The sequence below is a fragment of the Larus michahellis genome, chromosome 6, assembly GCF_964199755.1.
Source record: "Larus michahellis chromosome 6, bLarMic1.1, whole genome shotgun sequence".
NCBI classification, from domain to species: domain Eukaryota; kingdom Metazoa; phylum Chordata; class Aves; order Charadriiformes; family Laridae; genus Larus; species Larus michahellis.
The window spans coordinates 21,688,270-21,808,450 of NC_133901.1; the positions used below are offsets into that span (position 1 = coordinate 21,688,270).

The 120,181-nt window shown below is 42.6% G+C and overlaps 2 protein-coding genes across 5 annotated transcripts; both read left to right on the forward strand.

Moving 5' to 3' along the window:
• Positions 1-24,515: 24,515 nt before the first annotated feature.
• ACSL3 (acyl-CoA synthetase long chain family member 3) lies at positions 24,516-80,357 on the forward strand. Of its 4 annotated transcripts, XM_074591229.1 has the most exons (17): positions 24,518-24,662; positions 40,498-40,602; positions 41,895-42,020; positions 45,670-46,087; positions 52,437-52,614; positions 58,732-58,841; positions 60,123-60,261; positions 62,135-62,285; positions 62,881-63,004; positions 63,271-63,342; positions 64,402-64,541; positions 65,253-65,425; positions 66,495-66,569; positions 67,563-67,754; positions 69,031-69,145; positions 73,727-73,884; positions 76,141-80,357. In XM_074591229.1, the coding sequence occupies exons 4-17, from the start codon at positions 45,737-45,739 to the stop codon at positions 76,302-76,304; spliced, it is 2,142 nt and encodes a 713-aa protein (XP_074447330.1). In that variant the 5' UTR covers positions 24,518-24,662; positions 40,498-40,602; positions 41,895-42,020; positions 45,670-45,736; the 3' UTR covers positions 76,305-80,357. The 4 variants fall into 4 exon arrangements, with proteins under 4 accessions (XP_074447331.1, XP_074447330.1, XP_074447329.1 ...); XM_074591228.1 differs by lacking the exon at positions 41,895-42,020; XM_074591230.1 differs by lacking the exons at positions 40,498-40,602; positions 41,895-42,020 and having other exon boundaries at positions 24,516-24,662.
• A 24,890-nt stretch (positions 80,358-105,247) lies between these two features.
• KCNE4 (potassium voltage-gated channel subfamily E regulatory subunit 4) lies at positions 105,248-106,821 on the forward strand. Its single transcript, XM_074591107.1, has 2 exons — positions 105,248-105,329; positions 105,756-106,821. Exon 2 carries the CDS (start codon positions 105,782-105,784, stop codon positions 106,271-106,273), a length of 492 nt encoding a protein of 163 aa, XP_074447208.1. The 5' UTR covers positions 105,248-105,329; positions 105,756-105,781; the 3' UTR covers positions 106,274-106,821.
• Positions 106,822-120,181: the final 13,360 nt, after the last annotated feature.

The window sequence follows — 120,181 nt, forward strand, 5'->3', positions numbered from 1 at the left end:
GTTCCTTCCTGTGCCTATCTGTCGTTCAGAGGTGACCAGCACTGAGCAGTAAATCCTGCTCTCGCTTTCTCTAGGACGCAGATTTCTTTCTGGGAGCCATGGCTGGAATTCGTCATGCCTGAAGAAGTAGCCCCCTCCTCCCTGACAGACTGCTGTCAGTGTGCCCACAGTTCACCTCTACTCTACTCGAGCTTTCTCGGTGCCATGTGTGCTTGCCCTCCCTTCCCAGGCTTTTGCTACCTGATGACCACTGTGGTGTAGACATCTTACCTCTTCACTCTCTCTCCACCTTTCTCTGGGTTAAGATCTCTGAAAGGACTATGTATGCATAGAAAACATTGAGTGGTGGGTTATCGTTCAGCAGAAATGGGTTTTAGGAGCAGGGCCTGAGAAGAGGAAGGACTGTGACTGTGCGTGTTTAACACGAGCTTAAGGTCAGGATTGTTTCGGCTCTTGGAAGGGCATGCGTCTAGGGAGGTCAAAGACAGCAGGTTTGATACCCGGGAAGAGGTCTGTAGGGTGCTGAGGACTGTAGTAAGTGATGAGCCCTGGGTAGTCATTTTTGCTTAGCCAGCTGTGAGAAATTTCCTTTGAATTTGTTATTTTGCTGCCTGTCCTGATGAGTAGTGCTGATTATTCATGAAAGAAGAATTTGGAGTCTGTGTCAGACTGTTCTCTCCTAGGTCATCTGCTCTAATGAGATATTTCCTCTCGTTCTCAGCCTGCTCTTTACCTATTACCTTAATGACATAGGAGCTCAGGATGTAAATTTGAAAGCATTAGCGTTGGGTTGAGGATGGGAAGTAACAGTGGATTGTTGTTGATCAAATTAACCAAAACTTATAGGGAACATGTGGATACTGATTCTGGGGCAATATCTGGTCCAGAGGGTACCCTACAAACAGGCTGAATTCCATGCGAAAATTATCGTGGGCTCTGAATACCATCAATAACCGGCACAGGCAAAACAAGTAGGGATTGTGTTACTCTGACTACTGAAATTTTCATTGCTTTGTGACACAGGAAGATGGAGAAAAAAAGAAAACAAAATCTCCAAGCTACTTAAATGTATATTGTTGCTCAATAACTTCTGCATATTGCTTATGATGGTCCTTCTGAACTACCTTTTATTAACAAATTGTCTAGTGTATCTGGGACTATTTTAAAATAGAATATCAGTCTCTAAACCTGACTGGCACGGTGTCACCTGAAATATTTACCTCTGTGCTAGTATATCGATTTGTAAAACAGCCCTGCAGGTAGACCAGCTGTGGCTAGTGCAGGCACTAGCCCTACCATCACTGCAGCCATGAGGAGGCTGCCCGTGCTCGTTAGAGTAAGTACCAGCGCACTCCTCGGTTGCCGTTCGTGCCGGACAAAGCAAGAGCGAGCAGCTCACAGGAATGGTGACGCTTCCCTCCGCCAGCTGCCATTAGAGGAGTCAGGTAGCGCTCACATCTCTGGTGGGATGGGATGTCCACACTTACTGGGGCCTGCTTTGTGATGTGTTTCTCTTTGTGCCTTTTAATGACACGGGTAATCCCGGGGATGCTAGTCATCTATCAACAAGGTGGATGCTCAGCCTTCCACCACGCACACGCTGCCTCTCCAGTAGGCTCAAGCTGACGGCGCCTGCCTCTTCCCTTGGGGGTGAACGTCCCTCTGCCAAATTCTGTTTACAGAAACTCTTCACACATCAGTCCTCGGGAATTTTTACACTGTGGACTACAAAGCATATTTTACACTTTGTATTTATGGTCCCTGTGAGATATGAATGTCAGTTGTTCCAATGGTGGCTGTGGCAAGGAGGTGTGAGATAATAAAGGTTTGTACCAATGTGTGCTTGTGTTGACTGGAATTCAAATACACATCACCACTGTTGGGTAAGGCCTTCATCCCCCGGACCTTTGGAGCCTGGCTGGACTGAAGAGGTCCTATTAGACTAGCTAGAAGGCCATGGTCATAACATACTGAGAAATCGGGGGGCAGGGAAGATGGGTGGATGGCTTGCTGCAGTCTCCTGAGGGCTCACCTGGAGCCGTGTTCCTGCTGGCAGCCCGCAGGGTCTGAGGAAGGAGGGATCCACGGAAGGGAAGGGCCGGGCTGCAGCAGCTCACAGCCAGGAACGCCACGCGGGGACGCAGCAGGGAAGCCAGAGCACAGGAGAGTGGGCGGCTCCTCTCAGGAACTGGTGAAATAATAGCTTTTGGACTTGAATTCAACTTAAGTTTAAGGATAAGTTTGAATTTTAAGTGAAACTTGCATCAAGGAGTCCAAGTCTTCATATCTGTAGCCCAGAAAGAAGAACAAACTCAGCAGAGGCTCTGCTGAACTCTAGGAACCGGGGAACTAAATCGCTGCCTGGAGTAAGAAAGCGTTGTGTTTGTTGTGAAGAGGAAAACCAGCCATCTTAAAACAATGACGTATTTCAGGGTTTTTTAGAAGTATGGCACTGACAGGTATGAATTCCCAAGCCTGGGAAAGGCTAATTGTGTTTTGTTACCATTTTAATACTTCCTTTATGGAACGATCCCACTGTGCATCTCGGTATACTATAAAGGGGAAAAATGGATAAAAAGTGAAGTGGGCTCGGGTTGCTTTGAAGTAGTCTCATTATACCCGCGTGTCGGTAAGTGGGAGGTGTGTCATGGTTCATCAATGGATCAACATCACATCCTGTTTTTGCTGAAATACGAAAAAGAAGCAAGTTATACTGGTAAAGCAAGAAGCGGAGAAGAATGAGGAATGGAGAGCAACTCAATCTTCATGCTTCTTGAAGTGCTGCGGCAACACTAATCCTGATCACGACTGCTTGTGATAGGTAAGTGATGTTATCTCCGTACCCAGGGAGTTGACTCTGAAGGGAATCGGGGGGACGGAAGGACGTAGATGGTTTTTCAGCTGATGTTTCTTAAGGCCGTTACCAGTTTTGTCTCAGCTGAACTGCTGGAGCCATGCCTGTATTGCAGACCCAGGAGCCCCCTCGCCTTTTCTCAGTGTGACAGACTGAACAGAGCTGTAGAAAAGGAAGTGGAGAAGAGAAAAAGGAGGAAATTAGTTCACTTAATGTAGTCATATGCCAGAGAAATATATCCATCTAAAAAAGAAACTAAAAAAAGGTGAGGAACCCTATGCTTTGTGGTTGCCTTCCATAGCCTAGCAGCAAGTTTCACAAACAGCGCAAGCCTGGGCAGAGCCTTTGGCATTGCAAAGAGGAAGAGGTGCCCTTAGAGCGTGCTGGGATCCAGAAATACTTGTTGCCTGTGTGTGCTTGGTTTGGCCAACATCTAACCTGGCTTCTTTTCTGTCTCGGACAGCAGTATCAGTTACAACTGTTAGCCAAATAACGCCTCCTGTTCGTGCAGTTTATTCTCAGTCAAATTTCCTACTGATAGGAACGGAGCCCTGTTGCTTTTTGAGTGGCTATGATGAAATTTAATAAGCAGACAAAGAGCGAGCCTGGCACGTTGGCCGTGAGCTTTTCTTGGCTAACGTGAATCAGCAGTCATCTAATCTTTTCCTTCTGCAGTGAGCAAGCAATATTTAAGTATAGAGAATCGGTTTGTTGGCTGGAAAACTGGCATTCTCGCTAACTATTTGTAGGGCAGAGACTGTCCCGTAAAGACATGAATTATAGTGTATTCCTGGGGAAATTGTTTAGGACTAATTCTTAGGCATAATAATATGGACATCGTATATGTGCTTTAAAATGCACTGAAGTAAGAGTCCACATTAAAGCAGAACCTAGGTGTTTTATTTGTTGCTAAAATTTGTGCTGCTTCTCTAAATTTGTCTGCTGCGTATGTACAAGGTGGAAACCGAATTTTTTCTATTTAAAGCAAGTGTTTTTTCATGATTTTTCCCATGTTATTCCTGGCCGTTAGCAGCCTATTGAAACCAGAGTCCAGCTAAAACAAGGCATCCTGGTACTCTGTGCCACTGTAGTTCTTGCAGAAGCCGAGCGACAGGCTGGGCCGGACCGTGCCCTTTTGCTTGCGCAGAGCATCACTTCCCACTGCTCGTGACTTTGGCGTGACCTCCGTTCAGTGCTGGAAGAACATGTTTCAGGTGAGGATGTTGCTCCCTACCCCAGGGGCTGGAAGCTGGTGGCCATGGTGCCGGTAGCCAGCACAGAGGAGCTGGGTGCCAGGCTGCCTTTGGCTGCAGGAGAGGGCTCAGCTTCATGGGTGGTGCCTGGTGAACCTTACCCTGCCCCCTCGCCCCCGGATACCCATCGGCTTTGATTGATACACCACATGTATGCATCCTGATAAATGAAGGCCTGAGGCTCTATCGTTTAAATGTGGGGGTTTTTTGTAAGTCATAGAATCATAGAATGGTTTGGGTTGGAAGGGACCTTAAAGATCATCTAGTTCCAGCCCCGCTGTGATGGGCATGGATCTTTTGAACCAGACCAGGCAGCTCAAAGCCCCATCCAGCCTGGCCTGCAACACCTCCAGGGATGGGGCAGCCACAGCTTCTCTGGGCAACCTGTTCCAGTGCCTCACCACCCTCACAGGAAAGAATTTCTTCCTAATATCCAATCTAAACCTCCCCTCGTTCAGTTTAAAACCGTTACCCCTCGTCCTATTGCTCCACTCCCTGATCAGGAGTCCCTCTCCATCTCTCCTGTAGCCCCTGTAGGTACTGGAAGGGACTGTAAGGTCTCCCCGGAGCCTTCCGCGGTCACACAGCAGCGAATTTCTCCCCATTTAAGCCCTGCCGGTGCCCGTGACGCCGAGGGCAGGCGCTGCCGGTGCAGGGGGGGGGCGGGCACCGGCGTGTCACCCACGGCCCGCGCCGCCAGGTGGCGCTGCTGCGCCGCGGCCCGTCGGGGCTGGGTGGGGGGAGCGGGGCGCCCCGGCGGCGGGGACCGGAGGGGACCGGGGGAGCCGTGGGGGCTGTCCGCGGGGTGTGGGGAGCCCGTCGGAGCCGTGCAGCGAGGGACGTGCGAGCATCCCGCGGTGTTCATCGCGGGGACGCGGCCCTTCGTGGGCAGAAAGCTGGGGAGAGGCTTCTGACAAGGGCAGGTAGCGACAGGAGGAGGGGAGGGGAGGATGCCCCCGTGCTGAGGAAGGTGCTGCTGCTGGAATCCATTCATTCCCGGCTCCGACCTCATCTTCTTCCGCCTTTTTTCCTTCTGGTTCAATGTTCTGCCTGAAAAATTTCTCTCTCTCTATGACTTTGTAGCTTGAGATTTTTGTTCCTGAGGCCGGGAGATGGAAGGAAGGCAAAAAAAGAAAAAAAAAAAACAAACAAAAAACAAAAAACAAACAAACCGGAAAACAGCTGTTGCTGGTCTGGAAGCTATTTGAAGTATATTGTTGTTTTTTGATCTTCAGCAAAAAGAAAAAAAAGGCCTTGTGAAAAAATAGTTAATATTCTCAAACTGGAAACTTGTTTACTTCTTATTTTTGGGGTTATTTTTTATTAGGATTTATCTTTTGGTGTGTTCATCCTTTTGAGCCTCTCCGTTGTCCTGTACTTGCCCTCTGCAGGATGCTTTTGCCTCCCTCGTTTGTGACTTTCTGTTCCAGTGCTGTGTGAAGTGAGTACTTGGCTAACGATTGACGAATATATCTGCCCACCTTCCCTTCCTGCGAAGTCAGAGGTAACCCACATCTTCCTTTGGATTCACGCTGTCCTTGGGGACGAGCAGAGAGACGTGGGGTGTCTCGTACCTGTGCTGCTGCAGGTCTGGCCGTGATGGCCGAGTCGTCACCCCTCTGCTGCCTGCCCCATCTCCCTGAGGGACGTCGGCACTCCCTTAGCAGAGCTGGTAGGACAAGATGTGCGTCCGCATCTCAGCCTGGCATCTCACCTCAGGCCACCACCGAAGCTCGGGCTGGCAGCAAGTGGCAGAGGGGTGAGGAAGAGGCAGCTGTGGGCAGGAACGGCTCTGGGTGCAACCGAGACTCATGCGCATTCACCCCCGAGCAGCATCCCATCCCGGAGAGCATCACTGCGATGCCACAGATGGGGGGTCCCAGCAGGGAGATGTTAAGGGGACAGGCTTCATTGTGAGTTAAATGTCTGCAGGTTTCAGAGGAACTTTTGTCTGTCCTCAGGCATCAGAGCTAACAGCTGAAGCACGCTGGGTGTGAGATTAACAGTTGCTAGGCACTCATTCACCTTTTCATCCCATGTCTCTTTTGCTTGCAAAATCTCATTTATTAGAATACAAAAGATTTAGATCTCTAATGTAAAAAAGTTTTTTATGTGATTTACATTTAATTAGCCTTTTTTTTTTTTTAAACAATGTTTCAGTTTTTACACAGAATCACAGAATGGTTCGGGTTGGAAGGGACCTTAAAGATCATCTCGTTCCGACCCCCCTGCCCTGGGCAGGGACACCTCCCACTAGACCAGGCTGCTCAAAGTTTTACTGCATCTGTGTGTCACGTGGAATAAGAAAGGCTTTTAAAAACGTGAAAGTTCAGTGCCCCGTGTCTTGATTCTCAGCCAGCGGTGGAGAGTGATAGAGAGCCTTATCACATATTCTGTCATTACTATCTCCGTCAAACAAAGTTCTGTCAGCTGTGAAGCAGAGAGAGAAAAGCCTGTAATTTGACCATAAAATCTGCTGAGGTAGAAAATATTTGCTTAACTGTCATATAACGCATGGGTGGAGGAAGTGGGTGTTATTGCCATAGCTGGGTTACCAGTGGTGTCGTATGAAATGCTGTAGCCCTGGCTACCCCTGACAAATCAAGATAACCACTATTATTTAGCCCTCCAGAACAGGAAAAGCATTGTTGGAAATCCTGAAATATTACATGCCATTAACTTCTGGAATGAGCCATCTGAACACATTGTGTTTGCACTCTTTTGGGGGATAGGCAGGGCCTACGAAAACACACGCTGCTGCCAAAGGGCATTTTACCTGAGTAACGATTGCAAATTAATCCATTTAGATTGGACTCGAGTTGTGAGAAGCTCAAGTTCCCAGGAAAAGTTTCCACCTTCTCCTGCTGTAGGAATGACTTGCTGTTCAAACTGGTTGACTTTCTTTGGCCTATCGGTGTTCATTTTTCATAGAAACATGTGTTAGGATTTTTAGTTTGATATGAGAATAGTGGCTAGTGGCTTGACTTCATTCTGGCTCACGTCTTGACCTATGGATGTCTTTCGTGGGACTGTTCTCTGAAGCTTAGAAGTTTTTCGTTCGAACGTGCAGAAGTGGGGCACAGGGTCAAAGCTGACAATTTTCTCTGGAAATGAGGGGTCCGATACCTTCTTTAAACCTGCCTGTTTGTCATATCCAGCTTTTGTGTCCACCTCCTGCATCCTGACAGCAACTGGGGAGAAGTTGCCGGCGCTGATCGGCATCTCCTCACTTGAGGCGACTCCGCCGCTCTTGAGGAGAGCGGTTTCCCTGCTGCCTGTTACATCAACTGCTCTCCCTACAGTAGCTGACAGCACTAATCTGCATTACGTGGGATTAAACAGGCACAGTAATTAACTTGCATAAGCGCTTTAGCAACTTTTGGCCTTTGAATTTGCAGCGTGTCCTGCATCTCGCGGTGCAGAGCCTCTGTAAGGTGGGGACAGGACGGCGCGGGGGGAAGCTGGGGAGAAGAAAGCGAAGCTGAAATTTCAGCTGCAAACTACAGTGAGAGGGAGAAAGAAAACACACACAGCCAAGCCTAAATAAGCGTTGTCATTTTTGAGGAGTCAAGGTATGCTGGGTATCTCACAGGTGTGCGTAAAGGGCAGTGTGGGCATCCACAGCTCTCACCAAACCCAAACTACTAGGGAAGAAGTGGCTCCATTTCTAGTCCCTCGTTAAGTGTTGCTCCCGGGTGAGGAGCGAAGCTGTACCTAGGAATTTACTCCTGTAGTGTTTACTCACCACAAATCATAACTTCAACCAGTTCTGACTGTTGTGTTTGGGAGATTCAGTTCAAACGCGCATCCCCAAGGTGAAATAAAATGCTAGTGCAGACATGTCAATAATTTCCCCAGCCGCAATCCTCAGGTTCTGGATTTTGTTCAGTGACCAAGCATCATGTAGCCTTTAAGGCGTCCGTCCCGAAAAGCACTCCAGAAATAAGTCCAAAGCAGGGTGTCTTTTCCCTGGTGTACCGCAACTCTTAAATATATCTGATGCGGCTAATTCAGATCTGCTTTGAATCAGTCGAAAAGCAGGGGAGGCTGGGATGCATTTGGCTGTAGCATTTTCTCTTTCTTTGAAAACATACGGTGCCAGGGGAAAGGTCTTGAAGTCAGCAGGAAAACGTGAGAAGGTTTCGCTCCCCCAGCAGAGAGCGTGTTATCCTACGTCTTATCCGTGAAGCTTGTTTCAGTTTTACACGAGGCAAAAGCGAGGAGTCACCAGCGGGTCAGATGAAGATTTCAAAGCTCAAGGAAAAAGGGCTGATGCCGTCTGCCTTGTAGACCGTGTGGGCTTCTTGTTTGTTTGGCTTTCAGACTTGGGGTCCTCTTGCAAGCCTCGCGGGAATGCGTTCTCAAGACCTTTTTGCCTTTCAGGAAGTGTTGTCTTCGGAGACGGGAGGTTTCAGAGCAAAGCCCTTGAAGTTTTCTCATCGCCCAGAGTCTCCTATACGACTCCAGATGTCTTAGGAAGCGTTGAGAGAATGTGAACTGCTGAAGTAAACAGAAACCTTAGGTATGATGGACTTCAGCGCTATGCCACAAACCCTATGGGAATGAGTCACTACAGAGGGTCCTAATTCAGCCTTAAAAACTCGTAGTAACCTTGGGAGAAGTTACTCATGGATAATCAGCTCAAGAGGATTCTGCTTATAGGTACTGGCAGTGCAACAACTTCCCTCATGTGTTTAAAACCAAATTCAAATGGGGAAATAGATCTTCTGCCGGCTTCTCAGGCCTTTTAACCAGGTGAAAGTGGGTTTGATCCAGCAGTCTAAACGTGGTCCAGAAGTCAGGACGGTGGGTTGGTAAACAGCGAACGGGTTCACAAAGGTCTGAGCATTTTGTAATAAAACAATCAGGGTTCATTCATTGATTGCTGTGGGATTCGGCCCAGGTCCTCATCCTCTGTGCCTCAGTTTACCTCTTTGGACACAGCATCGTTACTGCTTCCCAGGCGTCCGCAGCTGCAAACCGCTAGCCATATCACTGGACACCGCACTGGCTGGCACGTACCGGTGCGTACAGCTCGGTCACAGAATCACAGAAGAAGAGTCTTCTGTGAAGACAACCATGTCTTCCCATGAAGAAGGGAAGCAGAGTCACCCCCTGCTTCCCTTGCTCCCCTGCAGCACCTGGGACCCCTGCTTCCAGTAACCCAACCATAACAGACGGGCGTAAAAAGCAGAAGAGAGTAAGGTATTTTCATGGCCTGATCCCAGTGAACACTAAATCTCCCTGTCTCTCAAAACCCAGTGCTGGAAACGCGACCCTCACTGCAAGGGGAGGAGCCCTACCATGAGTGTCTTGAGCTCTTCGCCCTCTGGAGAAAACCTCTGGTGGGTGTGAAAAGCTCTGGCCCTTATCTCAGCCTGGACACGCTCTCAGTGGAGGTAAAACTAGTAAGTGATATTGTCACCAACTTTGGTCTTCCTTTTTAAGCATTGAAGTTTATCTTAGAAGAAACGGTTCCTAGATTACTCCTTTAGACAATAATTTTTGTTTTAAAAGCTGGTATAAACTCCTTGATTGATCTTTTCTATAAGAGATGAGAAAATGAAACAGGCACATTATTGATAGTGAAACCATTAGTAAAAAAAAAAAAAGTGTGTAAGAAAATGAGCCACACTTGAGAGAAGAAACTCAAAAGTCTGAATGTAACAACATAAAATTACTTTGAAGTGCAACTAATTGTTTCACTGACTGTAATCCTAAACCCCGTATCTTGTTTCCACAAGAATATCTTCATCTGATTTTGTATGACGATAGCCTGGCATGCTAAACCTTTGGGGAAAAAGGTTACTGATTGGGTACCTGCATGGAAATCCCCAGTTTTAAAAATGTTTGTTACACTATTTGTCTACAGTCCTCTGCAGCGGCAGCTGGATATTCATGCTGACCTGCTTAGTATTTATATGGCATTACTGTCATTTTTGCTAACATTGTATGTGATGTATCCTTTTCAGCGTTGGAAGGATATTCTTCTGATAATCTCTTGACTATATTGCTATGTTTGCTGTGTAGCATTTCACGGCGCAAGATGGTACGAGCTGGAGAAAATAGAGAGGAGCATAAAATTGGCTCTTTCCATGTAAAATTGCTAATCACACGCCATTGCGCTTCTTGCACAGTTGCATCAAAAGAAATCTGATTCTGCTCCCAGTGAAGTTTTGTATTGCGGGACCCTCGCGACACCTTCTCATCTAAACGCAACTCCTTTGCTTAAGGCAAAGCGGTATTTGTAAAAGGGCATAACGTTAGGGGTGTGCTGGGGTCGAAGATGCTCCTCAAAGGCGAGGCTGTTGGGTACGACGTTCTCAGCCTCATTCACGATTCCTGTTGGGCCTGATGCCGCTCTTGACCTCATCTACGCAGCGGGAGGGCTGCTCTGCCCCGTGGTGGCTGGAAAGCGGTCGGGCACAGCCTCCCCAGCCTGACCTATCTACCAAGGCACCCAGATTGCACTTGCCATGGCGGTGGCCCGCTGGAGTCACCCATTGCTCGCAGTCAATGGGTGGAGGGAGAACGGGGCTGGACCAGGCACTGACATCAATGGGCAGTGGTCTCCATGGCTTGCGGAGACCGATGGGCTTCGACTTAACCTGTGAGAAGGCAAAACCAGCTGTCATCGGGCAGTGCAGATGGACAGCTGGATTTTTAATCGCTTGCATTAAAAAAAAAAAAAATCAATATGAAAATGAATTGGAGTGTAACGTACAGCCATTCCCGGTCATGGCTCCTGGGCTCCACTGTGACCACCTGCTGGCTTTGCCCTCCCCAGCCCTGACTGCAGAGAGGGGGGGTTGATTCCTTCTCTGTTTTAAGCTATAGCCCTGATTGCAAGTAAAAACTGTGCCCTTGGCCATTGTCCAGAGTCGTGGCCCGGTTGCCAGAACTTACTAAAAACCCACCAGTCGACCCTCTGTATCCTTTAATCTTTTCTCTCACCACGAAAGGTAGAGAGGTACATTTTTAATGCCCCAGGACGGACGTTTGATGTCACGCCAATGCTGCTATGGTTTTCCATTATTACTTGGCATAACTTTCAATTAAGTTGTCGACAGAAAAATAACTTTCTGTTGCGTGTTTGCTGGCAATACGTTTTAACTTCTCAGCTATTGAAAGAAGTGGTATTGTTAAAACGGCAGGCTGAGCTTAGGTATAACATGATTTCTCTACAGCACAGTTAGCTACGTCTCCTATTTTAATAATCTATAAACATTTTAAATAAAGAGAATTAGAACATAATGTCCAGGTCCTATTAATATTTGAAAAGGGCTTTGCAGCCACCCCTAGGTTTCGGTTGGAGGCTCGCAGCAAAGGAGCTACCATGGATGGGAGGCGTGAAAAGTTAATTAATGCGTAAATAAGCAGTTCCACGTACATGGATGTGTATACACGTGTGTGCATGCATGCAATAAAATGATAGAACTTTCTGCAGCTAATTTCCACTCCTAATAGCTCTTAGAAATTTTGCATGATGGTTTTTCTCGCCATGAGCTTTCTTAGTTCTCTTGTAAAGCACTTGGAGCCTAACTCACTGGTGTATAAAGCAACCTGATGGCTGCCATTGCTCTACTAGATCCCGGACCAAATTAGTACTGAAGGGAAGGGTTTTATGTTTTAAATGCGCGTTAGTTCCACCAGCACTCTCACCATCAGTCCTAGGCTTATTCTACCTTTTTATACAAAATGCATACCTGGATTCTCAAAAGCATTGTGCTTAGTACAGCAGTATTGATGAAATTAAGTGAAATCTTTCAAAATGTATATGTACACAAAATTCATCTGGATTTTCGTTCTGGTTAGATTCTTCAAAAGTTTCCCAATTCATCATCAGTTTCAAAGAAATCTTTGCAAGTAAAGAAATAGGCACAAAGAACTAGAGAGGAGTCTGGGCTGGAGTTTTCTCCTTTTAAGTTTGAAGAGTGCAAACCTGGAACCCGCCTTCACGGCCGAAGCCCACATGTAGTTGAATGCGGTGATTGAACAAATTAATTCAGCGATGCTAAATCGCAGCCTTAATTATATGCAATGTAAGGTAATGGGAGTCTGAGGCTGTGACGGCAGGTTGCTGGCATTCTCGCTGCTCGCCTGCTGCTCGTGCCTCTCCCCCGGGGGGTGGAAGCTCCCTTTTGTTTATTTCCTAAACTGAATCATTTCAGAAATCTGGCCGAGAAGACGGACACGGGCGGAGTGAGCTGGAGGAGCTGAGGGGTTAGCTGGGGCTGAGGGTGACAGGCTTGGCGTGCCGCAGGAGATGCTCCATGGAGCCGCAGCCATAGATGTGGGCCGGTGAAGCTGAGGAGCAACATCATGGATGTCCACAAGACATGAGTGTCAGCCCTGGATCTGCGCCCGCCTGAACTCCAGAGGTATTTGGACATAGAGTGAAGTCCTCACCTGACTGGTGTTAATAGAAATACTCTGACTTGTGAGGGGAAGGGGATTCACCCATGCTTTTTGTAGTTCAGTGGTGAGAAGAGGAAGGCCTGGCTTCACTCTTTGGAGCTGGCCGTCACCGTCTGGTGGTATCTCCAATATAGATGTCTGTTGAGGCCCTGGTTTGGTGCTTAGACATTCATCCCAGCAAGAGGTTTCCTGAGCTGGGCCTGGCAAAAATAAAGATGTTGGGATTTGGTTGTTAGGAAATACAATATGCTTTTTGGTATGTCTTTCTGTTTTGGTATGTAAATCTTTTTATTTAATGGGCAACAACACTGTATAGGAGCCCTAGTGATGGATTAAAAAAAAACCCAGCCATAAAATATCTTCATAGAAAAAAATCACAGTGGTTAAGAGCATTTGGTCTTGTTTTGTTTTCCTTATTGCAAGTTCCTTCATGTTTTTAAGATGTTGTCTGCAATGGGCTTTTAGCCTCTGCTTGGGCCATAGCAGCGTATCTGATGCCAGCCACGGGTGCAGGTATGCTGCCACTAAATGCAGGATGGCCACAGCACCAAATACCCGCTGAAAATGCGGGGTACGGAGAGCAACTGGGGCGGGGGGGCAGGCTGTGAGGTGTAGAGAGCCTGGCGATAGTTTTTGGTGGTGCGTTTCCTTGTTTTTGCTGGGGGGATGAGCTAGAGAGAAGGCAAATAACTACCCCCAGAAAGCAAGGGGGTGCCAGGCAGGTGGTACAAGAAGTGGTACAGAGTCACCTACCCTCCTGCGGGCAAGGATGGCGGTAATTAGCACGGAGCGTCTGCAATGAGGCTGCCCTGCCTCCCTGGCTGGGGTCCAGCTATGCGAACAGGCGCACGGGGCACGTCACCCTCCCAGGTATTTACCCGCATACCTCCGGCCAGGCTGTGGATTCCTCCATTCAGCAGGAGACAACACCCACGGGAAGCCAAGAGGAGTCTGGCTCAAGCTGAGGGATGTAATTTTGCTTTTTAGTTACCAAGCATTGCATCTAATTGAACCTGCTGCAGGGGAGAAAGGCTGATCTTAAGCTGATAATTCCTCCTTTAGATGTGACTTAAAATAACTGGCTTTGGGGAGCAGCAGTGCCTCCACTGATCCCAGTGAGAATTGTCCTCCTGCCAACACCGGCTGCAGGTCCCAGAGTTACCATGGAGGACATCAAAGCCCCACTATCCCGTCTTTTCCGTCACCCTTTGAAGGACCGAATGAAAACCAACAGCAAGAGCAGCTCAGAGCTGCCAAGAGCTGGAAAACCAGGTTCGGTTTGTAACTCCCCTCCCTGTCTCGTGTCAGCCCAAGTGGTCAGCCAGCAGTTAGCCCAGCTAAGGGGCAGGGAATGCAGCTGTTGAGACATCATCATTAGACCTGTCACGAAGGGGGGCTATTACCACAATTAGTGCTGATGAGATGGGATACAGACGCATGAACTTCCCCCCCCCCCTTTTTTTTTTTAAAAATATATCCGTCTTTCTGTGGATAACCACTTGTTTGTCAGTTCAGGACACCCATAACTAGCTCTTACTGTCATATTCTGAAATTTTAGCTCATGATGGAAAAAATAAAAGCACGGAGGGGGAGGTGTCACTAAAAGCAAGTGATGAATCCTGGCAGTGTCAGCATTTCGGATGGCGTGAACACATCCCCATGCACTCAAGAGCCAGTAATCTGTATCCTTGTTACTCATCATCATGTGTCTAACCATAACTATGTTTTTAGTTACATGGCAGCAGGAGTATGCATGTTGTTTTTGAAGTATAAGAAGGCCTTTTCCTTGTGGCTAGAGTCTCCCATGCTCATTTGCCAGCCTCTAAACTTTGATCCTAGTCTAGTGCAACTGCTGTAAGATCAAGGGCTATGTTCCATGTACCACAACAAGCCGTGAAGATGAAGAAAAAGGGCAAAGGTGATGGAGAGCAGGGGTTATGGCAGCTCAGTCGGAGCAGGTGAGTTACATCCTGGGAACAGCCTGCTCCAGATGAAGTTGTACATGAGGAATACAGTTCTTGCAGGAAGGGAAAACCCAGAATTTTGAGGGGACCCAAAAGTTTAGCTCAGCAGGAGGATTACCTGTCTGTTGGCCTCTCCTTCCCCAGCACCAGTTTCGTTGTGCTCTTTTAAAAGAGCTGTTGCTGAAATATAACACCCACTTCTTGACGTGCCAGTGGCAGTTCTCCTGCCTGCATTTCCAGCAGCGCACGGCTGGGCTGCTCCGCAGCCGGCACTTCAAACATGACTTCTTTGGGACTTATGTTAGCCAATTCCCATGATATCATAGCATATATATATTTCCTAAATCAAAGGCTGGGTTCTATAGGTAGTGTCTCTTGAAAGCCACATTGTAAGCCTAAATTTTTTAAATAAAATCTTTACTTGCACCACAGAAAATCTAAGAAATGTTAATAGCAAATCTAAGATTGCATCCTTTGCATTCTGGATTTGGAGCCTGTCAAGATTTCAGGCTTTGTTTATACAAGCACTGGTGTCTTATTTGCTAGGGTTTTTCTAGATGAAGACTAGTTTTTCTTTTGTACGTGACTCTGGCAAATGAAATGTAGGAAAACGCTCCCCCAAGGCTGACGGTGAGGGCTAGAAGCACTTTGGGAGCGATGCTTTTCAGCAGGTTGGGAGATCATTTGGTGCCTTAGAATTAAAAGCGTGGCTATTTAGTATTCCTCCAGGCAAAAGATACTACTAAATATCATATCAAAATATTACATGAGGTTGATGGGGTGTAATTGTTCCTCACTGCATGATTCTTTGTATGTTTGCAGAATAGTACTGATGAATTTCTAAAATCAAACTGTAAGCTGGATTTTTTTCTCGCTTAAAAAAATAACTGCTCTTTCCACGGTGTAATGACTATGATGGTGATTGTTACCTTCAGTGCTGTGTACCGAGGAGGAGACAGATGGAGTAATAAATAAGTATAAAGGGCTTCACGAATTGGTGTTGCAAACTGTTAAAGATAGAAATAAAGATGGCTCAGTTAAGCATCTTTTTTCCCAGAAGTTTCGTTCTTTGACATAGTCAGAGGAAACTTAATATAAAATCTGGTATACCTTGCACAAGAAAAATTAGGAGGCAATGAGGAGAGTTTAGGGCTTTCAAAAATAAGTTTCTTGATAAATATTAGTTCTCAATGGTCTGTATCATGCTTTCTTTGCCTCAGCAGGAGCAAAGCAAATGACACCTAATGACAGTTCTTCCAGCTGATCATATCCTAAAGGCATCCAGATTTCACACATTGATTAGATATTCTACAATATACTTTCAGTAACTACATTCATTATTCATATTACATTTACATCACTCTTAATTACAGTGTCAGCAGAGCAGCCTAGTTGTCTATTACAGACTTAAAGTCTTGGAAAAAATAATGCTCTAATTTATTCTAACAATACTGTACGCTAAACCAGCCCCATAGTTTGCAGGTATTTCTAAGACATCAGCATGCTACAAAACTAACTGCCCTTATTGCTTTAACTTAAGAGGTGAAATAGAACTTTAAGTGTATAATACTTAATATGTATCGGGTGCAAGATTTTACATCTATGCATGTTTTCAGTAAATTAACAAGACTTTTATTTAGGCCTCCAGAAAACATCATTCATTTCTAGTTGTTTACATAAGAAGCAATTATTGCCAAATCCTCCCGGGGTGAGCAGCAATACCTTGCTACAAGCGAAAATAAAGCTGTTGCCTGTGTTAGCATCCCATCCTGGAAGAAAAGGGGAGCTGACTCAGTACCTGCAATTCAGCTCTCAGCGCTGTCTCCCAGGAGCAAAACAGGTTATGTGGGAACATGACCTTGGGTGAGCTGCGCTAATGACGATGATTTAAAATCCCAGGCTTTTGTCTCAACTAGAGGAATAGATGAGACAAAACACCTTTAAAAACAACCCAAATAATACTAAACAATGTGCAGATACAGTATAAAAATCTTACAGTGATTAACTAGGTGATCACTAGCTAAAGTATGTCAATTTTTTCCCAAGCTGGTATAAGTGTGAAAGCTTAATATATTAAAACCACACATGTTTTTTTGTTTATAGGGGTTCTCTGTGAATCCCCATGCTATCGTGCTGTTAGCTGACAGCTGCCTCACAGGAAGGCGATGGTCCATGTCTGCACTGAGTACTGAGCACACTGTGCCCTTCCGATGCTTAATTGGCTAGCAAAGACCAGCCCAAAATGTATTTTGTGAGTTATTTACAGTTTGAGAGGATAAATTCATGTTCCTTGCCTCCTTGCCAAAGGTAATGGCTATTTGGACCGGGGTTAGAACTTCTTGGCATGGGCTGTCTCCAGAAAGGTCCAGCGTACAGCGTGCAGGAGGAAATACGCTCGTGTTTAAGCTGGATCACCCTTTCAAGACCTAAGACTTCTCTGAATTATGATGTTCTCCTGCAAATGTGATAGAGTTTTGGTCTCCTAAGGGAAAGATTTAGGGGAACAATCCCTTAAAAATATTCACTGCACATACAAAGTATTTGTTGTTTCTGATTTTTGTAGACATTTGCATGTATTCTACTTTCAGTTCTTAGAAATGCTTGTGTCTTAGACATATCAGGGGAGAGAAGAGGTACAGAATGCAGTGTTTTGAAGAACACGCGTATGATCCATTAGCTGCCGAAGCAGACATTTTGCAGTGATGCAGACCATGGTACGCAGATGTCCTCTCTCTGTGCTGTTAAGCAAGCGTGGTTAGAGTCTTTCTCACGCACCAACTGTCTTCCTTAATCTTAATCCTTCTAATCCTTAGACCTTTCCTGTGTCAGGTGAGGATGAACGCTCCATGTGCTCCCAGATATTACCGGCCGATTTTCCCTAAACCCGAACCACCCTGTGTCTGAACTCAAGAGTGTTGTATCACTTTAATCATCAAAGAGATCACACTCTCTTCAGTTATTTATGCCTTCTTAGATTTACTTCAGAATAATGCCAAGACGTAGGAGGATTTTAAAATCATACTTTCATTATTGCACCTCCAGCTATGAATTCTTGAATGAGACCTTTCTCTTAAATCCTCCTGTCTTTATTCTCTGCATATTTTCTTTTTATTCCCTGTATATTTTCTGATTTTACTTGCTACTGTGAGTGCAAAGTTCTATATGCTTTCTAATGCTTTTTATGCTTTCTAAAATGTCTTCTAATAGGATTTTATAATATAGAATAGAATGTTAGTGTGTATTTAAGTATATTAGTATTTGATTTAGAATCTATTTTTCTTTGTTTTTAAACCAGTGATCCCTTTCTCCGGTATTGCAGTGAGATGGCCTTAAAATGTATTGAATTTTGCAATGACTCTTTATTAGACATATAAAATCTAGCTGCTAGTGAAGTTCTATTTCATTGCCTGCTGTTTCTGATACCAGATATTCTCTATCTAAGTAATTGCTATGCAGCAAAGGAGTATGTCCATCAGTGAAAACTGAAATAAACTTCCTCTTATCATTACTGAGGAGTAACTTGAAGACGGAAGGTTCCCTTAAGCTGTATGGAGTGTCTGATGCAATCAGTAAGGAACAATGTAAATGTCTAATTGAGCAGATCTGGCATTCTGCTCAGCATTGCCCAGAAGAACCCATGGACACATAAGCCCCTGAATAATCCCTGTTTTTACATGTGTACAAATGTCATAAATGAGGCTTTAAGGAAATAGTTAACTTTTTCCCCTCTCCCATCCGCTACCAGCCTGTCTCGGGTCTACTACTCCACTGCTGTGGAGGTGCAGCATCTCCAAAGTGTCCTACAGAAGTGTGATGGACACACTGCACTAACTGCAAGCACCAAGGAAGTGCCAAGCAGCAGACAGTTGTTTTATGACAACATTGCACGGTGGTTAACTAAACAAAACCCATTAAATAAAAGTAAAATATCAGAAGCCTTTGCAGTGTTCACCTGCTACAGCAGGAAAGTCCTCTTGGATTGTTTTAGCCACTTACTGTTACATTACAGAGTTTAGAACTACCAGCTCTGTCTGTAACAGTACTTCTTTACCATGTTTGTTTGTTCAGAATTGCAGAGGCAAGCAAGTCTGTCCTAGGAAGTGGCTTTTTTTCCTTCTTCCTTCTCAAATATCAGGCTGACACAGGGTAATCCAGACAAATCTGGCGAGTCTTACTATGGCGGTCTAAAAAGAAAAAACAGGGTCTGTGGCTTGTTCTGCTTTAACGAAGAAGCAATCTTAAATCTGTGCTGTGGCCGGCAGAGCCAGGGCTGGAAGGGGTGTTGGTGGACTGGGCTGCAGCGCCCAAAGCATCCGAAGCATCCATGCCCATGGAGCAAAGCCAGCAAGATGCCAGGGAGCCCAACCTGGGTGGCCGCTGGTGTACAAGTTGGGGGGCTCAGACATGGACCTTGGACCTGGGCTTGGATGTTTTTATGGTCTATTTGATGATTACATTGTTTTGTAAGACACTGGTCGCTCAGGACATTGCTGTCTTTGGAGCCCATAAGGATCACCTTGTTCCTGCACGCTCGAGTCACTGTTCATTGTCTGATGCTTCGGATTCCTCTTGGCTGCTTTTGACGCTGTCAGCTCCACTGTAACGTTTCGTTGGCCTAGAAAACGACAGGCAGCTTTTGAGCAAGAAAGTTCAAGAGCAGAAATAAATTCTATTTTTAATCCTGCCTCTGGTCTTCCATGGGTGACACAATTTCTCATAGCGTGGCGGTTCCAGCGTGTGGCAGTGTTGCAGAGTGTGCCTTGCAGCTTGTTTTACAGATCCTAATCCATTTACATGCTTTCCCCTAGTTGGAAATTTCAGTTTTGGGGGGTTGTCACCTATTAATACTTGAATGGCACTCTGATTTATCGCAGTAGGTCGGCAATGTATCTGTGGTATGAGAAAATAGAAGCGAGGAATTTAAAGAAGTACTCAAGCATTAACAAAGCTGAGCTGTGTCAAGTGGTGATAAATTTTACACTATATCTTTGATCACCTTATTATTAATGTCATCAATCTCTCTCTGTGAAAAGTAGCTCTGGGCATGCCCACATTACCAAATGTTCTACTAAATAATTAATCATTTGGGGGATGTTGACAGAGTTTGCTGCTTTCCAATTTAATCTTAGCAACTTACTGATTCGTTCCTTTATTTGGAAACAAAAAGCTTCACAGATAAAAATGAGTCAAACGTACTGATATGTACAAGGAGACTATTTAGCATCGAAAACGCATACTGCTTGCTCTAGCAATGTTTTTCCACCTTTTAAAACAACACCCCCAAATTAACAGCTCTGGGAACGATCACTTCGGGAACACAAGCTGTTTCTGCTGCCAGCACCCGCATCCCAGCTGGCTCTCCCTGCCCCTTCAGTGTCAGCTCAGACCTCTCTACCTTTTAAGAGGGCATCAAAATGCCACACTAGCAGGATATCTTTAGAAATAGAATATTACAATGCCAGTTTGATTGTTTAATTAAAAATGTCCATGGATACAAGTCCCTTTGTTGAACTGGTTATTGGTCGTAGCTAAAGCAAAATAAGTTCTAAGTACACAGTTTAAAAACATTACATTCTTTTTTGTTAAAATTCATTTAATTTAGAGTAATACTGTATTAATTTGTAGTGATCAATTATGTAATGAGTCATGGAGAAAGTTTGCTAATTATAGAGTCATTTATTTTTCACAAGTTTGCAGGTTACAATGAAATATATTCCATCCAGACCACGAGTTTTGTCCTACCCAAGCCCGTCTTTAATTGTCTCTTTTATTTCACATAAGAAGTCAATTTGGTTTTAGTTTAACCATATGTACCTTCTTGAAGTACTTAATTTTGTTTGTGTTCCTCCAGGGATTTTTAGCTAAAAGCTCTCACATCTGGTCTATCTGTGACACTGTTGGTTTTTTTTCCCCACTTGCTTCCTCCCGAGTATCAGTAGGCAGCAGCCTCCTCATCAAAGATTAATGCCAACTTTCCACACATATTTACCCATTCATAGACTCTCTTCTTTCAGTATGGCTCGTGGTTTTGTTTTTATTAATTCCCCTTGGATATTACTTAGAATCGGCCAAATATAACATTGGCTTTCTGTTCTCTTTCCCGATGAGTCAGCTGACTGTATTTCCAAATCACTATTTTCATGAGATCACTTGCAATCTTCCCTGCTATTTACTACTTGCTATTCATTCTCTGTTGCTGATCAAAACATATGGCAGTGTTTTTTTTCCCCTTGACTGGATGCCTCAAACTTTTTAAAATGGAAAGTGAGAATAGTTAATGAGCTTTTGCTTCTGGAAATTTTTTAAAAAAATAAACAAGCATTTGTGAATACATGAATGTGGTTAGTAGGAGCCACGAATGTTTTCACAGATACTGCTTCCCTGCCTGAACGCTCTAGGGTGATATAGGAACTTCTTTCCTGTCTGTAATTGTACTATTGTGCCTTTTTATTTAAAATATAAATCAGCTACTCTTTTAACTTGTGATTTCCTATAATTGCGTGTAGCTTGTGTAGGAAAGGTCTCCCACAGTCACTATTGTATTTGTCTTGTGCAGTTCAAATTTGCAATTATAAACATAGGTTATCAATCATTGTATAGGTGACTATTGTGTCTACCGTAAATCCCCAAATTCTTTGGTTTCGTTATGGGATACTCAACATAGACTTGTACAAGAAAAGTGTTACAGTGTAAATAACACATTACACCAGTATCTTCCAAAGCCCTGCTCTGTAAGAAACTACATTTAAGCAAAAGGATGTGGTAAAATCTCTGATACCATGAAAAGCTTTGCCTATGCTATACGTAAATGTCAGAAACCTCTAACAAAGCTCAAGAAAATAATGAATATATGTAGGAATCTGTTTAAATCAGTATGTTGTTGTGTATGCATCTATATATTTTTAAACCTTAGGTATCTCTAAATTTTAAATTGCTTAATCAGCGTGGGCTGCAGATAATCTTTCATCTCTGCTGCTGAGCTGAATTAGGAGCCACAGGGATTGCCAGGGACAAGGCTATCCAGCCTGGAGTACTGTTTCCAGCAGCCGCCAGCACCAAGTGGTACAGGGGACAGTTTAAGAAATGTCATTGTAGACTAATGGACTGGACACAGTTCAGTCTTTTTATTCATAACTCCTTAGAAATTGGTTTAAACACTAATAAATGAAAGCTTCAAAACCTGTTAGGATTTACTAGTTAGTTCTCAGTATTTTTGTTGTTATTTGAATGGCTTACTCCTAACTAAATTATCTTAAAATACGGCATGCACTGGACAGCTTCTTGGGACATAACAAATGCTTTGTGATGAGTGTCTGACTCATGATCGGCACGCAGGAAGATCCTGGCAAGGTTGGATGGTTGGTATTTGCAGGGCAATGAAAGTACTTCAGCTGCTTTGGTGCCTGTAAGGAGCTCGCGAGCTCCTCACTTACAGGCATGGAGTACCAGTTTGGATAACTTAGCTGGTCTTTCGCTCCAGACAAAGTCAGTAAGAACTGAGGAACATCAACACCAAAGGTCTTACAATTTTTCAAAAAAACATCTTGCTGGGTGGTATGTCATCGTGAACTCCTCATTTACCCTGAAGGCTATTGGGGATACATCCAATAGCTGTGTCTATTTGGAATAAATATAGCTAGTTACACAGTTAGCTTTTGGATTTCAAATAACTTGGAAGTTCAGGCAACCTTAAAGCAGGCACATTGATGCACCAGTAATAAAGGTAAGGCTGAAATACAAAGTTTACAAAAAATCCATATTTGGAGTTAACATTTCTCTGGCATCTCCTGCTCTTAAAACTTGATAGTATTCAGATCTAGCAGTTTAATAAGGGTCACATTTAATTTCAAGTTGTGGATGCCATGCATTTCTCAAAAGTGAGGCTTTTGCCAAGGTATTTTACTGCTCAGTTGCCAGTGATTACCCAGGAGCAAAGAAGAACAGGGAGTTCAATATGAGATCCAATGCTGAGCAGATGAGCTCTGTGCTGTCCAGTGCTTTATCTCCCATTTATTATGTAAAATTGCTTTTCTAGTTTTATCCTGAACCTTCCTTGTCTTGAATGAAATGTGAAAGGTTGCACGACGCAAATCTAGGGCTCCTCTCCTTGTGATAATTTTCACATCATATTAAGTTTACTCTGTCTCTACTGATGTAAGTAAATCCTTTGGCAGAAAGCCATCTGAATTCTCTCCTGGTGCAGAAATGCCCACATTTTCCATCTTTGAAAAATGAGTTTTATCCTCCTTCCAAGTGTGCTTATCCTTTTTCACTTCTTCTAGTGAGTATGAATATTTTAAATATAAGTTCTCCATACTCCTACCTGTATTTCAGTTAGCATCACTTTTGCTTGGGTAGCTCATGACCTTTATAGCTCAGATAACTCCTGTGGATAATGTTTTTCCTGCTTTTCAGAACTGCCGGTGGCAATCTCTTCTGTTCCAGTTCTAAACACTTGGAAGTGTTTTTTCCAGTAACCGAGGTGACTGACTTGGTCTTTGGGTTAGAAGTACGTACTCTGTTAGTTTGCTTCTAGTAAGAGTCAGCGCCACCTGAGGACTCTGCAGATGACCATAGATGCAACCACTGCTTTGTCCTCGGAAACATCATTATCTGTGAGGGTGAAGGAGGAAGGACTGTTTGTGGGACATACACTGTGCGTGGTGGTTGGCTGCAGTGTCTATAAATGGTATGAAGTAACTCACTGCCTGATGATCTGTAGGTGAGGTTGTGTTGGGACTACTGTCCTGAGCTTTTCCACCCTGCGCACCCCTCCCTTGTGCTGTGCAGTTCACACCGCTGGGCTGTCCAGCGCCGAGGGCTGTGCGAGAGGAGCACGTACCGAGGAAAAACAAACCTAACCCTTGGAGCAACGGTGGCTGCCACCACTGCAGACACAAACCGCTGCAATTAAATCTTTCTTCTGGGCTTTGAAACCTTTTTCCCATATGTTGCTTTAATTTTGCTTATCTTCGGCAGGTGCTCATTTATTTTGTCTTTCAGTATTGTATTATGCTGGTTAAATTAAAACCTTTAATTCTGAACAGAGATTTGCAGAATCTGGATGAGTCAATATTGATAAAAGAGGCCCCCAGTAATTGTTAAATAGGAACCTAGCCTCCAGCAGTACTAACCAAAACTTGCTCCAAGTGACGCCAGCTTTGATGACAGCCGATGTGAAATGCGCGGTCTGCGTTCCGTTCTGTCAGCAGAGATCCACGTCACAAACCTCGGAAGCAGCTGCTGCTAATGACACCTTTGTTTAAAACCTCGCAGCAGCTCTGGATTTTAAACCAGGGCCCTGAGCAGACAGGCTGGCGGAGGGGGACATCTCTCCCTGGCACAGGGGAAGGGACATCTCCCTCGCCATGGCCTGTGTCCCCTGGAGCTCCCCATCACCATGGATGGGGTCCGGCCTTGTACCGCCATGGATGCCTTGGTGACAGCCCGGCCTTGTACCATCATGGGTGCCCCGGTGACAGCCCGGCCTACCCCTCTAGCCCCCCACTACCACTGTGATCCCCACCGACCCTTCAGAGGGGGCTCTACAAGTTCACCGCTTTTCGTAACAATAAGTTAATTGGGAGGCTGGTCAAAAATATGTGTATTAACGTGCGTCGGGGCTCCAAATTCAGGTAACAGGGCATATTTCTTCACCCAAGGCAAAATTAACATTTTACACCACCCGCACCCTTCCGCAGTTACCGGTCGCTGCGGGAGCTCCTGCCGAAGTAACGAAATTAACGGCGTGCGGGAGGTAATTAAAAGGCGTTTTAACAGAGGTGTCAGGCGCCCGGATCCACGCAGGAGGAGGCCGGGAAACCTCTCGTGCCGGTGCCGGTGCCGGTGCCGGTGCCCCCGCCTCAGGGCGGTGCGCGGCGGCGGTCGCGCATGCGCAGTGAGGCGGAGTGTGGGCCCCGCCCACCGCCGCGGGTGACCTGTAGTAACCCCGTCTCCGCCTCACCGCTCCCGGCCAGCCCGGCCCCGCGCGCCACCCGGCGCCGGCCAACCAGGAGGCGCCGTGCCGCATACGGAATGAGGGCGCGCGGCGGCGGGCGGCCGGGCCGCGGCTGAGCCCCAGCCACGGGAGCGGCGCGGCGGGGCCGGGGGCGCGCACTCGGGCCGCGGCGGCGGGGGCGGCCGGCGGCGGGCCTGCGCTGGGGACGGGGCCCGGTGAGTGTGGGGGCTGCGGGGCCAGGGAGGAAGGGGGTGGCTCTGCGCGGCCCCGCGCCGCCGGTAGCGCGGCCGGCCCCGCTGCGGTGCGGGGCCTCGCGGCCTCCCGCCGCCTCGGCGGGGGCGAGTGCAGGCGCGGCGGCCGTCCGGGCCGGGGTGGTGGAGAGCGGAGGGGCGGCGGGAGGCGGCCTGGGCCCGGCTGGCGGCGAGGGGCGGCCTCGCTGCCGCTCTGAGGCGATTACCGCCCTCCCGGGGCGCACGGGAGCGGCTTGCTGGCTAATTACTGAAATAATAGGCAATAATAGGCGTTTTGGTGTTTTGTTGGTTATTTTTTTTTTTTTCCCCTTCTGCTTTTCTTTGTGTTTCGGTTGTTACGTACGAGGAGGTGGGGAAAGCGCGCCGTGAGTCACCGAGCCGGCCGGGGGGCGGGGGGGGCCGCCAGGTAACCGCCGGGCGGGGTGGGGGGACACGGGGACACGGCGCGGCCCCGTCGCCTCCCGGGCCGGGGCTCTGGGTACCGACGGTGCCTCCGCGTCCGCTCTCGGGTCTCGGCGTGGTCCGTAAGTGCGTTTAATGGGAAACCGGCACCGTTGAAGGAGGGTGCGGGTCGGAATTTCTAGGCGCGTTTTACTGGTTTTGTTCTGATTTCTGCTGGATTTAGTGCCGGGGTGCGTTCCCTTCGTGGGCTTGCTCGGGACGGGTAGCAGGGGAAAGCTCTTCCCTCGAAGCGTATGGGAGAGCAGCAAGCCTTAAAGGATCATTTCGGGTGGCTCCGCAGAGGGGCCGCAGGTTAATTTGTGGGACCCCTATAGAACCTTTGGGAAATAAGCAAACGGTAAGCTTCAGGAAAATTAAAACGGTGACTTGAATAACAGTAGTTGTAAGCGAGTTTATGAGCACTGCTAGATTTATTTTTTTAACTTGCTGAAGAAATAGCCCTCACGAAACATGTAATAATTTTATGTATAACTGGTATATAATTTTTTTGAAATGGGAAGTACTGCATTTTGTTTAGAAGTACCAGGTTCTAGAATGTGGGTTTTTTTGGCCTGTGAGATGAGTTTGATAATGCCAGATGTGAAACTCTTGTATTTAAATAGCCTTACTCTCTAACTTTATCTGTGCTGTTATCTATACAGAATACGTGAAAAAGAGCAAAACCAATGATAAATTATTTTGAGTACTTTTAAAAGTCTATTAAGGGTAAGGGCACCTGTTTTTACTCAAAACGTTTTAGAATATTATAAAAGTCTTAAGGAATATTTGAGTTGACGTGAGCGTTTTTTTATTATATTGTTCTAAGCATCCTGTGAAGAAAAAGCACAAAATGAAACCAAAAAGACTTAATGGGATTTTTGTCTGGTTATGTTCTGCTGCAGCAATAGTCTTTCTCCAGAGTGGATTTAGCATCTCATTGTGCAAAAATTCACTGTGGCATATGACTTTTTTTTTCTTTTTTTTTTTTTTCTAGGAGTAAAAAGTAAAAGTCAGAAATAGTAGATTCGTTATCAGGTCTTAATTACATCCTAAGAGAAAGATAATCATCTGGGTGAACTCTTAAGACTTCATACTCATAACTGTCTGCACCACTGAGAGAGCAAGCACATCTCATCATATTTACTTGTCCTGTGTGCTTTGAAAAATTAAGGAAAGACATTGTTAAGCCCGGTAATTCCTCCTTCTCCTGTGGATTTATGTTTCAGGAATGGTTGAAGCTAAACGTTGTGGCTGAAAGACTTAATTTTCTTTGCAGTTGTTCAGCATGTTTGTTATTCCCTAGAAACAGGAGGTAGGTTCAGATTTCCTGCTTGGTATGTTCAGTTTTGATGGCTGGCTGACAAACTTGAGTGAAACTGGTGGATCTGCCGATCTTTGTGGTCAAGACTTGTGAAACACGTAACGCGCTCAGCCTGTGGTATGGATCCGGTCCCTATTGGCTGGTCAGGAAGGCAAGCTTCTTACTAATGGGAACAGAATCCCTTGTAGTAGAAGCAAACCTACTGAATTTATTCTAAAATAGCCTGTTTGATCCTCAGTGAGCAGTCACTTCATTCTGAAACTTGTGCCATTTCCAAGTGTCCCATTCTACTCAAAATAATCATGGAGATAATAAATCTCAGCCTTAATATTATTCTGTACATTTCACAGCTGTGTATCTGTTGCTGTACTGTGATGTTTTGAGAGACGTCTGGCTTACAGCTGTGAAGGGTAGGCTGTCCATTCCATACCTGTCCATCTGGAGTCCTCTGGGGCCTTCACAAAACAGGACATTAACACTGTTAGTGTCCTGAAGCCTGCTGTCAGGACCGTGGTGTGTTGAATCTTTCTTTTCAGAAGTGTTGGTGGGTAGTTCCCACTCCATTTCTCTTGCTTGGAGGATCCTGATGAGGTAAGACCACCGAGGAGAGCATGTTGGGCCGAGTATGCTGACTGGGGTAACTTTTCAATTTATGATGCTGTTACAAAACCATAATGCCTATGAGCAATGGTGTCTCAAATCAAGAGAAATGGTCCAGCCTGAAGCCTAAGAAAATCAGGATGGTATTTAGTGGAAAACTGGTAGTCTTTGAAGAACTAGAAGAAATTTCTTCATGCTCGACTTAAGCGTGGTGTGCTCTTGCTGCACTGGTGAGCATTTAAGCCAGTGATTCCCCCCAGCCCGTGTTTAGTGACAGTGTAGGGCTTTTATTTTCCCTTTCTGTAGACCAGTGGGTGACTTGAGTCACAATCATACTAAAGCCCAAATTTTTATCAGTGAATTGTCAAGACATCTGGAGCAAAGCAGCACACATGGCTCAAGACAAAATGCGAGAGAAGTATGGATAAAGCATCCTTGTTTTATGGAGTAAACTTCCAGAAGGCAGCAGGAATAACTGAATTGTGAATTGTTTAGAAATCTACATTTTCTTTTTAAAATATATGTTCCCGTGGAAGTGTAACTAAACTAAAACTTATCCTGACAAACAAGCTGGTATTTACTGCCACGGTGACAAAACCAAAGGAATAATGCAGTCTGATGCTGCAACCTTACCAGACCTTAAAGACTAAGTTCAGGTGTCCTGAAATCCGCTCAAGCTCCTTTTTCTCACACAACGAAGAAATCGAGGTGGTTTTGGAGAGCAATTCAGAGAATTTATGTAAGATGCTGAATGGGGAGCTGCCTGGAAGCCAGCTAATAAGAAATAGGAGGCAGAAGGATTTATGTGGAATTTAGGCCATCTGAATATGGCCCTAAGATGCGACTTAGTAGTACTAAGTAAGGTGTATTAACACTAAGAAGACTTGGCTTCAATTTCTATCCATTTCATCTGCTGCTGATTACTAAGCAAATTTACCATTTAAACAGTTATTTAAGGGTGGGGGCTTTGTTTCTTGGCAGGACTAAACCCCTTGGTCCTGGCTGGGGAGCAGCTCTGCTAAGAAGGCCCTGGGGGTCGTGGTGGACAGCAAGCTGAGCGTGGGGCAGCCCAGTGCCCTGTATTAACGGCAGCACAGCCAGTAGGTCAAGCGAAGCGATTATCCCCTTCCGCTTGGCGCTCGTTAGACCACATCCAGAATACGGCATCCAGTTGTACTGCCCCCCAGGACAAGGGAAACGTTGATGAACTAGGGTGAGTTCAGTGGAGAGCTACCAAGGTTGTCTTGAGGTGTGAGCTTTTGCCTTGTGAGGAGAGGCAGAGGAACTGTGCTTCTTGTTGAGCCTGGAGAAGAGAAGGCTTGAGGGGCCCTTGAGCACCTCTGGGGAGGTTTTCAAGAGAGTGGAGCCAGATTCTTCACTGTGCTGCCTGGTGGGGGGACAAGAGAAAGTGAATTGAAGTCAGAGCGGTCCATGTCTATAAGGCATTTTTCACCATGAGGTCAGTCAAGCAGTGGGACTTGCTGCCTTGTGCGTTCTCCTTCCATGGAGGTTTTCAAAATCCAACTGGATGAAGCCCTGAGAACACAGGTGTGGTCTCATGGGTGACCCTGCTCTGATCTGGAGCTTGAACCAGAGGCCCCTGAGGTCCTTTTGCCACCTGTGTTATCCCCTGGCTCTATTTAGTTGCTGGGCATGGAGCAGTTGCAGTGGAAGTTTCTGAGCCAACCTGTTTTGGGCTGCATGCGGTCTGGCAGCATAGGTTTACTCATCACACTTGGAGGAATATAGCAAGCACTCAAGCCAGTCTTAAGCAGCTCTCAAATGGCAGGACTTCATTTGTTTAATTATGCAGTTAGAGTTGGAAGAACTGCTCTTTATCCTGCAGTCCTGATCTACATGAGGGTTTGACGTGTAGTGGGGCCTGAAGGGCTCTCAAAGGTTTCAGTACTCTGCTGCGAGTTACAGTTTGGGATCTAACGATTTTGAGGATGTTGAAGGAAATCAGCTGGACAAGGCTACATCCTAATCACACCTCCTGAATGGCTATTACTAAATCTGGGACTATAGGGGGGAAAAAAAGTGCATTTCTCTGAAGGAAGCTCAAATCTTGTTCTGTACTACCCTCTAAATAAATCAGAGAAAAGTTCAAAATTCAAAATGATTCTAGAGTCAGCCTGTTTCAAAACTTGCAACAGCCTTCACTGGTCCTGGGGAAGGAATTGCTCACATGTGTGTCCTCTCGTTCCTTGAGTGAGCCTGCAGCTCCCAGGAAGTCAAGGTGCGGACTTAGTGTCTGTGATCCTGTGGGAAGAGGAGGAGGTGGCAACTGTTTGTCAACACATGTGCATTGGGAAGTCATGTTTCCCTCAGCGTTCATGAGTCTTGTTAGTTATGAAGATGTGCTAGTTAATTACAGTGTGTGTAATGGGACAAGCTGGCTTCTCAGTTTTATGAGTTTCCTGAAAAGCAGGGAAGATAGGATTATTGAAAGTTATTGATTTACGGATTGTCATTGTTGGTAGTGGAAAACAGCAATAACAAACCGTGAGTCTTTTCCCATTTTGCTTCAAAATTGGAAACCTAGTGCTTTGTTTTTCTAGGTACTGTGTAAATATCATCCTTACCCTGGACACTTGTATCTACTAGATGAAATCAGTATGAGACCAGGAAGGGGAAAATAGATAACAAAGATTAGAAGTGACTTGCTGGAGACTAAGCAGCAGAGTAGCAGTAGTACTGCACTGCCAGATCGAGTTCCCCATCTATTTGCTGTGTTACATTACTGTCCGTGTAGGACGTTCTCTCCTCCTGTGATAAACTCATAAGGATACTGTGAGCTGAAAACTACATGAAAATAGTTTTTCTGCCTCTTTAGAGGAAAGACTTTTCTGCCTTTCCCTTACTGCTGTCCAGGACAGGGTATGGAATGTGCCTTGTTTTGTTCAGGTTGACTACTGAGATGTGAGAAACCTCGACCTTCTGCATGGAGGTTTTGCATGGGTTCTTTGCTTCTTGACTAGAAGACTTCAGAGCAATTATTGCAGTATCATACATCAGTGTGCATGATCATAGAATGGTTCGGGTTGGAAGGGACCTTAAAGATCATCTAGTTCCAACCCCCCTGCCCTGGGCAGGGACACCTCCCACTAGACCAGGCTGCTCAAAGCCCCATCCAGCCTGGCCTGGAACACCTCCAGGGATGGGGCATCCACAGCTTCTCTGGGCAACCTGTTCCAGTGTCTCATCGCCCTCAGAGTAAAGAATTTCTTCCCAGTATGTAATCTAAATCTTCCAGTTTGAAGCCATTACCCCTTACCCTGTTGCAACAGGCCCTGCTAAAAACTTTGTCTCCATCTTTTGTATAAGCCCCTTTTAAGTACTGAAAGGCTGTAATATCGTCTCCTTGGAGCCTTGTCTTCTTCAGGCTGAACAACCGTGACTCTCTCAGCCGGTCCTCATAAGAGAGGTGCTCCAGCCCTCTGAGCATCTTTGTGGCCCTCCTCTGGAGCCTCCCCAACAGGTCCATGTCTTTCCTGGGCTGAGGACCCCAGAGCTGGATGCAGTACTCCAGGTGGGGTCTCACCAGAGCAGAGCAGAGGGGCAGAATCCCTTCCCTTGACCTGCTGGCCACGCTGCTGGTGAAGCAGCCCAGGATACAGTTGGCTTCCTAGGTTTATTGGATTGGACATACAGTATGATTTCTACCAACAAAAGTTTTAAGATTGTACCAGAATATAGTCTGTGAAACAGTGGAGCATCGTCTGTGGTTGTTCACCAAACCATTATTAAAATCAATGTTTATGGGCTCATTCTGTGGGAACCTGTGAAAAATGTGCAAAGTGGAGCATCTGTGGTTAGTATTTAAAAGTTAGATGTGTGTGTAATTTGTGTTTGGTAAAGAGGATGTCTGTAGTTGGATTTTTAAGTTAGTGGATATGGAGAAAGGCAGAAAGGAATGGGAGAATCCATGGTGGTGGATTTGCAGGAGGGTTTAAGTGGTTATGTGGAGAGATGCATCTGTTTTTTTTTCATCTGCAGATTTTGTAAGGTTTTATATGTTTGGTGAGCACTGAAAAGCAGAGAGGTAAGGCAACAGGCATAGGAGGAAGAGAGTGGTCCCAGTAGTGCTTGGGCAGGGAGACTGGTTACCTAGGTGGCAAAATGCGGGTTCCGCAGCACTAAGTCCAGAACCTACTGGGAAAGTTCTGTTGCCAGGGCTTGTCAGTCATTTATAGCTGCGGAAATCAGAACATTTAATTGTTGTGATGAAGTATTGCTGTGCTGTATTGTTCCAGGGAAGCTGTGAATAGAGATTTTCCTAATGCACAGCTTTGAGATGCCTAGAAAATATTTTCTGGTTCTGCATTGCTGATAACTGTGTAGATTTTATTTATTTATTCTCCCTGCCCCCCCCATCCTCCTTGGGGGAGGAAGATGCTCGTAAGAGAACTCAATAAAAATCTCCACAATCTGTACAAATACCTTAGCCTGATAACATCCAGTACTTTTGAGAGCAGGGTACAAATCCACTTCCCGATGAAGCGTGGCAGGGCTGTGAGCTGGTGTGTGAGTGTCCGAGCCACAAAGGCGAGGCTGTCAGTGGGTGTTGGAAGGTGGTGTGAGGGATTTTGCTCAGGAACGCTAGCTAAAATAGTCATAAAGAAACTTGTGACAAATTTTTCTTTCAAAAAATCATGTTATTTACCAATAAAATAAGTTTTATTAAAAAAAACCAACAACATTCTGTCTACATCCTGTTATGCATTGACAGATGCAGTTGTGGCCAGGTCCAGGGTGTGAAAGGATGGAGGGATCTGCTAGCCTGACTTTTTTTTTCTACGCATCTGTGGGTGTGTATGCATCTAAGATAAAAGAGTCTGAGTACAGTGGTTGAAATTGTATATATTTTAATTACATCATTAGCTTAATCTTTCTTGATTCTTGTGGGGATTTTTTTTAAAATGCGAGATGGGATGCTTCTGGGTTTTGGAATTTTATTGTCTCATGAAACAGATGAAATACTTTATTTATATTCTTCTTCTAGAAATACTTAATAGTTTATTCTGGACTTCCAGCTTGTCAACTTGTGTTAATCTAATCTGACCATCTGTATAATACAGGCAAAATAATTTTGCTTGAGAATATTCACAAAATTCCTGCAAATGCTGTTGGTACTGTGGCATCTTTCTTTTTCTTTTTTTTTTTTTTAAAAGGTCAATGTTCTTGTTTTAAAAACTTAGTGGTGAAAGCTCTACCCAGCCAGGTACTTCAACAATTTGGTTGTGTTTACATAATTGGAGTCTAAGGGTGTGTTTGTTTTCCCTGAATAGAAAAACAGGCTTCTCTTCTGCCAAAAACTCCATCTGCCTGCAGAGTATTTGTATACTGATTGTGAACTACTGACTTGAATTATCTCCTGTGAGGACATAGTTACCTCCTCACCTTCATCCCCTCCAGCCCCTATCTGTGAGCACTGGATATTGTCCTCTGATTTTCAACACCTGTGTTTGTAAGCTTAATTTTTAAGGGTGACACATAAGGACTTGGAGCGGAGAACCACACTTCTGTAATGCTTCTTTGCATAGAATAAAATGGCTTCTAATTTAATGAGTCCTTGTTTTGTGTTTGTTTCATGTTACGCAATTGTTGGGCATGTTCATAACTGATTCTGCCTTGCTCTGCTTATGAAAAAGAGAGAGCATAATAAAAAGAGAGAAGAGGATATATATATACGTTCCAGTGTGATGGAGGAGAGAGGTTGTCCTGGTTCTCTGTTACTTCTAAGGTTAGGAAATAGAATGATAACTCAGATGAGCAGGGTAGGCATCCTTATGCCGTACTTAAATAAATTCCAGTGCTTCATTTTGAACAAAGGAGTCCTTTCCCCAAGCAGTATAGATATAAAACCTAGATAAAGGAGCTCTTTAGGAAAACACTGAATTTTAAATATTTTCTGTTTCCTTTGCTATTTCTTTCTTTTGTAATGTTTTATTCCCCGCTGTTGCAAGAATTTCAGAGCAGCCAAGAGAAATAAAAACCTTATAAAGTGGTTTGCAGAAAAACAGCCTGCTAGGCTTCCTGTAACTTCAGCTTTTGTGTGCCTCCCCATGGGTCACCCCTGACATTTTGGGTGCAGAGAAGGAGTGCCATCTGCCCATAAATACATGGGGGAATGAGGTTGAAGCAGTAAGAGCTGAAACCTGCTTCTCTGGTAGCCTTTATTAAGTGCTTAGTTCAGGTACCATTTTTTTGGTCAGCTTTGATGTTGCAGAGAGCAGGGCTGTGCATCTTAAGTAAGTGGCTTCCAGGTGACATTTTTTTTGGCAACTTGGCATTTATAGTGCCATCCATAGGAAACATTTGTTTAAGTCCTGTTTCTACTGATGGACTGTGTGTGCAGCATTCCTAGTGTCTTATGAATCACAGTTTGGTTTAGTTTGAGGCTTTTTCAAATCTAGAGTTAAATAAGCCGAGTAATTTTTTTAGTGTTCAGTTCTGAAAAATAGTAGGAGAAAGGCACTTTCTGTGCGTTGCAGTGCAATTAGGGTACATGTTCAAATATAACTAAAGTATTTCTGTTAAAACAGCTTAGGAGTCAAGAATACTCGCCTCTAAACCTGTGTGTTTAGGAGGTGGTATTTCACAGATAGTAATATAAGCGGTCTAAAAAAACAGAAGACTGTTTTTGAGAATAAATTTATAACTTGTGGCAAAGGTAAGGTTACTAAAATGGTACTTGAAAATTGCATGTTCACACAACTTTGAATGAGCTAACTTCATTTCTCCATTTCTACTTGTGCTCAGGAAAAAGCTCCACAAGTTATTTTCTGCATTTATATAGTTGCTGCAGTGAGATACTACTTTCTATGTGTCTTGCTTAGTCCTTGCAGAGAGGTTCACTTCATGAGGTATGAGACACCCACTGAGTCTCGTGCAAGTGTTGGCTTGAGGCAACGGTTCCTTGGTCTGTGATTTTTATAAATTGTGTTCCTGTTGCTTTTCTGCTGTGTGGCTTGGGGGGGGAATCTCTTCATTATTTTGAGAGCGAATATTACAAAACACAGTCTGAGGCATGTACGTGGCTTGGGAGTAGTAGCCTTTCCCTGAAAAGGTGGTGGTCCCCGCTTGAGGGACTTTAGCCTTCCATCACTGACCAGAGGAAGAGGGATTGCTCCTGTTCTGGAGGTGCAGTCACCACGGTGGAAGTGGTGGGGGGTGGGGGGAGAAAAGCAGATGTTCTTGTGGGAATTTCTTCATAATATTTTTTGGTAGTAAATCCCTGTAGATGACTGGATGCAATGATGTTAAAAAACCAAACACACCAAAACCCAAGCAACTGGAACCTGATAATGTGTTTATCCTTCAATCAAAAGAGAAAGTGTATTGAAAATGTCAGCAGCTCAGCCTTTCAAATTAAGTGGTGAAACATCCCACTTTATCACTTTGATAACTTTGATCATGCTGCGGATGTCCTTATTCCTTTGAAATGTGTTGTAAAATTCTTCTTGAAAGTATTGTTTGTCTGGCTGATGTTTTTCTTGTGAGGAACTACTGTAAAGACTTGGAATAAATCCTTCACTGTTTCTTCTGAAGCCTATACCATCATTTTGTTCTCTCAGATTTGCTCTGTTGCTTGAGTGTATTCATCTGCTGCTTGTCCTTTAAACAGGTTCTGGCTTAAGCGTATCCCTGACAAAAGCCCATCAAATAAAGAAGAAATGTTACAGACAGAAGGCAAAGACAATATAAATACATGGGTTTACCAGACTTTGGAACAGGCTACCTGATAATTTTTAAAAAATGAATATAGGGTAAGGGGTAGTAATTTTTACTGTCACACTACAAGAACATTTTTATGCATGTATGGCTTCTGCTAGAGAAAAAACAGAAGCACCTTTACTGCTAAAAATCTCTGGTATTGTTATGTTAGATTTTTTTGTTCTGATCTGATAAATACATGACTAGAATAAAGCACAGGACCAGACTGAATATATGGCAAGAGAACATCTCTTTCTGTTTTGACGTTTAAGAAACAAACCAGACAAGTCCACTCCTTTGCATTTCCGATTTCGCAGAAATTAAAGAGAACTGATCTAAGGCTGTATTTTGTAGTAGAAAATGGCATATCAAACCATTCTGGTCATTCCTTTCCATTCAAATGGAAAGCAGAGTCTGCCTCCCAGTGGAAGTACTTAGGAGGATTGTCTTAAACAATCGGAAAATGATTGTAGAAATTTGGAGAGTGATAAACTGGCAATGATAACTGGGCTGTTATTCCACTTCTCTGGTAGCTGAAGGCTGGGGGTAATGATGAAGTTTCTGGCTTGTTTTTATGCAGACTTTTTAAATCTGTTTGCGCGGTGGTTCTGGTGTTCTTCAAGTGCTCTTCCATGTGTAGTTTGTGTCTGTGATTTACAAATCTAACAGTATAGTTGGGAAATCGATGTTTTCATCTCTCTTTGACGGTAATTTGCAGATACCAAAGTTACTCTGAGGTCTTCTCCAGTATTAAGGTACTTTATCTGTTAATTTCTTTGTTTCTCTGGCACAAACATGAAAACACTTAGTTTAGTTTGGCATTAAAAACATCTCTTAAATGCTTTAATAACTGCTTATGAGAAGGAATGGAAGCAATACATTGACAATGTCTGATAAATCAAAGTTCCTGAAAGGAGTAAGACACTTGATTGCCGTTAAGCTGTATTACGTAGTGGGAAGAAAAGGAGAGAAAAGACGTAGCAGCACTGGATTGTGTTCCTGGCATAGCCATTACTTTATTGAATAATTTGGAATAAATGTTTTTGTCACACTGCTTTTTCTGCATTAGTAGTAACAGTGATGTTTACTTCTTGGGAAGTGCCTTCAGGTTTGCTGACAACAATTGTTACCTTAGAGCTGAGTTTTATTACTCTTAGAAGATGTATTCATCAATCCATTAAATATTTAATCTGTCTTGTATAAGTTAATTTTTTAACACATTTAAGAAAAAGAAGTTTTAAAATGTTTTGAATAGGAAACTTTCTAAGGTGCAGAATTGCAATGGGGTTTGTAGGAAACTTTCTAAGGTGCAGAATTGCAATGGGGTTTGTGTTTTCAACTGATTTTAGTATCTTGGAAGGGTATTTGTGTCGTAGGCAATGGTAGCTTTAGGAGTACCTATTTTAAGTGTCGGTCCTGAATTAGTGCTGAACCCGTTTTGATTTAGTCATACTTTTCACCTGTAACAAAGGTTTAAACTTCAGTTTGTAGCCCATGCAGTCAGACTGCATTGAAAGTCCTATCTTTTTTTGGGAAAAATAAAGCTGTTTATCTACTTTGTGATGGTCATTTTAGCTTTCAGCTCCTCATAAATATTACTGTCTTTGTGTTTTTTAGAAAGCAGAGGACAGATTTATCAACCTGAGCCTCTTGCTCTCCTGCGACAAGCAGTGATATTTCATACAAGTGGGCGTGGAAATAGTAGTAGAGGTTGATGGCAAATGGACATTTATACCACCCACTTACCATTACCTTTTACGAAATAACCGGATATACCAAGGATTCATTTAAGAGAAAGTGTAGGTCTTTGCCCTCAAGAAATGTCAGCTGCTTCTATCTAATTGCGTTCTGTGCTACCACATTTGTCTCCCTGTTGTCTGACACCACTAGGTGCAATTCTTTTCCCCCCCCTTGGTATAAGTGAGCCTGCTGAATGGAAAAGAAAATGTTAATGTTTTGCAAACTTTTCTAGATAATAAAACTATTTCCTTTGTTTCATGATTTAATTAATATAGTAGAAAGTGTCTCCTTAGGATAAAGGAACTTCTTCAGTTCATGTATTTCCTACTGTTACAGTATCTTGGTGTCTAACAAGTACATAATATTATATTTATCCTAATAACATGCCTTCTGGCTGCCTCCTAAGGAGATAGGTGTTACCATTTTAGAAATTAGCATTGAAATGTGAAGGACATAAATTAAACCCCTTTGTATTTCTGTGAATGCCTACATCCAAGGTTTAAAGCTATTTAGGCTGTAGCACTTGAAACCACCAAGGGTGAGCCCCCAAAAAAGTAAGCTGTGAGAGCAGAAGGTTAATCTTCCAGACAACAGCTCTTCTCTGATCCAGCAGTGTGCTGGTGACAACCAAGTCACAAGGTGTTTCGCGCATCTGTCTATGCTGAAGTTGGTTCTGCCACAGCCGAGCAGAGGTTTGATGTCCAGCATGGCTGCCAGGCTCCTTCCCTCTCCTCTTTCCAGCTGTGTGTTCCCTCTTTGGGGTGGCATTAACGCCTGTCTGTTCATGGTTACCCAGTTTGAGATAGCACTACAAAAGAAGTTATTCTTTGGCTAATTTTCTGTTGATTTAGGTGCCTGCAATGACCCTCCCTAGGCTCAAGTAAGTACCAAAGTTGATACAAAGGAAAATCCACCCTTCTGCCCGGAGATGGAGAGGGTTTAAACTGGATCAGCAAGCTAATCTGACTCATTCCTAGCCACACAAGCACTCGTGTGTTGGTACAATGGAGGGAAAGAGCTGGATTACCATTTTGGAGATGAACAGTCTGTTTTTATTGGCAGCCCAGCATTAAATCTGCTTGAGCCAAACTGAAACCATACCCTCAGGCCATGTGCTTCATGAGCAACCTTCGCCACCCAGTGATCTTCTAAACACTTACTTGGAAATGGGTTTGTTCCAGGTCATGATGTGTCTTTCCTGATGATTGTTGTGTGCCCTTGTGTACTTTCCAGAAACACGCTTGTGCACAGAAGCGCCCAAGCTGCCATCAGGGCTGGAGTTCAGGTGTGAGTTAGTTTATGCTGAAGCCTCGTAGGGGGGCGAGTTGTGTGAGCAGGAGTGGGAGTGCTGAGGTGGCTCCATCAATCCCCCTGTGCCTGTTTGTCATCCCCAGCAGAGCAACTGGGAGCATTTGAAGAGCCTGAGTGTTCACCTGGGGCTGTGCGAGAGGTGGATCGCAGCTGGAGGCTCCAGGGCTGTCCGAACAAGGTAGCTCAAAATTACTCTGTGTGTGCTTGCAGTGAGTAGTTATTCTCCTCATGTCCAGAAAATCTGCATCCTTTTGAGAGAAAAGCCGTCATCAGTAGTAATTCTGGTCTCCTGCTATGCCTTTCTGTGCAAGCTAATAGCAGTTCACAATATGTGTAGCCGTGAGGAGGGCAAAGTCCAGGGAGGGACAGGTTATATCTTGGAGTTGAGAAATCAAGGATGGAGGTGATGTGAGAATTAATTTCATTCTGGATCTGTCTGCTTCAAAAAGTTTCATGAAAACACTCCGTCTGAGTGTAGGTCGGATCGTTACAGCCACGCAGTCCTGTCCTCCTAGATCTTTCTTTAGCAAGGGCTGTTTAATAATGGTAGCAAGCCCTGCGTGGTCAGGTAGAGCTGTTGAGGAAGGTACCATTGCTGGGTTTGTTTCCAGTGGGTGGCGGTAGCCCAAGGATTGGTGCACTGAGCATTTTTTTCCTCCCAGTTGCAAGCAGATGTCTTTTTGGACTGAGCTGCTGATCTGCTCCCAACTTGACTTGATAGAAGCAGTCCCTTTGGGGCTTTCCATTTTGGAAGGTCCCCCTTGCTCTAGAAGTGACGCTGAGACCCAGGCAGCAGCCTGGAGAAGGGTGTCGTGGAGGGGTAGGGCGGCTGGCAGGTAAGCAAGCAGGGGACAAGGGCAGCGTTTGCACTTGCGTGGAAACAACTGGGCCTGGGCGAGAGGATACCACTGGGGTGGCTTGGAGGGAGCTGGGCGCCAGGGAGCGTCAGAGGTCCCACCAGCAGTGCTGGGGCAGTGGCTCTCCAGGATGCAGGAGGTGATGGGGAGGAGAGGCTTGCTGTGGGAAGTGGCAGGGAGGTGAGCTGGGGAGCTGAGGTGGGTCCTTGCGCTCACTTCAATTTCGGGGAAAACGTGCTGAGCACCAACTCTTCTCTAGGGACCCGAGGCATCCGTTTCCACCATTCTCTAGGGCTTGTTGGGATTTCCGTCCTCTCCATTTCAAGAAATGTGTGAAAACACTTGTGCTGTAGCTGTGAGGAACATCTATTTTCAAATATAACTTATGTCTTAAATTCATATTGCAAAACAGATCTTCCGCGTAGCTGGCTATACATCTAGGATTCTTTCCTCAGCACCATTCGTTACCTCTGGCTCTACCTTGCTTCATTGTCAAAAGGGAGTTCCCTTGTGAAGCATAGGCTCGTGCTACTTTGTACATTTGGGTTTCTTTTCTATTTTTATATAGATGAGTACATGAATATTTATAAATGAATGCTAGTAGTTTGGGTTTTCTAGATCTCCTCTTTTTGTAAAAGAGAAGCTCACTTGCTGAATGCGAGCAAAGAAATGTTTTCACTGGCAGCTCTAATAGTGAATTCCTGATGTAGTAAAAAACCTGCTTCCTTAGGGCTGTTAATGTTCCTTTTTAAGTCCAGATGTAAACTAGTAGAGGCTAATTTCTGATACAGTTAAAACTCCATGTTTGGGACTTTGTTATATTGTCTTGAGGTCTTGGATTGATAGCTTTTGTAATGAATTTATCAGACAATACATGAAGATACTCAGTTATTTTGTGCATTAAAGCCTAGCCCAGTAAATAACCTTTTTATCCTTTCTATGAATGTTAAAAAATCGGTTTCTTTCTGCAAGATTTGCTTATAAGAGAAATCTAACGTGTGTTCCTGCAACTATAAATTGTTCATGGAAATGTTTTTTAGCAAGGGTGTCTTGGAATCTCTGGGTTTGAGTTTGATTTTGTTTTCGTACGTGTTAAATCATGGAAGCCCGGAAATGGGCAGTGAGCACCCTGGGTACTTAACTCAAGCAGCAAACAGTCAATCCACCGAAACTGTTTTCTGGAAAAGATTATCTGAGTAACAACTGAATAGCTGTGTAAATAATAATGTTTGCAGACAGGTAATGGGTACAAAAGGTTTACATTCGCTGCATATTTTAAATGTGATTTGCTGGCATGGGTTTTTAAGTTAGACATCTTTCTGCGGAGAGCAATAAATAAAACCTCGATGTATAGTAGAGCAAAGTCAATAAATGTAATGATTACTATTTTATGTAGTCTTTTTATAAAGTGTCCAGGGCTATTTATTACCCATGCTGAAATGTGTTCTCTGCATAGATAGATATACAAAGATAGGTACATTTTTCCACCCCAAATGGTAGAACCAGTGTTAACGCTGAAAGACACTGGGGAGTTGGAGGCAAGTACCATGAGCTACTGAGTTTAACCGATGCTCTTCCAGCCACCTTGATTATACTGGACTCGAGTATGAGCCATGACTAACTCTGTTGTGTCTTACAGTGCCTTTATTTTAACTTTGATGTAGTGGGCCTAGACTTTCTGAGGTGATACAGTGCAGTGTTAGATGAGCAAAAGGTTTTGTTTGTTTATTTATTAATTATAAAAGACAAGTGAAAGAATGGAAGATGTGTTTTATAATTGCCATATTTAATGGGGATTTTCCATTTTTAGATTTCAAGCAGTTGCCTGTGACAGCTCCTGTTGAGTAAAACTGAGACGGGAACATCTTGTATCGGCTGTTGTACCTCTACCTGCCACGATGAGAAGTTGCATAAGGTTTCTTTTTCTTGTTAATTCATGCTTTTATTGTAGTGTAATTATTATAAGCAGGTCAATTAGTAAACACATTCCTTTAAGGATTTTTTTTTCTCATTTAACAAAAGTTTTCTTCTAAAACTTAAAGGGTATAACAATATTAGTATAAGTAGTGTATCAGGCCAAATCACTGATTATGTATTAAGTAGGATCAGTCCTGGAAACAGCCGGTTCACTTCTCCAGACTCATGAATGAGTGTGCTGGTTGCTTCTTCTCTTTGCTGTTGAAAAAAGTATATAATGTTTTACTTGTGGTCTTACTCTTTCCCATTTGGTGACTACTTCATGAAACAGAATTAGATATAAACTGAACAGCCGCTATGTGTGTGGAGAAACATTCGCTTGCACGCTTTTTCTGTAAGTTGTATTCTTGCATAAATTAGCAACTCTTTCCTCCAGGATTTAATCTGCCAGGGTTTGAACACTGATTCCTCAAAAAACACGTCAGGATTATGTGAAACCAGAATGGATGCATGTTCTATAAGAACCCAAGTGTTTACAGCTAATCGGCAGACCGAACTGTTAAGTTAAAATATTTTCACGTCATGTATTTTTACTTGTCAGTGATTAAGCAGGAGTTACCTAAGAAGAAAATCCTCAGCTTTCCATTCCCTGCCCCAAAATGTTGGGTTTACTTACCCTCTCTTTACAGTCAAAAGCAGTCCTGTACTTCCAAAATTAACGAGGTGACCACAAATCGTATTTCACTGAGATTTTAAAGCCCTGGTATAGTATTTCACTAAGGCTTTTGGGGGTTTATTTTGTTTGGTACTTTTTTAAGGGCAGGATGTTAGACAGGAAAGAGTGCATCCCTTTCAAGCCTTTCAAATTTGATAGAACCTTGAAAATTTCCCTAAAACTTTTCATTTTCAGATTAGTTCTGCAAAATGGTTATTGATTATTTATTTTCATTGTGAGTTTTTAAAATAAAGGTTCAAAATAGGAATTGTTACAGAGAAAAATGATGCACATGCAGACATTGTATCTTAATGAAAACAATATTTTTATTTTACTATGTAGTTACAACTGTATTTTTGGGAAGGTTAAATGACCTTTCATTTAACACCCCTCCCCCCAAAAAAAACCAAACCAAAATCAAGCCAAAAAACTACACTATTATGTTCAGCTGCATTGGTTTTACTTGCAGTAAAAGATAATTGCCTTACTGCTAGCACTCCAATCTCAAGTTAGGGATAAGTTTTGCTCCTATGCTGTCATTAAAATGATTTTTTTTTTTTTTTGGATCCATTTAGTGATCCATTTAGCTGACTTTGTTTTTCTGCTGGGAATGTCAGTGATAAATCTGTTGGATGAAGGCATTTTAAACTGCATCTCTTTTGCTTACCTGTAATTCTTGTCTTCAGCAACATAGCAAACAAGTAAGTGAAATGAGTTAAAATGCATCTCGTGTTCTTCGGTTATACGAGGAGAGAGGTGGAGCCTTTACATTGCTGCCAAGGAACCTCCTGTGTGTCGTGGCTCAGCTCTCTTTAGAACTGTCACTCTACAAAGAAATTGGAACTTATGCTTCTAATGAGAAGACAGGAATATATTTTTCTTGCTTGTTCAAAAAGAGATTGCACTTTCCCCCCTCCCAATTGCAATGGTAATTACAGTTGTAATTGCAATTAGTTAAGGCATAGATGCTCTGTAAATATCACAGTCTGAAATCAATTGCCAAACTGGTAGTCACTGGCATAGGAGCACTCTCTCTTGCTAAAGTTTGCTATCTCCTAACTAGAAGATTTTAAAGAAAGAAAAATGGAGTCCTATTTGGCCTTTAAGGCAAGAAACTGTGTTTGCGAAAGATACTTCTTTTATCTTTAAAAAATTACATTTTAAGTGAAAAAATATTTTCGTTAGTGTTAATTTTTAAAACAAACTGTTTGAAATAGGTGACTTGTGATAGCCTCACTGAAATGAAGGAGAAACTGAAATAATTAGCAATTATTCAAGGTAACAGATGTACATCAGAGTAGAGTTCTAGAGCTGGATGCTTACTTTTCTGAACCAGGCTGACATTCCAAAATATTTCCCCTTAATCTGTCCAGTTGGAGTGTTCCTTAGAAACGGGGGGCACAGCACAATTTATGATTTGCAATTCAAAGCAGATATTTCCAGGTTTGGGGGTTGTGTGCAAGACTTCAGGTAAGCCAGAAGAAAGAGCTTGACATGAGACCTTGGTGTGGTTGTTTTAAAAATGCTGGAAAAGGTTCTTCTCTCCTTCTGAGGTAGGAATGAAGCTGTTGGGATAACTGCAAAATCAGATGGGAAGCTGCTGTTCTAGAAGGGCTCAGTGCCCCTCTAATAAAGGAAAATTATGACACCCAGGGAGAATATTTTTGGACAGGCTCAATTGTTTGTCACACAGTGAATTTCTTTGGAGAACATTTTTTCCAAAAGGTATTAAATCAGTTGCTTTCATTTTTGCTTGCAAGAGTGTTTGGTTAAATTCTGTTTCTACTATTGTCCTGGTTTCAGATGGGAAAGAGATAATTTTCTCTGTGTTGCTGTTTTCAGATTTGGTATGAAAGGAAAGTCAGTAATGCATAATGTTTTAGTTGTTGCTAGGCGATGTTTATACTTTTCAAGGACTCTTTTCAGCTTCCCATAGAAGCTGAGAAGGAGCATAGACAGAACAACAGAATGGCCAGTGCTATATTCTGTACCACAGACATCATGCTCAGTATATAAATGGGGGTTGATGGGGCGGGGGTGGAATCTGTGATCTCTGCTCAGGAAGGTACCAATTCACTGGGTGGCGAGAGTGACTTCTGTTGTTATTGTTATTATTTTTATTTTCCCTTTCTGTTGTTATTCTATTAAACTGTCTTTAGCTCAACCCACAAGTGTTTTTCCTTTCCCTTTCCCCTCCTTTCCTCCCTCTTCTCCCTGCCCTTCTGGGGGAAGGGGGAGAACTGCGCGGCCCTGGCTGCCGCTGGGGTTAAACCACAACAACTATGTAGGCACAGAGAGGTTCTCCAGCTTTATAAGGAGAAAAAAAAATGTGTCCCCCGCCTTGAATCAGGCCAGACAAAATCATAGTACAATGTATAACTCTTTAAAAAATGGGTAAAATTCTGTTGTGTGAACTCTGGATTCAGCTTTAAAACGTCATGTTCTGTACTGTTATCAACAACGGCATATTTTTTCTGGACTGCAGTAGCTTATTGGCTGGCACATGATTATTTCCATTAAGTATCCTTCAGTGACAGCCTAAGAACATAAGTCTCTTCAAACGATTACTGAATTTGCCCTTTAACCTATTTAAGGTTTTTTTTTTTTACTTGTCATCGCTTTTTGCCTTTGATGTGAAAATTAAAATATATACACTTCCATTTTTTTTTTTTAATTTAGGTTTTAAATCCCTTTCCCCCTCTGCTGCTTGATCCAGTAAGTCCCTACTGTGAAGAGCTCCTGTGCTTTATTTGAGTATGTGTCTCTGGGTGCTTTGCAGGACAGACCTTGACATGCTTGCTTCCTTCAAAGTGCCTGCAATGATGTTAACCATGAGGTTACAGCGGCTTGTTAGGGAAGAAGTCGATGGTGAAATATTTTTACTTGGAGTTTTAAGGAATTGTATGGTTTAGAGAAAGATGGAATTAATCTCATCCTACAAATGAAGGATATTGGCTTGATCTGTTCCCAAAAGGACCTACAAATCTAAGATTTGTGAAGCAAGGTTTCCTTTCCATTACTACTGAAGGATCTTATATGCTTTAAACATTACTTTTTCAACTAAGATTTCTTGTCATTAGGGTTTTCAAAGAGTCAGTGGATGTAAGACATCAGCAAAGAATAATATGTTATTGGCACTGTATCTTACAAATTAAAATTTACTTAATCCAGAAGGAATTATCAAAGCTGCGCCTCTTATGTGCACATCATTATTAGTTGCTTGATTTATGGTATTGCTTTTAATAGTTGTGTCAATACATTTGAAAAGTTAACTGAGTGAAGTATATTTATAATTCACTCTGCTTTTATGTGCCAAACACTGACTTTTATAACTGGCAGCTCATTCACCGTTGCAGAAATGCATCTTCAGCCATTATGACAAGTGTCCCCATTTTCCGTAATGATTTTAATTATTTTTTCATTTTTTTTTTTTAAATCTTTTAGATATATGGCATAGTATATTATCTCCACGGAAGAATACTGTAGAAAGTTGCATCATTGTGTTCTTTAGATATGATAAATGATGCTTTAAAAAAAGTCAAAGTGAATATCCTGGCATCACTAGGGACCCTGGAAAAAGTTACACATCTCTTCATAGTGCTATTGCTAGGATTTTTGGGATATTTCTAAGCCATTTTTTAGTATTTACCAAATATTAGTTACCTTATCATCATGTTTATTTATATAACGAGTGTGCCCATTGCATATGGTATTGAGGTTGAAATTGTAGGACTGATGGAAAGTCCGTAGGAATAAAAGGACCAGCAAAGTTCTGTTGCGTACAGGGCCTTCATGGAAGAAGGTGAGAGTCGCCTTCTCTTAAGCAGGTGTCTCAGGCTGTATAATGTTTGTAAAGCATTTCAATATACTCTAGTGGCCAGGCTTCCCACGTACAGCGCGGTGACATTACTTGTGTTCTTAAGGCTTGTGCGGAGGCTGATGATTTGCAGTCTCAAAGGTTCTGAAGGTAAGCATGTAGGTATTCTGATGTGGTTGGAGAGAATCTTTTAGAATGTATAATCACATGAACATTTTCAGGTGACGACATGCAAATGGCATGCATTTTATTTAAAACCCCAGGTCCCGAGTTCTTTAGGTTCTGTGTTTGTGTTGTGTAGTGTCCAAAGAAATAAAAATATTAGTAAGTACTGAAGAGTGTTACATGAGGAAAAACTCTTCCATTCCCATTTATCTGTGTCTTGTTTCGTTTGTGTTACGGGTTTAGACTTCTAGCCTAATTTCTGCATAAAAAGACCTACTTTGATATAGATTATAATCATATGTTTGAAAATACCCCCCCTGCCAACAGCTGTAGGGTTTACCAGTAACATTTTCTTTTTCTCTTTTCAGATCTTTTTGGATCCCTAATTGATCCATGTTTCCAAACTCTCCCTTGTAACCTCCGCAAGCAGCCAAAATGAAGTTGAAGCATAACATCAACCCTGTTCTTCTACAGTTTATAAACTTTATAATCTTGGTGTACTCCCTCATAACGTACATTCCGTGGTACATATTTTCAGGATCAAGGCAGGCTATAGCAAAAGCCAAGCAGGTTAAAGCTAAACCTGTGAATAACAAGCCTGGGGGTGCATACAGATCTGTTAACAGTCTGCATTGCTTAGCTTCAGTTTTGTATCCTGGGTGTGATACACTCGACAAAGTTTTTAAATATGCTAAAACTAAATTTAAGGACAAAAAACTCTTGGGAACACGTGAAATCCTAAAAGAGGAAGATGAAATCCAGCCATCGGGAAAAGTTTTTAAAAAGGTAAGTCTTTGCAGTCTGCCTTCAGGATTTTTTTTGAAGTGTGTTTGTTTTCTTTTGCAACACTTCTAGTCCAGTAAAGCAAATTGGGGGGAAAAAGAGAAGCTTCTCTACTTAGATTAAGTAGTTGTGAAAAGAGTTAAATTATATAATTCCCAATCTTTCATTACTCAGCATTTAAAACAAATCTAACCCTTTTTTTTTTTTTGCATTCTTGACTAGATATCCTTTTGTATGGTTTCAACCAAAGACACGACACAAATATGTTTTAAGTATTTGCTTTTAATATTTAGCTGATGATGTAACCGACTTTAAAGTTTTCCTTTTAGGCGTATTAGAAAAAAAAGTCTCCCCTTTGTGTTATTTTCAACTATAATCAGATAAATATAGAGAAATTACTAGATGCCTGTACTCACATGTGCCTTTCCACTAAACTTAACTGTAAATTAAGGATTTACTGTTTTGCCCTCTGAATTTAGGGCTTAAATGAAATTTGTTTGGAAAAGGATTGCACAGATTTTAATTGGAAGACTCTTGGTTGGTTGGTTGGTTTTGGCTTTCGGTCTCCTTTAAGGTGAAGTACTTCTCTGCTAATCTATAATCAGTGTGGGGAGAGATGGAATTTCAATATAAAACTCCGTTGTTTCAAGGGAGACTTTTTATAGTCTCTTAAGTTCAGGCCTGTGTTGTCAGTTCCTATTTCGTATTTGTTCAGAGGCATTTAAAAATGCGATTTTGCCCGAAGAAGCAAGTTGAGATACCATTAACAGGATACATGTATATGTGTGGATATGTGTTAAAGGTCTGCACTTCTGTATTGAAAGTTAACTACATGCTATAAAAACAATTTTTAGTTGAGAGTAGTTTTCCTGCAGAGGAAAAATGTATCTCATAGAAAAAAGGATTCCTTAAATACTGCTAGTCTTAATTCTGATATAGGAGTAAAATGTTTAAAGTAGAATTTGGTTAATATCACAATATGTGGCAAAGTTTAGTTCTGTTAAAATCTTTATAGAAGGTTTAATTGTTAGTGAAACTCCCTCCCAGCTATGGAGTTCATTTTTCAGTATGAAGGAAATGCTGGGAAAAATGAGTACATATAATCCTCCTTGATGCACGTTTTGCTGCCTCATTGCCCTATAAAGAAACAGAAAGTTCATGTTGTACAAAGTGGGCTTCTGAGCATAAATCAGAATTCTGACTCCCCGTGATCTGTGCTCTGTTTCCCAAACATAATTGGTAATGTAAGGCTTAAGAACTTAGGAGTTTTAGCCTTTTCCATTATGCAAGCAAAGTGTTCTGAATATTGGAAAGCTGGAGAATGTTGGTGTTGACCTACTTAAATTACTTAGAAACAAGTATTTAGACTTAGAAATTACCTAAGTTAGGTAACTTTGTCTAAGCTTGACACAACAGTTCATTATGGTCCGTTCCATACTTGCCCTCGAATTATTTTGTTCCAAGTTGTGGCATTATCACATAAGTCTACTTTTAATTTTTTTTTTCCCCATTAAGGAATACAGCATTTCTTAGCACCTCATAACACATTTTAGCAAGTGAGGAAAAATTGGAAAATTTTGCAAGGTGCCTTGTTGGTTCTAAATGTCAGGGTTCTTTTCCTTTGATTTTTGTCTTTCATAACATGTGTCTTTTTGTTGCCTGGTTCCTTTTAGAAAAAGCAACTTGTTGAGGTTTATTTGGTGCAGCTTTTTGAAAAGGTGCATGACAACTTTAATTCTTAGATATAATGCATATAGTCTGTATACCTTACAGGAGTTGCAAAACTTGTTAATTATTTTTTCCCTTTCAGAAGCTGAGCACAGTAGTGGGAGCAATGGATGCATTTTTCTGAGGTCATCTGCAAGTCAGGGGCAGATCTGAATGTAAATCATGGGTCTGTGTACTGAGTTGCGTTACCTATTAGAAGATGCCTCTCTGTGCAAATTGCAAAGGGCTAGATTAGCCTAATTAATGGGGTAAATATATATCTCAAAAAAGTAAAATATTAAGCTTCTGATCCTTAGGAGAACTCAGTGTGCTCACGCTTCTAGCTAAAATTATTTAAAGCTAGATATTTAACATCATCAAGATCAGATACGACATTAATTTATTGAGAGCAATTATATCCCAGATAATCTGTAACTTCTTGAATTTTTATGATACTGTGTTGTTAAAAAGATTTTATTCCTGTGTAGTTGCCAAAGTAGCAGAAATTCACAGATGTTAATGAAATACAAATACTTGCTTCCACTCACTTTGTTGCATTTTATAGTATTTCATATGTAGTTAGTTTAATACATGGATTGGAGAGCATACCTAATGCTAATTTCATAAAATATGTATTTGTCAGGATAAAATAATGCTGAAAATACTTCAGAGATTAAGATGTAATTAATTGAAAAAATTGTTTAAGCTGATCTTAAATTTTATGATGCGCAGAAGATGAACTTTATTCTGCTCTTTGATTATTTTATATTGTCTTAGTTATAGGTTATATTGTCATGTGCCTGCTTTTATATGTGTTGGTATGTGGATTTTGCTTTGTTTGTTTGTGTGTTCTGTTTTTGTGTGTGTTTTGTTCTCTTTTGAAAAGGGTTTGTAACTGAGAACAGAATTAGTGGAAACGTAATAAATAAGACATAGTGGGGAAACAGGAAACCTGATTTCGGTAGGGGAAAGTGAAGCATCTAAACCCTGGGAGACTTAAGTGAAACAGTAAGCGTGTGGGCAAATGCTTGGGGATTCGGAATGTTACTCACTATAGCTGATGCTGAACCTTATGGTGAAGTTGCAGGAAGGTTCTTGCCATGCCAAGTCATTGAGTAGTAACAGTAGCTTATGATGTTGAAAAACATAGGGTGCTATGGAAATAATACATTTGGGTGGGGGTTTTCAGAAGCTTTAAGCTGCCATCCATGTTTTCATATGAAAAAGGCCAAAAAGGAGCATTTCAAATAACCTCCTTTGTATTATTTTTAATGTATTTTCTACAAGGAAGTGTATTTAACTCGCCATCACTGGTTTTCAAATTGTAGTTAAGATTCTTCGAGCCTTATAAGTTACTTCTAGGAAGACCTTGAAAGGTAACCGAGGTCGAGTAGTTTAATATATCTCCATGTGCTTGCAGCTTTTTAAAGAACACTTTATGACACCTTCGCACTAAAAACTTGAATGTGGCTGCCCTAAAATCCAGATTAAAGACATGTTCGTGGCGCAGCAAGTATTTAGTCTTTATACTTTGCTGAATTTCCAAATATTACTACAGTACAGATATTTAATAATATTTTCCAATGCATTAAATAGATAACTCAAATATTTTTTTTAATAACTTGCATTTCAAGCATGTTTAAAAGCTGGTGCACTAGAGGGCAGTATTTTTCTATTTAATGTAGCATTTTGAAGCAAACATTCAGAGGTGCTGTCTCTTCTGATTTACGGTCTGGGTTTATGTGTCTGTTTAATCAGTTCTCAATAACCGTGACTTCTTGGGCCCTTCTCTTGCAAACTCTTGGACGGCTGCTTTCCTTACATGTGTTAGGAGGTTATTTAGCAGAAATAAGTTCTGAAAGCTGTAAAATTAAGTGTATGTAAACGTTTAAAAGGTGATGGCACTTAACATCAGTGTTAACAGCTGTTTACTGTAGAAACTGTACATTGGAAAATATTAGGGAAAGCTACTGAGGCAAGGGCAGAAAAGGAGATGGATTTGGAGACTTAATTAAACATAAGGAAGGATGAGAGAAACCATAACCCGCTCTATGTCCTGCAAAAGAAGCATATAGGTAAATGCAGAAGAAAAGGATGTACAGACAGAAGCAGGATATTAATGTATCATAGAGAGGGCATGGGGAGGAAGGGAACACGGAAATTGAAATACATGGAAGGCAGTAGGAAAAGTAGAACTCAAAACAGCTGCATTGAAAAACATCTCATCTGTTTTCACATGTCACTGTTCTTCAGAAATATATTTCTATATATAGAAAAATAACTGTAGCTAACGGTGCTATAGTTCTCTTCTGTGGATTTTCTAACCTTTTAAGAAAGGAAAGCACCAATAAGGCCTTTTTTCACAACTTTAAATCAAGCTTGTTTAGGCAATGAGGAACTAATTAAGAGAATAAAAAAGGGAATAAAATCAGAATCACAAGTGTTTTCAGAAAGATCAATTTTTGACCCTTTAATCATTTAATATTTCAACTTTAGTGACTGATGTAATGAATGGTGGAAATTACCAAAATGTGTTCGTTTACGGGTTGGCAAACTTACCAGAAACAGTAGCAAGACTCTGCTTGTATTTCTTGGCCTAATTATTTGAGAGCCGCGAGCCTGAGGCCACGCCGTAGGTAGAGTATATAATGATGGAAAGGGTGTTACCTGATTCATTGCTGTAAATTGTTCTCAACTGATGAGCTTGTCAAGAATTTCCAAGTCTGCCAAAAATACTGCATTTGGGGGGGAAAAATGTCCCAAATTGGAATTAAAATTCCGAACGACTGAAATTTGGATGGACAGGAAGAGATGCAATATTTTCTTTGGAAGCAGTAAAAGTTTTCCACAACCAGAAATATCTTGGTGTGTCAAAACCGAAAGGAACTGGCAGGTCCGTGTCCCTGGGGGGCTGTAGCTGTGAGCCCCCTGCCCTGTGGCGCTGCCGAGGTGCTCGGGCGGTGATGCTGCTGCCGCGCTTTCACCCCTTACAGCACAGAGATTCCAGGAGGTCTTTCTTCTCCATTAAGGTTTTTGGCTCTGAAGCAGCATATTTGCCAGTGAAGCTGAGTTTTTTGTAAATATAACAGGAAAACCTGAGCAGATACTTGTGCGTGCAATGTTTCTATTTTTCTGGTGAAACTGCTAAGTATAGTTAGTGTTGGCAAGTGTTGGTTTTTGGGTTTGTTAATTGTAATTACTCCTGAAGACACGTGTGAAATTTCCAAGCAGCTGTGTATATACCTGTCCTGAGTTAAAAAAAAATCTATAGTTTTATCCTGCAAAACAAGTAGGTTAATGAGCAATATGCAGTAAGGCTGTAATGGGTACAACTCAGTTACCCAACAGTAAATTTCTTGAAAAAGTCTTTTGATAAATCTATTAGATTTTATTTTTCTAGTAGAGTTTGAGAGAGATTTTAAAATTCATTTTATTTAGGAAGTGGATGTAGAAATACAGACTCACTAAAAATGTAGTTACATGACAAAAAGTTGTTAGATTTTTACAGCCCACAAGTTTGAAATTTAGTTAAAAGCTGGTAAATGAAATCTGGAAAACAGAATGGAGGGAGGAGGGGGAAGTTTGTTTTTCTAGCTTTTTTCTTTTATCGTTTGTTTGCATTTATTACTAATGCTGTGTAGCCAAAGGCAATGTTTGAAATACTTGACTAATAAAAATTAGTTTTCAAAATTGTCAGGGTGCTTGTATAACTAGGCAGGTAAGGTATAGTGATTTGAGCCTGGATTTTTCGTGTAAAACATCATCTTTGAACTATTTATCTGCATATGAAAATTTCTAGGATGTTGTCAAAGAAATAACCTATCGCTTAGTGAGAAAATAGTACTGTAAGGTGCAAGTGTACACATGGAAACCTATGATGGGTAGTGCACTGTAAATTCAAGTCCAGTTTCACTGGGCACTGGCTTTCCCACATAGAAGAGCACTGAGATTGCTTAACTTTTTTCCACATGACTTCTCAGTACTGAGGTTTGCCAGTAATTTCCAGTCCAGTCTTCTGTCCCACTGTTGTTTAGCAGAAAAAAAGGGTGAAAAGATTACTCCTCTTCCCCCTGACACTTGTTTCAGAACAAACGACGGGAAAGGGATTTCACAATTTCTGACTGAGGACCCATTGATATACTACCTCCTGGATTCCAGTTTCCCTGTTTTTTTGGGTTTTTTTTATAAGAACAAACACCTGTTTATGCTCTCATGCTTGTATATTTGAACCGTAGCCCAAATATCCAAGAAAGCAAATACAGAGCATGTATTGTACCAGGTGGTGCTTGTCACCCTTTATGTAAAATAAACATTTATGAAAAATCTAAAGGCGTATGTGTCAGATAACCATGGCCTTTTGGAGGGCTTCTGAGGCTACAAAATATGGTGGGAATCGTGTGCTTTCCTAAAGTGAAAACAGAAACTGAGGTGATAACAAGCGTGGAGATATTGCAGTATTTGTGTTGGAACTTCCACAGACCCTGTAGTTTTTGCAAGCATATTATTCATTATCTTGAATAAACTGCTTTCAGAATTTAAGCAACTTTTACTTCAAACATCTGTGGTTTCTTCACGTGAATAAAGATGCAGTAGAACATGTGTTAAGGATTTTCGTTTTCTAAATTGAGTTTATTGTTCTTATTAGGTCATCCTTGGCAAGTACACCTGGCTTTCATACGAAGATGTATACGTTAAAGCTGTTAATTTTGGAAACGGCTTAGCAGTATTGGGTCAGCAACCAAAGACTAACATTGCCATCTTTTGTGAGACTCGAGCCGAGTGGATGATCGCAGCGCAGGCCTGCTTTATGTGCAACTACCAGCGTAAGTATGCGTCTTTCCACCGGTATTTATGTCTCTTGATCTTACAGCACAATCTGAAAATGAACCTTTTTCTTACTTTACTTTACACACTAAGAAAGCTTTATGTAGAGTTTATACAGAGCGTTTAAAACTACAAATGAAAAATACTGCATCAGGTAGAGACTGTGCACTTCACGGTGTTTTGCCTTACTGAATGGAGAAATGTGTGTCTGTTTGCAGCTGGAGTATGGTTTCACTAAGTGTATCTTGCTCAATGAATTTGTGAGAGGTTTATTTGCTTTTAATCTCAAATCAGTACAGATTCCCAAGTTTCTGAAAACAAACAAACAAAAATTGCACATCAATTCATTGACTCAGTTTCAGGAGTTGACGTTAAACCTTCATCTGTGCCTGTAAGTTCTGTTTTAACTGGATATTTTGTCAACTCTTCAATTTTGATTTTGGTTAGAGTTTATCATATTGTTATCTCTAAAAAGTGAAAAGGAATGAGTAAGTCCTGGACTTATTTTGGACAGCTCTTTCGAATTAAAAAGTTGCTTAGTAACTCCTTTACTAACTGAAGTCATTCCTTAACCCAAGGAGCCTGTTTGTTTTTTTTTTTTTATGTTTTTATATCTATCTTTCTGTCTCTGCATCTTGACTTTCTCATAGCCCTTTGCGGGTCATTTAATACATCCTAATTTAACCTGAATGCTGATTTGAGACTATGCTCAAGGACGAGTTTGAGTTCTAGTTATTCCGTCAGAAGCCTTAAGACTGTGTTTAGTTTTGGTGAGCTATTGAAAGTCAGTCTTGCTCTGATTCACAGTATCTGATTCAATCACGCACCAGTTGGATCCCTAACCCTGGCAGTGGGCTGAGAACAGGTTTTCTGACCTGGATGATACTCCATATTTCCTCATGGAGTGACCATAAGAGAAGTGTCTTTAGGGGTCTTCTGTCCGATTACAGTCTTAGTCCCATTCTGTAACTTCTGGTTAACTTACCCTTTGATCTTCTGCTGTTTTATGGTGGAGAGCACCAACTGTGTTGGGGCAGAGCCGTCTGCTCGGGGAGCAGAAGGTGCTTTCTGGGCAAGGTGTGTACACTGGGCAGTTGCAGGCTGTGGTGGAGGTGCCTTGAGGAGTGGCAGAATGGGATGGACTGGCTGGAGGTGCCCTTGCACAGCTTCACAGCACAGGGCAGAGACAAATGCAAAGCCACCTCTGCTCCCTTTTTACTTGAGTCCTGTAGAGGGCCACAGCTGTGTCTGAGGTACATCTCTGCCATGGTGGAAAGACTGCTGTATACCCTAGTCTAGCCTGAGCACAAGAATATGTGTAGAAGCTCTAGGACTGTTTTTGTTGCTGAGAAACCTATGGAATGCTGATCTCAACTTGGTATAGGAAGTGTTTTCGAATGTCTGGTTCATCATCACTCCTTGGTATGTCATTCACCTAATGGCTGGGTTCTGTGATGTTCTTGGGGGACATTTCTCATTTTCCCACAGGGCACTCTAGAAGCTGCTGTTCCGCACAGGCTCGGCCTCTTCTCTCCCATGACATGTTTACCCTCCTTCAATAAGAGATGGGCTGTAAAAGCCAGATGTGCAGAAATTCCTGATTTACTGCCTACCTACCTATACTATATTTCAATTAGACCTTTTTTCAGGTTTTGGAAGCAAGCCTGACAAAAAAATTGTACCTTAAATGGTCCCTCTTAGCTCTAAGCGTGACTCTGTTTCAGTTTGAAAAGCCATATGTTCATGGGTATATAGCAGTTGTCATTTCAATAAGTCTTTGCTGTGGGTCTGCGTGGTTATTTTCTGTATGCCCTCAGGCTGTGTTATTCCCTCGGTTTTATGGGTGGAGTTGGTTTCAAGATGTACTGCCCTAGCCCATACCATTTCAAAATCAGCCTGCTTGCCTGGTGTGATGACTGTCTCTATGGATAAGGAGAGAGTGGATATTATATGCTGTGACTCTAGCAAGGCCTTTGACGTGGTCTCCCGTAGTATCCGTACGTCCAGACTATTTAGAGAGACTGGATAAGTGGCTGCTAAGACGGATGGAAAATTCATTGGTCGGTTGGCTGAAAGGATTGTGATCAGCAGGGTAGAGTTGGCTGCCAGCCCTTGGGGATTGATACTGAGTCCAATACTGTTTAACGTCTTTATTGAAGATCTGGGTGGTGGGACAGAGTATAAACACAGCAGGTTACAGCCTGTAGCAAGTTGGCCGGAGCAGCCAGTACACTGGAGGGCAGGGCTGATCTTCAGAGGGGCCTGTCACCTGGAGAAGTGAGCTGTTGGGAGCCTCATGGAGTTCAATGAAGGCAATTACAAATTCCTGTGTCCGTGCTGGAATAACCTCATGCACCAGTATAGGCTGGGGGACAACTGGATAGACAGCAGCTTTGCAGAAAAGGACCTGGGGGTCTTGGTGGGTAGTGAGTCAACCATGAGTACACAGTGCCTTCTTGCAGTGAAGGCCAACGGCATCCAAGGTGGTAGTAGCATGAGTGTAGCAGGTAGGTCCAGGGAAGTGGTCCTTCTCCTCCATTTGGATGCTGATGAGACTATGGATGCTGGTGAGACCCATGAGTTTTGGGTTTCCCAGTAGAAAAAAAAACCTTGACGTACTGGACTGAGTCCAGGGGAGGGCTGCCAAGATGCTGAAGGGATTGGAGAATGTGACATAGGAGAAGAGGCTGATAGAGCAGGGTCTGTTCAGCATTAAGATGAGTGAGTTGAGATCTTGTTCTGTCTAAAACTGTGTAATGGGAGCATACAGAGAGGATGAAGCCAGACTCTGCGCAAAGGTGTGTTTTGATAAAACTGGACGCAACAAGCACAACCTGAAACACAGGACAAGTTGATTATATATTAAGACAAATGTCCTTATTGTGAGGGTGGTTAAATACCAGAACAGGAACGTAGAATGGTTGTGAAATCTCCATCCTTGGAGATACTTAAAACTGGACTGGCTGTGGCCCTGCTCTAACGAACAATTCCATGCAGGTGATCTTCCCAGGTGCCTTCCAGCCTAAATTCAGTGATACTTTTGGTCCTTGCTTCAGTGAGCGACTGCTGGTAACTTGCCTGCCAGAGCAGAGATCTGCACAGTCTGCTTTCAGAGGAGATGCGTCTGTTGCTTTGAAACCACATGTCTCGTAATACATTTGTGTCAGTTCACTTTTATCACTTTTGGGATCTGTTAAATTCCTAGTGACTAAATGCAAAGGCTTGTATCACTTTTTCTTCGGAAGTGAAGTGCACTTAGAAATCCTAGGAAGATTTCGTAATTTGGGGGGGGCGGGGAGGAGTCTAAGATAGTGGATGGATGTCGTGTGTAGAATGGTATGTATGTGTTTTTAGTTTTGTTGGATTAATGTTTTAAATTCCCTTATTGAGACGTGCTTCGGCACACTGTCTGACGTGGTATTTAGCATCTAAGCTGTATGTCATGTTATGTGAACTTGGCTGACTTGCGTGTTGGCAGATGATGATATTATCATGCAGTATTCATGTAGTAGGTTTGCTGAATGAATTATAAGATTCAGATGATGTTGAAGTGGTCCGGTAAGACATTGCTAAGTGACTTATTAGCATTTTTCAGTTTACAGGTTTCATAACAGCTAACTGCTGTGGTAGTGTTGTGACATTCTTTCCGAATGTGAAATGTATTAAATCTGATGTTATGTGCCCAGAATCGATGCCAAGAGAGCAGGTTCATCTGCTTCATCTGTAGGAGAAAATGCCTTTTGTACTCGGGAATTAAAATGGGGAAAGTAATTTTATGTTATGGATTACTCACACGAACAGGTGGTTTTATAATTAGAAATACTTGTTTGATTGTAAATTTTACATTGTTTGAAGCTAAGTCTTGTATTTGCGGGACGTAGAGTGGGATTGCTAGTTCAAAATGGAGAAAAAGTACTAACACAAAACCAGATTTTTCTTCAAAAATATCTCCTCTTCATCTGTGTGAAGAGCTCTTCACCATTGTGGGCAGATAAAACACCTGAGTGTATAACCAACAATGAAATAAGTAGGAAAGGTTACATTTCATTTCTGAATCATTCCTGCCTGAAGCTTGAGCAGAAGTGGTTTTGTCAGAATTGATTTGGCTGAAGCCTTTAAAGTTATACTTTGCCTTTTTATTTTTTATGTATGGTGGATGCTGAAATACTCAGTTTAACATTTTAGTTACATGGAAATAAATGGCCAAAGTTCTGTTTGTTTCTTTAGGACAAGGCTTTGTTTTTGTACATTAGGTGGCAAATTTAGTGGTGTTGAGATTTTTCTTTTTGTCAGACTTTCAGAGCAGTATTCCTAGCAGAAGTCCAGATAGCAAAGACTCCCTCGTACTATTGCGTGTGTAAAGGTGAACACACAAAATAATCCCTTCTTGGTATGCCTTCAAGAGAAAAAGGAGAGGAAAAATTACCTAAACTTTCAGATTTGCTTGAAAAGGTTTTAGGTGCCAATGTAGAGAAGTGAGAATTTCACGGATCAGAGTCATTGTTCAGTTTTTTTTCCTCTCCATAACATCAGTTACACCATGATATAAATGGTATAGCTCTCGCTCTCTTGGGCTCCGTCCTATAGCTCGAAGTTGTCCTTGAGGTACTTCTTTGTAGACAAGCAATTAACTACATAAATGGTTATTTCAGAGATTATACTTCTCTTTCCGGGCGGTGTGTCGTCTCAGTTGTGCTTGTTGGCTTGGGGACGCTGAATTTCTGCTGGCTGTTTATGTAAGAGGGGTCACCGCAGCGAGGAGGGAGAGCTCGTGGGAACTAGTAGAGGCACTCTTCTGGACTCTGCTCCCACCAAATTAAAGAAAACACAGTGCATGTGCGTTTGCCCTGCAACAGTTCTGAACTATGATGGACTGTTTTAACAAGGAAAAAAATAAGTAGAGGTCAACTATTTACTTTTCTGTGTAAGGAAACTGCCTTTGAGCTCTTCCTTAGTATGCTGCACGGGATTAGTAACTCCCTGGATTTCAAATCTTACAGTACAACAGAGTTTGATTTTACTTTACTTTTATTTTTGCTGCAGTGTCTTGTTTTAATAATTAATTTGTTTAAATATTCAGCTAAATCCAGAATGCAAAAGAAATACAGATACCTAATGTGACAAAACTTCCAGCACTGATGTAATTATTAATGATTGTGTTGCTTACAACTCTTTTTGAGATGCCCCTCTTTAGCATTCTGCTTGGAAAATAGGAAATTATTATTTTTTTGAGAGCAGTACCTCTCTTCCTTTTTGAGCTGCCTTTTTCTTCCCCAGTCTCTTCCTGTCTGTTCTGATGCAGTTCTCATAAAAATGGCAGGAAATTAAATATGGTTTTAAAATTGTTAATGAGAAATAATTGTGGTTTAACACTCTATTGCTAATAAGCTGTCCCTAAATACAGGAAACAGTGTTTCTCATAGTCAATTTCCTAAATATTTTCTTTCCTTGCAATTCTGAATTCTCATTATGTCAGTTCAGTGTCTAATGGTTGTAGTTATTAAACCTTTATTATGTTGTTTTAAACAGATGGGAGAATACGATAGTCACAGATTTATTACCGAGTGTGAGAATTAATCTGCTGATAACATGTATTACAATATTATAATAATTTCTTATTAGCAGACGATTGTAAAAGGGTAGTAACAGAACATGTGAATTCTGAAAAGAGAAGTAATGTAAATGAAAACCCTTTCTTTTTTGTGTACAAGAGGACTGTTAAACAGTGTATTAAGCTGAGAACAGATGCCTACTTTTAAAATGGTAAAAGCCATGAAGGTATGAGAGTAGCTCTAGAAGAGAATTGCATCGGGTAATGTGGTTTTGGTACCTCTAGTTAGAATAGTAGTAATACCTCTAGTTGAAAAATAGTAAACAGTCATGTAGACAATGGTTGTTTTTTACTCCTTCTGGGAGTAACTGAAAATTATGCTGTATTTTAGTCTGTGTAATAGGTATTTTTTTTAAAGCACAAAACTACCCCACCTTTATATTAGTTGACAAATAATTTTACTGTGTTGCTAATTTAGAATAGGTTAATCTCAGCCCTTTATTGTAAACTGGACTTCAAAGTGTAACATAGAGATTTACCTTTCCCCCCTCCTTTTCTGTTTCAGTGGTTACGCTGTATGCTACTCTGGGAGGCCCAGCAATAGTACACGGGCTGAATGAAACGGAGGTGACCACCATCATTACTAGTAAAGAACTGATGCAAACAAAATTGAAGGTCAGAAAACTGTTAGTTGTCTATCTCTTTGCGGTGTATCTGTTCACTGTTGTTAAAAGACCCGATTCCATTGTACAGAACAGTGAAAGACCCGATTCCATTGTACAGAACAGTGATTCATTGCCTATATATAGGGCGGGCACTCCTTGGAGAATAAGATTTATGTATCTGTCTTCATGTACAGAAAAACACCGATAGGTAGCCTTCAGTGGGATTCAGGCTCCTCGATGACTTTGGAGAACAGGATGAGCAATTTGCAGTATTGAAGAGCTGCAGTGCTGCCTGGAACACCACCTTTACAAGAAACTGCTATGGTTTCTGGGTGGACTTAGTGCCTATAAATTTAACAGGTGAAGCAAATGGGAAGAACAGAAAAATGTATGAACTGTATATGAATAGCTAAATGTGACCATCCTCCTGATTTATTGTTGGATGTTTTCCCAGCAGAGAATGGCTCTTAAATCTAAAGAGGGGTGCTCGAAGAGTTAGAGCTGTTTTCCAGTGCAGGGGAAAGCTTATTAAACGTTAGAACAGTCAAAGAACATTTTTGACTTACTGACCCAAATTGAATACACAAGTGGAACAACAAATCTGCATGAGTTTCATCATGATGTGTTTTGGGGGAACTAGACCTTTCACATAAGGGAATTGTTTTAATTAAAAACTATGTGCTGTTGCTAAATTTTGAATGAAAATTTCCCAAACCTTTTTTTAGTTACTAGAATGGCAGGATATGTACAATGCACACTTATTTCAGCTTGCAGTAGGATAATGAATTTCTTCTGCTAGAGATTGTAGTCATCTCTTCTTCCACTGGGACTGATAAATGTTTTTTGAACTCACATTTTGCTTGAAATGCTTTGCTAGTGCTTAACTAATAATTTTCTATACTTTTGCTAGCTGTTGCTTATTTCAAATAGCGTAGTAATCAAGGAGCAACACAAGAACTATTATGAGCTCAGTGTCGCCAGTTTCTTTCAGTGTTCCATGAGAATGGAAAGTCAATTACCTCTACAAGTCACTGCAGTCTTATTTGTGGACTTTCCTTGAAATAAGACCCAGATCAGTAAATGGTTGGAAAAGTTTTTGGACTTGTGAGTGGAAAGTTCAATCAGTCCTGCAAATCTAAATGTGGAAAGTTTCAAGCTTTGCAGCTATCTGGGCTAGACAAGTTTATCCTCTGAAACTTTAAATCCTCAGTTACCTCATGTCAATGCTTTTTATTAATGTATATGGTAGATGGATGGGGCTTTTTTCTGCTCATCGTGTTCATTTCCACAGGAAATTGTTTCTCAAGTTCCACTGCTGCGACATATTATTACAGTGGATGGCAAACCAACAACATGGTCAGAGTTTCCCAAGGGTGTCATTGTCCACACTATGGCTTCTGTGCAAGCTATGGGGGCCAAGGCAGATACTGGTAGGTTATCTCTTCTTTCTGTTGGCACTATCTCGTTTGTTGTTCTACTTTGACCCTGTTGAGTAAACTTGGGAAAATTGCAGATCTCAAAAAAAAAAAAAAAAAAAAAAAAAAAAAAAATTATGCCGTGACTAACCTTTTATCATCTGCTTTTTCTTTAAATAAAATCTGTGGGATTTTTTTGTTTGGTTGTGGTTGGATTTTTGGGGTGTGGGGTTTTTTGTTTGTTTTTTGTTTTTCAACAAAGCAGAGTAAAATGCTTTTAATAAAAACTGTCTTCTCCACCACAAGTGTCACGTGTTGAAGAATAATTTTTAGGATAAGCATTTAGGCCAGGATAGAAACTTAGAAAGCATTCTTATGATCAGACATACTAAAACCAGGTTATTCAGAGCACACAGAGGAAATTATTGTGCATTTTATAGCAAAAGACATCAGTAATTTGCTACCATTAAGTCTTGTTAAATTCACAAATAACAAAATGTTGGTCAATTCTGTTGCATTTCTGAAAGTGCCAGTCTACTATGTAAATTTCTTGAAATCTATTTCCAATCTGTGTAACACACTTAGAATTAGAATTCAGAATTTCAGAAGGTATTTTAACTATTATCGTATCAAGCTTTTATTCATGGCTCTGAAGAGCTGCTAAACATAGTATCTTAAGATTTCATTATATTCAGTAGGTGCTTTTTCTGTCCTTGTTCTTTGTGTTTTCAGAGTCTTTTAGCTGCTGAAGGCACATAAGTGTTGGATTGAATTTTGTTTGAGGAGTAGGGTGGGTGGTTAATCCATCTGCTGTTGATGTTCAGGGGAACGGCAGGTTTGTTTCCAACATCGTGACCTCTCAGTTTCTTTAAAAGATGGCTTTCCCTTTTTGATGTACCAGTTTTATGTGCTATTAAAATGGTTTCAGACAACACCAACAGAAGAAATTATGGCTATAATTCATTAACTCCCTGAGATTTGTTAATCTGTGCCACGTAGAAAGGGGTCTAAGCCTTCTTTCTTCAGTCTTTTAAATACTACATACTATACACTATAATAAAGGAACGTTATCTTTGTCAAGTTAACCATTCATAAATTGTGGAATACTCCAGTGAATTGTTTATGGTCGAGCACATCCAATTAATATTATATAAGTACTTGAGCTGCTGCTTGTGTTTTTTTTCCTTTGTGGTGTTCATTGTGCAGGATATACAGGATTCAGAGAGTGGGAAATTACTAAATATGCTTTCACCCTTCTTGTTAAGTGTGTATGTTGTGCCACATGTGTTGCTCATTATGCTGTTTTTCTTCAAATAAACACAATTGTTCTGGTATCTTCTTGCCCTCAGTGCAAGTGTTTAAAAAACACTTTAATCCTATTGAAGCTATTGAACTTCCTTTAAATATTTATAGAAATTGGACTTCATGTTGGGTCAGCAGTGCCTTGCTGCAGGTGTTACAAAGGAGGCAGCGTGTTGTTCCCTGCCAGGGACACACGAGAAAGTAGCTTTGCAAATGGGGATTGACCCTTGTCAGCATGGGGCCAGTGCAGCCAGCCTTCCTAAGGATGTGGAGCTCAGTGGCATCTTGGAGGAGCCAAAGCTCTGCCCATTTTTCTCTCCTCTACAGGAACATGGGAAATATAATAGAAAAAGTGTTGTTGTGGTAGACTAGGACAATCACTTGAAGTATTGCTAGGCTAATGCAAAGCAGCTCCTACTCTTTGTGAAGGCACTTAAGCTTGACCGCAATCTCGTTAACCAAAAGCAAAATGTAATAGCAATAGTCACGTAGCGTTGTATTGGAATGACTGCTGAAATATGGTAGTGTATCGGGTGATCTGGTCTTTCCACGCATTATACATTCTCTTTTTTAATACAAATTGCAGGAAGCAGACAGCAGTCTAGGCCCGTGCCCTCTGATATCGCAGTGATCATGTACACAAGTGGATCCACAGGAGTTCCCAAGGGAGTTATGATTTCCCATTGCAACATAATTGCTGGGATAACTGGAATGGCTGAGAGGATTCCAAACCTGGGGTACGTACCAACAGTTACTTACCAGCAATTAAAGAAGTCATGTAGTTGCATATGAGTTTAGATTAATTACTCTGTAAAATAGTAACTGTTTTATATTGCTTTGTCTGTGACGCATCATACTATGTACTGATGTCTGAGCATCTTCCAGTACTGCATTAAATGACATGACTACTTCATGTGCTGTTTGTTCTCTCGTCTTCTGTATGTGGGCAAGACCGGGACACAAAAGCCTGTGGGGCCGCCTTGCACTTAGAGTGGTTGAAAGCTTCCCTAAGCAGTACTTCTTTGGTTAGTGTTAAATTCTGTGGTTTCTTGCTGTTTGGTGCAGTTTTTAATCTTGTCCACAGAGTTGCCTTTGCAACCATACCACATGGTTAATTGTCTTGGGATGAGTAAACATCACACTTTGTTCATGCCTTAAACCTACAGTATGTAGTAGGCAACTTCTGAAACAAAACTCATAATACTTGAAATATGTTCTCAAGCTCAAAGGCATTTTTCTCACTTCCTCTAGTTCCGCAATAAGCTCTGTGTGAATTTAGCTTGAGGACTCTAATGGTACAACAGAAACCTATCTTTTAAAAATTCTTTACAGGGAAAAAGACATCTATATTGGCTATTTGCCTCTTGCCCATGTTCTGGAGCTGAGTGCTGAACTTGTCTGTCTGTCTCACGGATGCCGCATTGGTTACTCTTCGCCTCAGACATTAGCTGACCAGGTATGTTGTTGATATAAGCCCTCATGGTAAAAAAGACCAAAAACTAGTTACATCAGATCTTTGTAATGTTTCTTTAAAAATATTACAACAAATCTTTTCTACAATTCATGAAACAGGGTATTGGTGGTTATGACTGGTACTCTGGGTTAGTTTTAATTGTTAAAATATAATTTAAATGGAAATGTTTGAAAGATGTGCTATATCATTTTGTTTCTCGTGTTAAAAAACTTGAATGTGTCTACTAGTAAACTTGTTCTTTGCTTTAGTCCTCTAAAATAAAGAAAGGAAGCAAAGGTGATGTCACTACGCTTAAGCCAACCCTAATGGCAGCTGTCCCGGTAAGTAACTGAAGGATAAATAATTAAAAAAAAATATTTTAAAAATATAAGTCATAATTCAAATTTTTAACAATTAAATTAATGACACCAACCTGAGAGGTGTGGTTGACACTCATGAGGAATGGGACGCCATGCAGAGGGACCTGGACAAGCTCGAGAAGTGGGCTAATGCGAACCTCATAAGCTTCAACTAGGCCAAGTGCAAGGTTCTTGTCCTCAACACAGGAAAGACATGGACCTGTTGGGGAGGCTCCAGAGGAGGGCCATGAAGATGCTCAAAGGGCTGGAGCACCTCTCCTATGAGGACAGGCTGAGAAGAGCTGGGGTTGTTCAGGCTGGAGAAGAGAAGGCTCCGGGGAGACTTTATTGCAGCCTTTCAGTGCTAAAAAGGAGCTTATACAAAAGATGGGGACAAAGTTTTTAGCAGGGCCTGTTGTGATAGGACAAGGGGTAATGGCTTCAAACTAAAAGAGGGTTAATTCAAACTAGATAGAGGAAGAAATGTTTTATGACACTGTCCCGGGTTGCCCAGAGAGGTGGTAGATGGTCCATCCCTGGAGACATTCAAGGTCAGGTTGAACGGGGCCTCTGAGTGACCTGATCTAGTTGAAGGTGTCCCTGCTCATTGCAGGGGAGTTGGACTAGAGGACCTTTAAAGGTCCCCTCCAACACAAACTATTCTATGATTCTATGACCATTTAAATAAAAAAGGTAGAACCTTTGACATTAAGCTAGCTTAAATAATATTTTTAGTGTTTATTTGTATGTTGGGGATAAACGTTATCATATGAGTGTCAACATATTTCAAAGTAAATTAATGGAACAAAGATAGCTGGCAGCAGGCAGCTTGGGGTTAACTAGTCCTTCTGGTCAGATGTTTACTTTCCTCATTTCTGTGAACATCTTGCTGTCTCTTCGTGATGGAAGAGGAAGCGACCTGGGAGTGGGCTGTTATCTGAACTAGATGTACTAGAATTTCTAGGTGATGTTCCTTTTTTGTGGTACTGAATTTGGGATTTCTGTTACTTTTAGTTAAAGATAATCTTTTTATGCAACTAGGAAATTATGGATCGGATCTACAAAAATGTCATGAATAAAGTGAATGAAATGACTAGTTTCCAGCGGAATCTATTTATATTGGCCTACAACTACAAAATGGAACAGATTTCCAAAGGTTACACTACCCCGCTCTGCGATAGGTAATTTTATTTTTAATGGCACCAATAAAATGCTTATCAAAGTCTTACCTCATGAGCAGTATCCGATTTTTTTTTTTGTGTGTGTGCTTCTCTTTGTTTTAATGTTGATGCTTTGAACGTGAATGAGTCTGTAATTAAGCGTAAATTGAAACAACAAATCAGTAGTTTGTGTGATGGTTTTAAGTATTTACTGAAAGAATTTAAGTGAGTGTTATATAACTTGGAACTGATTGGAGATTTATACTCATGGCATTATTGTTATCAGGACTTTAACAATGGATTTGTACAATTTCTGGGTAAGATGGGAAGTCTATTCCCGTACATAACTGTAGACATCACGTTTTCACAGAAGTGAATCATAGAATAAAGTTGGAAGGAATCCATAAGGATCATGGAGTCCAACTCCCAACTTTAGTGATACTAAAGGATAATGTAATTGCAAAATTTATACGGCTTATTTAAATTATTTTTGAGGAGAAAATCACAGAACTCTGTCTTACTAAATCTGTGTTCTTAAAACACTTACCTTCAAATCATGAAAAATCAGTGCCTGTGTTCTTGAAAATTTAAATGTGCTCTTTCAGGGTTTTCCTTGAATGCCATAAAATTTTATTTGAAGATGATTGAGACTTTCAGTTCAGATATAAAATTAGGTACTGTCTTGTTTTGTTTTTAAGCAACAAATACATACTCTTACCTTTTGTCTTTTAGCCTTATTTTCCGGAAAGTACGAATGCTGCTAGGTGGAAAAATTCGCATCCTGCTTTGTGGAGGAGCCCCGCTCTCTGCGGCAACTCAGCGGTTTATGAACATTTGTTTCTGTTGCCCCGTAGGACAGGGCTATGGATTAACTGAATCAGCTGGAGCTGGAACAATCACGGAAGGTTGGTGTCAGTGATCCATGCTGAGCCCTCCGCGTGTATCATCTTTGACGGTCTGCTCATTTGGTGTATGCCACCGAACGTAACTGGGGAGTCGTCGGAATCACTTGTAGTCATAAATGTGTAAAACAGTAGGAGTACTAATTTTGACACGTTGTGCTAAAGCTGGTGACCTACATGTAAAATTAATGCTCTCGTTTGTGGGAGAGAAACCTGTAATAGTGTGAATGGGATCTTGGCATTACTGCATTTACCAGCTGAACTGAATAAATTCTTTCTAATTTTGGTGAGTATATTGAGACATTAGGAAAACTAAAAAAATGGAATGCAAAAGCCTGCACCAGATTTTAATTTCATATAACAGAACTTCATCGTTTCAGTGTCCTTTTAGTCCCAAAATTTCACTTATATTCTGTGGTGGGAGAAGGTCCGATCTGCTGGTTTTTGGCAATGGTGTGATCTACCTAGGAATCATATGAGGAATATCTAAGGTTCATGGCTAGATTATGCCAACTTGTAGAACTTGCATTATGTTCCTTGGTGATCCACAGACTGCTGTGATGTGGAATTTAGTCCAAGAGGACTTTGAAAATGGCTTCTTCAGTAGCTTGGGGGGGCGGGGAGGGAAGTGGACCTGTAATACCAATGATGTGATGCTCTTCTGGGAAGGTGCCCAGATGCAGAAGTGTTTGGGAATTGAGATTTCAGGAAAGTAAACCGAAATATAGAATCCCTGAATTGTTGCTACTTATTTCAGAGTCCGGAAAACACTATTTAAAGTTTTTGTGCTGCTTCTGAAGCGTGATCCACATGGACAGCTTGCTGTCAAAGCTGTGTTGATATGACTGGAGGTAGCTATAAATACAGCCGTCTGTTCTCTTTGCAGGATAAGGATTTCATCTCCATTACCTTGATAGATCCATTGGTTTTCTTGGAAGTTCTGTTCTATGAATTAAAGTTCAGAAATAAATTGCAGTTAATTTTCACTAAATGAGATGCATGACAACAAAGATTTTTCTAATTCAGTTTTGGTAATTTTGTTTTCTGAAAAATGCTCTTTTTTAAACTCTAGTTTGGGACTACACTACAGGGAGAGTGGGAGCACCTTTGGTCTGTTGTGAAATCAAGTTAATGAACTGGGAAGAAGGTGAGAATTTCTCTATGTGATTAAATTGTAGTGCGTTTGAAAGAACTTTATATAGCTATTTTTCTATTCGGCTTTGCTCAGTAGTGGTAGTTAGAAGATGATTTCTTGGCTCTTTAAATTTTAAATGCTACTTTTACCTATAAAAGTTTGATCTTGGGGAGAAAAAAAGGTAAAATAAATTCCTTAGTGGTTTTTAAGCTTACAAATATCTAGACAGAAACTATCGATGTGAGTGGCATTTTGACTAGGTTGTGTTATGATTCTCTTTGGCTATACTGTTTCTTTTATTCCAGTCACTATAATTGTGTATGCGTATTGTGTAAAAGTATGTTGAACGTCTTGTTAGATCAGTATTCTTGCAGGATGGGGTGTGGGTCTTGTATGTTGTGTCTTAGAGCTGCTGGATTCAGGAGAATGTGTGATACCTTCTGTGGCCGTTAAGAAAAGACTTAATAGTCTTAATTAATAGACTTAAATAAAACTAAAAATAGTCTTAATAATATTAATAATTAAATTATTTAAAAATATCTTAAAAAGTCTGAAATGTGTTTAGGTGATTTCCTTTCACTGTGGGCTTTTATGTATTGTAGAGTAGAAACACATAATACTTAAGGGTGTTTTGGGCTAATGTGAAACCTTGTAGGTTTTTTCTTTCCTAAAATATGAGGCAAAAATTATCTTTTTTTTAGATTTGAGCCTGTGTGAAACTGATAGACCATGTTAGTCCTGGCAGAAAGAGTACATAGAGGTGGCATTTGCCCTCTGCATGTGTGTGAATTTCACTGTTTGTAAACACAGATGTTAAATAGCTGTTTATATGCTGAAAAGAATTGGAACCACCTCTTCTCTTACTGAACTATTTAAGCAAGTGGTAACTTTGGCTACGGACTTACTAAAGTGCTTAATTCTGTATTTAAATAGTAAAACTAATAGGAATTCTTGCTTTGGCATATATTTTAATTCTTGTTAACATAATAAAAACTGTACTTTTAGGTGGATATTACAACACCGATAAACCATATCCTAGAGGTGAGATTCTTATTGGAGGACAAAATGTGACTGTGGGATACTACAAAAATGAAGTGCGAACCAAAAAAGATTTCACTGTTGATGAGAATGGGCAAAGGTGGCTTCATACTGGAGACATTGGAGAGTTTCATCAAGATGGATGTCTAAAAATTATTGGTGAGTTAGTAACTTCAGGTGAACATATGTATGTAAACATTCTTCATGGCTGCTAAGTACTGTAATTTACCAAAAAAACCCCTCTCCATATGTTGTCATGCAGTCTAAAGCGCTGCCATATATCCCGGGGAAATGCTGATATGTTGCTCTAAACTTGATTGTGTGTGTTAAAAACTGATATAAATTTTAAAACAATTGCTTCCTTTTAAAACAGTCTTAACATTGACTCCACTCTGTTAGTGAGACTGGGTAGTAATTAGAGAGTAAAATGTAGACTAATTGGGCTATATAAGCTGCCTTAGATTTTATAATTTAAGTGTGGAATTTGATTCAGTGAAAGGGCTCTTCTGGTAATATGTGCTCAGGAATTAAATAAGCCTTTTTTAATCTTGCCGTTCTTTGTAATAAGAATATCCCTTTACCATAATGGAACTAGGGGAAAAATATAGTTAAGTAAAGGTGTTGCACATAAGGCTCTGATGGGCTCATAATTCTTTGACACCTCTAGGCACAAAAATGGGTGGCCTGACAACTGCCAGGTGTGTCTCTTGGAGTCAGTGGGTGATTTAGGGTGCTCTTTAATCCTGAAAACTAAGCTTATTTGATTTATTATGTGAGAAGAATCTTGTGTCCTATTGCAGCTGCCTTGCACAGGTCAAACGGGTTAGACAGCTACAAAAACTACCTTGCCTGGTTGCACAAAGCAACCTGAAGGTATATAGCCAAGGAGAGGTACTCCTGGCTGCCATCACAGCTAGGCTAGAGTAGTCACCTTTGCTTTCTTTGGCCTATGTGCAATAAGTTCAAGTAATCTGGGCTTTAATTTTCGGTTCCTATTGTTGTGTTTCAAATAACAGATGGACAGTTGCTCTTTAAATATAGATTTAGCCTGGGAATAAATATCAAAATGTCACCAAATGCTGCATTTCCTGCTTGAAGCGTCTGGACCAGACAGCAGAAAATGCGTGCTTCTGGCCAGACACTGGCTTTTGCGTAATCCTAGTTGTCTTCCATTTACACGCTGGTGCAGTCACATTGGAGATGCTGTTCTAAAGACAGAAAATGCATGGGATCGAAATGTGTCTCATGTTTAAGTGAGGGACAGATTGATAAAATGCCAAGTCTGGAAACGTGATATTAAATGTTTCTGGTACATTCACCAAACATGAGTCAGCTTACCTTTTGGCATTTGTACCTTCTTTTCAGAAAAGTATAAAATCAATGTCTAAAGTTTTGTGTTCTGTAATTAATGGTTAATTCGTTTTTTCCTCAATAGATCGTAAAAAAGATCTTGTAAAACTCCAGGCAGGAGAATACGTTTCTCTTGGCAAAGTAGAAGCAGCTCTAAAGAATCTTCCACTGGTAGATAATATTTGTGCGTATGCAAGCAGGTAAGAGGCAGCTGGTAGTTTGTTATTATTGTATTCTTATCTGTCCTACTGAAGATGTAAGCAAAATTTTTTGCCATTCAACATGTGGAGTTTTTTAAACCAGTTGATAAAGGATTTTACTTATAGTACAATGGAATAACTTTCTCTATCAAAACTAAGACATCTGAAAGGTTTGGTTTTATTTTTCCCTTCCTATTTTTTTTCATCATTTGTTGGAGAACGCCAAGAACGAGTCTTTCTTTCATTTCCTTTTCCCCAATCTGAAAAGCAGTTAAGCTCTGACTGCATCACTCAAGCACTTCAGAGATTATTACCTACCTAAGCCCCGCGACACCTTGTTCCTTTCTGTATTTAGCTGTAGTCTGTTCTTCAGAGCAAGTACTGTTGTACTTTGGAGGAAGGGGGGGGAAAAATCCCACCAACATCCCAGAAGCTGGTTTGCACATTAAAAATAGTTTTCTTTTAACCCCTGCAATATACTAGCAGAAGCTTTGAAGCTTGAAAGAAAACTCTGTAAATACTATGCAAACACACAATAAATGATGATCAAATGTCCTTTATATTTGCTTTCTAAGTGCACTACCAAATTAAGCATATAAGGGCTTAAGTTTCTATTTCTAGAATTTTCTACCTGTACATGATATAGACTTAAATGTATAAATACACTTCAGGTGGTCGTCGTTGTCATTTTGGAGCTTCTGAATGATCAGAAATACTCTGATTTCCAGTATGGCCAAAAAAGCCCCACTTGATAACTTTGATTGAAGGAGGCCAGGGCAAGCATACCAGAGAACTGCTCAGTGGTAATAAAATAGAAAATTAACTTTTGGTTTGTTCACCTGGTTCTCTGTGGTATATTTCTTTTTTTTTTTTGTGTGTGTGTGTTAACTAATGGTAGTCATCCTGGAACTTCAGTTTTGACAGTTCTGTATCAGTAGGCTGACGTGCACTGGGCATGCCACTGCTGAGAAAACTTCCATTATATTAGGCTTTATTTGTGGTTTTGACATGTTGGGCAAGTCTCATATTTGCTTGCTTTCACTGCCTGAGGCTCTCTGCCTCTTCTGAGCACCCTCTGTAGTCTTTGGAGAAAGAGGCTCTTCCAGATGGTGATTTCTGCTGTTCCAGGGTTGACGGTCACTGTTGGAATCGTACTATCAAATTTGTGTTAACTTTGCCAGGTCAGCATTACTTTACAGACTAAAATGTACTTGTCAGGCATTTGACTCTGGTAGTCTGTGTCCTGTCTATTACTTAAAAATAGGAAAATCTGTGAGTAATTTTTAAAGGTAACTTACAGAGTCCCAAGTACATTGCAAATTGTTTTTCTGTTGCTGCTATATTTCTTCCTAATAATTTCATGCCCGTAATTCGGCATCAGTAGCCATGTAATACAGATTTTATGGATGATTGTCCATATGCACATTTCACTGTGGATGATACTCACCTTAGCAGCGTGAGCTCAGAGACTTTTTGTTAGCAGTGCCCACAACTTCATATTCTGTCACTCCTTATACTTTGCCTGCGTGATCTCATAAGTAAGAGTCGTCCTTCATTTGTAGCTGTTTTACCTCCCACGTGCAAAAGGACAAGGAGGGCAGACTCTTACAAATAGGTTAGATCTATGATTTGACCTTAGATCTTGGGGTGCATGTCTCCTGAATACAGGTGGCAGGGAATCAAAAGTGTTTGCACGATATCACTGCTTTAAAAGCTGTATGCATTGGCCACCACGGACAAAATACTCCGGTGAGATAAGGAATAAAATGTTTGATGAAAGGAATCACGATTAGAGCTCTTTCAGAGGAGACTCCTAATGCTTTATCAGCACTTCACTCATCCAAAATGTATCCAGCGGATATCAAGCATCACGTCAGGAAAATGAGTAGCTCAGTTACCTGAGGAATGAGCAAACAGCTAAAAAACCCAAGGGAGTTCTCAGCAGGAAGCTCAAGGAGAGCTGACAAGGGCCAGACTTCACAGAATAGAAATGGTGATATTGACATGTAGTGCCACGGTGTCTCTCACCGTAGGTCTGAGAGCCGTGCTCGAGTAGGGTGTCAAGCACAGCAAGGGAATCAAGATTCCTAGTGTTTTAGCATGGAGGAGATGACTTAAGAGGTCCTGAGGACCAAATTCTGAAAATGTCTTCCTTCATGCTGCTGCTATGACCTCCAAGACTGAAGAAGCTAGCAAATTCAAATAATCTACAGAAGGAACAGTAGTGGAGAGGGAAGTGGCTGCTCCAGAGAGATGATGTAGTCTTCAGGATACTTCTCAAGACGAACAGTGCTTTAGCATTTGAACTGCAGCAAGTCAAGATTTAACTTGGTGGTACAGAATGAAAAACTACATGTTCCAGGAGCTGTCAGCTCTGAGGTGCTTTTTCCAGGAAAACGCATAGTTGGATGAACTCGTTTGTCCAGAGGAAGTATGCTTCCACTGCAGAGCCTGAATTTTAGATGAACCAGAAGTTTGAGACTTACCCAGCCAACTGATTACTTCTGTGTGCTGTTTATCCCTGGAGTCACTGGCGATATTGCTGGACGTGACCTTAAGCATGCCAAATGACTACAGGAACCAGGGGTGAAAGTGCCAGAATCCTTTGTGTTCTGGATGCCTTCGTACATAATAGATATGACAGAGTAGACCCCAGACGAAGTTACAAGGGTTCAGTACAGAGTATAGTTAGGGGGCGGGGGGGGATCAGAGGCAAAGGCAGAAGGTGAGATGTGAGCAGTAAGTGATGCTGAGGCTAATCTGAAGTCTTTCTGCAAGTACATTCTTAGAGAAAAATGAGAAGAGTTTCAAGTCAGCCAAAAGGCAAAGCTTGTCGACAGATGATGCCAGAGAAGCCTGTTTGTAATGGACTTTTGTGCAGTCTTCATGGCTGCTGTCAGATGCCCATTGTAATTCATACCAGCAACAAAGGAGAAAATTGCCATGTACAGGAACCAAAAGGGTATTTAGAATTAGTATTTTAAAATTATCTCGGACACCTTAAAGGACAAGCTAAAGTAATCTCCATACTGGGGTTAAGGTTCTGTATTTTGCATTAATGGTCTGTCTGGTGAAAGACAGTTGAAAACATTTATTAAATCTGTATATGGTTAAGGTAGGACAGGACAGGACCAAAGGGACAGTGGAGGACAGGATTAGAATTCTGAGCAAGCTTGACTAGATGGAGCTTTGGTTGAACACAGTGGTCAGTTTAAAGAGGGGAAATATAAACTATACTTACAAGTAAATAAACTGCAAAAATTCAGCGGGTGCTGACGTGAGTCAAGAAGTACCCTGCTGTTGTAAGAAGGTAAATATTATGGCATAATTAGATGTATAGCCTACAAGATGCACAATAATCTTTTTGCTCTAACAAGACTTAAAGGGTCTGAGTTCCACATGCAGCACTTCAGAAAAGGTGGACGTCTTGAAAAGAATCCAGGAGAAAAATGGGAATGTCTGGGCAGAGATCTCGGATGCATGACTTAGAAGAAAAGGGCATTGCTTAAATTCCTAAAGAAGCTTAAGAAAGGAAGGAAGACTAGACAGATGAGAAGGAAAAAAAATAGTAACAGTCTGTGAACAAATACATGGCTTCTGTGGAAAGGAGAGGAATGTCTGACAGTTCACTATATGAAAATGCAACTGATGTAAACTGCAGAGAGGACGAGTCAGGAATAGCCACCAGGAACAGCTTACTAGTGCTAAAAGTAGTGAAGCATCGGCGTTTGCCTGATGTTTAAGAACAGGTTGGACAAACACCTTTAGATGTAGCTGACTTTGCTTCAAGTCAGGTGCTTGAATGAGATGATCAATTAGATGACCTTCTGAGATCCCTTTCAGCTCTGATTCTGTGGTCTGCTTTGTTAGAACATGTAGAGCTGCTATGTGAGGTTCTGTTCACGTTTTCCCTAAACTTTACGCCATCTCAAAAGTCTTGAATACCTCTTTCAAGGCGAATTGTGCTTCAGCGTTTTTCCAAAGACTTTGAGATCACAGCTTCATATGTTCTAGGCATACCAGGAGCAGGCAAAGATTGCCAACAGCAGAATGAGTGTATGGACAATCGCTTGAAAGAGAAAGGCAAGTCACTTACCTTACAGAAGCAGGTGTTCTTTGAGATGGGTTGTGCATATGCTCATTCTGCGACCTGCTCCCCAGCCCCTCTTTGCTGCAGTCCTCTACAGTAACTGGATTCTGCAGGGGAGAGGAAACTGAGGTAGGGAAGCGGCACACCGGTCTTCATGTCAGGATGCAAAACTTGAGGAGAGGCAGAGTGGGTTGACCTCATGTGGGTACTGCTACCCCAAAGCTTTGAGCGTGAGGGACAGTGGAATATGCATATGGACAGCACACCTTGAAGCAAACCAGTTGCTGTAAGGTAAGTAGCTTCTCTTTCTACTTATTTTTAAGCAGGCAAAGGTAATTTGGGTACTATTTCAGAAAGACTATCAGGTGAACAAAAGCCAACTGTTAAGCGCAATATCTCTGTATCGAGTGCAAAGCCCCCAACTTGAAATGTTATTTTTGAAGACTTGCTAACTTTACAAAATTCATACTAAAGTACATTATACTTCTCAGTTTCCATTCTTATGTCATTGGATTTGTTGTGCCAAATCAAAAGGAGCTCGCAGAACTAGCTCGAAAGAAAGGATTTAAAGGAACCTGGGAAGAGATCTGTAACAGTCCTGAGATGGAAAAAGAGGTACTGAAGGTGCTAGCTGAGGCTGCCATGGCAGGTGAGTAGCTGGGCAGATCATACTAACCTTACGGACCAAAATGTCTGTGAAACAGATAAGCATAGGCCCTAAAAATAGTGTGTGTATTTTATAGAACATATATGAAGTGAAGTCTTCGTACAAAAAAACAAACAAAATATGAGTCGGGTCAGTCCTTTTGATTCATGTAACTATTTTTTTGACCATGGCCAATAGCTGAGGAAAGAATATAAAACCAGGGCAAACTCAACAAGCTCAGGTCAGTTCTTATATAAGTATTTGTGTCTGGCGCTCTCTAAGGTGTTCTGTAATACTTTTTTGGCCTTAGCTGCTGGTCCAAGAGAACGTGGGTCATCTGTAGATCCATGATCTGTGTGTCTCAGGTGCTGCGTACCTCTGCATAGTTGAAATAAGCCCATGGCGACAGGGACTGTTCTAGCTTCCAGTGACTTGCATCTGAGGGGTTTCCTAAACTGAAAGCAGTGTCTTTGTAGCTAATGACTTTCAGTAGACTTTTCTTACATTAACTCTTCTAGTTAAAGCTATGTAAATATTCTGTATCAGTATCCATACTACCTCTCGGCGGAGTTGAGCAGCTCAGCTACGTTCGTGTGAAGAAATGCCTCTTGTTTGTTTTAACCCTGCCATCTGCTAGTTCGGTTTGGTTCTGCCAAGCTCATGTCTGGGAGAACAATCACAATGGCAGTTGTGACTTCTTTTCAGTGTCTATTATACTTCCCCCTCAGCTGTATCTTTTTCATGCTAATTGGTCATCGTCTGTTAGCTGTTCTGGTGCAGAATTAAACAGTGGCACAGTGATACGCTGTTTGTTCTTTCATCATAATTTCTGCCTTGTTTCTGCTTTTGATCATTACTAAGCACTGAGCTTTTTTCATAAAGCTGTCAGATATGACCGTGTTTTGTAAATAGTCATTGTGGATGTTAAATTTGTTTTTCATATGTGTTCTCTTTTACACTTTTCTGCAATGAATGTTTTCTGCAGTCTGCTTTGCAGTCGCTCAGTATCACGATGCCCTTCCGCATCTCTGTGCAATTTGTGCTCATCTTTTCTACCCTGGATGACTTTATGCTTCCAACAGTCTTTGTTTCACTAATCTTCATCTCTTCTCCGTATTACTTGTGAATATATTACACTTGGTGATCAGTGTATTTGCAGACTTCTGTTGCAGGAAGATGCTCTTACGATGACTGCAGTCTCAGTACCGCAGCAGACTCTTGTTTTCCTTGCCCCGTGTCTCCAGTCCGTTTTCCTTCACTGGGTGGAGCGTATGGGCAGAGTTGTTCTAAGAAGCTGCTGCGGTGGAGAGCGTGTACAAAGCCGCTTTCCTTCTTTTGTGCAGCACACGATTGATGAAGCAGAATATTTGATTCAATCCTAGGCATTTTTACACATTTTGATGTTATTTTATATCTGGTTTTGTTTTTTTCACTTTGGTATCATAGGGTTTACTTTTAAAGTAATGTTATGATTATAGTGCAACGTTGCAAAAAAAAAAAAAAAAAACCACACAAAAAACCCAACCAAAACCAACAAAAAAACCCAACAACCAAAAAACAAACCCTCATCCAAACCCAGGGATTTAATGTCAAGGGGAGTAAAAGGTGCAGGAAAATCTAGAAATGGCAGGTTGCACAGGATAATTATACATTTGTAGATTATTTTTTTATTTAACCTGAAAATAGATTATTTTTTTGAATGTGGCCCATCTGTTGGTTACTTTACTTTTCTTAGAGCTACTTCTTTTTCTTCTCTTATGTCTGAAACCATAGCAGAAGCTCTTGCAAATGATAGTGTTTTGTGCTAACCTTTCTGTTTCAGTAAGGGGAACGGCTGCCATATGAACGAACTTTTCTCAAACAATTTAGGACTATCAAGAAAAAACACCAAACCCCCCTGTTTTTTTCCAACTTAAGTAGTATGGCTTTTAAGACCTTATCTCCAGAAGGTATCATAAGACTGCTACAACAGCGTATATTTTGAGGATGTCTCCTTCATGCACTGAGGCTTTTCTGAGGTTAGGGAGCAGCTGGGGTTTATTTCGATATTTCTGTGGGAACTGGAGGACAGTTACTGGTGGATCCTGTCACTCTGCTAGTGACCACGCGGGTTTTCAGAGCTAACCATGGGGGTTTGGGCAACGCTTCTTCGTTCATGTCGTGTGCTCTTCTGTGCAAGAGTACAGTTCCTCCTCTTGTGCTTAACTGTAGAAAAATGGTTACATTTACATTTTGTATTAAAAATGTTTATTTTTACAGCTAACCTGGAGAAGTTTGAAATACCAGTAAAAATACGTTTGAGCCCTGATCCTTGGACCCCTGAGACTGGTCTAGTGACAGATGCGTTCAAACTAAAACGCAAAGAGCTTACGGCATACTATCAAATGGACATCGATCGAATGTATGGAAAAAATGTAAAATAATTATTTTTTTTCTCCACCACTTTGCTACAATGAGCTTGGATCAAATAGGAAATACTTGAATTGCCTGTCTCAACGCTTGAGATCAACACACAAAACCACCATTCGTCATTTGCAGCTTAAACTGTTATTTCTGATAACGTCACCGTGATGACTGGCAAGTTTAGTAAAATGTTACGGCAGCAAACTTGTGTCTGTCTCCTTTTTTTCCAGTTTTCTCTGCTACCTTCTCAGTCTGTGGATTTTCCCGAGTCTTTTTGGGAAACCATGATTCTGAAGCCTCAAGTTTTTAAACATTTATAAATCCTGTATAATGTTTTATTTGTATCTTTAAAATTTGGATGTATATAGAGAGAACTTGGCTATATAAGAAATGGTTATACTGGGGGCCTTTTTTACCTAATTATTTAAAGATGTAAGGTATTGACGTTGTGATATTATGTACATTGAAAATGCTTTCATTGGTGAACAGAGGACCGGGTTATTTGCTGCTGTGCTATTTTTTTTCTGTGTAAATCTGAGGGAGAAAATATTTGACATTGCAGCTTGTGGAATACGCATTCAGTATGTGCCTAATGGTTACTTTTATTTTTATCTGAAAATGAAAAGATGGTTGTGGCACAGCTCTGCATAAAGGCAGGTACTCTTGCAGGTGTTAGTTAAAGCTTGTTTAATACAAAAGACGCTATTAACTCAGAAAAAGTTAAACCTAAGAATAATCTCTCAAATATAGAAGCTCCTTTTTTTTAAAGAGCTGGTGACCATTTCATACGGTAGTTGAATTGTGTAGAGCTAATAAGAGCTCTAAGCATTAATTTCACTAAACGCTTGGTAAGTTTGACAGTGCCCTTTGAGCAGAGGGACTGTAGCAGCTTTTGTCTTTTCTCATCAGGTTTGGACATTACACCGGGTTTGCTCTTTCATTGTTTGGCAAAGTCTGGCAAGACCCTGGTTCTGCCCTAGCCGCAACCCAAATCCTACTGGGGGGATTTTTAAAGTCATAATGACAGTTATGTTCTCAGCTCACACGGTGCCTAGCTGCCCTTTGTGCCATTAAAAATCTCCCTTTAATTCTGTGGTCTTTTGTTTAGCGCTTTTTTTGCTTTAAAACCAGATATTTGACATATTTGTCAGCCAGAGTTATTTATGTTACTTGGTTTGTTACACCCAATCCTTACTTTGGGAAGCAGTCTCAATTTCTGTTTTACTATAAATATGTGAATATTGTTTCAAGAACTATGGGGGATCTTTTCATCTTCAGTGGGAGTGTTTGGGTTTGTTTCAGATGTGAATTTTATTTTCAAAATATTTCTCGAAAGACTATTTTAATCAGGGTTACATGAGAATGTGAAAAGGCATGCATCAGTCTACTTTGTGACAAAGATTAAAATGGCTTTAATTTGGAGATTATTCTCTCGTGTATCATTTACTTGCAGTACGAAAAAAATCAAGGTCTTGATACCACTTAGTATCCTACTGTGGTAGCATATAGCAGTTCTGAACGGCAGAGGCTTTGTCTAGGGGAAGGAGTTCTGCTGGTAGCATTTGTGACATGGGAGTTTTGGAAGATGTTCGGTATACAAATTTTCTTTTAAAATTTTTCTGAAATATTATTATTTAAATTAACACTTGTCATCAATTACGGAAAGCAGTTTCATAGGCGTCGAAAGTTATCAAGTAGTTTCCCTGTGCTGTAGTTCTGATGGAACGTTGCGAATGTGTGTGCTGTAGTTCATGTTACGTTACCATCTCTCCCACTATTCATGGATTTCCCCTGCTGCTGTCTATGGAAAAACTGTTACAGTTTGGTGAATTTTGGTGTAACTAGTCAAACGGAAATATAAGCAACAGAACTAAATTAGAACCGTATTTGTGGGATAAATGCCTTCAGATACCTAGATCATAAATTAAAACCTCTGGCAAGTAGAGATAAGACTAATGTTGGTAAGTGGCTGAAGAATCCGAATGTGGATATTGCCAAGTCTGTAGGGCAGTGTCACACCGTATATTAGACATTACTAATACTTACATATGTATCTGTGCTCCATCGACAGGTTCTTAGATAGTTCGCACTCAGCACAGGATGTACATTGTTCAAATATTTTTTGTGATTTTTAGTGAAAATTAATAAATTGCCGAAGTACTATGTATGTCACTTGGTGCATTGTGCAGCAGATTTAAAAAAATAAATCTGCTTTTGGTTAATTCGGAAGGAATCTAAAGTTAGTATTTTATTCTGCTAAGGGTTTAAATCCACTTTTGGATAAATTGCATAAATGAAACTCTTAAAATGGTTTGAAAATAGTAGTTTTAACCTTTCTTCTTATCCAGTCACAAGATTGGGTTACAGTCTACTGTGCGTTTGATTTTACAGTTCAATTTTTGTGTTTAAAACTGATGTCAGTATATAGTCGCTTCTTCTTTAGACATCACGTTCATTGTGGACATTTAATTTCTTCTGCCGAATGTGAAAACAAAGCAGTTCATTAATTTTAGCCTCTGCGTTGAAGATAGGAAGACTTTTAAAATATTTGTGTGGGCTTAAGATATTTGTGATGAGTATGGTCTTTCTTTTGATTTATAACAAAAAAACCCGGACTTTAATACTGCTAGGTTCTGAGTACTTCCATGTCCCGTCGAGGGCCCCTGTCCCGTGGGTGTCCCTGCGCCACGGCTATAACAGGACGGTAAGTTGGAGCTGGCGTTCGGGTGTAGGACTCCCCTCTCTGGCAGCCTTGATCCTGTAGATCTGAGATACTTCTGGCTGCCACCACCTTCTCGCCCTGTGAGAAAGACAACTTTAGGGGCATTTGTTGGAACCCCGCGTAGATGCACTACATGCCAGCCAGGAATTTACCTGGTCTCTTGCTCTGTTTGTTTGTTTGTTTGTTTGTTTTTTAATCTGTCTTCCCATGCCCAGTGTAACAAAGTACCTGCTGGCACGTATTGCACGTGTCCCACGGACAGCTGTAGAGTAAATTAGCAAAAGTGCATGGCTGGAAGTAGCGGTCTCCATCATGTGGGGAATTTTGTAATGGAAAGAGCCGTTGACTCTTAAACTGTCTTTCTGAGCTCAAACCGAGAACAAGGGGTGTGTACCTCACCCGAGGGGCCCCAAAAAGGGGGGGATTTTTAACAAAGCTTTTGTAAATACAGGACTTCCCAGAACTATGAATTGTAACTACTTGTTCTGTTGTGAAAATTTACTTATTTCATTATTAAAAATGACTCACCAAGAAATTCCAAGGATGCTGTGAATCTCCTTTAAATCCGTACAATTATTTAAAAATATTTCATGACTTTGACTCAGATTCAGTCTAGACGTCATAAATGTCCTTTGCAGAGAATAGTGTTTCTGGAGTAGGTTAGGAAAGGGAAAAATTAAATGTCAGAAAAAGACCTTGCAGGTTTACTGATGCTGCTACACCTGCAGTTTACACGCAAGCAGGACCATACCTCAATGGGAGGCTGTATCTTAGCAGTAAAATACTTTGCTGAAATGAAAGCGAAAAAACAATGTGCACCTGAAAGTAAGGACATAATGCGTACCCACGTCCTGCTGGTTTTATAGACAGGGTGCGGAGAAGGGTATGGAATTGAAACCATACATGAAGAACGTCCTGTAAAGCTTGTAAGTTTATGCAGAAATTGCTATAGGACATAAAACTCCTTTGCAATAACCTTTATCCTGCTAAAATTCACAAGCTCTTATTCTGTACTAAAACTAGTTTGGGCGATGCAGTGCAGCTTTTTTAATTTTTATTAATGTGATGTATTAACTACTTTGGACTCGATATAAAATTGTGTACATCTGTTTCTTTACTGGTAAGAGGAACAATCTTCAACTTGCGTACACCTTGGACCAGGCTGAAAAGTTAATTGAGTGACCAGTTGTATATTATTGTAGTTGGTTATTTAATGTAAACTCATTTTCAATGTGATCTTGGTTGTTACTATGAACTGCCTGAACATTGTATATCCTAATTGAGTTATATTGTATGGATTATTTATTTGTAATCGGATATCATGTTTCAAAAATAAAATTAATTTCACAAATTAGGCCCCGTACGTCCAGTTTTTTAAGTGGCATTTCATTTTGTCTTAGCAGAGATAATTTACGGTCCTAAATTAGTGAACTTAAACCCTGTTGGGTGAGTATGGGGCTGTTTAAGCAGGGTGTGGTGGGTGAGGATAGTTCAAACTGTTGCGTTGCCAGGGAAAGCTCTTTGGTGGTGGGTATGTCCTTTTGCTCAGCTCCCTGTCCCGGGCTGCCAAAGGCTCTGTCCCTGCATTGTGGGATCTGGACGGTTTTCTATGTTAAGCTATGTTTTGGGATCTTGATGGTTTTCCACGTTAAGCTATGTTCAGTTTCTAGCCAGGCGCTTGTGCTTTGCAGGTAGTGAATGTTCTGGTTGAATGCTCGGCCATTTGTGCTATGCAGAGATTGCGGATGTGTTTTCCTAGCTGTTAATACTGTTGGTAGTGAGTTTGTATGTCTGGAGTGGGTAATAATCACTCCTGTGTGCGAGGCTTGCCAATTCGGGAGTAGAAATGATATGCGATATAGTGGGAATTCAGCCAGCTCATATCTTTGGAACTATAATTAAAAATCTTGTCAACTATTCAGAACAAATATGACAGTTTCAAGATGAATGCAGGAACGCTCGTTATCCGATTAGTCTGGCGTTCCGCTACAGGAAAGTTACCATTCCGCTTTGTCTATTTTATTTGTGTATGACCTGCCATTTACCCATTGAAGGTTAGCTATGGTAATACCTGATGTAAAGCTGTAAGCTTTTGACGTTTCTTTTACTGTCCAGGTGTACCAAGACTTAAACTTGGTGTTAAATTTTCCTTAAGTGTGTGGGATGAAGGGTCGGATCCCAAAGAGATGTTGGATGCTTGCACATGGAATTCCTAAGATCTCGAGCACTTGAATATAAGGTTTTGATTACAGGCTCACAAACCGTCGCTGGTCACCATCCAGCCTGGAGGCATCTCAACTTAATAGATGCCCCTCTCTCTTATTTTTTGTGTATTTATTTACATGTTCCCCAGATGCCTAGGCTCGTAGTGCTGGCTAAATGTCAAGCCTTCCCTGCTGAATAGCTGATCTTTATTTTTATCCCTTTAATCAGCCATGAGAAGGCTCTGGCTTCCTCCTGATTTTCGGTTATATTCAAAGTAGTTGTTTGTTTTCTTTCCTTCAAAAATACTGGTGTGGTTTTTTTTTTTAAACTGAAAATTTTTTATTTCAAATTCATTTAAGTTAATATGACACGCTTTCATACTTTTTTTTTCTCCCCTTAGGCATCCACAGCTGCTAAAATGCCTTTAGCGGGCTCTTTAATAAAATAAAGAGAAGTAAACAAGTTCTGAACTATTATAGTAGGTAATTTATTACAGCAACTAATTTCAGAAAGGATAAACATGTAACCATTTTAGGAGCCTTAGTTTTCAGAAAATATTATGTCAAGGAAGCCATTAAAGAGGCACAGGATCCAAAAGAATGGATACAATAAAATTACAAATAAAAAGATTGAAGTCCTGAGTTGCTGTCATCTACATCAGAAAAATCTAGGGGAGGCAGGAGGGAAAGGCAGTACCGAATAGTTGAAAGGCGAGTGATTTTTTTTAAAAAAAATAAAAATTGATACTTAGGAATAATATTTCTGAAAATCTTTTAGTGTTTCTGTGTATATATAATTTCTATCTTGGCAATAAAAGTTAAACCAAGAGCAGTGCCTGTGTGACACAGGTAGATGTACCTGGTTTTGGGTGCATCACATCGTACCAGCTGAGCCGGGGGCAGCTGTGACGGGGGCAGGCAGCCCGCCCTCCCGCTCTCTTGCAGGCGAGAGCGGATGAAAAGCGAATGGTGTGGAAAATTACCACTTTTTTTCCCCCCTAGAATTCATACGTATAAAGTGGATTTGCCTGCACTAGGGGAACAGATGGCGAATGCGCTTTTTCTTTGCGCTGGGGAGCCAGTGGTAGGAATATTTCTTGTTCGGGAGGAAAGGGTTGGGTAGTTTTCACCTGCCTTCTGAGGTGCTGGTGAAAATTGGGGAAATTACTAAGTGTTTCCAGGAGAAGAGGGCTTTTGCAGATGGCTAACTGAAGCTGACCACCTGGGCCAGAGCTGCTTTCGGGGGGCGTGTGTGTGTCCCGTGCCTCTCCGTCTGGGATCCAGCTGCTGGGGCTGGAGGGACAGCGGGGCAGGTAGAGAGCGTTTGTAAACGTTTTCACTAGTGAACCCACTAAGTATTAAAGCCAACACCTGTAACTTTCAGCAAGTAGTGTCTAAGACTTGAATTCCAAATTTCATTATATGCTGGTTTAAACCCAGTATTTCACCATTTCAGTCCTGCTTTAGGTGGAATTTAACTGCCTGTCTCCCTGACGTAAAGACCTCGCAGGCTTCGCACAGGGCTGGGTGTTGGACCGCTTGTGTCTGCGTGTGGCGTCCCCAAACTGGTGCCTGCTCCCCGCTACGAGATGGCTGGTAGAAAAGCCAACGCCATTTCCCTGATGGGGGAGGCGGGTTATGTTTGCTGTGAACACACGTACCGGGACGAGTGTCGCAGCAGTCGATAACGAAATATTCTATGCATCCGATGTCAAAAAGATGCTTTATTCCAGACTTCAGGTTTATGTGGCACTGCCAAGCGCAACAGCAGGAGAAAAGCCACGTGTCACGTTTAGTCCCTAGCCCCGGAATATCCATCTATTCTGATATACACTTTCCCAATTTATTACAACAGGCGTGTGTTTAGGTTGGGTTTTTTTCCTCTAAAAGGGTAATGCTTTCTATTTAGTGTCAGGGTTTGGGTTGTTTTTTTTTTTTGTAATTATTTCCAGATAATTGAGAGGCAACTTCATTGAACATAAATGGTTTTAATGGAAAAGTTCATATGGCTTTCCATTGGTAGGCAATCGCGCTACCTGTGTTTGGTGACAGGCCTGGTGGGTAGTGTCCTTAATCCCTCTGAAATAGCACCATCGTTACATAGATCCTTATGTTTCCACAGAGTTTCTGCTACTTCAGGCTCCTAGAGGGGCTGGGGGAGAAAGTAACATCATTCTGAAATATGAAAATACTAATAGCAAAAAAGAGTGTCTGTTGTATCAAGTTCCCATAAAATTCGCAGTATCCCAACCTGGTTAAGTAGTTTTGGATGCTTAGCTAATTAATACAGACTTTGATTTAGAGATTTACTTTAATGACACTGACTAGATGCAGTTCAGTTTTTTTCTAAATAAGATTTGTGCCAGGGATCTTGCTGCAAACTTGCTATTTTTATACCTTTCCTAGTACCATATGTACCTATAGTTGTTTTTAAAGCTTAAGCGTATGATTTATAAGATTTAAGAATGACCCGTAAAGGATATTTTCTGTTATTTAGTGTAGTTGGAAGGTAAATTGTGGATGTTTAACAAGCTGTAAGGAAATTAGTTGCTAAAACTTGTTAAGAATTTGATGTGTTACCAGTTTGCTGGATCTCACCGACACGTTTACTGGGTATTACTGCCAGCCTTCTTGGAAATGAAATGGTTTTGCTTAATTATGTTGCAATTCAGGACTTGGTCTGTTCCAGCTAAAGTAGCGTAACAAAATTATCAGGAAGACTGAGGATGCTGATGAGCAATCTGGCCTATTCAGCATCGCATCCTCCTTCCTCCCCCTTCTTGCCAAAGCTGCCTAAGAGCTATATAACAATGGGGGCGGAGGTGGATTTTCAAGAATAATTTCTGTATCAAAATGGGCTGCTAAATTTGTGATTTAGCGTGACTCCACTGGATAGGGGCATGTGCATATGTACTCGTGCTTGCTGACGTGCACAGGCAAATGTGTAGGTGACCTGCAACAGGGCAGGATTTAGGGCCAGAAAATTTTGGATTGTCCCTACCTGGTGCAGACCAGCGTGGACCTTCTGGTGGTTTCTGCCTAACTGCTTTACATCTCATCAAGGATCTTATGAGTAAAATGTGCTATCACTTCTTTTGGAGATTTATTTTAATTTGAAGTCTTGAGAAACTTGAAAAATACCTCTTTGAAAATATCTCCCATGTAGTTATTCCTCCATGTGTTTAGTAATGGATTGTCTGATGTATTCCAGGAGGGGGCTGGTTGTAGGCAGCGTGTTGCCGGTGGCAGAGTGCTTCCCCAGGGCTGGCTTCCTTCCCGTGCTAAACCCAACGGGCCGCTGCGGGCGCTGGGTAGCCCAACTGCGGTTTGCTCAGATGTAGTTGTCCTTCCAATTGCAATTATGGTGTTTCCACTGAGCTTGCAGAAAAGTTTGTGTACCCTCACATGCTCTCCGGTGCCCCAGTCTGCTTGTTTTGTATTTGCTTCTGTTTACGTTTGTCGGTGTGCCATTGATAATGTGTTTTGCAGTAATTTTCCTAATGTTTTCATAAATATATGAGGTCTGGGACTTTCCCCAGAATTTTTCCCAGTGGTATGAAGGGATACTTGCTTTTAAATCATTTTTCCATTTACTTCTATCAATCAGCTTTATTTTCTGCCAGTAACTTTTCATTGTACCACACACTGATCGGATCATTCTGGTGTGGCTTTTTCCGTAACTGATGTCTTGTCTCTGTTAATTGTTTTACGAAATTTGGCCTGTATTGCATGTAGATGTAATGGATTGCTTGTAAAGGAGGCACGGTGCTCTCTGTAAATCTTGACTGGCAGAAATTTCTAGGTATGATTTTTTTTCTTTTCTAAAATCCTGGAACTGTGAGCCTGCGACCGCTGACTGTCAGGCTCGAGGTGATGCGCGGGTGCGTACCTCACCCTGCCCTTGCTGGTCCTTGTGGAAGGAGGGGGCCCACCGCTCGTTTGGGTGGAGAGAAAGGGCTCCATTTGGGAAGCGCCTGCAGTGGAAGCAACGGCTCGCTGTCCTCAGCCCCTAGGTCGAGGATCTGTGAATGGCCAGTGCTGCCGGACGGCAGCAGCCCCCGGTTCGGAGGGAAATGGAAAACCTGGTTAAAAAAAAAATAAAATCAAACTTTATATTATCCTGACGCCTTTCTTTTTGCATTAGTCTATTTCATAGTTAAAATTAAACAAGGCAATGCGTTGCCATGTGATGTCTTGTAGTTTAACTGGCTACAAGACATCTCCTGGTGAAAGGACGCCGCCCCCCTCTCCATTATCCTCTGTGCTGGGGGGCACCAGCTGCCTCTCTCCTCTGCTGACAGCAGCAGCCTTGAGGGGTTTGATAAACCATTGCCCTTCCATGCAACAGTAAACACTTGCTTAATCACTTCCAGACCCGTTCATGAGCTGTTTTGCTCCCTGGGTGCACGGGAGAGACGCTGCACCATCCTCCCGGGGACCCACTGGCTTTGCCGGCTTGTGGCTGTCTCCTAGCCTGTGCGTTATTTTCCCTTTCCCTCCCCTGGAGGCCTTCCTTGCTCCCGGTGTTGCCGTACGTCCTTCGCGGAGCGCAGGAGGAACATGGCTCCTCGTTCCCTGCCCCGGCCGGGGAGCAGAGCCCGGTGGGGCGGCCATCTGCCACCGCCGCATGCTTCTCCGCTGGGTTTTGCCGTGCAGCCCATCAGCAGGGCCCCAGCAAGCAGCAGGCAGGCTGGCTCCATCGCTTTGTCGGGAGAAATGGGGTGTTCGGCAGGAACTGGGCAGCCTGTGGGCCCCAGAGGTGGGGAGGGAACAGGGCTGCCGTGTTGGGCCGCTCTGCCAGGCCGCCATGCTGTCCCAGCTCTCCGCAGCGAGCTCCTGCGGCCAGGCTGCCGTACCCTCAGGTGTCGTGAGGGTAAAGTCATGCCCAGCAAGGACTGAAATCCGTGTGTATCAGCCCACGGCGCATTTTGCAGCCATCTGCGCCAGGCACGCCTGTGAGGGGCCGAGCGGACGTCGGTGTCTTGCCTTTCTCAGCCCCAGCCGTGCACTTGCAGCCGGGGCCGGGATGTGCTGCCGTCCTCCGTGAGTCGCACACCCTGGGAAGAAGGAGCTGCTGACATATCCCAGATATCAGCTGCTACTGCCGTCTCTCCATAAAGATCTTTTTTCTTTTTTCTCTTTCCTCTGGCCAAAAACGGTGTATAGGGAAAAGTGCCGTGCTCCGAACGTCTGGGCCTGCTGTCACCAAGTGCAGTTTATTTAAATTACTGTACCGTGGCAGGCTCTTGCACAAGAATGACGAGGACAAATTGCTAGGCAAAAAATGTTAAATTATTAATGTGTAATAAGTAGCCAGTGTATGGTGGTAAACCAGGCACACTTCACCCCCCCCACCCCCTGCCATTCTTTCAGAGCTTCCCTGTGTTTTCCACAATGGAAAATATGCCTAAATAAACCTTTCAATATTTATAATTAGATCTGCTACAGATTTTTTTTTTTTTAAAGAAACTGGAGGGTTAGCAGAAGACAGAGTTACCCAATCTTATTATAATTATTTCCATCTGTCTGTTTTTGTTTATTTACTTTTTCAAGAAAGCTCCAGTAGTACTTAGAGCAGCTTTATTGTGCTAGAAATTTCTAGCCCACTGTGATTTGCAGATTCCTGCGCTGATTCCATGCAGCAAAGCCTTAGAAAGTCTGTTCAAGAGTACAGGCTGACACTGCTTGACACTTCCTTTCCCAACTTGGGCTGAGACTACAGCGTACTCCCTGGCTTCTTTCAATTTTTGTTTAATTAAGACTTATTTTTGAAAGCGTTCGGTTTTTTCTCTTCCATGCTCTTATTTTTCTCTTTGCATCTGCCTGTACCTCCAAGTTTCCTATGGTATTCCCTTTGCTTCCAGGTCTGACTGGAGCCAGCCATGTTGCCAGTGTCCTGGGGAACACCGGCGGTGGATGGACTCCCGATCCTGCCTTTTCAAGGAGTTTGCCCGTGCGTTTGCCCTCCATCGCTGCCAGGAGCGGGTGCGTGTGGTGATGCCGGCCTTCTGGCAGGGAGAGCGGAGCCGCGGCGTGCTTTCCCATCCGACGCGCCGCGGTCTGTGTCACCACGTGCAGCCAGCTGCTGAGTCAGGGCTTGCGCCAGAGCTCAGCAAGGCCAAGGGAGCTTCTCCTCCTGACATCGGGAGCCTTTGGATTAAGCTCTGTAAGGGCTCCTTGTTCGTAAACAGTGACTTCATACAGTGAAGGATGCTTCTGTGGTAACCTTTAGAAGAGGCTTCAGAAAATTATACCTAGCTTCCACTGTTAAATAGTCCAGCTTTGGTTTTCATCCCAGCTCCACTTAAGAAACCCAGTAGTATCTCGTTTGCCCTAATTTTTTCTTACTGTGATTTTTTGATGTTGTTGCTAAGACGTTTCTCATAGTTTTCAGCAACAAATATCTGTAAAGACTGATACATCTCAAACACCTTGTAGCATCTCCACATCTGTTATCTTACCCATAACTTATAAATCTTTTGAAGTTAGGAAGGATGTGTGGACTGTAGCAAAAGAGTTTCTGTATTAACTGAGTAGATAGAACTTTTGTCAATGTTTTTTTTCTAAGTATAGTGAAACTTTAATTCTCTTCATTACCCCCTCTCTTCACCTGCTGGCCCATTTTATTCTATTCTGGAGCTGATACCTCAAGCCCTCTCTGGGAGTTTTTTGATGTGACCAGGCATCGCTTCTGGAGGTGGCTGCAGAGGTGGGAGCCGTGGGCTGGAGCAGCTCGGCCCCTCTACAGCTGCAAAGCTGCCTGCCTTAGTGCTGGGGTCCCCAGCCAGCGCGTGATGCTGGAGAGCTCAGCAAACAACTGTCACGGAGCCCCTTGTCACTGCAGCTGTAGGGACACTCTGGGAGTGAATACTCCTGTAGCACTGGAGGGAATCAATAACTCGGCCCATGTGAGGTTGGGATAATTAATCTGAAATTTTTTTTTGTTTCAAAGCAAAAACCTCTACTGATCCACGTGATGACCTTAAATGAACATCGTAGGGCACAATCTGCGAGTGTTCATGCCCTCAAACTGCAGTATAAGAAAATATGGCTGACAATAGGTATAAAGGATGGCAATAGATATTTATGCTATTTAAATATAATTTAAGTGCTATTTAAAACGTTACTTTGGGGGGGGGGGTAACTTTCATGGTGCTTTTTTTCCACAGCTTTTAGCCTCGGCCGTGTGGGCGGAGGTGTGTGTGCAATGGGCAACGGGATGTACCGGTGTCCCCATGATGGGGGCTGACAGCCCAGGGGGCTGCAGTGAGTGGCTCCTGGAAAGCGGTGACCGGCTTCTCTCTGCTCCCATCCATAACATAGCGCTCAGTCTTTATCTCCTGCTTTGTTCTGGTTTGTTTTACTTCTAAAAACAGTGTCTGTCCTGCTTTCACCTTGCAGTGCTGCCCAGGGCCGTCCCGGGGAGCGTGGTGGTTGCGGGGCAGTGCAGGGTCGGTGCCCTGGCCCCAGCCAGCGCTGCAGGTCCTGCCATCCGCCTGGAGCCTTGCAGGCAGGAGCTCTGCCATGTCCCACCCGCCTCTAGAGCCCTGCTGCTGAGTGCAAGGATTCCTGCTTTCAGCCGTGAGCTATTCGAACAACATTTGCTTTTCCTCTGGATAAGATCTCAGCCTGTTTGCTACTGTTACTTTGGGGTAGGATTTTTGCAAATTATTCGTTTACTTGTTATGTTGACACACACACACTGTATAGGATCCTGAACAACTCATTTTCAAGCTTGAGGGGAGGGGCTTATATGGATGTAAATAAGAACAAGGGGTCTTCGTATTCAACTTTTAGCTTAAAACATCTGTAGACTAAATACTCCAATAGTTGCAAGTTGCCCATGAGACAGAGCCCTCGGGACTCCGCGATCGCCCACGGAGCACCTCTGGGGAGACCTGGGTGTGGAGCACAACCAGCACTGCTGCAGGTGAGCCTTCTGCTGGAGGAAGGGGGGCTGGGTGGCCCATGCTTCGAGAAGGGCGTGATTGTCTGGGGAGCAAGGGAAAATGCTTGTGTTACCCACACCGAGTGCTCGGGGAACTGGTTAGTGGGGCTGTATAAATTGGGAGGTGGGAGTTATTTTTAACCAGTGATGCTTGAGAATGCAGGAGAATCCCTGTGGGCGGATGAATCATAACCATGATGGGGAAGGGAAAGGGTGGGCAAGGCTGGTGAGCTGCATGCTCCCCAGGCATAGAAACACTCCCAAGTGCCTAACCCCTTCAAACCAGCCATCTTCCTGCAATCCCACCATGCGTGCTCTTGGGAGCAGAGGAATGTATCTAAATATTAAATGTACACCAACACCCAAAAAAAAAATAATCTTGACAAGTTCTGGATGATTCTGAGTCTCACAGGGAGATGGCTAAGCAAGAAAGGCTGCTCGCTACGCAAGCAACAACTTAATTGCTTCTAGAAAAATCTGCTTTAAGAATTGCCATCACAGCAAGCAGAAAGTATCGAGTGAGAAAGGAGATTTGCACCTGCGGATCGTGATGGGGCTGTCCAAGCACTGTGCACCTGTTGTGAGAAAGGGGAGAGTCGGGTGGGACCTACACGGATCTTCTGGTCCAGACCTGGTAGGTCCCACTGAGGTGGGCCTGTTTAGGAGAGCAGCTGAGTGAGCGACTCTCCTGTAGAGGAAAGATGCTTTATGCCTCTACAGCCCAATCTGGAAAACCTAATCCTTGGCAGTTTGGGTGACCAGAGAGGAGTCCAGTTGAGAGGATGGATGCAGGTGGCTCTGTTCTCTCTCCAGCCGAATTTGTCCGCTGCTTTGCCGGTGTGAAGCTGCACCCAGCCGGTGCCCACGGCCTGACCTGCTGCAAAGGGATCATGGGCCTCAGTGCCTGCAGAGCCACAGACCTGCTTTCTCGGGGTGAACAAGAAAACCCCACAAGTACCTAAACTTCATCCCATTCACCAGCATTTGAAGAGTACTTTTTTGTGCCAGAGCTGACTCAGTTTTTCTTCTCCTCAGCCACTAGAGAAAAAAAAAACAACCTTACAGGACTAATAATTTGTGGCAAATGTTTGTAATTTGCCAATGACCGGGTTACAGTCACACTCATATGCAACAGATGACTTGGTGAACAGCAGTGACGTTCATTTTCCTGGGAATTTGAGAAGATCATACGAGTGCAAAGACCTGTGGTTCTGACCTGATTCCCTCGCGTTTTGGACCTAGAAAAAAGCAATACCTGTCAATTTTGTAAAGAATCCTCTCCCTAGTCCTACTTCATTTGTTTTGAAAATATTTTGAGTGTCTTCACGATAGCAAAACAAGAAAAAAGACTTTCTCTCATTTCAATCCATCCTTTGTAATTTTCCTGCTGCAGGGAGGAACTCCTGACCTTCCTGGAGGCCGTCTCCCTCCCGGGCAGTGACCCAGTCGCGCTCTGCCTCTCGATCCTGGAGCAAGTGGCTTGCCCAGAGGCAGAACAAAGGGTGCAGATCAGAAATCTCCACTTCTCAAGCCTGTGTATCTTCACACCAACCCCAGAACAAAATGTATGGGCTTGGGGTTCTCGTAGCTCTTCCATTTGTCTGCAGTATTATTTTCATAGATGTAAGTTGTTTGTTTTTTTTTTTTAAAACTTTTGTTTTGAAGGCTAATATCAATTTAAGCTGAAATAAGATCTGAAACAAATGTCTACCTGAGGGTAAGGATAGTCCTGTTGCTACAGAGGTTTGGCAGTAGGATGTTTATTGTATCAGTGGCTTCCTGCTAACCTTGGTGTTAATCTCTCTCTGCCACCGTTACCTTCCTCGCCGAGCGGTAAACACATGTATGCAGTGTTACACCGATGCAAAGTCTAGAAATATACAGCCCTATAAACATGGTGATTGCTAAACATGTCTAGCTTTCGCACAGGCTCTGAGATCTATGGCAGTGATTTCCCCACTGTGGATTCACTGTTGCAGAAGCAGCAGCATTTCAGAAGCGCTTTGATTGCATCCTCTGAGGAGAGCAGGGTCAAAGATAACAGCTTCTCTCTTTCAGGCAGAGCGAAATAATGGGGTGAGATCAGGCTGGCTGGAATTTTTCGGTGTCTCTGACCTTGTCCGTGCCAGCCCCACCATCTGCATGCCGCAGCAGTGCTGGCTGGCCCCTGCAGCAGGGCTGGCCTCTGCAGCGGGGCTTCCCCCAGCGCTGGCCCTGGGACGAGGCTCCCCGAAGCTTTGCCCAGGGTGAGCAAATTCTGTGGCCTTGTCTGAACCTCTGCTCAAATCATCTATGTTTTGAGCAACATGGGGAAGCGGCTGAGAAATGCAGAGGCTGTGTTGTGAGCTTCCAGGGCAGCAGGAGGGAGGGACCCAGCTGTGGATGTAAGCAGAGAAAAAGCCTGCTTAACGCTTGAGGGAGAAGAAGGTGGAAACAGCGAAACTTGTGGTCGTGCCTGATTTTTTTTAAAGTTTTATTGCTCTTGCTAACTCCAAACAAATTGTTAGTCAAAAATCACAACTCAGATCTCCAAATGACTGGAGTTATGAAAGTAATGGATTTGGGGTTTTATTTTCTGGTTTCCTGGTTATCTGAGGCACGCAAAAGCCATGGGCTATACTACTTTTGACTGCAAGAGCAAGCAGCTTTTCTCTTTTGCCTTGTTCTTTTCTTCTAGCAGCCTTGAATCCTTCTGGAGCTCTTTGAAAACCAGCCAGCAGAAGATTATTAGCTGATGCTAATGGGGAATCAGAAGTGTGAATGGTGTCTTGGCAACAACTGAATGGCATGAGATCAGTATCTCAGTACCGCAAGGTAGCTAGTGAAACTGGGGGAGTTGATAACATGGGTCCTGCTTTAGGGTGCTTGTGGATCACACAGGCTGAGTCCTGTACTACCCCAGTCACAGATAAGTTTCCAGTATTAAAAATCCTCGTACAGAGGAGTTTGATTCTTGCTTGGTTTCTTCTCTTGCGCTGTAATTGGCTCCTGGGAAACCTTTGCCCTTCATCTTTAGGAAGGCAGTAATATGTAGTTAATATAGATGCAAGGGATCCTCATTTGGTTTTCACTTATGTTTAGTGCATATTAATTGTTTCCACTTTATTGTTATAAAAATAGAAATCCAATATGCTTTGCCTGTAATTTGTTTTGTTATCAAGACCTTGCATTCTTGCTATTTGTTTTCAAAGCTAGATTAAAACCTCTCCTAAGTTTAATTCAACAGAAATGTTGCTAAAGTTCTGCATTACCCACCTGGAGGTGGCTACATTATATTCCCTTATTAATTAAAATGATGATATCCAGTATTACCTGCCCAGCGTAGCCTCCCGCTTGCCTTAGTGTCATGGCAATCTCATCTTGATGGTAGCGTTGGTTTCTGGGCATCGCTCGTAGCCATGGCAACGTGGGCTGACAGGGAAGTCCGAGCTGGCCCAGGGCTGGGGATGTGGAGGAGCAGCTCGCTCCGGCCGCAGTTGTTATTTTTAAGGGCGCTAGTGCAGCCTATAGCGCTAGTCTCGCACGTGGGTTTCTCCATGTGATAATGAACCCACTTGGTTGAAACTTGACCTGTTTTGAAATGAAGGGTTGAGGAAGAGAAGAGAAATGAAATGAAACTGCTAGTAAATTAGGGGGCAAAGCCTAGGCTCGCTTTACTCATAAGACTTCTAAAGTCTTTAATTTAGCAAATTGGCCGATTTCCTGGGCTAAATTACAGAGAGGAGCTGGGCAATGTATTTGAAGTGTCTGAGCACTGGATACCTCAATCGATGTCTTTATCTTTTATTCCTTTCTGAGACTGATCAGATCCTGAAACCACTCATGAAGGGGGAAGGGGAAAAAAACCACCCAAATCAACACCAAAAAACCTAAAAGGAAAATTCAGTGGTTTGGTGATGACCTAGGTTTCCCCCAACTGAGCTTTCCAACAATGAGACAGGACCTTTTACAACTTTCCTCTGTGTGAAGTATTGAAGCCTGGTGTGGTTTGCTGGGTACTGAAGGGTCTGGATGGGTTGTGTTTGAGAGCGAGGTGATGGCAGGGATGTACCAGAGTCCAGCAAACGTTAAACCATGAGACCTGGAGGCGCTACGGCGATGTCTGCGAAGGGGACAGATCTGTAGTAAAACAAATAAGGTGTTTTGGGGCACTATGAAGAGATGACCAACCCTCATCACTATTGGTGTCGATGGGATACAAGGTTATGAAGCTGGCAATTTACAGAGCCGAGTTAGTGGGAATCTTATCTAGAAAAGGATTTAGCTATTAAGCTCAAGGAGCAGAATATGATTCACCTTATAGAAAAACAAACAAACCCAGTCACTTTAGTGGGAAACGACCCCTGTGAAGATCTGTTGTGCCTAGCGGGAATGAGCAGTTCAGAGGCCGAGCCTGCGCTTGTCGACTGGCGGTAATAGAACAGCTTCTTTCTTTCCTTGAAATCAAGTGTAGTGGGAGTCAGCGAGGGAGGACAGGGGCTGTGAGCTTCCCACTGGGAGCTTTCAGGATACAGTGAGATCCATCAGCCCGGCCCTGCCTCCGGAGAGAGCCGCAGGAGCTGGTGTGGGCTGGAGCAGAGCCCCACCAGCGCTGAAGGTAATCGGTCTCTGCATCGGCCGTTAAATCCGCTGCTTCTCTAGCAACTGAGCTCCTGATTTAGTAGCGTGCTTTTCAAGTTCAGCAGTCAGCAACAAAAAAAGCCTGACCCCTGCAGAATTTCTAGAAACTGTGATTCAAAAAAAGTGGTGTGGCATCCTCAGGGGTTTCCGATCCGTGCCCTGTCCTGAATGATTTTTTGCAGCTGCTTTTTATCCTTCTCATAACTGGAGGAGATTAACTTTGTTTTATTCGCTCTCATGTCACGCAGGAGACCAGAACGGGGTCCTTCTGCCCTCACTGCCTCAAACTTGCAGCCTGGCACAGCTCATCGCCCAGTTTCCTGGCGATTTTGTGCTGCCTACTCTTCAGTTATCTTCTGCGCTAGTCTTCAGAGAGTCAGCTTGATATTTTAAAAAAGACTTTATAATAGACCAAAACATTGATAGGAATTTGTTTGGTTTTATCTCATAAGTTCTTGAGTTTAGGAAAAAATAATGACGTATTTTAGACGTGTTGGTTGGTTCAGCAGCAAATCATAAAGCTTAATTGTCAAGACTCCTTAATCCCAGATAACTGGGTTTTTGTTGGGTTTTTTTTTTTGCTTATGCTGCAAGCTAATCCTAATGCTGAGATTATTATACCCACAGCAATTAAATCTGCATGCAGTTTTTCATTTTAATCTGTTATTTACAAACACAAATGATTTCAGATGAACATTTTCTAGGTCTGGGCTCTAATCCAAGTAAGATACACCAGGCAAGAGGACTTGGGCAGGGAACCTTCTAGAATAGATGCACCCGTCTCTGCTCAAGAATGAGCAACTACTTAAAAAAAATTATAAAAAGTTAGAAAAACCACCACAAAAGCCCCTTGCTGGCTGGAAGCATTCCTGGAATGTGCCTTGCACCAGCCCCAGCGCTGCCACCAGCGGGGGGCGAGGGGCTGAGCTGCACCCCCAGGGAGATGCGGCAAAGAGAGTTTATCTTTTGGGAGAAGGAAGAAACCATTTCTGGCAGCTTTTTCTTCGAGGGAGATATTGGGAAACCACTCGGAGCTTTGCAGAGCTGTCCCAGCTAAGTGCGCTTCACAAATGTATGGGGTGTGATTGCTATTTCAGGGCTCAGAAAAATGCGAGGTATCTCGCCAAAGGCACGGTCCTGCCCTAGTGAAAACACAGCAATGTGGTTTGATATGACATGGTAAGTATGTTTATAAACAGAAACGTCCGAGAAAAGCTATAGGGACATGGACAAGTAATATGGATATGTGGTGCTGAGTAACATGTGTGTGGGGGTATTTTTCACTATCTCCTATTGCGACTTTCCTTAAAATCTCTTTCCTGTCTCCCTTCCCCCCTACCCCTGTGGCCAAACAGGTGGGTTTTAGAGGAGTCTGAAGGAGGCCCTTTGTCAACCTGGTTTGTGAAGGATGTTGATGGTAAAAATGAGATAACACTGGAGAAACTGAAGGAGAGGGACAAAAGTCATGGATGGGGAGAACATGGCGAGAGCTTTACCTCAGGAGGAGGAACACCCTGAAATGTATGTAAGGACTGCGGGAGCTCCAGCTTTCAAAGCAACAGCTTCTCCAGTTTGCATTTTCAGTTCACAGTTGAATGACTTGACGTGAAAGTAGCCTGTGTCCACTTGCCTGTGTGAGACATGGAGCATGGGGCTGAGCCCATGGTGGGGAGGGAGCCAGCAAAATTATATGGAGGTAGCAAACCTCTCCTGGGTTTTGGCTGAGCTGGACTGAGTGGCTTGGCGGGGTGGAGGTCACGACCATGCAGAGGAAGAGTCTGAGAGATGGGGATGTGGATGGGTCATGTGGAAGAGCAGTTGTGTGGTAGGGAAAGGGAGGGGGCAGTTGGAAAACACACTGAGTAAATGCTTTGTGTGCGTCACCTGCTGTGATGGGTGCAGGCAGGGTGTGCTAGGGTCGAGTGAGCAAGTGATGGTTAAAAAACCCAACGTGAACTTTCCACCCCCCATACTCACTTGAAAATGGGTAGCAGTGTGTTGAACAGTCCGCCTCCTTCAGGATCCTTGCCCGCTGTGCCACAGCAAAGGGAACACAGACCCCACTGTGCTGAGCCCTTTCATCTGCCAGAGCACTATTTCTCCTCCCTAAGTGGATGATTTATGTGAGCAACCACCGCACACCGTGAACTGTATTTACAAATAATACAGCAGTTGTGTTGCTCTCAGGAGCTCCTCTAACACTTCTGTTTAAGAATTGATTAGTACTCCATTGACGCATGAACATTCAAATGCTTATGAAAGAGTCAGGAAATTTTGTGAATATGGCTACATCAGAATTCTTTATTTATGTGACTCAAAGGAGTATTAATTCATCCTATGTGTCTAGATCTATTTTTTTTTCCCATCTGGAACAGCAATATTTCTTCCCTAAGCAGGCTACATTTCTAGAGCTTGTTAGGATAGCGCAGGATCTCCCGTATCTGTGCAGAATTCCCCACTTCCTGTCGCTTCCTAGATTCCAGTGAAATACCAGCTCATATGAAGAGCAAAAAGACCACACAAGACCACATGTTGTTTACTTTGGGCTGATTATTCACATGTTACGAGCAGCCAAGAGAAGAGACTGTTTTCCCCTAAGTTCTGAAAGCGTAACTCCATCAAACCAATGGTTGTCTTCGCTTTAACAAAATACGTTCAAGAAGGGATGATGTCTCCCCGCTGAGATATAAATGCCTGCTCTTGAAAAACACATACCCTCCGGTTTCTTTTATCATTTGCAAGCAAGCCGCCCATGCTTAAAGTAGGCATTTATGTGTTACTAAGTTTCTTTTCTTTGGTATCACTTTTTAAAAATTAATTTGGGGAGTTAATTCTGATTCCTTTGACCAACCTTATTGTTGCACTGTTGAAGTGTGCTCTCTCCCCACTTTCTGTCCAGCGCACAGCACGGGGAGGGTTTTCCATGGGATGGCGTGGCTGTGGGACCCATGGGGAGCAGGGCAGCGGTTCCCGGAGGGCTGCACGCTTTCTGTCTCTTTGATGCCATGTGCACCCACGGGATGCACCTAATCTGCAGAGAAATGTCAGGAGGGCTTCTCCTTGGGCTTTTCCAGGTGTCTTGGAGCTCTTTAGAAATTTAGTTCATGCAGGAGGTATGCGAGAGTGTGGGGGGCTGTTACATCAATCGGGGTCCTGGTAATGGCAGATTACATCACTTGAGCTCCATCAGTTGTCTGCACGAGGCTGGGTTACAAGTGCTTGTGTTAACTGAAAGAAATGAAGCTTTTCTCAGTTGAGAAGGAAGAAATCCTGTTCCGTTAAAGCAGGCACGACCCTGTTTTGTGTACGACCCATTCGCTGTATTATGCATTTAGGGACTCATCCTCTGCATACTCACGGCTGTGGCTCCAGAGATTAATACAGAAATACGGGAACAGGTCTCAGCTCATTTTCAGGAATGATCTTAACTTCTTGTATCTGGGCACTAACGGGGAAATCCAGACCTTACAGGAAGCACAGGCAAACTGCAGATGGGCTCATCATTTGAGAGTGGGAGTTTGGCCTCGGGTTTCAGAAATCACAGATTTCATGCTTTGCCTCCTTTGCTTTGCAGAATCCCTCCCTTCGGAGAGGATGCATGTGCTGCTGTTGCCTCTCTTGTATGCTTCCTCTCCTCTTTGCCGTACACCTCATGTTCATCCAACTGATGCTGTTTATACCCCAGATTGCTCTTTTGTGCCTTGTGTTGTGTTTTCCAAAGCAAGACTTTTGTAATAATAAAATACAAATAGCTGTCCTGAGTATTTTATGCTCTAAAAGTGAGTACAGTCAATGGATGCCAAGATGTAATAAATCAAACTGAAGCACTGCCTTAGTTGCTTCAAGTTGAAAGGGGACTGCTGTAGAAAAAGGCAGTGATGAAATCTAAACTGCATTTGCAATCCCGTGAAGTTTCAGGTCAACAGGGTTGAGAGCAGAAATTAATGAAGTGCGATGTTTGCTGCAACAGCTACAGTAAATGTGGAGGTTTCACAACAGAAACTCAAAGGGAGTATTACGAACGCACATGATGCTGAGTGCCTCATGTTGGCCCGAGGGCCTTGAACATCAGAGGGAGAGAGGGCTCCGCATCTGCTGTCCATGTGAAAGTGAAAAATCCCGTATGTGCTGAAGGTCACGGTGACCTGGGATGCTACGCTGACCCGGCTGTGAAACAGCATGGGCTGCTCTTTACTTTGCAAACAAATTTTCCAGGATAGGAAAAAATAATAACGAAATGTGGCTTGTTCCTGTAAGGCCTTGCAAGTGCTTTCGCCTCAGATGGACTCAGTGCCACTGAGAAAGCACTATCTGCGCCTTTCATCTCTGCTGTACACCCATTGCTGGAGAGGAGAGTCACCTTCCCTCCGCATGTGTTTTCTCTCCTTGGCCGAGATGGAAGATCACCGTGACACTTGCGTTGTATTCTTTACTGTATGCTGTCGCGAGTTCCTAAAGGGGTAGAATTGCTTTTGTGGTAAATGTCATGGTGGTCCCTCTCCCTTTTTTTCAATCTCTTTTGAACCCTCTGTATTCAACCCAGTCCTCAAGAGCAGCATTAGCAGAGATTAATTTGAAATGCCCTTTATATACTGGCAGGTACTTTAATCTCAAGGCAGAAAACTCGCTGCAGCCCATGCAGGCAAAGTACCAGACCAGTGCTTTGCTCTGTATTAGCAGTTTTATTCTTTGCACTCACCAAAATCCCACTGGATTCAGGGGGAGTTCTGGGCATGTATCTGAGGCAGAACTCGCTCATTTAAGTGTTGGGGTCTTTGCCATTTCTTGATATATGAAAATGAAAACTGCAATGCTGCAGTTTAGCAAGACTAAGCAACAACTGTCTCCTTGACTTCAGAGTCTGTGGTTTCCCCAGTGGTTAAACTTTTGTCTGTTTGTTTTTATTCTCAAATTCTTCCAAGTGTGATGGACTTTGAGAGCTGTTACACCTCTGTGCCAGTGCAGGGGAAGTCACTGGGTGTGTGAACCCTGCCCCATTCATTTCATGAGACAGCATCCTGCTCCCCTGTTCTTCTTGGCTTCCAAATATTATTTCCAAGAAAGCCCAAAGCAAAATGACCGAGCCGTGCTGAGCTTCCACATAGCCGGCAGCGCTGAGAAGCAGAAAGAGAATAACTAGGGGGAGGCGTGAACTTGCATGAGGGACAGTAGGTCGTGGGTAGCTGCTCCTCATGAAGAAGGCAGCAGAGTCCCAACTAAAGTGAATGCAACCGAACAGAATGTTTCCTGGCGTGAGGGAATGAACACATGCTTTTGTATTTGAACTTCAGTTCCATTTAGCTGGATAGCCACACATTTATCAATGTCTCTATAAGCTTTCTGCCGTACATTGTGCCAGCATCTCTTAACTTTTCCCAAAGATCTTGAATTTCTGATCTGTAGTCAGGTGAGGGTTCAAGCCAAGCACCTGAATGTTTTCAGTGTTTTTGTCCCCTTTATTTGTTATGCTCCTCAATTACTGGCATATGCTGAATTTCTCACATCATGAAGAATCTTGAAATTAACAAAAAAGAAAACTGAGGAGAGATGTTCATGCTGTGTGCAGAGGAATTTTTCAAAAACCTTTTAAATATTCATTCATATCCCTTCACCTACAATTTGGTTGTTAGAAGCCTTCTCTAATGTAAATCAAAGTGCTTAGCTTAGAGTCAGGATCAGTTCAGAGGGAAGATGGATGGTCCTTCATAAGGCACTTTTCCATCGTTGGAAGAGTAAGCACTGGCTGTCCACTGAAGAAACAGAAACATGTGTTTGGGTTTGTCAGGGAATTTCTTCTAAATACTGCCAATCACATTTAGAGAGTTTTGATTTATTTTTTAACGGCATCCAAAATTTGGTATGTTGCTAACTGTTTTTAACCCCAAATACAAGTAAATAAGTTGAACACAGTTGATTGATTGCATACAGTGCAACGGAATCTAGCATTTAACACTGAGAGCAAAGAAAGCTTTTAATTTATTTTGTTTTTAAAGGTAGTGCATCCAACATATAATTAGGTTTGGAAAAAAAGGAAAAATCAAAAGAAAAGAAAAAGCATTTTCAAATCGAACATACCTCCATCTTCCATGCCATATTAAAGGAAAAATGTAAGGTAATATGAAGGGTAATTTTCATTTTGTTGTACGGAAATATATATATTGATAAAATAACTTTGTAATATGTCTCAGCTAAGGAAAGAAAATTGAGGATGTGATGACTTTGGGCTCAGATCTCATATCAGCCACTGAAAAAATCTTTATTTTTTAAATGTAATTTCTTGTTATTGCTATTGTGAGAGTTACCTATTTCCACTCTATTTGTTTCCAGTCACTCATAGTTTTCTGAAATTCAGTTTAGGGGTTGAAAAGAAATGCTTATCCAAAACTCCAAGACTCCTTACACAGGCCTTACAGTAAATGCTAAATTTAGGGTAAACTGTTATTACAGATATCACTGAGATTTTGTGTTGCTTGTTGTCTCAGGATCAGAAAACATTTTGCCTTATGGGTCTTTGTTGTGTGCTTGGAGGGCAATTGCAATACTCTGGAGGTGACTTCTGAGCAATCTCTTGCCACTGCTAGTTGAGACCGCCAGGGCTCCTCGGCTGTGAGGTGCTTCCGAACCCCGTATTTGCTACTATTGATAAAGACAGAGTTTTTGCTGCTCTGAGTGCAGGGAACACCTGAGAAACTTGAAGTTTCTTGATATGAGGTTCTGCGATGAAGGTTAAATAAAATTTGATTTAAGGCAAACTGAATGCTGCAGTTGGAAAGAGAGCCGATGCTCATTGGCACGTTTTCACTAGTGAAGATTGTAAGGCAGAGCTGAATGTTTTACTGTGTTTTTCACAGTTAATAACTAGGCAGGGTGCTACTTCCATTTGGTGTCCAGATGGTAACATATATTGTGGATGACACTGAGAAAATCACCACCTTCCTCTAGAAATTGCCTGTGTGAAGTATATTAAAAAATGTCATCTATTTCTGCAGTATGACAAATAAGGAAGAGCGATGGAAAATGACACTGAGCTGTGTAAGAATTGCTCAGATGCCAGCCCAGCCATGTGGTAATGCTGTTGCGCTTACGAACACAATGGTTATTACCTTTTCAGGTAGTCATCTGCGAGTGCTTTACCATGCTGTGCCCTCACAGCACGTGTAATTTGTAGGTATTATTAGATTCATTTTGCAAGTGAATGAACTGAGGCACAAAAGAGCATATAGTAAAGCTCATAAATCTCACGCTGTAAGTAGGCTTGTTAGTGAGGAGGCACGTGGCTTGTGTTGGGCCGCTACTCGTTCCCTACTCCAGGAATGAGTGCATGACTTGCTGCTTTTGGACTAGCTCGTGTATGCCAACACACTCACAGGCCCCGCTGAAAACTGTCTCCGAGTTGCACAGAACTTCAAAGGAGCAGGTGCCATTCCTGACCTGACGCTCACTTTAGGTAAGGGACTGCCAGTAACTTTAAGGGGCTTTGACTTCAAGGAGTTTTGGATCAGGTCCTCTGTGAGGCTTGTGTTTTGCAGCAGGACCAAAAGTCAAGAAGTACATCTCAGCATGGCAGGTCTTTAAATGCGGGACCAAATCAAGGGCACAAATATACCTTTTAATTGTGTCTTCCTTTATGGCATCAAACCCAGCTCTTGATATCTAATTTTACTTTAATTGAAATCATATATGTGAGTGAAAAATTTGATCACCTTTGCTGTCCTTTCCCAGCTTATGGGATAAGTTAGATAAGTTATGATTTATCTAAGTCATACCTAAGTCAATATTTGCACAGCAAAACTTTTCCCCCTTTTTCTCCCTAGTGGTAAATTCACAACCGTTATACTTTAATTAAAGGTCCATGTGCAGGAAGAAAAAACTCCACCCTCTCTGTCCATCCCATTTCTCTTTTCTTTCAACTTTTTTTTTCTCAGATTTTCAGACGTTTACTTCCAAAAACACACACGCTCAGATACCCTTTAAAGTCATACTGTTAGCATACTCTTATCAAATAGGCTCCGCTTCCCATAGGAGCTAGCCCTTTAACAGTTGTGTCTTGTATCCGTATTCTTATTAACTCACTAAGTGGAAAAAGAAAGATAAATGCAGCATCAGACCACGGATTATGCCCGTAATGAAGGGTTAGGCATGTATTTTCCATGGCAGCCTGCGGAGTCATCTGAGTCTCTGAGGACGTTTCATGTTGTCTTCATAATGGATTCTGTCTTCAGTTTTCTGACTGTCCTCAAATTTTTATTTGGAGAAAGGGTTCACATTATACTATCCCTTAAGCCACGCTGTGAAGAATTCCTGCCCCATGGGATGCCTCAAGCCTCAACTTTTGCGTCCTTTGGTGACGGAGGCTGCTGCCACAAAAGGCTCTCTAGGAGACAGGGACCTTGAGAAAAAAAATCTGGCATCAGCAACTATGTTGTGACCTTTTCATCATTGGAGCGCTTGGCTGTTGCTCTGCTTTATTAGTCTGAATGTTTTCCAAAGGGGAAAGCTGGAAGGTGGGAGCAAAAGCATGAGGATTATTCTTGAACGTTATAGCCTGGGTTGAGAGTGATGCAAAGGTGAAGAGAAACACGTGAGAGGCAATCGCTGAAAGCGTTGAGAGACCTGTTAGTGAAATTTCAGGGGAAATTTTGTGAAGTTTTGGGGGAAAAAAAATGGATCCGAAAGGAAGAAAGAAACTTCAAACAAAAAATAGCTAGTAACCTTAACTCCAAAAAAATAAATGACTTCAAAGTAAGCAAGTACTTTTGCCATGATCAATGGTTTTACATTATGTAATGCGTGATATAATTTGCAACAAAAATAATTTTGAAACATAAAATTAAAAGGCTCTGATTTTCAATTTTCTAGGTCCTGTTTTTAGACAAAAATACAGTTTCTACAGGGTACAGCTTGAGAAAGCTGATTTATGGCACCAGTACACAAGTGGCATATGTTTTTCAGGTGGTTATTCCCTAGTGTCTTCCTATCCCTCCTCTTCATGTCTATAGAAGGCTCAGGGATTCTCTCCAGGCCTTTTTAAAATTAAACTGTTTTTCAGAATCACGGGCTAACAGATGGAGAAGAGTTGTTGTCATCAGCTAGCCAAAGTAAATATAGTTGCAAAGAGTTTTCAGCAGTAACTATGCATAATTATGCAATTCAGTCATCTTTCAGTTGAACTTCGGAGGATTGCATAAATCCAAGGATGTGCCCGACCCTAGTCTTCCTGTGCTCTTGTTGGGTGCTGCAGTTCATCTTGGTACCTCTGTGCAGAGCTTCACCCCCATGAAAAATATGAGGCTTTGGAGCAAATAAGAGACCCGATTCGCACCTGTGGGCACCTGCAGAGGAGCCAGTGTGCCTCTGCTCTGCTGGTTCAATGGTGGGAGCTGTGGGGAGTTGGCACGTCTGAATGCCCAAAGGTCCTCTGTTGTGGTGACCCGTATATAGCACTGACAACAGGAGGTAGCAGGACAGGCTTTAGGTCGTCTTGTTCCCAGGATCAAGCAGCTTCAGAGCTGGCTCCCGGGGCACAGAGAAAGTGTTCCTTGTACTGAAAAGATTTTCATTAAGCCAACAATGCTGGGCATTTCCTCACCTTTCTGTGAAAGCCCTGCACAAAAGGGTGTTGCTAAAACCTGGACACATTATATTTAATTTTTCAAATTCCAAATTTCTGGAGCTGAATGGGGGAGCAAATATCACATGGAGCTGAGAAAGACGTGGAATAAAAATTCCGCAAAGTTATCTAGAAAATTCAGACTTGCTCTGGGTTATGCTTTAGCCTACCAGTTAATATGCTCTTGCTGCCTGCTCAGTAATTTGTCGAGAACAGGGAAGAAGAATCCAGACTTGGCAAGCTGATGCTGCAGACAGATTTTGTCAGATGAAATCCCAGTAGACATTAGTCCAACATCAACAGCTCCTGAGCTATCACATGGGAATGCGCAAGGAGATAAAACGAACATCCTAAAAGGTGGATCCTCTATTTTAAGGGGCAGAGAAGGGAATCTGGCTAGTGTAATATTTTTTTTCTTTTCTTTGTGGAGTCGTTCAGAGAAATGCTGGAAAATGCTGGTTCCAAACACAGATACAATTCTGTCTTTTCTTGAATTCTTCACTTCCTTTAAAGCCGCTTAACTCCTCTCTCTTGCTTTTTCCTGCATGTGAAGAGAGGTTAATCCTGTCTGCCTTTACCTCAGAGGGATCGTGAGGGCAGAGTTTGGAAAAGAATTTGCCGTCTATGCAAAGAATCCACAAGTGACTGCAGGGGAAAAATAAAAAAGCCCAGACCTACCGTTGGGAAACTCCAGCACCAGTCGACTACTTTCTGGAAGTAGAGTGTCCTGTTACATAAACATCCTTGAAGCTTTGCAGAAGGGGTGACATTCACATCACATATGTGGGGCCTGACTAATTGGGCTTTGTGTGTGAAGAATGGGGATGGCGAGGATAAGGAAGTGAAATCCCCAAGGTGCAAGCTTGGGCCTCCTTCTTCCCATGGCCTGTACTGTTGCTTACGTGTTGAAAAGGGCTCTCGGAGCCTCCTGTACCACTGAGCTGATGACTGGGAACTCTGCATCCTAACTCTGCCCTCTCCAGCCATCCGGGAGCCCAGCAGCCGGCTGCAACGGCCTCCGGCAGTCACTCAGAGAGCATCCCTCTGCCCAGAAGCTGTTAACGTTCCTCCATACTAACATCTGCATTCACTCAGTGGTCCTGGTCTACGTACAAACAGCGTGCAGACCACTTGGCTGCTTCTACAAACAGTGGCAGAGGGGGCTGCTAACTCCAGGAGCTCCGAGTTACCCTCTGGAGGAGTCACTACCTTTCCATTGATTATGTGGGGAACCAAAATCCCATAGCTGCCGTTTTGATGGCTGAAGTGAGGTGGCACCAGTACCCCTCTATCCAAAACTCACTTGAGACCCAGGGACCAGTTCTCCACAGCCCCACACCTTGTGGCAAAGTGGAGCTGCAGCACCAGTTGAAAGTCACCACTTTGTTTTGCACACACTTTATGAAGTTTTGTCACTAGTGCCAGGGAAAGAAAATAACCTGTTTTCTCACCATCTCTTCGGGGAAAACTGTGTATAGCAGGCATGTAAATAACTTGATAGTGTCTACTATAAAATTCACACGTATATTTTTCTATATTTTATGACAGACACAGAATAGTGGTTTGCAGGTTTTGCATTCTGCACAGCGGCTCTCAGGGTAACAGGTCAGATACAGCAATTGGGATGGCAGTGAAAGGAACAGATTCACAAGCTGAAAGAACCTGTGCTGAACTGGTTAGGAAAGAGTAAAATCTGAATTCCCAACTCTTTTTCTTTTCACAGCTGTTAAGAGTTCAGTGGGTTGAACTGCAATCCTTCAAGTTCATCTGTTGACTCCAACACAAAACTATTATAAACTGTGCCTCTAAAACACGTGATGAAACATTTCTTGAGAGCTATTTATTCCAACTGCAGCAGAGGAAAGTTTTCAGAACACCCGGCATTTGGTAGAGGAAAGGTCTCTTGAGCTTTGCAAAAGGAGGAATTATTTGCATACCAACGTAAGTTGCTTTTTGATTTTTTTCCTGCACCATTGAATAAAATAATACTTCTGACTTTCCCCCCCTGCTATGGAAACATGGTCAAGTAGCAAAAAAACCTATGTTTAAGTGCCTGGCAGAATATTTCTATATAGTTTTCTTTCTTTAATCATGTGGATTGGGGGTTTTATAATTCAGCATAGAACTCAACGTGATTTAATATGACATATTTTCTTTCCTCTAACGTTTTCTGTATCTAAATAACAGTTCACTCAGTTACAATATTAATGCAGAAGCATGATAAACTGCAAGCTTCAATCAGTGTGTCCTGCAAGCTTACAAATTACGAGTAGCAGGGAATAGTTTGGGGGTATCTATTTTCAGATGTTTCTTTTATGTCTTTGATCTGAAGTTTGATCTTACGTATACGTACACATTCTCCTCCAGGCTTTAGCTGTGGGAAAACACTTTCCATGCTGAAAATGGACCATGCAAACATGACCCAAGCCATGCTTGATGCTGAATCCCGCAACACGGAGAAGAACAGCAGCAACGAGTATTTTTACATTCTGATTGTGATGTCTTTCTACGGGATCTTCCTGATAGGGATAATGCTGGGCTACATGAAATCCAAAAGAAAAGAGAAGTCGTCCAATTTGCTTCTGCTCTACAAAGACGAGGAGAGAGAATGGGGGGAAGCTGTGAAGCCTCTACCAACCATATCGGGGCTGAAATCTGTCCAGATCCCCATGATGCTGAACATGCTGCAGGAGAGCATGGTGCCATCTCTGTCCTGTGCCATCTGCTCAATGGAAGGCAGCAGTGTGAGCTCCGAATCCTCCTCCCCAGACGTGCACTTCACCATCCAGGAGGAAGTGCTGGATGCTGAACTGGGGGAAGTGTCAGAAACGCTCCTCAATGAGAGCAGTGAGGGATCTGCAGAAAACATCCACAAGAACTCCTAGCACTTGCAGGGCTCCCTTGATCAGCTGCCAAAGCGTGAGTGGAGCTCCCACTAAGAACTTGTGGTTCTACTTTCCTGCTCTCCAATGAACTCTCAACAGGTATCTGTGCCCCCCGGGCCTGAGGCGTTCCTGAGAGCTGGCAGGACAAGGAAGCAGTACCCAACACCAAAGTGTAACTTGCACGTAATTGGGATGCTTAATTTTACTTTTTCCATTATTATTTCTTATCATAAGAGCTAAGAACAAGGAGAATATATATATATATATTTTCTAACGAGGTAACTATTACTGGCATGTCTCTGCCTATTTCAGAATTCTGCAAATATCTGGGAAATGTTTGGGGAAGTTCCCTAACGCAAGTGCCTGGTTGTTAAAGATGATGGGCAGTGCTCATTCACGCAAAACTGTGGTAGGCTAGAAGTACTTTTACTGTGTTTTTCTTATAACAAACCATAGCCAACAGCACATTTGCTCAATGAGGCCTCAAAAGCTGAAAATTTGTCGATGCTCTAGTTGAAGGGGGATTGCAGCACGGCTGGAGACTGACTTTAGGCAAAGAAAGAATGAAAGAAAAAGAAAGAAAAAAAAAAAAAAGAGGCAAGGAATTTCCAGGAGGTTTGTAAAGCCCAATTTCAGACCCATGCCACTATATCTATCTTTGCTTAAGTTGTACCTGTACCAGCTGGGTCAGGTTCACTAATTTCTGCTGCAATCCAGTCTTTGACTGAGTTACTATCGGGAAAAGTAGTTTTATTTTTTGCTTTTGTATTTTTTTAAAGACATGTACATTTGCTCACTAAAGGCAAAGATCTGTAAGTTAAAAAAAGACATTAAAAGATCTTTGTTACAAGGTGTAAGATGTAGAAAGGCTTGAACAAATGCTGCTCTGTTACACCCCCTTGAAAAATAGGTGGAATTCAGAATAGAATTTAACCTAGCAAGGGTGAAATTCTGGCCCCGCTGAAGTCACCAGCTGAGTCCTCCAGACTTCAGGGGACACGCACTAGATTTTGTGCTTCTCTGTTGGAGTTAAATTCTCCGTTTGAGGTCAGTAAAACTGTACCCATTTACATCAGTAAAGAATCTGGCATTTGGCTCTGTTTAAGCCAGTGTAGATAAACATTGCATTACATCTTTTTTTTTTTTATCAGCTCGCATGTGACACATGCAATTCTATAAAGTCATTAGTAACTAGTTTTTAAAACCACCACAATCTTCCCCCCCTAATTTAATGGTACTGTGATTTTTTTCAAATGTTCACATTCAACAATTGTTCAAATGTTCATGAAATTAGTTACTAAATTATTGCACTGTTAAAAGAAGTAATGTTAATATTGTAGCGATGTATGATTGTTTCGATCATACCTTATATTTTATAATAACTTATTATAATGTTTGGATTAGTTCTGAACTATGAGGGCTAAAGAGCCTGACTCTAAAGCATTGCACAGCAAAATGTTTGCAAAATGTCTCCACATATTTCCTGCGCTAAAATAGCTCTGTGATTTATCCACTGGCATTAGAGCTTGAGAGACAGCCTGAAAAATAGGAACGCTGAGCAGCAGAAATGAGCCGAGGCGAGTCTGCTGTGTGCTTCTGCCGTTTGGAGGGGAGAACTCTGGTTTTGGCTTTGGGGGGTTAATCCAACGTGATGTAGCCTGCAGAGGTACCACTGTCTCTCTCTCAACTCCGCAGAACAAAGGCCCCATTGTGCTCAGAAAGGGCCTGATCCAGTTCAGACTGAAGGCGGTGGGGGTTTTTCCATCGACTTCAGTGAACTTTGGATCAGACCATATAAAGCTTTTTGGTAGATTTATTCCAAAAGGGGCTGTTTTAAGTTTGAAAGAAGCCAAATTAAGTTTGGCACTTTGCCTGGAATCACTTGAATCCTGAAACTTTCCAAATGAGACTGACATGCGCGAGTTGTCACATTTTCCATTGCTTTCTCCTTCGTCCTTTTACTTTTGGTATAAATGTATTTGTATCTGTAAAAAACCTGATGTATATAATTCCTAACTTTGAGTTGTATATAATTGTCTCATGTATTTAAAGTTTATTGTTTCTACTGGCACTAATTTTTATTTAAATAAAGAAACACGTTTCCTGGAAAAGTTTCCATGTTGGTTCACTACGTCAAACAGATTTCCAGTAACGGGACTGTGCAAAATTTCTACAGGATCCTTTTCTTAGCATCTCTTTGAAATGATTCCTTGTGTTTGACAGTACCGCAGCGTTGCGGGCTGAGCCAGGCGCTCGGGATCCGCCTTGGGTCCATACTGGCTCTTCGGGGCACTGGGCAACTTCCTTGTGCTGGGCTCCTGCCCACGTGCAGGTGGGGTGCAGGGATGCCCCGAGTCCTCCTGCGAAGAGCTGGCGGTGCTGGCGAGCCATTGGAGAGGCTGGCAAAACTGACAAGATGCTACGAAAGCTTTTTCGATGTTTATTCAGCCTCTTGAAAAGTCTGCATTTTGAGTTTCGGTTTTAAATTTGCATTGTAGCAAAGAGGGTGAGTTGAGGTTACGGGCAAATATCTGACACAGGTCTCTGCTCCCACTGGATTTCCAGTACTTGGCCATGGTACGTAGCTGGCTTGGTCACAAGCTCTGACCCTGGGTCTCATTGCTGCTCTGTCATTTCCAGCATTAGGGATAAGGGGAGGTTTCAGGATTCTGGCTCCCAACGCAGGGTGGAAGCGTTTAGAGGCAACTTTGCACTTCCATATCGCCTTCAAGCTGTGACACGTACAGCCTCACAGGCACTGGCCGAGATCTACTTGCCATGGGGTAATTTGAGGTTTGTCTCAAAAATCAGGTTGCTATAAAGTTCTATCTGCTTACTTTCCCACAAAGCCTGTTCCCCTCTGCTCTGCTCTCTTCAGTCTCTCCCTATTAAATAATTCTGGGGCCTGTTCACAAGCTTCTGTGGACCTAAAGCTGCCCATCAGCAGGACTGCGTTTCCCTCCAGCAATGTAATCTCCCAGGACACCCACAGTGTCCTGGAATAGCGGGTCAGTAATGTTGCATCTTCCACATTTACCCATGCCACTGTCTCAGTGTTTCAGTGTTTCCATTGCCACTATAATGAATCAAGAGACTTCTGACAGCACTGGTGATAAGAAGGAAAAACAGAACAAAATGTAAATTACAGCTCTGCTTTGTGGATCAAAAATGCTAGCTTATTCCAGTGATTTCTTGCGTTAAATTGAGCTGTTAGAAAGGGAAACACTGTGTGCTTTGGGGTCTATTTACACTGAAGGGAGCTAGTAAGCACGAAAATGCGGCCACCTTCTTGCAGACTGTCACGGAGCTATCCTCGGCCCATGTGGTGCAAGAAAGTATGCGTGATAGTTTGGTATGCATTTGTCTTTGTCCAAATTAGCATTTTGATGGCACGGGGGCGGGAAGCAGCAAAAATATATTTTAGCTATAGAAGTTAATTGGATGTACAACTGAATGCAATGATGCTTTGAAGACAGTCTGGTGACCCAAGACTACCCAGGTAGCTATTGTTCCAAATTAAAAGAAGCATTGTTAACCTTAAAAAGCTACAGATAGAAGGAAGAAAATTGCTTGTTTCAAAATCCTTTTGACTACTAAGGAGAAAAAGGTAATAATAATTTCTGGGTTTTTTTCCCCCCAAAATGACAGACATTTCCAGTGTACTTCAGTAGCTGAGTTAGATCAGATTCACAGCTAATAGGTCTTGGCTTGAGGGCAATGATAAATGATTGTAATTTGACTGAATGGAGATGATTTTTTTAATAAATTCATTCTTTCTTAAAAGGACACAGCAATTAGGCTCCCATTTCTCGGCAGCGCTACACCTCCATATGTTTGCTGGAATAGTTAATGCATATCACCTTTGACAGAACAGCAAAAGATGGCCTCACGTGACATGTGTGCATGGTCTGTAGGTCGGACCCACTGTAAATACAAGTGCCAACTCTGAAGATTATCACGTTGGAATCTGTGATAGCAGCTGGCTGATTTACAATCCTGAACCTGACTGGTGGATCGCGTGCAGACGCACCTGTGAGGTTACCCATACCATGGACTGAACCTGATGAATAACGGTAGTGGAAATGCAGAACTCATCTCTTCCCCAGGCACAGGATCTCCCAGGCTCTCCCCGGGCTGCCGTGCTCTGGACCAGGGAAGGGGTTAACCAGGCAGGGAAGGCTAATGAACAGGAGAGAATCCACTTTCCCAGGACCAGAAGGCAGGTCACAGATCACGGTAAGTAAGGCCAAGAGCCTTGTGTGTTACAACTCATTGCAAAACTTCTCTCCCCAGCTTGGCCCTCTCACCATGGGTTCCCCTGGCTCTGCCCCTTTCTCAGACACGCGCCCACACCTACCCAAATAATCAAATCAGTTCTCACAGGGTTGGAAAGGAAGGAAACGGATAAACTATGACAAGTCATTTCTATTTCTAAGTCCTCAGTGCATGGTGTTGGACAAGGAGAGGTAGATAGGTGAACTCCCCGAGGACGATGAGCACACAGGTCCCCAGTGCAGACTATCAGGCACTTTTATCACAGCCATTTGAACCAAGAGAATATTAAACCGGCTGCCTTTAATTTTAATCTAAAAATTTCATGACCTTACAAAGACAGAAGGAGTTCCCACCATGTGATAGATAAGCATTCTCAGAGATGCTCAAAGAGGGATGCAGGACAGTATAGTTGGTTGCTCCAGATGCAATTGTGCCAAAGCTGGACCACGGTCTCCTGTGGTTGCCTGCCTACCTACCTTGCTCACCTTATAACCTTTATGGACCTTGTTGTTCTAGTGGGAAGATTATTTCTCCTTGAATTCACTGTTTAGATTTGAAATATGAGGTTTGAATCTAAGAGGCATAAAAATTAATAAAATTGTTTAGGCTATTTGTTTTTGAGCACTGATCCTATTTGTCTCTGTGTATTTGGTTGATTTGCTTTTGTATTCTTTCCATTTTCACACGCTTCTGCAGTTCCTACTGCATACAGCCAAAAATAGCTGCAAGATGAGCTGCCGCCTTAGCGTATTGACACTTCTGTATCCATCTCAACAAGGGAAGAAAATGGCAAATAATAAAAAATCAATGAGCACCAGAGTTTTTCAAAGTTTAATTTTGTTTTAGTTCGGGTAGGGTTCCAGTTTATATTAGGCCAGGTTAGCCTGAGGCTTTTGCTATCTGAATAAGTGACTAAAAGAAGGATAATAAAGGCTATTGAATGGTGTATTACAGGCTGCAATTCCCATCTCTCTCCCTGAGTAATCTGTTTAACTGTCCCGTGCTTCACTTGATTATCAGATGATGCTACTTACATTCCTATCTGTGAGAATTTGATGTGTTCTTGACAGACATGAAATGCTTGTGATTCTCGGATGACAGGTGTGGTATAAATAAAAAGCTTTTGCCCACCTAGGAACAACAAACTTTTTTGCTCCCCTTTATACTGTTAAATGCTAGAGTAGCCACCGGCAACAAATGACAATTGCTAGCATCTGTGACTACCTGGAAGAATGCAGCTCACCCCACTGGACCTCCTCAGGTGGGCAGAGGCCATGTAACATGCCCTTTTTGCTTGGCTGATACGAGAGAGGAGGTGCTGGTGAGCTGGGCAGTCAGTAGCCCTGGCGTGTGGGAGACTAAATTCAGTTTCCTCTTCTGCTCCAGGCTCACTGTGGTACTCTGGAAAATTACTTGCTTTGGCTACGACTCTCATTTATAAGCTGTAAAGAAGAGCACATCTTCGCTGCCTAAGGCTGATGTGAGGATAACTGCGCTGAGAATCTCAGGGTGCTGAGCTCTGACGGAAAGTGAGAAAAGACAGATGATTTGCAACTCTGTGTACTCGGAGAAGGAACCACAAAATTAAAGAACTTCCTCTGGTGTCCCCAGCTGTTTAGCTGGGGCCAGCGTGTGATGCCTCCATCCCCTGCAGCTTACCCATGAACGCTGGGACTGGAGCAAGCCTGCCGTGGTGCTGGTCCCCAGCCTAGCTCTCTCTGGGACAGCTGCGTCTCATCCCGGCAATGGAAACGTTAGCTGAACAGTGCAGGCCAGAGGATGTGAGATGTTCACAAGAGGTTTTGAATCCCGTCCTAGAGAATACACAAAAGACCAGTCTTTCCTTCTTTTCCGGAGGAAATGTAAACCGTGCGCCTCTAAGGATGTATATCCCCCTTCTCTCTCTTCAGAACACAATAAACTGATCAAGCAGGGTTTCCTGTAAAAGAGAAAAAGCACTGCCGCTACTATTTTTTAATAATAGGTATGGAGCTATGCAGTGGCGGACAGACTATCCTTGAACGTTACACAGACAAGCCCCAGTGGTGCCTCTTTCAAGCCCTTAATGGAGTACCCTCTCATCATATGCCTTAAAAATACTTGATGCTACAAAATGACCCTTTGCTACTGCCGATCCTGTCAGCAACAGCAGGCTAATGAGTGTCAGTAATTGCTTTCCAGCGTGCTAGCGCCATGCTTCTGCCACACTGGGAAGCAGGGAAGACTCGACACTTGCAGAGGCATGGAGTGGTGCTGGGACTGCTGAAAGCCCGAGCACCACTGGGACATTTCTCCAGATGTGACTTTCCACACACAGCACTACAAGAGAGCACCGTGGGAGGTCCGGGGCTGTGCACGCATCCTGTTCGTACATGTTAATTTTGCTTGGTTGCACAGGATTTTACACCAAAAGATGCTGATAATGACCTTTATGTTGCTGCTGACTTTGGTTAGATGGGTGAGTGTTATGCGAGAAATGACAGTGAGACACATGGGCAATGTGATGGTAGCACCTACCCTTATTTACCAAGGAACTGCTCGTTGTGCCATCATCAAAGGACACAGCAGCAACAGCTCTGTCACATTCTCTCACTAGGGGTCTAGTTGTTCAGTGTTAAACATAATTAACTGAAGTCATATCTAATTAGCTGCTCTTTGGCCAGGATGTGCATCTCAGATGGATTCTCACTGTAAATTTTTTTTCTCCTATAGTCATCAAGAATGAAACACCAGATGAAAAAGATTGTGCAGATTGCCTCTGCGGGGAGCCATCATTAAGGAGGTGCAAATGGCTGCTGACAGAGCTAACTGTCATCGGTGGTCATCGGCCTGCAGTGGCAACCAAAAATGTTGCTGTAGGGCTGGCTACTCAAGGTTTTTACTGCTTCAGGTGAGCTATAGACACTGTACTTAGTGTTTGGGTGGATATTTACATACTTAGTTATGCGTTACTATTATAATAAAACTTACGAAGGGCATTCAAAATATCACAGGATTCTTTTTGTAAGTGAAAATAATTTTTTCCACAGCTTCTCTTCCATGACCTTTACTTCGTCATGTGAAGTACTATCATCAGGAACGATGAGAACATTATATTCATATGGAAAGAAGGGAACATAACATTCATATGGAATAGGCAGAGGATAGAGATTAAAAGTGTCCTGTATAGGAATATTTGTGAGATACATGTGTGCCAGGGAAGGATCACAGACCTGGGAGTTTAGAGTAAAAGTACTAGACTCCTTGAGTCCTTGTATTTATGATGTCTAGACAGAGAATGAATTTTCCCTCATTTTTCTGTTGAGACCTCTGCCAGTTTAAACTGGGATAGTCCAATAAATTGACTTCTATCTGTATGTACGTTCCTGATGTGCCTATTTTCTCCCCCCGACTGCCATTTTTCTACAGGACTGTAGCCCAGGGAAATTGTTTTTTCAGGCCTCTCCTTATCTTCTTTTCCTTTTCTGCATAAAACACATAGTTTAGGGCACTTAAGTCAGGTTGAACATGATTTTTTTCTGTTCCTTGGTGCTTTCTAATGCTGACTGCTACCATCGCTTTTGAGTAGCGCAGTACGTGCTTTCCTAACAGCTCTACACAATTCACACACTGACATATGGTTAACATCAATTTTATAGGGGCCTGGAAGCACAAGGGATTGTGTTAATTTTTCCTGTTATAAAGTGGGGCACAGAATTTGTTACTTCTACTGTGGGTCACTAGTTCAAATGCAAACCCAGGACAGGACTAGCCAAGCTTGATGTGGGGATTTGATGGCTTTTGCGACACTGGCTCTTTGAGACCGGTACCCTCGACACACCAAAAGGAAGTAGCTTGAAGACAAAGAGGGGACATTTTATGCTTCTGTCTGCAAAAGCAGCAGCAAGCTTGTAAATCAGGTGATGTGAGTTAGCTAGTGGAATCGCTGGCTGGTGGGGAACTGGTGGACCCCACTTCCCACAAACCTCCAAGCCAGGTCTGGTGGGCTGGGGTGAGCAGTGATGAGCACTGACTCTCCCCAGCTGGTGTCTGCTCACCAAAGCATGGTCCCAGGTGGCACCACCCACCAAAGGCTCCTGGACCATCAGGGTGGAAGGTACAGAAGGTGACCAGCCCCTTTCTTATGCTGAGTTTGGAGGGGTGGACCTTCTGCTCACAAATGTTACAGGCAAAGTGGCATCAGGGTTTGGTGAGGGGAGGCTCCAGGTAGGGTTTGGAGAGATAACCCTGTATGCCCTCATCCCCTCCAAGCCAGGAAGTTGTCTTCCAAAAACAACGTCACTCCCTTTCACTTTTTTTCTTTTTGTTCCCTCTGGGCTCTGGAAACATGCACTTTATTGCTACACAGCAACTTCCCTGAACTCTATCTGGGAGATTAATGGTTTATTGAGGAACAGGCAGGATTTAGATTGTCATCAAGAGACCCATAAAAGCAAGCATGTAAAAAGTGTTATGGAAACAGAGCGTGGCCCCTTGGAGTTTTCAAGGGTGAAAGCTGGGCTATGCACATGCCCAGCATCCAGCTCCTGCGCCCCTTTGCTGGGAGCGCACGTGGAAGGGCAGTGGGAGTCATTATTTGTCCTGGAAATTAATGAGTCCCTTGTGATGTAGCTTTAAGTGCACCTTTGCACACAAGCTGATTTTTTTTCCAGGCTAGCTGCTGCTTTGTTTATGCGTGCACACGTGTGTGTGTGTGTGCATCTTGTACGTCACTGGGAACACATTAATGGCCGTCAGGAACATTTCTTTTGGAATCCTCACAGATATCCCTAGTGATCCAATTTGAAGCACTGCCTGGAAAATGATTAACTCCTCTCTTTGGTCTATAAGGGATAGGATTACACAAATCTGCTCCGCCACTTCGGGCCACAGCCAGCTCATTCCTGTAGACATCCTCATGTTCCTCTCCAGGGACCTGTGCTTTTAGGGACTCCTGCACGTAAGCTATTGTTGCATCTGAAGGCCAAACTGTTCCATTTAAGCATGGGTCCATACAAGTGGCTGCACTACAAAGCCCTAGGGAAAGACTGGGTTGTGAGCAGTCAGCTGAGCTGTGACACAGTGAAAATAGCACCCTGCTCTAACGTCAGCTACTCCCCTCGGCCTCTTTTTTTCCCTGCTCTCCTGATTTTTTTTCATGAGATTTGTTATTGATGATGTCTTTTGTGTGTGCAAATAATGACTTCATATATACCCCAAGTGTTGTGAGGTGAGCTATGCAGTTAACATGCACAGTTGCTGTCATTGTTCCCCTAATTATTGGAAATTGGCTGAAGTTCGCTATTTCCCCATGCAATTGCTGGACCTGAGTGTTAAAGCACAGACAGAGCTGAAAAATGAATGCTAGAGTTGTAATGCCACCGCTTGCTTGTTTAGGAATGGGCTTCTTTGGTTAAGGGTTTAAAATAGAAGCTCTGAAGATTTGTTAGGACAGCTCATCCTCGCACACGTAACAGTTTGCTCCATTCCCTTCAATCCAGCATTTTCCCCCATCGCTCCAGTTCCTATGGACTCCCCTGCCCTCCCCAGCACCACGGATCTCTTTTTGTGTATCATAGAATCACAGAATGGTTCGGGTTGGAAGGGACCTTAAAGATGATCTAGTTCCACCCCCCTGCCCTGGGCAGGGACATCTCCCACTAGACCAGGCTGCTCACAGCCCCATCCAGCCTGGCCTGGAACACCTCCAGGGATGGTAGGAGTAACAGTAAAGCAGTAAAATAAAACCTATTTCTTCATCTTTGTATACTTCTTTTCAAGCCGATAAAGGAGCGGCTTTGCTCCCAGCTTATCTCACTGGAGGGGGATCCCCTGTGAATGGCCTTCAGTGGCCCTGGACCCCCGCAGCATTTCAGGCATAACAGTGGGGTCTCCTCACAACAAACATGGGGTTTTTTTGTCCAATTCACAACCGTTTCCGTGTCTTCAGTCACAGATGACCCCGAGGGGGGTTAAGCTGCAGCTTGCCTTTAACTTGCCTTTCACCGATGCTTTTTTTTTTTGCACTTTTCTCCTGACTCTGCCCTGGCTCAGCAGGACAGGGACTGGGCCTCCCTGACACCAGGGCCCTGCGCTGGGGGCTGGGCTGGGGGTCCTGGTGTGCCCCAACACCCCCTTCCACCCACCACGAGGGATGAATCTCTCGGGGATGAAGAAAACCATTACAGAGACAAGGGCAGGCACATGTCATGGCCACCCGGTTGTCTCCACGCAGTGTTTCCGTGTGGCCCAACAGCTGTTTTGTTTACGTGCATGAAGCAACTGGAAGTTACTCAAAAACTGCCTCTTAATTATGCTCATAGACTCTCAGAAGAAGCCGTTGGGTGATAAAAGCCATGAAATGAGAATTACTGCCTCCGAGCAAGGTTAGTGAGTGGCGTGCACCTTGATGAGGGGCTGCGAGTGCTGCAGAGGGCTCGCAGCCCTACATGGGGTATCTCTGAGAGGTTTTTGTGGTTGGGGGAGCCTGCACCAGTGGGTTTTGGTTCCACGGCAGCCCCAGTGTCTCCACCTGAGCCTGTTTGTACCGGGGAAGCCCAGGGATGGTGGTGGGCCCGGGGCCATGGCGAGGGGCAGCGGCGGAGGCCTACCCATGGGGCTGAGGGAAGGTCCCGCCGGGGTGGAAGGCACCATGCAGGCCCATCAGGCTCACCATAAGAATAACAAACCCTGCAATTTTCTCCATAATCACACCTCTCAGGTTCCATTGCTCACAGCTTTACGCTTTTTCATACCCCTTGAGGCATGTTATTACTCCCCAGCAGCCACAGCACAGTACACTTTATTGCTTAATTACATATCCCTGCTCTGAGTAACATCTCTGTTTGCTAGGTTCGTCAAGCCCTATTAACCAATAACATTAGCCTTCCAGCTCTGAAAATCCTGGTGAAATGTGCCCCGACCTGATCTGATGGTTATTTTACCGTTGCTACATCTTTAACACAAATAGTTCCGATGCCCACACCTCCTTTACAAAGCTGATGTTTTGAAGGCTAAAAATGAATGTGGAGGAGTTTGGTGAATGCGTCCCCCTGTTATTGGGGTTGTACTGCCTGGTGGCCATGCCTATGGAGGTGGAGGAAGGACATGGCCAGTTTGTGGTGGCAGCGGCAGTGGTCAGAGCCATGGTCTCAATCACGGGCTAATCGAAAGCAACTCCTTCCCACAGAGTGAGGCCTGCTTCAACTTTGCCTTGTTGATATTTGTGAAACCTCTAATTAGACACCCTTTCATTTTGCTTTGTGTCTGAGGATGATACCTTGTCATCTTTCATTCTCAGGAGTTTTAATATTTCCAATGACTTATGAAAAGGGCAATTCTGTCAGGCATTTTGTGACCTTTAATTTGGGAGAATGTCGTTTCTGAGGATGACTGCGGTCATTTTGTCTGCTGTGTTCCTCGCAGTGATAATTTTGCAATGATGGCCACTCTTAGAAAACCAGACTACTGCTTTCTAAGTGTGGACTAAGGAAGCCCATAGTGTGTTCCTTTCTACCCAACCTGTATAAAAAGAAAACCTTACCTTCTTAAATTTACTATTGTTTAATGCCTACAGTGAGCTACCCTTAATGAGCTAACTGTTCTGCAAAACCAGAAGAAAAAGTCCTGTTGAATAGTAAGTTTGTTCGGAAAATTATATTTAGGTCATCCCAAAACTATTTATGAATTCAGGTCAAATTCTCTAACTAGTCACTCCTGGGATTTTATTTTTTTCCATGATTGGATTTTTCTTCACAGCAATTTTTCCCTTTTACTTAACTCAGGGGTTAATACATTTGCCCAGAAACTGGGAATCCCTCAGCCAGTTCCAGTCTGTGCTTGGGCGGAGTTAGATAATCCAGTCCCACTGAATTTCCAGCACTTTTGAGTATCTTAGGAAGAAAGGGCAGTACACCAGCAGTTTTTCCCATTGGACCTGTGTCCCCACAGTATGAAATACGTATTTCCTGATCCGGAGAAAAAGAAATGACAAATACTCTCTAGTCCAGTGGTTAGCAAATACGCAGAGGCAAGAAGATACTGGATTTCAGTTCCTGCTCTGGTGACTATAACTTGTGTAAAATTGTAGGAGAACATCATAACACTGTAAGGTTTGGTATCCTGTAGCCTGGCAGCCATAGTGCTCTCATATGAGATGTGGATTCCCTCAGGGCCTGGGTAGAAATCAGCCTGCATCCATTGCTTCTTGGATTTAATCAGGGAAGGAAATACCCTATCCTCTCTTTTCTTCTGCTGTTTATAAGAAGCAAATATTTTGTTGAAACAACTGTGTTTCAAGTCAAAGCCACGTTGGTTTTGCTTACTTTTGTGGGGAAACATCAACTTATTTACATTTGTAAATCATCTTTTTGATTAAAAGCAGTTACTCTCATGAATCTGTCGAGGTTATTGCTAACTTATTGCTGCTAAAGGAAGGGAGAAAAAAAAGCAGCTCAACTGATAGAGCTTGTAGTCTAGGAGAGGAGATGTGGTAAACAGATGAGACAAAGTAATCTGGTATGCAATTTAGGTGACATGGGTCATGTAGGCAATGGACTGTTAGTCATTTGGCAACTGTATTAATATATAAAAACAACGTGAAGACAATAATTGGATCTCGCTCACTGCTTCAATGTGCTTGTTAAAGGTGCTGCTAGCTACTACAAACTTTTCTAATGCAAGCATAAGGGAAATATTCAGCTCATGAGACAGAAAAAATCATTTGACCTCTTTTCTTCTCAGTCTGTCCCGTGTGCAGAAGAAAAGGTGGGGCTAGGCTGACATTTATTTTTCTGAGAAGAAACCGGCCTGTATTTAAATTGTTCTTTGGGGTTTTCCATCTGATTTTATAGATGACATGTTATTTTACTGCACTCTTAACTGGAAACAGACCTAAGAGTTTTGATGAGAAGACGTCCCGTCTTTTTCTTAGTAGCTGCTAGTACTGGGAAGGGTGCAGTGGACAGAGTGTTAGGCGGAAAATCCTACGAAACCCCAACTGTTAGGCACAGGTTTTTGGACCAGTCTGGGAAAGGGAGATTGCTCACAATGGTCTCTGCAATTTTGGTCATTTCCTTATACATCTGTTTTCACTGGGAAAAATAAAATTCCTTTCAAAGTCAGGAAGGATGAAGACACCGGGCATAGCCTATAAGAAGGCTTGAATGGCAGCTGCACCTCTACAGGTGTTTCTAGTTAGCTAATGGGGCCAGCTGATAGTGCTGCAGTACCACCTCAAAGTGTTAGGACTTTTCTCCTCTGCCCAATCTGATCCATGCAGCAAACAGCTGAAAAGTTGCTCTATGACAGGTGTGGTAGAGACTGAATGGAAACTTCCCAAGCAGATTTTAAGAGGACTGTTGCGCTCCTGCAGGGCCTGCCTGCAGACTGTCACTCTGGGAAGAAAAGGCAGAATGGCCCAGAGGCTGGTGGCAAAACAAACAGGACAGTATACAGTGGGTTTTATACTCTGCATCCCTGTATGAAGGACAAAGATGACCACGGGATAGAAAGGAAGACAGTGGTCTGAACTGCCAGATCTGGAAAGAAGATTGGGCACCTGTGACCTGTGAGGAGATGGATCCCATGACTGTGAATTAGTGGTGGGGAATAACACAGAAGCAGAAGTGTGAGAGAGGTAGTTTGGAAATCTGC

Bases quoted from the DNA above. Each gene is read 5' to 3' on its own strand.
- ACSL3 (XM_074591230.1), top strand. From the start codon at position 45,737: ATGAAGTTGAAGCATAACATCAACCCTGTTCTTCTACAGTTTATAAAC. The intron at 63,005-63,270 runs GTATGTTGTTGA...TCTTTGCTTTAG, and splicing joins CTCAGACATTAGCTGACCAG to TCCTCTAAAATAAAGAAAGG. The intron at 67,755-69,030 runs GTGAGTTAGTAA...TTTCCTCAATAG, and splicing joins TGGATGTCTAAAAATTATTG to ATCGTAAAAAAGATCTTGTA.
- KCNE4 (XM_074591107.1), top strand. From the start codon at position 105,782: ATGCTGAAAATGGACCATGCAAACATGACCCAAGCCATGCTTGATGCT.